This window comes from Dysidea avara, chromosome 8 (assembly GCF_963678975.1).
Source record: "Dysidea avara chromosome 8, odDysAvar1.4, whole genome shotgun sequence".
NCBI classification, from domain to species: Eukaryota; Metazoa; Porifera; class Demospongiae; order Dictyoceratida; family Dysideidae; genus Dysidea; species Dysidea avara.
The window spans coordinates 2728374-2872552 of record NC_089279.1 but is presented as its reverse complement, the minus strand read 5'-3'; the positions used below and the strand labels follow the sequence as shown (position 1 = coordinate 2872552).

The 144179-nt window shown below is 37.6% G+C and overlaps 4 protein-coding genes and 1 long non-coding RNA gene across 8 annotated transcripts; 2 read left to right on the top strand and 3 right to left on the bottom strand.

Moving 5' to 3' along the window:
• The first annotated feature begins 27220 nt into the window (after positions 1-27220).
• Positions 27221-28114, top strand: LOC136263792 (BTB/POZ domain-containing protein KCTD21-like). The gene has a single exon (XM_066058418.1). The coding sequence runs from the start codon at positions 27221-27223 to the stop codon at positions 28112-28114; it is 894 nt and encodes a 297-aa protein (XP_065914490.1).
• A 1644-nt stretch (positions 28115-29758) lies between these two features.
• Positions 29759-64827, bottom strand: LOC136264476 (uncharacterized). 3 transcript variants are annotated; one of them, XM_066059228.1, is made up of 7 exons: positions 64670-64827; positions 47090-47294; positions 42107-42729; positions 41395-41450; positions 38667-38774; positions 34786-35129; positions 29759-30259 (listed from the first exon to the last, which is right to left on the bottom strand). In XM_066059228.1, the coding sequence occupies exons 2-7, from the start codon at positions 47282-47284 to the stop codon at positions 29837-29839; spliced, it is 1749 nt and encodes a 582-aa protein (XP_065915300.1). In that variant the 5' UTR covers positions 47285-47294; positions 64670-64827; the 3' UTR covers positions 29759-29836. The 3 variants fall into 3 exon arrangements, with proteins under 3 accessions (XP_065915300.1, XP_065915302.1, XP_065915301.1); XM_066059230.1 differs by lacking the exon at positions 64670-64827 and adding an exon at positions 43946-44075 and having other exon boundaries at positions 47090-47202; XM_066059229.1 differs by lacking the exons at positions 47090-47294; positions 64670-64827 and adding an exon at positions 43946-44936.
• A 2416-nt stretch (positions 64828-67243) lies between these two features.
• Positions 67244-107677, bottom strand: LOC136263787 (uncharacterized). The gene is made up of 6 exons (XM_066058415.1): positions 107456-107677; positions 92686-93308; positions 88577-88632; positions 88015-88122; positions 86358-86701; positions 67244-67666 (listed from the first exon to the last, which is right to left on the bottom strand). The coding sequence occupies exons 1-6, from the start codon at positions 107675-107677 to the stop codon at positions 67646-67648; spliced, it is 1374 nt and encodes a 457-aa protein (XP_065914487.1). The 3' UTR covers positions 67244-67645.
• Positions 107678-110693: 3016 nt separating this feature from the next.
• LOC136263784 (uncharacterized) lies at positions 110694-136213 on the top strand. 2 transcript variants are annotated; one of them, XM_066058412.1, is made up of 2 exons: positions 110694-110817; positions 135124-136213. In XM_066058412.1, exon 2 carries the CDS (start codon positions 135146-135148, stop codon positions 136115-136117), a length of 972 nt encoding a protein of 323 aa, XP_065914484.1. In that variant the 5' UTR covers positions 110694-110817; positions 135124-135145; the 3' UTR covers positions 136118-136213. The 2 variants fall into 2 exon arrangements, with proteins under 2 accessions (XP_065914484.1, XP_065914483.1); XM_066058411.1 differs by having other exon boundaries at positions 110707-110823.
• On the bottom strand, positions 114230-116524 carry LOC136264393 (uncharacterized). The gene is made up of 7 exons (XR_010705096.1): positions 115694-116524; positions 115467-115571; positions 115148-115416; positions 115059-115087; positions 114876-115008; positions 114365-114429; positions 114230-114305 (listed from the first exon to the last, which is right to left on the bottom strand). It is a non-coding gene; the product is annotated as an uncharacterized lncRNA (long non-coding RNA).
• Positions 136214-144179: the final 7966 nt, after the last annotated feature.

Below are 144179 nucleotides of genomic sequence, written 5' to 3'. Positions count from 1 at the left end.
TACGTTGTAAAAAACCGATTAGTCTGGTTGCCTTGTTGCATACATGGTTAACTTGTGGTCCCCAAGAAAGATGGTGATCTATTATTATTCCAAGGTAAGAGTGCTGTTCAACAACTTTGAGGGGTTTGTTTGACATGTGGTAAAGAAATGTTGTTTTATGGTGGTGTTTGGATAACTGAAGAATGCAACACTTGTCAACATTAAATTTCATTTGCCATGTTTTAGCCCAAGTATTTAGTGTATTTAAGTCTTGTTGTAATAGCTGATGATCGTTAGGAGAATTTATTGGTCGATAGATAAGACAGTCATCAGCAAATAAACGAACAGTGCTCTGAATATTTGATATTAGATCATTAATATATAGTAGAAATAGTGTTGGTCCTAAAACTGTACCCTGAGGTACTCCAGATGTGACTTTACATGGGGATGAGTATGTGCCCTCAATGACTACTTGCTGTGATCTGTTGTGTAGAAAAGATGTAATCCACTGAAGTGTTTTCCCTCGTATTCCATAATAGTCTAATTTCTTCACAAGCCTGGCATGTGGAACTTTATCAAATGCCTTTGAGAAGTCCAGAATTCCAATGTCGACTTGTAACCTGTTATTTAATGCACGAGCAAAATCATCAATTGTTAGCAGCAGTTGTGATTCGCAAGAGCGTCTAGCTCTAAATCCGTACTGGTTGTTACACAATATACTATTTGTTTCCAGGTGTTTCATAATCTGACTGACTAAAATATGTTCCAACGTTTTGCAGACAATTGATGTTAAGGACACCGGACGATGGTTAGATGGATCATATCTTTTGCCTTTTTTAAATAATGGAGTTACAAATGCAGACTTCCACTCCTGTGGTATATCGCCAGTAGTCAAAGATTGTTGAAATAGGTGTGTAAGCATTGGTGTTAACTGATATGCAAGTTCCTTAAGTATTCGAGCTGGAATGTTGTCTGGCCCCCCTGCTTTGTGTGGATCTGTCTGAGATAAGAGAGCAAAGACACCAGGTTCTGTGATGGTTATCTCTTCTATGGGTGGATGAACTGATTCTGGTAATGTAGGTAAGGAAGTTTGATCTTCTACTGTAAACACTGATTGAAATGTACTATTGAGAATTTCAGCTTTACTGCTTGGTGTAGTAACTATTCCATCAGGGGTTTGTAGTACACTAATTCCAGTGTGGTCACGGTTCTGAGATTTAATGAAGTTCCAAAAGGGTTTGTTTCCTTTCAGTTTACTTGAAGAATTAAGAATATTGGTAAGGTAGTTGTTATGTTGTAGTCGGATGGATCGGCGTGCTTGTTTTTGAATCTTCTTAAATTGCTCCCAATCAGTAGCTGTCCTGGTTCGCTTTGCTTTATTGTAAAATCTCTGCTTTTTCCTTATTAGTCTTTTAAGGCAAGGTGTCATCCATGGAAGTTTTTTCTGGCTAGAAATATATTTCATTGGTATGTAGGTGTCAACAGCTTGTAAGAGGTTTCCACGTATATAATTCCAGTTTTCTTCAACAGATCTCGAGTTGGTTTCATTTAGTTGTAAATAATCTGCAGAAATGCTGCTTACTTTGTCACGGAGAGAGACCCAGTCTGCTCTTTTAAAACAGTACATTTTCTTTCTAGGTTTGCTATTGCAAGGAATACAATTTAACAGATCAACAATTACTGCATTATGATCACTTAAGCCGGAAACAGTTCTAGATTGGCAAACATAGCTAGGATGTGATATAAAACATAGGTCTAAAATATTTTCTTCTCTAGTAGGATCGGTAACTATTTGCTCTAATAAAAAGTCTTGGGATAGCAAAATTAATGATTCTCTAAATGCTGCTGGCAAATAAGATTCAGTTAAACAACTGTTGGATGTGAGAGTGTGAGATTGAAGGCCAACTCGTGAGAATCATGCCTAGGGTGTGAGAGTTGGAACCTCTGGACATGTTTTGTTTGACAGAACAATTTGCTACAGGGATTTGCAGAGTTCTTACAGCATTAAGGCACTTGGATCAAGAAAACAAAATCAATGGACTTTATCTGCAATGACATCATAATTGACAAAGTGGCCATGTTTAGTGTGGGCACTTTGTATGTATTCACTAAAATGAGCTTTGTTTGTGGATTTCATGACATGGAACTATTGGATAATAAAGGTAAGAGGCTAGTTAGTGTGATGTGGTGATGTGAAATAGTCCCACCAGATGAAACCAGACTTAAATTTTGGTATCGGCACAAAGCCACATGCGCATTTGTCTTTTAAGTAGGTATGTATGCCTCACCTTGCCCCTTGCTGCAGTATGTGAACGTTAACATAGCGAACTGCCAACTCTCCCGATACCCTCCATACAAAAATGTCCACATTAATGGCTGCCATTTTGTGCTTTGATGTCATTGTGGATAAGATCCATTATTCAAGTTTTACCTACTTTTTGAGCACTCCAAGTAATCAGACATTTGGATGGTGGTCATTCTTCATGATGTCAGAAAAAACAAAATTGGCAAGTTATAGACCAGTAGCCATTGTGGCGAATGTACACATGTGCTAAAATTAAAGGTTACAAGAACTCCGCAAATCCCTGTATCATGGTTTTCCACTAGCAGATTCTTGCAATGCAAAGCTTCATGCGTTATACAAGCATGTGCACGTGCAGTTGTTCAACAGCAGATTTTCAGTGATGGCTACTGACTCACAGGACTTTAGGCATGCCTACGCATACAACTCAACAGCCACAGAATGTTGCAGATGTGGTTACGTACATTTAAAGAACTGTGCAAACTGACACAATATTAGCACATGACTCTTTGCATTGAAAGAACTTGGAAAATAGCAGTAAGTTTGGGAATCTTGATCCCTGATGTCAGCAATCTGTTGGTTTGCACTGATTTCACAACAATGCCCGTGGGTGCCCCTGCACGTATATATTGATGTATTATACCAGAGGTGGTTCCATAGATAGTAGAGAGGGCTGTCAGCGCACAAATGGTCTGATCTGAGTAGACCATTATGCCATCATAAATGGTCCAGCTGGACCACCTTTGCTTACATAATTGAACTACCCATGCCACAGCATAAATGTTTTGGGCTGAGCTTGAGCATAAATGGTCTGCTTCCAGTCTGCCTCAATATACCACTCTGCTATATTGAATAGTTTATATGCTTATGCACCCACCAATTATGCTGGCATGATTTTGCAGTGTAAGTTATGCACCTATCAATGTATTGCCCCACCACCCCCCCCCCCCCCCCTCGGGCATAAGTGGGGCTTTACATGGGGAATTGACACGAAACTGCTGCCCCACTATGGGGCATTTGACGATCGTTCAGTAAGTGCCCAAATATTTTTTGTTGTAACTTCCTTCGCTATGTCAATTCCCGTGTTGCAACTGGGGCCAACGGTGGGGATTTGACACGATAGGTTTGCCCTACTATGGGGCATTTGACATTTGGCTGTGTCAAATCCCCACTATAGCCCCATATATGCCTGAGGGGGGTAGTGGGGCAATACATTGATAGGTGCATTATAGCTATACCTGAAACATTATAGTTGATGCATTTAGATTGTCTAAATCCTTCCTCATGATGTAGTTCCTGAAAATGCATGCATATCAAAACCAACTGACACTCTAGATTAGATAATTAAATGGGCAGTCAGAGATTAATTGAGAATAATGTTTTCATTAAGCATGTTATAATTTTTGTAAAGTAACTATTTGGTTGGTGCCTATTACTTACAAACACAGAGAAAAATTTGGAGTTTCCAACTAGAGTAGGGACCATAGCACATCAATAAAAAGTACTGGAATAAGCTGGAGTAGTGCATGATATTAAATCACAATAAAACAATAAGAAGTGTTATATCCCGACTGTGCATTTCTATCTTGAGCACAGTAGGGATATAACACTTCTTATTGTTTTACTGTGATGTAATATTGTGCACTACTCCAGCTTGTTTCAGTACTTTTCATTGATGTGCCATGGTCCCTACTCTAATTGAAAATTCCAAATGTTTCTGTGTACCTGTTTGTTAACTTATTATTATTATTATGACCGGTGAACCCACACATATCGCATCTGAAATGGTGTTGTGCACCCCAGCTATATCAATTATATATCATCTGAAAAGTGAAGTATCCATTACGCTTCGGTGTCAGCTATATTCAACCTGTTACACAGCATTTTGAATCAAGAACTGTTCAAAAAGTACCTCTGCCATCCATGCATACTGAAAGAAATGGTGCCACACGCCTCAGTTATATCAATTATCATCTGAAAAGTGAAGTATCCATTATGCTTTGTTGTCAGCTATGTTCAACCTGTTACACAGCAGTACGAATCGAGAACTGTTCGAAAAGCACCTCTACAATCAAAACAGCCACTAGGAAAAACACTGATGATTTCCGTCACAAAGGGAAGCCATCATGTACTATTGCCAAATCAACACTCTTTGCTGTCTGCGAAGATGAATGGGACGCAAAGAAGGACACTGGTACAGGTAAGTTCATGAAGAATGCATTGTACATACTGCAGTATGCCAAAAGGCACCTCTTAGGCTGAAGCGATGTTGAACAGTGAAAAAACCAAGCCCATAGCCTTAGCCATTATTGAGTTACGCTTGTCTGAAGGCATCAGACAGTAGTCAGTAAAAAATCCATTAAACAAATTATTTTTAAAATTCCGTAGCAACTTGTTGAAAGCACTTTAGGTTGATCTGAAAGCTTGTTTGGGCTTAGTTTTACCCAACTAATACTGCCTCATCATTGTCAGGGAAAATTGAGGCTGGTTTTTGGGTGATATTATTTTGTGGGCCACGCCTACTCCTTTGTGGTCCCTACTATACAGTACTATCATACTGTATAATGTCCCAAAGTATTTGTGCCCACCATTCTGTAGGACTTGGCCTGAAATGTAAAATTAGAATTCTTATAGCTATGTAATTGATAGTCCTGTATTTCTTTCGTTTTAGCTTTTCTGAACACCAATCTCTGCATATGAAAGTTTGTTGCCTTTTTTTGACAATTTGCTTCTGGTTTGTCCCTTCTTGATACTGCTTCATAGTTAGGTAAAGATAAACATCTTCTAGCAAGTCAGTCTTGGTTTCATTTGTGACATCTCTGCAGTGGTTATCCTCTTCATCTGAAGCCACGATCACTTTGCTATCTTAATGGATTTTATTGCATGCTGAGATATTTTTGATAGATTTGTGTGTGAAGACATCACTTCAAAGAGACACAGCTGAAACCATGTACAGTATAGCTAGCTTCTGAATGTTTGTCACTCAGTAGCTATTCACAACAAATCATGATGAGTGGCTTAGCTTTTGCATAATCCAGACCATTATTGCTCAAGTAGGACCATTTTTGCTGTCATAGTTGGTTCAGCTGGACCATTTATGTCACACATATTTGGTCCTGTCAGACCGCTTATGCTCAAAGACCAAATATTTTGTTACAGGGTGCTAACAAGCCTTCTACTATCTATAGAACTATTTCTCATGATTCTATGTAGTAATCCAAACTGAGAGTTAGGGTTTTGGGTTCAGCTTTAGCTACTAAATCCAGTTAGGGCATATCAAACATAATTATGTCAAATTAACCATGCATTGAAATTTTCCGTATGCATAAAATTAATGTACAGCAACCTATGGAGATAACTTAAATTATATATCATACCCTTGTTCTGGAGGCAGTATCAATTTTGTTCGGCCACCATTCGCTGCACATGCATAATCCAATGATATTGAAATCTAACTGATTGCAAATTTTACAACAAATGGTAGTAACATCTTGCACAATACATGGAAGTCAATTACTAAATTCGCATTCTAATTAAATAGTGGCATCATGCTGTTACCATGGTGATTACAAATTTTGTTTCGTGGAATTATATAGATCAATTCATAAGGAGTTGAGTGATACTAAAAGTTTATGGTATATTTGATCATGTCTTTTATTATTGAAAATACAGAGTGATGTACGTAAAATGTATGGGATTTGTTTTGAAGAAATTGAAGAAGTGGTCCATCCAGCCTGAGAACTTTCAAACAATCAGAATTTTATTGGTCCATTTCATGATCTAAGGATAGAAAACAAACAAGGGACACTGCATGGTAATGTACAATATTGATTACTGGCTATAAATTTGTTATTGACAATTTTGCAGTGTTGACTTTACGAATCCCAGTAGCAAGTTTTGATATGGTTAGGGTTTGGGTTCAGCCATATCCTTTAATGTAGGCTAGATCACTATTCTTGCATTTAAGTATGTCTAATATCAGTGTTCTGGCAGCTGGCAGTGATGGTACAGTGGTGAGGGCTCTGATATAATATGAAAAGTCTCAGGATCAAGCTCAGAAATCTCACATTATATGTTTTCTAGTTTTTTTTAACAAGTTTTAAAGTTGCAAAAGGTATCAAGCATTGTGAAATTAGTGCTACCTCAACTTGTTCCACGAAATGAAATGAAATGTTTTGAATCTGGTGTGCACATACACTCATGCGTCACGCCATTTTTGAAGGTTCGTGCAATCAGCAGTAGCATGTACTCTGTGTGTACTATGCCATTTTTGTGATATCATTTCTCAAGCGCCTACGTGGAAATTTTACACTATTGGGTGTTCTACTTAATCAACCAGAATGGGGAAAAACCTTTACAGTATAGGTAGGTAGATACACACACACACACACATTTTTATTTTAAAAAATCTGTACTGAAACCGGGTATTGAAAGACTGGTTGTGAGCACATGCGTGGTTTAAAAATTGCCCATATGAATGTTTCTGGATTTACAGTATGTCCCACACATATTCTCACACTCAATTCACATGCGTTACCAGGATTGTCAAGTCAGTTGTCCTGTTTTAAGTTACATGTGTGCATTGCAGGGAAAATCCCTAAACTCCACTATGCTGTAACTATTGGCAACTGCATGTAAATGACTTATCTCCTGGCGTTGTTAGCACATGTGTAATTGTAACAAAACAACAGACTTGAAAATCCTGATACACATGCATGCATATGTATACACAGTACACTCGTAGAATGTATAAGAACCATAACCTTTTATTTTACCCTATGGAGACTCATCCCCAATGTGGCTGGAATTGCGAATATTATGACCACGATCAATAAAATAATAATGACTGTCTCAGCAAAAACCCTACTCATTTGCATATCTTAATGAGTACGGCCCAGCCAATGATAGTCAACACTATAACAACATCGCGGCACAGCAACAGTTGCTTATTGCTTAGTACATGCCCACTTATAGTAATTACTCCAGCACAAGTGGAATATTGTGCTCCATTGGTAGTCATTGCACAAAACAAGTTACGTATCTGTGATAATGTCACTCTGTATTGTCAAGTATAGTTGCTTCTCACAATGAACAAAACTAAATCATTCTATCCATGGCATGAACTGGAACACTTTTCTACATGGTGAACTATGAAACTCTTTCCCATGTATTTTCTATGGAAAGAACTATATAACTGTCTTTTATTAGAACTTAACCATACACCTTTCTGCTGTGATCACAAGAAAAACTAACCAGAAGAGCACCACCACCTTTACCAGGTCAATGCTAAAACCCAATGAATCTAGTGCCCATGTCATCTACAGCCAATGCTCAACCCATTGTTCCACTTTTTATAGAGTTACCAATATAAAAATGACATCTTCAAAATAATTTGCTAACTGCTGTTACATGTTGAATTAGATGAGAATACAGCTGCAGTGGCAGTAAATTCTATTGTCTTCTTTTGGTGGAAATTGATCGAAGTATCTCCAATACATCAGATTATAAGCTGTAACTCCCAGAAACGATGATCTTTTATCATAGGTGGATCTAGGAGAAACTGCTAGGGGGGGGAGGGGTGGGCTGAGTGGGGGCAAGAACTTACAGGATAAAACAGTGTTTACTCCACCAAGAGGAGAATAATAGAACTCTAGTATATTCATTTGCATAACTTTGTTTAGTGTAGTTGGATGAACAATATATACTTTCTAAGACTCTAGTTGGATATCTTCCTAGAAAATTTTTAATTAGACCTCCTAGGTTTGAATTTGGGAGCATTTTGATAACTATTTAGCTAACAAAATGCATGCCTTGCAAAGCATATTAAAATGCTTTGTAAAGTAGTTAGGTAAATTGTTTGTACTAAACTAGATGAAATAAGGTAGTAATGTTATAATTTGCATAGTTAATGACATTAGACTTGTGACTATGTTCTGTTAGAGTGTTTCGATCTTAGCACAAATATTCAAACTTATTTGTCTCACTTTCTTCACAGTGTACAGTTTATATAACTGTATAGTACGTTTATGACTGTTATATTCTAATTGCCCATTGGCTTTGGTAGTGATGCACCAATACCAATACTGGTATTGGTATCAGCCCTATTTTGGTGATATCGGACTTCTATATACATTCTTAAAAGGGCTCAAACGAATAGTGGTTTATTGTATTCAAATATTCGCTCAGCTCTTATGAATAATTGGTGTAAGATTTCATTGCTATGAATGCAATTCAGTACTAGTGTAAAATAGTTTTCAAAAGTTAAACATGGGAATAGAGATCGCTGAAAAAAGTAAAGAAACAAGGGTCAAACAAGCCAGTATGTTAAACACACACAGATCTCTATTTGGGCTAGAGACTAAAGAAAATGAGTAGTTTTATATAAATAGGGGCAGATAAGTACTGAAAATAATCATATGCACTGAGAATGCTTCTGCATAAATGTTTATTGAGCCCAAATAGAGATCTCTGTGTGTTTAACATGCTGGCTTGTTTGACCCTTGTTTCTTTACTTTTTTCAGCGATCCCTATTCCCATGTTTTGATTTTTGAAAATTATTTTTACACCAGTTTGTTTACTTTTTATAGATCCATTTATGCAGGCCTGTACGCAGGAATTTCAAAAGGGGGGGTTCTAAATTGAAGTGGTAGGCGATCCCAGACGTGCGGGTCTGGCAGCCCCCAGATGCTGAGAAAGGTTTAATATTCAATGTCTTGAGAATAGCCTCAAAGTGCTCAAACGCAGAAATGCATACACTGATTAAATAAACTTCTCACACATCTTTGTGTTGACACAAATTCCTCTCAACATGGGCCCATCGCACACTAATGCAAACAAGAGATTACAATATGGTTGTAGTGCATGTACACTCCATCACTTCTAAGACTGCTCAGGGTCATTCATTTGAGCTATAAGCTAAACCTTACATTTTACCATTGTCCAAACATGGATGATAACCATAATAAGGTTAATATGACAATATTAAACTGACCCAGACTCACACACTGACACTTTAGAATTCATATCATTGAATGCAACAAGCCAGGCTTACTTGTGTTAGCTACATAGTTAACAGCCTATCAGTCACAGTATCCATACAGTCTAGTGTGCCACACGCAGTTTGGTTTGCAGCTGGAGAAGCCATGGAAGGCGTATAATGAATGCTAGAACACATATTACAGTTGAAAAGATCGTTTTACAAACTTCCAGTTTAAAATAGGGGATTCGGTTGGGTTCAAACAAACCCCCTTGAACCCCCCTGGGTATGGGCCTGTTATGGATAGCTAACATGATAATAAGAGGTACTGGTGGTGCTTGATATTACACAGTATATCAAGTTAGTCATCATGTACAGTAGCTATTAAGTAGTCAGTTAAAATATTATCAGGGTTAGCAAACATGTTTCCATACTATTGAATGTACTTTGTACTATACAGCTTTGACATATCCAACTATAGGAAGTGTATAGCATGTTGTGGTCAGCAATAGTATGGCTTCTGATTTGTGCAGCTATGTGATCACAATTAAGTCAAGTACACAGTGGTACACAACAACATTGTTGCTCTGGTATGAACTTAATATACTGTGGTTAAATATAGGTAATTTCCAAATGAAATTGTTAACATAAATAGATTGGATACTTATTAACACAATTAACACGTTGGTTACCATTGCAGAAACTAAGTCCGAAGATCAATGGCAAAGTGAAACTACAAGAAGTAAAATTGCTTGATAATGGGTGTTATCATTGTAATATGCATTTAAAAATAGGTCATGGACATGAAGGAAGACATAGGAAGGAAAGTTAGGTAGCCAAAAAGTACTCACATTTTGCTCTAGCCCTGTGAGAAAAAAAAATTGTTATACAACCAAGTACTAAGAATAACAAGAAATGCGATTAAAATTATGTCATAAATAAATAAACAAGTTAAAGGAAAAATTAAAAATTTTAAGTTCAATTAGGGATCATAAAAAAATAAAAGGGAAACAAGGGAGGTTGCCTACACCTCCAGATATACTAGCAAACATTTAATCCCTAATCCAGTCAAGACCAAGACTGAATTAGGGATTAAATGTTCATTAGTATATTTGCATGGAGGTGTAGGCAATCTCCCTTAATTGTTTGTCTGCCTATATACTTTTTTTCTATGATCCCTAATCGAATTTAAAATTTCAGATTTTTCCTTTAACTTGTTTGTTTACTTTTTTTATGACTGGTGAACCCATGCATACCACATCAAAAGAAAGGATGGTGCCAGAATTAAGGTTTTCATCTGAATGCACATCCCAGCTATCACAAACTGCTTCGAAAGTACAATGGCCATCATGCTTCAATTTCAGCTGTGTTCAGCCCATTAGACAGCGCTATAGACAAAAAACAGTAAAAGAAGTGCCTCTGCAACAATCCAGTCACCACAAAAATATGACAATTCGTGTGCCCCCAACTATCAATTACTGCCTCGTAAGTGCAGCGGCTATTACGCTTTGCTTTGAGCTATGTTCAGCCCGTTACACAGCATTACAAACAAAGAATAGTGTAAGAATCATCTCTGCAATGAGTCCTGTCACCACGGAAATACAGACGATTCCTGTTTACAAACGTACTGTGGGAAGCCATGCATCGTGCTTCTGTGACTAACACCTTTGGCCGTCAGCAAAAAGAAATGGGACACAAAAGAGGACAAAGGTAAGTCCATGATGTGTGCATTGTACGTACTGCGGTATGCCAAAAGGCACGTCTCGGGATGAAGCAACGTCAAACAGTGAAAAAATTAAGTCTGCAGCCTTAGCCATTATCGAGTTGCAGGCAGGCAGGCAGGCAGGCAGGCAGGCAGGCAGGCAGGCAGGCAGGCAGGCAGGCAGGCAGGCAGGCAGGCAGGCAGGCAGGCAGGCAGGCAGGCAGGCAGGCAGGCAGGCAGGCAGGCAGGCAGGCAGGCAGGCAGGCAGGCAGGCAGGCAGGCAGGCAGGCAGGCAGGCAGGCAGGCAGGCAGGCAGGCAGGCAGGCAGGCAGGCAGGCAGGCAGGCAGGCAGGCAGGCAGGCAGGCAGGCAGGCAGGCAGGCAGGCAGGCAGGCAGGCAGGCAGGCAGGCAGGCAGGCAGGCAGGCAGGCAGGCAGGCAGGCAGGCAGGCAGGCAGGCAGGCAGGCAGGCAGGCAGGCAGGCAGGCAGGCAGGCAGGCAGGCAGGCAGGCAGGCAGGCAGGCAGGCAGGCAGGCAGGCAGGCAGGCAGGCAGGCAGGCAGGCAGGCAGGCAGGCAGGCAGGCAGGCAGGCAGGCAGGCAGGCAGGCAGGCAGGCAGGCAGGCAGGCAGGCAGGCAGGCAGGCAGGCAGGCAGGCAGGCAGGCAGGCAGGCAGGCAGGCAGGCAGGCAGGCAGGCAGGCAGGCAGGCAGGCAGGCAGGCAGGCAGGCAGGCAGGCAGGCAGGCAGGCAGGCAGGCAGGCAGGCAGGCAGGCAGGCAGGCAGGCAGGCAGGCAGGCAGGCAGGCAGGCAGGCAGGCAGGCAGGCAGGCAGGCAGGCAGGCAGGCAGGCAGGCAGGCAGGCAGGCAGGCAGGCAGGCAGGCAGGCAGGCAGGCAGGCAGGCAGGCAGGCAGGCAGGCAGGCAGGCAGGCAGGCAGGCAGGCAGGCAGGCAGGCAGGCAGGCAGGCAGGCAGGCAGGCAGGCAGGCAGGCAGGCAGGCAGGCAGGCAGGCAGGCAGGCAGGCAGGCAGGCAGGCAGGCAGGCAGGCAGGCAGGCAGGCAGGCAGGCAGGCAGGCAGGCAGGCAGGCAGGCAGGCAGGCAGGCAGGCAGGCAGGCAGGCAGGCAGGCAGGCAGGCAGGCAGGCAGGCAGGCAGGCAGGCAGGCAGGCAGGCAGGCAGGCAGGCAGGCAGTAGAAAATTCCTTTTAATAATTTTTAAAATAGCCACCTTATATGTAAACAGCAAGATTACAATTATGTTTAAATGTTTCTAAGCTGTTTTCAGGTTGCACAATGAGTTCTAAGTGCCATGCCAGGTGCCAGTGGACACACTCTTTGTCATGAACAAGATTAAGAGTATGTTTTCAAGTTAACATGTTTGATTGTTGTGTATTTGTATTATTTGTACATTTCTGTTCATCCTTTACCTACCTTGCTAGCTGAATTATTTCTATCTCCAGTGTTCAGTCCAATAATACATTGCTGCATACAGTTCTATGGTAAAAACTGCATCTTCTATATGTTGTACAGTATTGTGTTACTCATCATTATGCCATTACCACACCAATAATGTACTGGCACTCAGCTGCCAGCAGTTTTGCATTGGGCCTGGCAGGCCATTGTGTGGAGAATCCTGGCACAGTTTTCAGCTGATAAGTTTGTGTGTGAAATTGCATAGCTCTCAACCTGAAGCCTTTCAGTGCCAGGAGTGAGATCACTTTGTCACAGAAGCACAATACCTCTAACAACCAGACACTTTCCTGTATGCACTGTTCTTTGTCATTTTCACTGTTACATTCTGCTGTACCGGCCATTCATGGGAGCAGAAAGCTACAGTCAACATGGCTCTCTGCTGTCTCCACTGAGCTGCATTGAGTGGAAAGCCATATTCTTGTTGATTACAACAATTGTGCTTTGTTTGTTTGTTTGTTTCATTTCATTTTAATTAGTTGTTTTGTCATCAGGGCCTAGTTATACAACCAAGTACTAAAAATAATACGAAATGCAGTTAAAATTACATCATTAATAATAAATGAATAAATAAATAAATAAATAATAAATAAATAATTTTTGAGAAAACTACAAGGCCTAAGGCTTTGTACTCACTAGGAATAGAATCCATGTTGTATGAAGAGACAATCGTATAATGGATGGGTGTTTTCGTATAGGCGATAGAAACGTTTTTCACAAGCATGATTCTCACAAGTTGAGGTGCAAGTCCATGCTCTATTATTATTATTATTATTATTATTATTAACACTTTACAGTGACCAGCACTGAAGGTCTACAGCAACATGTGCTGCAGCCTTAGGATTACCTAACCTAATTTCAAGGACTTAGACTTAATGACTTACAGCTGGAAAGGTGTAACAGAAAAGGGGCCAAAGTAAGGAAACAAATCCCTCCAGCCCCAGGATTCGAACTGCAGGTCACCCAATGTCTAGTCGGGGCCACACTCAGTCTTCCTCCAGGAGGGATGGATTTTCTTCCTTAAACCTAAAGTATTTATTATTAACACTTTACAGTGACCAGCACTGAAGGTCTACAGCAACATGTGCTGCAGCCTTAGGATTACCTAACCTAATTTTAAGGACTTAGACTTAATGACTCATATCTATGGTATTGAATCTCATGTCTGCAAGCAATAAAGCTTAAACATTCATTAAACAGTCCATAAAATTTAGTCCTCATGTTAAAATTATAATGTTTAATGAGGATGAATCAGGGTACTGGATTAAGACATGGCTGCTAAAGTTTCCAAGAGCAGACCCCAATGATAAAAGAAGCAGGGTATTTTGCTAGAAACTGTTATCTGAGTTATTTTTAATATGAGCTGGGCCATATATCCTAAAATGATAACATGATATACTACAAGGTGAAAAATTTTGGAAAACAAAAACTGCTTGCAGCTGATCACTGTGAAAGATGGCAGTACCTTCAATACGATAAAAATCCAATACCAGAAAATAATGGATATGCCACCAAGAAAAAGTACAATTCCACTGTGCGGTAGCATTGCAGACTGTAACTATGTATAGATGCAATAATATAGTTTACAGTATGTACAGTAGCAAGTGCAACCACACAGCAATTATCAACCTAAGGGCACATCTTGTGTATGTAGTGTTTGTTAAATCAGGCTGTATGGGATGTATTTATGGCAGTGTTTATAGAGCTTCTGTCTCAGAGTAAAATAATGGTCCAGAATTTCCCAAAATTTTCTCCTATTATTCTTCTTTTACTCTTTTATCTAGCCTATTGTTCCATAATAATGCTCACTTAATTTCTGTTGCTATACTCACTTAATTCTCAAAATGCTGATATAAGTAGTTTTGTCTGGCAGAATTAATTAATTAATTAATTAATAGCCATAAATGATAATGGTTATAGCTATTACAACAGACGTAAAATAGCTATCAGGAGTATAACAAAAGAATTTTCAATTAACAGTGTATTAAAGTTGTAGCTATAACTACATGCTAAGTTTAGTGGATAATGATATCAATATGTTTGTTGAAAGACTTAAAGAACATACACTGGTATAAGATGTACAAGTTTCAAAATTGCAGATAATCATGCAGTTAATCCCTGATGCTGTCTGCAGATTGTTAACATGAAACGATCTGACTGCTCTATTAGAGTATTTGAACGTTCTATTAGAGTATATCAATCTTTTAGAGGTTTTTCAGCTCCTTTCAGTCAGCACTTGTATAATAATGCCAGCTACCTGTTATTCTTAGTAATTTAGTACTTTCTTCTAGCTAATCAAGAATAGGCATGCCCCTTAATTTCACTGATTATTCCCGTGGACGTACGATAATTCTAAAATTATGCCTGTAACCATCCTATTATTCCGGAATTATTCTCATGAAATTGCTGACCTATTATTCTCACAATTATGCCAGCATATTAGGCGCAGGCCTATACATAAGATTTAAGTACACCAGTAGGACCAGAGTGTCAAATGCATGCCAGGGCATGGCAAGGATAAAATTAATGTGTGTGCTGATGAATAAATTATAGCTACAGCTAGCTAAGCAGAGACTAAGTTTACTCAGCTAGAAATGCTTGTAAAGGTAGACTTTTGTAGCTAGGTGATAAAAAGGCTACTCCATCTAGAAGAAACTGAGAAAAGGCATAATACGCATATGGTATGAATCGTACCATACACGTACGGTATGTACCATACACGTATGGTACAAAATATGAATATGGTATAGAACATCACCATATAAATGATCACGTACTAATAATCATTTGTTATTTTTATTATTTGGCTACAATGCAAATGAATATTAATCCAAATATTCGGCTAATCATTTGAGCCCTAATATACGTAAATCCACCAATTATGCAGCATTTTGCTCATTACCTCGACCAGCCTATTTTCCATATAGCAGAATATACTTAATCATTCATGTACAATAGAAATCATATCTTTATTGCAAGTGTTTGTTGCAACAATTAAGTGTAAATGAATCACTGACAGTAAACTCATGCCTGTAGGGTTATAGCAAAGAATGTCCTCCTCACAAAGTAATTTTGCTTCTGCCACTGAAATGTTCAAACAGGTGTTTGAGCAGGTGGAAAAGGACAAACAACAAGTAGAGGAAGAGAAAAAAATGTGGGAACAAGAAAAGGCCAAGATACGCACAACATTTAAATTTGATGACTCGGAACAAAGAATCATGTTGGATGTTGGTGGCACACGTTACTCAACCTCACGTTCCACACTGACCAAGTATCCTGAGTCAATGTTGGGAGTGATGTTTAGTGGTAGACATGATCTAGAAACCATGAAATGTAGTGATGGTAGTTTCTTCATTGACAGAGATGGGACTCACTTTAGACACATACTCAACTACTTGCGGGATGGAGAAGAAGTGATTATAACCTTTCCGCATTCTCCTGAAACTGTACGGGAACTCCTTCGTGAAGCAAAATATTACCAACTCGAAGGTCTTGTCACTGCACTAAACCTGTTATGGGATTGTGATGTCATCTCCCAAAATGATATTTCTGACATGTTTACCTCTTACAGTACTTCCTATGATACGGATTATAGTTTAGGATCATTTAGTGTCAGCTACAAATCAACACAAGCTATTACATACAAAACCAAAAACATGAAAGGACTATCCTTCAACAGTATGATGTTTTCTCATCCAGTGTCTTTCATTGATTGTGATCTGACCAATACTGCTTTTACATATTGTTATTTTGGATCAGATGTCATCTTTAAATATTGCATTCTTGATGGTACAAGATTCAGCTACACATATGGACTAGTGACTAACTCTCACAATGTTAGCTTTACTGGCTCTGTCACTAACAAGACTTCGTTTGATGTCAACTTACGCAAAGCACTTCAGTCTGCTGGAAAAATCAAGTAGTTATTGCTGCTGCCATTAGTGTTAACTGAGCTGAAACTAACTAAACAGTTTTAATGTGTAATTGTGCTGTATCCAACTGCTTTGAAAACCTAGCTGTCATACATTATGCCCACTTTGTTGTATTGTAATACATACAGAACAATAGTAACTGTATAGTAGGGACCACAAAGGAGTAGGCGTGGCCCATGAAATAACCACCCAAAAAGCAGCCTCAATTTTCCCAGATGACGACAAAGAGGCAGTATTGGTTAGGTAAAACTAAGCTCAAATAGTTTTCAGATTGATCCGAAATGTTTTCAACAAGTTGCTACGGAATTTAACTTTTTTATTCAACAGAATTTTCTACTCTGACTGACCGATTGATGCCTTCAGACAAGCGTAACTCGATAGCTAACAGCTAAGACTACGGGCTTAATTTTTTCACTGTTCAACATTGCTTCGGCCCGACAGGTGCCTTTTGGCATGCCACAGTATGTATGATGCATTCTTCATGGACTTGCGAGTGTCCTCCTTTTGTCCCATTCATCTTTGCTGACAGCAAAAGGTGTTGATTTGGCGGTTGCATGTGATGGCTTCCCTTCGTAATGGAAATCGTCCATATTTTTCATAATGGCTATTTTGATTGCAGAGGTGCTTTTCGAACATTTCTTGATTCGAAATACTGAGTGGAGACCCGCCTATTATGCTCAAAATGTTACATATTATGTTATGCTGCACTGCTCAAAAATTTTACCTATTATGCTCTAATAGAACTGTCAGCTGTGTTAAAGTTGTTGGCTGTTCTATTAGAGTATATCGATCTTTTTTCTGTGATATTTATTTTGACTATGTAGCCTCCCATGGTATGGCTCAAATATAGAGATATTCCATCTCCATAGTAACAAAAATAGGCACCGTGATTCCTCGATTATTGTACCATAGTCGGCCATATTTTCAGACGATAATTGATATAGCTGGGGCACGCGGTGCCATTTCAGATGCAGTATATGTGGGTTCACCAGTCATATAAAATTATTTGCAAAAAAAAGTTAACAAACAAGTACACAAAAAAATTGGAATTTTCAACTAGAGTAGGACCATAGCACATGGATAAAAAGTACTGAAACAAGTTGGAGTAGTGAATGATATTAAATCACAGTGAAACCGTATAAGAATTGTGTTATATCCCTACTGTGCATTTCCGTTATGGTATCTTGAGTACAGTATACTGTGATTTAATATCATGGACTACTCCAACTTGTTTCAGTACTGTACTATGGTCTCTACTAGGCTTGCGCCAATTATGCCGGCATAATTTCAAGCATAATAGGCTAGCAAAAGTATCAAGCATTATTCCAGCTTATTAGGACAATTTTGGTGATGCTTTGGCATATTATGGGGGAAACTTGCCTTTGGTAATAAAGGGAAAATTTTGCATGGATTTATTCTTTGTTTATAATGGAAGATTTTATGCCAATGTCTCCTTTGTGTACTTAATGGAAAGATTTTATGCAGAGTAAGTGACGTAAAACCCAATCCATGTAATTGCATAGTATGTACTTACTAAAGGGAAAATTTTATGCAAAATGTCATTTAACATAATAGATACTTGTGGTAAGCATGGTAACAGCATGAAATGGATCCTGATGTATCAACGGTAACAACAGACCATGGTATTGCAGTATCCATAGCAACACTACAAAACATTCCTTCAAACTTACAAACTTAATTGCAACAGATCATGCTATTGCAGTGTCTATTACAACAATTCCTTCAGACTTACAATTGTAATTATTATGTGATTATTTATAGTCTATCATGTACATCTTCAACAACAAACTTCTTAAGAAGCTCCTGTGCTAATATATATTATAGCAATCTGGGTTTACAATAGGTAGAAAGTATAGTAAAATTATGGGGAATAAGTAGCGTACTTGTTACCCACACTTGAAGAAAAAGGATGCACATATTTTATATGCTTCTAAGATGCATGTGTGAAAAGGAGGTTGGTAAAACGTGTGAAATTTCTCTGTGAGTGAAAACCTCATAATTAATAATTCAGCTTTGTAATTTTCCTCTTGAAATTTGAAGAATTGGGCAACTTGTCTAAAGTAATTAGCCCCGCTACAGATTAATCACGGCCTACCTCCATGCATATGCTAGACTGCAGTAGCACTGGCAGGGGCTGCATTGAAGAGAGTATAAAGAATGAAATAAATTTCTAGGAAGGATTCCAGCTGTGGAAGTATGGTATGACTCTTTGATGCACCTTTGGCTATAAATCATTTGCAATATATTAATTTTGGGGTTTGGAGTGTAGTGACTATACTGAATCCTATCAATGCTGACAGCACTGAGTTTTATGCCTGTCATAGGTGGATTCTCACAACCCATCTTCCTTCAGAAAATTTTTATAGCGTCATACTCATTGTACATATCTAGGCTCTAATTATTTCAAAGATTTTTTGTGCAGTTTATGACTGTGAATATGTCCAATCCTGTCCCTACCCATAACATAATATTTACAAGGGGAACATGGGAAAATAGATGGTTTTGAGTTCCGTCTGCATTAAAATCGAGATACTTTAATAGAGTAGTCAGTACTTTAAGAGTAGAATAATTATAAAACATTGTACTTGATCATTAAACTACAAAGAATATCTGAGTCTAGATCATAGTAGAGTTAGGAGAATTGGTATTTTGGTTTGTTTGAAGTTGAACTAATAAACAGAAGCACCTATACACTTCTCACCAGCGGTGCTCATTGCTTGTACTTTAGACCTCTGCAACCTTTGGTATGATCTAGTCCAATTACAATTGCATGCTCTTTCAATTCCAAAACTTGCATACGATTCTTAGTAGGTATATATGAATCATGGTACTAAAAACTGGTCTGCATAATTTTGATCATTCTATATTGGATCTTATGCAGTCTACTACAGCCCACTTCATAGCTGTATGACTAAAGACCATGGGATTACAGCAATTCCATGTTTTTATTGTGCCTTCCACCAATTAATAATATATACAATAGTAGTACTAGTGTAGTTAATTTACATAATATACGTATGGAGGGCTAATCCACACTATTAATACTGATGGCAGCAGAGGTGGATCTAGAATTTTTGCAGACGAAAGGGCACACTGGTAGAAATAACCACACAGTGCATGTGATTCACTCTACAAAATGCAAAGCATAAGATTTCAAGTGGGGTCTGGAATTATCTCTCCAAAGGAAAGTTTGAAGAAATAAGCTTTTGAGATTGAATGTGGTGGCACTTCAACTTAAAGTTGTTTTATTGAAAATTCATATTTATATACAGTACTGAGCTAGAAAACAGAATTAATAGTATGCATAATTTTACTCTTGATAGTAGCTATACGTTTTCTGAAGGGTAACAATAAGAAAGTCACAGATGGCATGTTTGCAAAATTGCCAAACTATACAGCAATAGAAAAGCAAGATATATCCTGAGACTCTTTTATGCCCTTCAAATTAAAGTGACTTTTGGCTTCTATTCAGGACTTGGCAGAATTAACAGACAAACAGAAGAAGTAATCGACATCTAAATGGCAAGGTGCTAAATGTTGGGTACATTAGCTATATTACAATTTCTAAAGCATTTATGTAACAGTCATCCTGATGCACCATTGCAGGCACTGGCAGCCACAGTATGGAGTTTGTTTATGTTTATCCAAAGACGAAGGAAGATGGAAAAATGAAAGTATTCAAAATTGGCATGATTATCCTCAATCGGCAAAAATCTTCACGTAGACCAGGCTGAATCATCTACAAATGCTTTACAACTATGACCTCAAGTGATTGGGACCAAGCTCCAAAAAGCACCATTGGACTTGAGCAGGCAAGAGTTAATTGCAAAGAAGGATGATCAAAGAACGTTATCGTATGTAGCGAAGCAGTAATACAGTCTCTTAATTAATAAGACAAGTTTTTTTTGCTTATAGTATATCACTGCAGCAGATAACTAAAAGCTTTCTATCACAGTTTTGTTGATCAGCAGCAGTACTCTAAATATGCTGCACTGAAAAGGAAAGAATCACGAGAAAAGTACCAAATGACAAAATGTTTGTTTAAGCCACTAAAATTTCTCCACAGAAAAAAAAAAGAAGAAGCATGGAAAAAATAAGGAGTACAGCAAGTCAGAATTCAGAAGTTGAGATCTGGTATATACAATGATGGTAACCGGTGCAGAGGATGATTGTCACTGTTTAATATTGCAACAGGGATGTAGTTGTATGATGATAGAAGTGAAATTTCATGCAAACATGTTAAGACTTGTGGAGAAATATATTTAAAAACTGAAAGTAATTTAAATGGCATTTAGAAAAATTGTCATGTATCTGTTGGGCTGTATGATTACTTTAGTATGGGAGTTCAAAGGAACTGCTCAAGCCAGACAATATCATAAGAACATGGCTTTAATACCCAACCAATTCAAAGATACAATTGCGATATGCTTTTTTACTTGTATATTGAGCAGCACACAACTACAGTATTAGTTTCTTAGTCATGCTGAAAACGGTTACAAATTATGACAAGTTGACTGTTTCTCTATGAAGAATGGTTACTAAATAATCATTTGGGCAATGCATTGATGAATGTTTCTATGCATCACATGTTGAGCATACCATGGAACATGATTACATTGTGTTATATAGTCCTAAGTACTTTACATATACAATAACAAAGTTAGTAGCCTTAATGTAGTGCAAACAAGCATAGCTGATTCTAAGTAGGAGCCAGAGGGGGACCATGGGCCCCCCCCCCCTGCTGAAAAATAACTTTTAAAACTTCTTGATGAAAAGTTGCAGTATAGATTGGCATTGTTATTTTCATGTTTTTAACATAACTTTTAGGCTGTTTTCAAGCCTTCAAATTGCAAATTGAAATCTTGCAGCTTCTGGGGGTTGCACCCCCAGACCCCCCTGAAATTCTACTTTATATGACAGCCATGCAATAATAGTCATGCCATGTTCTCTACTTGGTCCCCCTGTACGTCAGGTCTAGAATCGCCACTGCAAACAAGTAAAATGAAAACTTAAACCCACAATCGTAAGTTCTAAAATTGAAAGCAAACTGATGCATGAGTATATAATGTTCTGGGGGCCATTAGTCCACATTTTAAAACCATGATCAATTATGCAATAAAACAAACAGGGTGCAGTGGCGGATCTAGAAATTTTCAGAGGGGGTTTCAGATTCCACTCAACTTCAGCCTAGCTGTAAGTTGAAGACCAAAAAGGTCACAACCTGCTGTACAATGTTATAATTGTGATTTCAAAGGCTAAACTATGAAGTTTTTCACCAGTAGAGAATCCTTCTATAACACACGTGGCGATTTTGTCACTGACACAACGACTCATCAATAAATTTGGGGCGCAAGTTATTTTCAGAGGGGGTTCAGCTGAAACCATTGCAACCCCCCTGTATCCGCCACTGGGGTGAGTGCTCTGCAGTTCTGTACAGTACTAATTATTTTAAAGTACGGTAGTACTGTATAGTATAGGTGTCACAGATATTTATACTCTCCTGCCATAATAACTTTATTCATGACAATTTGGCTATGAGAACAGGGTCATAGAAATAAAAGCCATTGAAAAGAGAGACCATTTACAACTTCAGCTATGCATTTACTAAAGGACACTTAATTCCTACTCCAGTTGTGACTATACTATATTGACAGGCTGTATAATGATTGAAGTAGGAATTAAATGTGCAGGTGTAGGCAATCTGCCTTCTTTCAGGTTTTTTTTTATTTCTATGATCCATACTTAAATACACTTTCCATTTACTAAAGTCTTCTTGTTATAGTATATAGGTGAACTCCTGTGTACCCGAGTTGTTGTTTACATTGCATTTTGGCCAGTGCTCAAATTGTGAGGGTATATATACTATTAGGGGCAGATCCAGGGTTTTGCTGGAGGGTTGGTGGGGGCACACTAGCTGGTAGAAGTGACTTCACAGTGTGCAATAGCACAATCCGCAAAATGTGAAGCATATGAGCTTTCTAGGAGGGTCTGGGGGCATACTCCCCCAGGACATTGTTAAATGTCCTGAGATCGAATTTGGTCGCAATTTTTAAAACAGTTCAACACTTGAAGTATATAGCTACTGAGCTAAAAAACAAAATTAGTGTAAAGGTCTAGGCTGCGCCTCATGGAAATTTTGAAAACTAACATTCTGAGATAGATTTTGGTTGAAATTTGCTGAGTTCAACACTGGATGTAACAACTCTGGATAGGCTGTAGGACCAAGTGTCCTACAGATCCTTCAGCACTTGTGCTGTAAAGCCTTAATAAATAAAAGTATGAATGGTAACAGTAGCTATATTATACTGAGTTACAAAACAGAATTAGTATATAGCTTCCTCGATAAAATCAACCTTTTGAGATTGAATTTGGTAGCGAATTCAATACTGGAAGTATGAATACTATAAGGAAATTTTGAAGAATTGACCTTTTGAGAATGATTTTGGTGGTAATTTTGATTGCCATTCATGAGAAAGATGAACATTCTTTGCAGTGTCTACACCTAAAGAGATGGTAACTCTTTACGTGGTGCAATGCAATTTATGATTTACACAATTATGTAAATAAGGAACGTTTTTATCCAGCCATTTTTTCCGGTTTCCACAACTACGTAGGTAAATGTGTTAAAATGTCACTGCTATTTGGTACTTGCTCTGTATATACACCATGCAGACTCACTACAATTTTCTAGTTCTCAGTTCACTGCTTTTCATCATCAACTGATTCATTACCAATTACTTCCTTGATAGACACATGCAATAGAAGGGGCAGATGATATATAAATTGAGCTAATGTTGATGATATAAATCAGGCTAATGTAGATTGAATACTTGCATAATAAACCACCATGTATTTAATTCTAATTAATGCACATCCAAAAAAGGAAGCTTTCGAGGATTGTGCATGGATTAGGAGATCAACTAACTTGAGAATCACATTACAATGTATTACTATTATGCAATAAGTTAGTGTTTTGTGGATGTTCTTTACTGAGGGATGCTAGCTACACTGCTAATGCACCTATCAATGGAAAGCCCACACCCCCAGGGATCCCCTTACACCTACTGGGGATTTGACATCCACACTTTCCCCACCCCTGGGGATTTTGACGGCAGTTTACTGAACCAAAAATTATTTTAATGGGTAAATCAAATCCCCTATAGAAACCACTCTATCGAGGTGGGGACATAGTGGGGGTTTGACAAGCTTCTTAGTCCCAGTACTGTAATAGGCTTTGTCAAATCTCCTGTATCCCCCCCCCATCACACACACACATATTACCTGGGGTGGGGCATGACATTGATAGGTGCATAACATCAAGAGTTCATAATATAGGGAGGGAGGATTATGAACTCTTGGTAACATGGATACTAATTCAGTTACAAAAAAATTATCAAGGTATACTTTGTATACCCCCATATACCCTCAATCCGACCACTTGTTTTGACATGAGAACGATATCAATATTACTTGAAAGTGTGCACATTGCAAGGATGACATCCATTCTAAAGCCCAGTTAAATTAGCCACCAAGTAGCTCTACTTGTCAGAAGCTGTACAAGTGAATACTCTTAAATCTATAAAAACTAGTAGTTATATATTCATGTAAGAATCATTATCTGCATTTTCTTGAAGTGCTGGGGTCTTAGAATGGTTTGACATTCGTAATTGTAGTACTGATTTCTATTTGTTTGCGATCTCTAGCTGATTCAAGTTTTAATTTAATAGCTGAAACTATCATGTCGTTTCAGCATTTGACTACTCTTACTGAATAGAGTTAATGATTTGAGTATTCACAAATACTAGGTACTAAATTATTGCGATTGTGACTTGTTTAATATCAATATTTTTAAGTAACAGCAATGATACACGAAGTACTGATATTAGTGTTCCTGACAAGTGACCAGTATCAAATTGCAACACCAACACACCATATGGAATCATTAAAAAAAAATTAACTGTGAGGCTTTGAGCTGGGTCATGTGATCTCAATAAGTACTCAAGAATTTTCTCTATTGAAGTCAATTATATGCTTAATGACAATTTGTGTAAAATTTTCTCTTTCGTAAGCACATTGCTTATGATTGCATGGATTGGGTTTTACGTCACTTACTCTTCTAAAATCTTTCCATTGAGCACTCAAAGGAGACATTGGCATAAAATCTTCCCTTTATAAACAAAGAAAATATCCACATAAAATCTTCCCTTTATTAACAAAGGCAAGTTACCCACCAAAGTGTGCAGAACTGACGATTCTCAAGAATTTTAATTAAAATGTGCAATGCGCGCTCCAAAAATATTACACAACATGAGCATACTTCACATTATTACTGCATTTCATATCAAAAACCTTGCAGTGTTTTTTTTTTTACTATTTCTTGACCGATTATTCACACTTTATGGAAATAAGATCGAGATACTGTAATAGAGCAGTCACTTACTCTAATACAGCAGTCAGGAAATTCAGATATACTCTAATAAAACAGTCAGCTCTCAAGCATAATCTTGATGTTGAGAGCATAATTTTGAGCATAATAGGATGGATTTTTGAGCACTACTCAAAAGCATAATAGGCAATTTTCATACCATAATTGGCTCAAGCCTAGTCCCTACTCTAGTTGAAATTCTACATTTTTTTCATGTACTTGTTACATAACTGTCTTTGGATAATGTTTAGGGATGTATAATATTCAGCATATTATTATCACTGATCAGCAAAATAATCACCAGGTATATAGTGCTTCAATTAATTATGAGCACTGGAGCTCTGTATATTTTGTGGTACAGTGTATGATTGAATTAAAATAATTAATGATCAGCTTTTATTTTGTAAAGGATAACCCACTATTACTACAGAGAACCTGTATACAAGGTACAGTATGTATTCACCAATATTAATGTATGCAACTATCCGGGCTACATATATAAGGATCCAGTTCCCCAAATTGTAGGTTCTGGCCTATTATGTACAGTATCTGTTATGCTTTTGAGTAGTGATCAAACAAGGAGGTTGTCCATTTTTAGAGATAACATTGTAATGGTATACGGGGTCTGTCTACAGGGGCTTTAGAAACTGTACTGTGAAATTTCTAGGTCCTTTATAAGAGAGGCTCCACTGTATTATGTAATTATAACAAGTGTACATGTGATATGCTGTAGTGTTGTTCTACGTAGTACTGCAAAATCATTTTGATGGTTTTGGTATTTAATTTTAAAAGCAATTTAGTTCTAATAAAAACCAAGGTCAACAGACTACAAAGACTAAATTAGAAAATACAAAAATATCAACAGTATTAACTTATGCCATTGCCAATTACTTGTTAGCTATGCTAATAATTGTTATACGTACTGAAATGATATTATCCATTGGTGGAGTCAGCATGGGAGCCCCAAATTTTCCCCTCCTTTAGGAAGAGCTATATGATCTTGGAAGACTACCAGTAAGGGCAAAATCAGTTTACTACTCAAGTAATTGCAAGTAGTAACATATTGAATACTTAAAAGCAAATATTCCAAGAAATGGCTGCAGTGATGTTGTTGCTAATAAATTCTAACACACTGTTAAAACAGAGGTGTTTCTACAACACATTCAGGGATGTTGTATTGTATTGTATTAATGCTTTACAGTGTTCTAACTGCTATTATTGTAGTGCTCCCCATGCAGAGGGGTGTTTTAGTTACACTCCACAGGGGTGTAGTCAATCTCCCTTAGGGTGTTCAGCAACACTCTAAGGGTGTGTCGGATTTTTAAAAGAAATTCTTTGTGAGGGTCTTTGCGGTATTACCAATGCTGGCAATGGTGCAAACATTATCACATTTCTAAGGTACGGTATCACAATCATCAAAGTAAAAGACTGTAATGGCAATGTAACATACTGTAATTTGCTTTTTTTTCGTTGCATGAAAATTTTTATACAAGATCGAACTACTCTAATAGAGCAGTCATTCACGTAGAATCATGCAAAAATATTTATACATGAAAAATTTTATGACAAAAAACTTTGCACGAAAATAAAGCGAATTACGGTATCAGTACACTTACATTGTTCTTCTTTATCACTAAAGGTTACCAATTAGTGCTATTAATCTAACAGCCAAGTGTCTATTTTGATTGTGGTTTAGGCTAATTATTATAAACTACATCCTATTCGTGTACTACAACACCCCTAAAATGCACAACACACCTTATCGGTGTGTTGGAACACCCCTAAAGGTGTGGGTGTAGTAGAACACCTCTATTTGGGTGTAACAGAACACCCCAGTTTTAACAGTGTAATGCGCACAGCCATTATTAGCATAAACATCACTGCAGCCATTTTTTCACCCAGATTTTTGAAGGCCACAAAATTTTGTTTCAACTTAGCTATTTTTGCATGCATGGATATTACTTCTTAGGTACTTTATAAGGTCACAAAACCAGCCTATATAGACTTTGTGGTTTACAGATACAATGATTATTGAAGACAGAGTTATAAATGTATTATTTATTTCAATATTTGGTAATATTATTATAATACTCTAATAGAGCATACATTTTATAAGGATGCCTAGTAGTGTTCTGGAATAATCTAGAACTCCTCAATGAAATTATAAACATTTACTAATATAAGGTATAACTTTTCATTTATAAAATAGAAATTAAGTGAGCTAATTGTTTTACTAAATGGTGCACAGTGGTTAAGGATGTGGTTGTTATATAGGTATGGAAGTCCTGGAAGTCCTGGTTTGAAGAACCCTAGTAAATTTTTTGACTTCTTTTTGTGCACCATTTAACTAATACTATAAAGTTGTGATTTAATACCTGGCAAACAATTTTTGAATAATTTGCTGCAGCACAACACTGAAAAATGTCCTCATCAGAAAATACCACAGCAACTGATATGTTTGAACAAGTCTCTACAGCAACTGAAATGTTCAAGCAAGTGTTTGAACAGGTCTCAAAAGACAAACAACAAGTAGATCAAGAAAAAAAGAAATGGGAGGAAGAAAAAGCCAAAGTAAATAATACATTTCTTTTTCATGGACCAATAATAGATTTGAATGTTGGTGGCACACGTTACTCAACCTCACGTTCCACACTGACCAAGTATCCTGAGTCAATGTTGGGAGTAATGTTTAGTGGTAGACATGATTTAGAAGCCATGAAGTGTAGTGATGGTAGTTTCTTCATTGATAGAGATGGGACACACTTTAGACTCATACTCAACTACTTGAGGGATGGAGAAGAAGTGGTCCGGTGGTATCCCAAATCTTTTGAAGCTTTACAAGAGATTTTCTGTGAAGCAAAATACTATCAACTTGAAGGTCTAATCAATGCACTGAAACCTTTAGTACGTGAAGTTGATGTTGTGTCTCAAAATGACATTCTCCTTAATTTTACTTCTGGAGATGGTTCGTATAATACAGACTATAGTGGAGGTTCTTTTGATGTAAGCTACGACTCAATGCAAGCTATTTCATACAAGGTAAAAAGCATGAAGAAACTATATTTTAGCAACTTGAAATTTGTATATCCAGTATCTTTTATTAGCTGTGATCTGACCAATGCTTCATTTTCATATTGCTGTTTTGAATCAGATGTTGTTTTTGAAGACTGCATTCTTGATAATACAACATTTTCCATCATCAACGGTTTGGTTACTAATTCTCACAATGTCAGCTTTTCTGGCTCTAAAACTGACAAGACCAACTTTGATAGTAACTTACGAACAGCATTGAAATCAGCTGGCAAAATCTTCTGATATATCATTGCTATAATATTAACTGACTAAATAGTTTAATAGTTTTGGCAATGTCTGCCTGCTATGTAAAGTTGCATTTGTATAATCACCTAGCTAAGTATGTGGTATTATCATAATGCAGATAATGCTTATGAGGTTTATTTGATAGTTATACCATGCATGGCCAAAAGGGATTTGTCTGATATATATTCCCAAGCCTGAAATCCCTTGTGGTTATGGTACAAGTAATATATACCACTCAGGTCTGCTCACCTAATAGGTGAATGAAGACAAACCTGTACTCACCACAATACTTTTATACAGAGGCTTGTAAACATCGATTGTAGGTTTAAATTGTGCAAAAAATAAACGATTGTGGGTTTCACTGGTTGTAATGATAACATTTATAACCAAATAACCACTTGTGTGGGTGACTGGATTCCTAAAGTAACCTAAGGTGCTAAAATAGGTAAAAAGTACTTTGGAGTATAGGTTGAAAATGCCTGAGCCATCTTGTCCAGTTGTTGACATATGCTGTATAGAGAAATGATCCATGCATTGTAAAAATAATTATTTTGCAATGCCTAGTAACTGAACTATGCAATGCTGACTCACTCAATTATTTTCTTTCAAAAATGCTTAACCTATCTAAACCAATATATTAGAGTCTATGGTATACTCAAACCCACAATGCAAAACTTTAAGCAGCTCTTTAATAAAGAATCAAAGGGAACTGATGTATTGTAACTACCTCAGCATTGAAGGTAGTTGTGGTCAGGATAATACATGTTATTATAGCCTTGTGGTTTAATTTCCTTTGATGTGAGGTGTCAAAGTGGTATATAGTATAATGTAATGCATGCGTGGTTGCAAGATATAAAGTAAATTTATTGTTGTTGCTCCAGTAGTTCAATACAATTGCTATAGTACATGTACACTGTCATATAACTGCAGGAAAACAGTTTGAACCCAGATGTTCTAAATTTGGAAATATTTTAATTTACATAACCTTAATACTAATGGACTTTTCCGTCGCTAATAAAGAGTCAGTAGTATCTACTTTGTTATTTACATGCATAGTTAACTGTCTACACTTAGTCTGTTCCACCACACACCCCTCAGGGCTCCCAGTAATTTTTTTAGGTGTACTGTCAAACTGCCAGTACAACACAGATTTTGTCCTGCCAAAACATAAAAATGTACTGGTACCCAGTGTTAAGCTTTCAGTACTCAAGATGTAGTCATGCCAAAAGTAGTGTAACCATGTTATAAATTAATGTAACACACTGTATCTAGTAGTCTTTTATGAAACTTCATGCATCCCACAAGCCAAAGGTAACACTGGATAACATGGTTTTAAATACATTTTGCACATTCATAGCTGACAAGTACAAGTAGGTTGGTGTTCAAACCTCACTGTTTTGGCTTGAGGTAAAGCGTGTGGCCACAAACCATAAACAAACAGCTTAATTAAATATTGCTGCCTTTGTAAGGCTGCTCTCCAGCAGTAGTGTAGCATTCTGTCTGAATTATCCAGCCAGGATTATCCAGCCACACTGTCTGGGCAACAATAAAATTAACCAGCCATTGCACAATATTGACTGGAAATTGGCTGATTGTCGAACGTTATTTCAAGCCCTGTCCCTGTAACTTTGATGTAAATACTTAAGTATGTATGAAACTGATTGAAATATAACAAATTTAACATATTAAGTTTCTATAATGTAACACTTTTTACAAAAATTAATTATCTGCACAGTAATTCCAGGAGCCATTAATTCTTGATGACAAGAACACTCTACATGCCTTTATCCATTTTGCTGCTCTTTGGATGTGCCTAACTTGAATTACATACAATAAATTTATCCACGAGAGGAATCCCAGTAGTAGTATGGTGGAGTTGATAAGTCCAGGTGATGTATGCCTTTCAAAATCATTTCGTATATCCTCACACTTTGGATTGTAACCAAATAGGTTACATGCAGAATACCTGAATACATCATTTATGAGATCATCAGAGTTATCAGCAAGGACAGTTAAGGTTGCAAATGCCATGGATGAAAATATAACTGTATAGCTAAGTAGCAACAATATTTTTACTTGAGGAACACTGAAGTTGATTTTGAAAAAGCTTTTCTCTTTCTCTTTGTTGAATATACCTTTAGTCTGTAAAGAGAGCAAATATTACTGCATGAGAATTATCCATGCAGTGTAATGGACACTTACGTACTCATTACATCACTTCTTGGTATTGTGTTTGTAGGATATGAAGTTACATAAATGCTAAATTTGAGATTGAATAAATAGGGGTAGAATCAGGGGAGTTTAAAGATTTCCATGCAACATCCCTTTGGAAGAGCCTTAGAACTACTTGATAAACTGCTGACAAGGTTTTTGCTAAAACCAATAAGCCAAATTCAGCTTATCATTCAAAGGAATGCTCATTGCATATACACTTATAGTAGCGAAATATTTATTTTACCTCTCTTTGTTGCAGAAACTGCTGCTCCAGCATCTTCATACACAATATGTGACTGAATTTGACAAAACAAGGCTTCGACGCACAAAGCTTTGTTAGGAGATATGGCGATTTTAAGGAATCATTGTGTAATAACTTCCCAGTGCCTACAGCTGTGCAAACAAAATTTGCACCAATTGTTCATCTGTTCACTAGCTATCACTGAGTGGGTGTATACATTTCTGATACCCAAAATTTGCCCTGTTTTGAGCAGCTTTTTTCAAGCAGGTAATAATATCACAGGCGGTACTAATAGGGTGGGAGGGTGGGGGTGGACGGTGGTCTTAATATACGGGTATAAAATGAAGTAAGAAGACGATTGGAATCCAGAGGCCAAGTTTGGGCTCTCCATGGCCCTCCATGGCACTCAGATTACTCCAAATTGACTGAGAACACTATTGGTGAGCTCTCTGTGAAGTCCCAGCTCACTACACACCATTATCACAGAGCCATGGCCATTTAATGGTGCCAATCTCACACTCGTGGCTTTGACAGGGTTGGAAGAAAGCTGCTACAGAAACCAGACTTGTCAGTGCTGAAGGAAGTACAGTGTGAAATATGATAGTGTATTAGACCAGCAATCCATTCCTGGTAAAATCGTAAGTTTGATTTTGTGTGTGTGGAAGCCTTGTTATGTGAAATCCGGTCACATATGCACATCTCAAGATAATTCGTTGATTAGTTTGACAACCACTTTAAATGCTTCAGTTGCATTTCTAAAGGTCTAATGCTAAGAGTTAGCAATGAAACTTTACTGGAGAGTGATTATTTTGTATGAAATATTACTACATACTAGGTAGCTAGTTGGTACAACTACTAGCTATACCAGGCTCATGGCCGGAATGGAACCCCCATTTTAGAAGTCTGGACCTGCCCCTGGAAAAGGAAAGTAATGCTAAGGGCAGTTAAATAATATCAAAAGAGCCAAGCTGTGAAGAAAGGGTATGGCCTTTAAACCCAGGTTTATTAGTTATTAGGAACACTGCAATTAAAGGCTTCAAAGTAGCTTAACATCAATTCCAAAACATTTTAAACACTGACAATGCCAATCTATACTGTAATGTTCCCTCATCCCAATCTCAACTTATGTAAATTCATATATTTTGCTTCAAAATTGTAATTCCAAATTCTTTCACCCATCCTATTTTTGTGTAAGATTTTTATAAGTTGAATAGAACACCTTTTGGATTTCTTGTATAACACACACACACACACACACACACACACACACACACACACACACACACACACACACACACACACACACACACACACACACACACACACAGACAGACAGACAGACAGACACACACACACACACACACACACACACACACACACACACACACACACACACACAGATCTGTATAGAATTAACCATGCAAAACAACTTGGCTAAACAAAAAGGCACATCTACATGTATACGAAAATTACAGATTTTACTTTTTTGTATCTTATATACCCCAAAGCCAATGGCTTTGGAGCTTGTTTTTACACAATTCATTGTTCTGCTTATCTACAGATACAATGACGATGATATAATATAGTCTATCAATACAGAAAAATATCTACCAATCCAATACCAAAGCCAAAGGATCTAGCTATGCAATAACCAATTAGCTAATAGATACTGATAATTGTTCTATAATTTTGTACTTGCTTGTTCATGGCTATGGTTAGATAAAGTGGCATTATAGTACCTGTAGTGTTTATAACAAAGTAAATTCCTTCCACGATAGGTTTGCATGATTGCATTATTTGTCTATTAAGATATTTATTTTGCAGTGACTGTTCTATTAGAATATCTAGATTTTTCATCCATAGCTCTATAACCATTTTGCATCAAATTTGGTATGTGATTTTGCCGCAATACATTCTTAAAGTGCACCAAAGTTCAAGAAAATTGAGCTATGCATTTGTTTTTAAAATGGTTTTTGAAAAGTGTGCAAAAAGAATAATTTCAGCCCCCAAGCTCCCTAAACAAAGAAAAAATGAAGAATTAAGATTAACTTTGAGGGCTTGTATTTCAAGATTGGGTTAGGCAATCTTGCTCACATTTGGTATGTGGAATGTTGAAGGTGGAGGGAGTTTGCAGTACAAATTTTGTCACACAACACAAGTACACTACTGAAAAAATGAAAACGATATTATCATGGACACTAAATATCACGATATTATGGTATATCATCAAATTCACCATAAAATGTAAGAGATAAGAAAAGCACAAAAGGTTGTAAGGTGTCACCCCACAAGGAAAAGCTAGTAATGGTCAACAGGTTATAAATATAGTCACAATGTGCTACAAATAGGCTGGTACTACATCTTAACTACAGAATTTGTTTACTGTATGTGTTGTGGGTGACTACTAGGGACCCGCCGATTATGCTCATAATTTTACCTATTATGCTATGCTGCACTGCTCAAAAATTCACCTATTATGCTTAAATTAATGCTCAATATTTACCTATTATGCTCGATTATGCTCAATGTTCATGCCTTAGTTCATATGCTTTGCTACTAGTTTAACACTGTATAGAAAGAAAAAAATGAGCGGCTGGAACACAAATAATAAATTCTTGCTGCATGTAAGAGAAAAGATTGATATACTCTAATAGAACAGTCAGTTTGATGACTGTTCTATTAGAGTTACTGACTGCTCTATTAGAGTATATCGATCTTATTTTGCAATTATCATTTTTCCAGCAAGAATTTATACTATCGTACAAATATTTAACCTATTATGCTGGCATTATGCTCAATGCTTTTAGGTACCTATTATGTTCAAAATTATGCCACCATAATCGGCGGGTCCCTAGTGACTACAACATGGCAAACACAGAGTGTATTCAGGGCAGGGCATTCAGCAAAAACTAAATTGAAATGTTACTAATCTCTTAAGGATGTCTGCTTACAGTATCACTCAATGATATGATGGTGTGTTGATTGATATCTGGTATTATGTACCTTAATACCATAAAAGATAAATATACTGCCCAGCACTAGTCTCTATACAATTAGCCTAGCCATTACTTTCACTTATGTGGATGCACCAATTTTGTACTATTTTTACATGGGAATTTCACTGATTCTTAAGTGTCAGATTCTAACTCAGAAAATACAAAGTAGTTATGGTATTAAGTATTTTTGTAAGACCAAGACTATCATTCCTCTGCGCTTGTGTGATGGTCAAAAAAGTATGAATTTGAATGAACCTCATGTATGGGTGGAGGAGACACCTTTATTTTAGGGCTGGGCTGTAGCTATAGGCTTATCCAGGGGATGACATGTCTTGTTGTGCAAACAATCCAGGGAGTCTGGGACATGCTGTCAGAAATTTAGGCCCTCTAGCTTGAATTTGATAGTGATTTTAGCAGTTTATCAGAATATTACTAATATTAGTTTGACTGCAGGTGAGTGCTCTATTAGGATATCTCGATCTTGAGGCATTTATATAGTACCTATAGTGGGGGTCTGGGGGCACACTCCCCTCCCTCCATTGAGAATCAGGCTCTCAAAATTGAATCTGAGAGTGATTTCAACAGTCACCACTAATGTCAAATTTGTTGACTTGTATTAGGGTGACAGTGCTATTAAGGTGTATCGATCTTGATGCATATTATAGAATCAATGCAGGAATTGCAGGTAGCTAAACATTTGTATAGTTAGCTATTTGGTGCAATACAATCAGCACAATTACTAGTTATGATGTAACGACAAAGTGCTGTGGTTTTGTTATGTACAAGCAACTAAAAAGCACAAGAATTATTATGATTGAAGAGAAAAGAAAATAGGCATAGGGCCAACACTCATCTGAACCGCAGAAGGCACATGCCACTGGTGAGTTTGCTATTGTAGTGGTAAGTGGTCACATGATGCATTGTTTAGCCTCTAGTATTTTGATTATGGTCAGATAGGCAGGCAGGCAGAATAAAATCAGGTTTGGGTAGTTTTTGATAAACTTCTTAAGTCTGTATGTGTTTATTGTTTTTAACACGATATCTCACATTAGTAACAACAAGGCTCTTCCATCAAGGTTTTTTCAATACATAAGATGCTTCTATGATGGTTTATATGGCTGAAATATTTGGGGCGTGCATCATTTGGAGGATCTCTACTATACTGTACTACCATACTGTATAATAAAATATGTGACACTTTGAATCATGTGATTTACCTTATGTATTATCCAGAAGGATAAGAACATTAGGTTGACTCCAACAATTAACAGAATAGCAATTGGCAATAAAAATGTGTACAATATCAGATCCTTTGATGGAATCACAATTACTGGAGGAAATCTTGCTATTCTGAAATCTGACACTGACAAAACTATAGTTGGGAATATGCCACTGAATGTGAAAGCTCCAAAGATTTCCATTATACATATTTTTAGTTTTCGTGTCTCTTCACTGAAAAGTCGTGCTGACCAAAATGGAAATGCTAATCCCAGGAACAAATGAAAAACATAGAAGAACCAAGTAGTAGCCATGAACAGGAAACAAAACTGAATAACAAATCCTGTAACAAAACATAATAATATTTAGTAAAAATTGTCTACATAGAGCTATAGCTATATTATTGTCAAGGCACACTCACCTGATAGGTGAAAAAACTACACATGATTGATAGTGGTTTTGATAGAGTGCTGTTTGAATGCTATTCATATATCATTATGCTTTACACACAGCACCAGAAAACTTGTGATTGTAGAATCTGTTTTTTTTAGTTTTAGTATTTTGTACTACATTAAGCCTACTAATTTCACTATTGGGATAGTAAGTTATTAAGTTAAGTAGTTAGGCCAGGGGTGGCAGAGAAAGAGGGGTTGTAGCCCCTGTCAAAAAGATTATGGAGGGGCTTTGAGAGCCCAGCTAAAATTATCTATAGCTTTCATTAACTGATTCTATTACACCAAACTGTGAAATGCTTTGGCTACTTTATTTTTGTGCAAAATTTTTTTGTGATAAAAATTTTTGTGTAAAAATATTTTTGTATGATTTACATAAATGACTGCTCTATTAGAGTAGTTCGATCTTATATAAAAATTTTCGTGCAAGAAATTTTCATACAAATTTTGCATATGAAAATTATTTTACAATGAAAAAAAGCAAATTACGGTACCTACAATTCCATTGAATTAACTGGATTCTAAATGAATCAATTGTAAGATTGATGTACCATAAAGCAGTCTTCCTAATACAACAGTCAACAAATATAATGTTAATGATGACTGCCAAAATCACTCTTAGATTCACTTTTGAGAGTCTAAATCTCAAAAATTTCCTGGAGGGAGGGTAGTCTTGTGCCCAGACCCCACCCACTGCATTGAGTAGGGTCTGGTGACAAACGCAAGAGTTTTGGGTCCTACGTCATTTATCCTTTCTGACCAATCAGACACTTTAATTCAGCTGTAATGTGATTTGATAGGCTAGAACGACGAAGTTGGTCAACTGGAACCATGGATACAAATACATAAGTCCACTCCAAATAAATTCTCTGTTTCCTGTCCTGGACTCAGGTATATTTGCATGCAGGCGGGCAGTCCATTTCCATTATTTCATTATATGATTGGCAGCTTTTCAAGCCATTATTTACCTGGAGTAACCATAAAAAGCTGCATAAAAGCATGATAATGCTTTTACCTTCCTATTAAGTTGCAAAAATAACACAAATGTGACTTTTTTCTACTTGATAGCATTGCTGACGCGTGAGCACTGACACTGTTTTTACTGAGACTGTACAGAATGCAAGAATAACCAGAAAATAAAAGAAGAATATGGAATAATGGAATATTTAGAGCTGACAGTAACCAGATGCGGGTGGTGGACGGGAAACAGAGAATTTATTTGGAGTGGCCTAAACAATATGTCGGTGGGCCCAAAAACATAGCATAAGTCACCAGATCCTACTCAACGCAGTGGGTGTGGTCTGGGCATGAGATTAGAGGGAGGGTGGCATTCCCCCAGACCCCTTTATAGGTCAACTGGATGTGAATATAAATGCTTCAAAACTGAGATACCCTAATAAAGCAGTGATACTAAAACAAAAGTCAAACTAATATTAACAAGTTAAAGGAAAAATTAAGAATTTTAAGTTCAATTAGGGATCATAGAAAAAAAGTAGGGAAACAAGGGAGGTCGCCTACACCTGCAGATATACTAGTGAACATTTAGCTAATCCTTAGTTCAGTCTATTTTGTTGGTTTACTTGTTTTGTAACATTATTATGACTGGTGAACCCATGCATACTGCATCAAAAGAAAGGATGGTGCCAGAATTAATGTTTTCGTCTGAACGATGCGTGTCCCAGCTATCAAATTCTGCTTTGAAAGTGCAGTGACCGACCATTATGCTTCGCTTTCAGCTATGTTCAGCCCATTACACAGTGCTATGGATGAAAACAGTAGAAGAAGTGCCTCTGCAACAATCCAGTCACCACAAAAATATGACGATTTGCATGCCCTCAACTATCAGTTACTGCCTCGAAAGTGCAGCCACCATTATGCTGTACTTTCAGCTATTTTCAGCCCATTACACAGCATTGCAAATGAAGAACAGTGTAAGAATCATCTCTGCAATCAATCCGGTCACCATGGAAAAACTTTACAAACATACTGTAGGGAAGCCATGCATCATGCTACCGTGAATTGATGCCTTGGGCTGTCAGCAAAAAGAAATGGGACACAAAGGAGGATAAAGGTAAGTCCATGATGTGTGCATTGTATGTACTGCGGTATGCCAAAAGGCACACCGCGGGATGAAGCGAAGTCGAACAGTGAAAAAATCAAGCTCATAACCTTAGCTGTTATCAAGTTACGTTTGCCTGAAGGCATCAGGCGGCAGGCAGTTAGTCAGTAGAAAATTCCATTGAATAATTTTTTTATAAAGTTTGTAACAATTTATTGGAAGCCTTTAGGATCGTACTTGAAGGTACTCTTGGGCTTCGTTACACCTAACCAATACTGCCAAGATGCCAGGATGAAGTTGTAAAGCCGATTTTTGGGGAATTTTTGGCTAGGAAAACCCAAATCTCTATGATCCCTAATATACAGTACTACCGTACCGTATGATGTAACACTTTTACACCTCAGATCAAAAGGATACATTTGCCATGTATACCTCTTTACAGGGAGCCATCTAAATGTACACCGGTGTACATTGAAATGTATCCCGGGAAAGTGATTGTAATTCTAAAATAGCAACCCACTTTCATCAAAGCAAGTATGGCCTTGATGTGGATGAGGTAGTGGTACCACCCCTGTTTATTTTATATAAGCTCAGACCGAAATTGATTGTGGGAATAAATTAATGCTCACATGATGATTACCACAAATTGAAGTGTTGCCGCAAGAAGCACGGAATTTCAGTATCTTTGCTGTTCTACAAGTTGGGAAATGTTATTTAAAGGTGAGAAGTAGTCTTACAGAGCATTCACAAGTGTTATGGCACATTGTTTAATTCGGACATGCCCACATTATGGACGACATGGGTTAACCACTCTATAATGAAGCCTACCCCTTTAGGTCTTTAGTATACATTGTGATTAGTATTTACACAATGTGAAAGCATTAAAACACTTGTAAATTCCCCGAAATTTGTCCTACTCGATTTTCTGTGATATCCGCAGGACTTGTCTGTTTATTATAACAATCGTAGCTACAATGTTACTTGCTGCCAAACCATAATCAAATCTTTCAGGCATGCATATAAAATGAATCCAGTGGTTATACTCATATTGGCATCAAGGCTATCAGCCTGAACAGAAGTGTTATATATTAGCTGTAAGATGGGCACTCATGATTTGCCTGATATGCATGCCCGCAGCCCTTGGGCTTTGGGCATACATATCAGGAAAATCACTCATGCCCATATTACAACTATAAAGTGATCCATCGCATAACAGCCAAGCTGTATAAAAAGGGTGCAGCCTTCAAAAGCCTGGGTGAAAATAGTTGTGAAATCAAAGGTGGTGGCCATGAAATGGCTGCAATGATGTTAATGATAATACATCTTAATAATGCACAAATGCTATATTAGCTAATTATTAGTTAATTACCTATAATTTTGGCGAACAGTGATGGCTCCTGAAAAGATAAGTGTAAAGTTCTGTGGCTACAAAATAATCTCTCCTGTCCTCCAACATAACCAATCAAAACAAAAGCAGCTAGACAACAGTAACACATGGACAATATGAAATCACAATATACTTGTAGCATACAGGATAAGGTAAAGATGTGTGACCTTACAATAATAATTAAAAATAATATGCATGATATACTATTTCTTAATCTGCGATAGTCAGATACAACAAAACACGGGTTGTTTAATTATGTACAATCAATTTGCATAACCATTAATTAAGACACACGGTACATGTTGCGGCCCATGAAGCCGGTGTGCCACACCAAGGATATATTGACTGGAAGATTTTCACACACATGTAGCTTTGTGTTCCATAAACCAATTGCAACCAATTTTACTGTAGAGATGCCTACTAGGTAGGGAAGTCCACATATCAAATTTAAAAGAAATATCCTTAGCCATTTCCAAGATAAAGCAACAAAAATTTCAGGCTTTTTTCTTTGTTTTTTCTTTTACTTTTTCATAAACTTTGTAAAATCCATAAAACACAAATGCATACTACAATCAAGCTGAAATTTGACACACCTAAAGGGATTAATAGAGCAAATCTTAGTATATACCAATTTTGGTGTGAGTTATGACCAATTATTCACATAAAAAGATCAAGCTTCTGCCAAGCCTAAAGGATAAACCACTTCAAGGAATCAGTTGAAAATTGGTCTGTAGTTCTTGACCTAATAGGCATGGCAACTAAACATTTTTATTAACAAACTCAATCACATGATTGTTCCACACTATTGGTTTTTGCATTGTATTTTTGTGATCTTAATCTTGATTTCTTTCAAACCACCAAAAGAGACTCCTATACAATGCAAGTCACCCTGTAAAAACTTTGGCTACAAAACCAGGCACCCTGTAGAGAGTCTTCAAACAAGTCAACTTCCCTTGGAACATCAACTCACTTATGAAATAGACTGTTACTTGGATTTCATCCTGGCTAAATATCATTTATCCTGGAGGCCTTCTCTGATACTCTCTCAACCCCAATGGATTTACAGTGTTGTGTGATTTCACGCCAGTTCTATTCATTGATATTGTAATTCTATTCAACCTACATCTGCACATATTTTGAATGATCGTCCCATTGCACTTCAGCAAAGTAAATACACCTACCAGCGTGATGAACTCTTGCTATGTTATCAAGAAATATTGTGACGATGCTATGGTATTTAATGATTACAGAGCCAGTGATGCTCCTTTGGCAATCTTTACACCATCTATCTTGATTACCCTGATATTATAATTATGGTGAGCAAAGGTGTGAAATCTGATTACTGGAACTTACATGTTCATTTAACTGTGTAGAACATCCCCACACTGCTCATGAACACAAGTGTGGCAAGTAATCTAATTAAGTTTGATCACCTAGGCTTTGTTCTCAATACTTCACTATTGAAATTGGTACCTTGGGTCATTATCTTTCAGACTCTATTAGGGCCTTACAAACAGTAATTTAACAGTCTGTAGAACTATACTGGATAATGCTGCAGTCAGTTGTTCTCAATGAATCTTGTGGCATGTGGTTGTGCTAATTGGAACACTTTAAGTATTTAATTTGTCTTGTCCTTGTCTGTTTTTGTGTGTTACTGTATTGTAGCTTTATTTTATAGTGTTTAATCACATCCTGTAGAGAGTTCCACTACAAAACAAGTCAACCTAGACAGCACAGCTAACAACAAGTCACCGTGTAAAGAGGTAGGCCACAACATCGATCTTAGAGAGTTCAACTAGAAAAATTGACCCTGTAGAGTTCAGCTATATATGTTGCAAGTCACCACACAGAGAGATCAGCTATGATCAAGTCACAATGTAGTAGAGAGTTCAGTCACAAAAAAGTCACCCTGTGGAGAGTTCAGCCACAAACAAGTCACCCTGTAGAGAGTTCAGTCGCAAAAACATCACTCTAGAACTTTCAGCTACGAACAAGTCTAACCCGTAGAGCTCAGCTATGTTAGCCTGTAGAAGATCAGCTACAATTACTGTACTTCAGGGTATATGTACGTAAGTCACCATGTAGAGAGTACAAGTCACCTTACAGTGTTCAGCAACACATAACACCTTATACAGGGTTCAGTTGTGTCAGAAGTCACCCTAATAGCTACATGATAATCATTTTGTTCAGTTTCAGATTTATAATAGACACATACCCCTGTAGATTCACAAAAATAGTACTCTTTATTTTGTTCACTGATTCCTGTGGTACTGTATAGGAAAAAGTCTAAATGAAGCCTCAAAGCCAGCCATAGACCAGCTTTAAGGTTTGCAATTACAAAATGAAGTAATATCTAATCCAAAACAACCAAGCTGTAAAAAAGTGTAAAAGCCAGTGTGAAAAAGATGTTAAATCAAAAGTGGTAGCCAAGAAATGGCTGTGATGGTAGTAGGTTAATGGAAAAAAATTAATAACAACAATTTAGGTAAAATTTTGTGCTGAATCCTACTAAAACTTGGAGAAGACAACACAAATTTACCTCAATTGTCATTTATTCCATTAACTTACTATCACAGCCATTTCTTGGCTTCCACTAGCACTTTTGATTTCACATTTTTTATACTGGATTTTTGGGGGCTGCACCGTTTTTGTTTACAGCTTGGTTGTTTTGCACTACAGGTAAACATGATTATAAATATTTATTGCTTACCTAGGATCATCGCACTGATAACATGACATACTTCAAGCACTTGTGGATAAACCAACCTGTAATAAGCATAAGTAATCTGTGTGTATTTGTGTTTACATTTGTATTATATGTAGGTGTATGTATGCAGAGTTGGGGTAGTTACTTCAGAAAAGTAACTAGTAACTTGTTATTATTCCATGTAACTGAGTTACAGTTACAGTCACTTTTTAAAAGGTAACTAATTATTTAGTTACTAGCTACTCTCATAAACAAGTTATGCTTGTTTGTTACATGATTATTTTGTCTAGAGCAAGAGAAGCAGAGAACTATACATAATAATTATATGTACACTTTCTGAAAATAACAATTCTGTACCCATTTCAGCTCAGTTTCAACGGTTACATATGTTGTTCAAGCTGAATCATGAAGAACAGTACACAGAAAGCGTCTACTTAATGTGACTATATAGTACAAAAATTGAAGTGTTCTTGCTTTTAAAGCATAATTACCTATAGTTACAATCTAACTATTACAACTAGTTATAATTGTAACTCAGTTACTTTTCAGGCATTTGTACAAGTTACTGGTTACAAAGCAAGTAACTAGCTACATTACTAGTTACTTGTTAAGTTACTTGTAAAGTTACTTGTAAAGTAACTAGTTACATAACTTAGTTACAAAAGTAACTAAGTTACCCCAACTCTGTATGCATATTCAGAGTGACTGCACTTACATTTCTTTTCTTCTGAGTATGGAAGCAATCAAAAAGATGCTTCCACCGATAAGTTCAATAATAGCAGAAAATATTATAAGGCTTCTTGTAGCAAGTTTAGTCTGGACACGATATTGTGAAAATTCTCCACACAATGGCAGACACACACCACAATACTCATCAAATTGATAGTGACAATTCAGAGGCTCAGAAACGTTTCTCATTGTTTCAATTGAACTAGAGGTATTGTCCTCCCTAAATTCCTCACAAACAGGCAACAGCGATCTCAGTTCTGTATTCATAATAAGTATCCATTCATTAGTACACACATCATCACGAATATTAGCACATTGTTCTTGAGTTACTAATAGTGGATTACCATCATCATCACATGGAGGGTAGACATATTGACACATGAATGGCATTGCAGCTGTAGAACATTCCTCACTGGCTAAACCACTATTTAGTAAATTAAGAAACTCTAAGATTTGCTGTTCTTGTATGTCATTGTTAGACATAGTGATGAGACTGCTGTTAGTATTTGTTAAGGGATTCAAATGAGCACTGCATATACCATCATATTCAGAACAGCTCCCATCATAACTTGATAATGTATTTGAAACGTTTGAGTTAGATGTAACTGTCTATAATGGAATGACACACTGTAATGTATATCCATACAACAAAAAAACCTAAAGGTATGGCCTTAAATAGCCTGAGTGAAAAGTCGAAAGGTGGTGGCAAAGAAATAGCTGCAAAAATGTAAATGTTAATAAATATTATGTAATGCACAAGCTATTATTAAGATTTATTAGCATTACCATCATAGTACTGTAGCCATTTCCTTGCCACCACCCTTGATTCACCCTGGCTGTTAAAGGCTGTACCTCTTTGACAGCTAGCTACAGGCTTTTTTGGTGTGGATTTCATATCATTTTGAACTTTATATGGCAGCTTTGGGGTTTGTTTTTACTCACATTTCTTCCTATTTACACACACAACAATGATTATTGAAGACAGAAGTTATAACTGCATTGTTTTGTTTTAACTTTTTGGTAATAAATGTTATTGTAATACTCTAATAGAGCACACATTTTTTATGAGAAATTCTAGTAGAACGCACATAGAATGTTTTAGAACAATCTAGAATTTTCATTAGTAGATTTATGAAATTACACAAACTTTACTATTATGTACTAGAATTTTTGCTTATAAAGTAGAAATTAAGTGAGGTGAACAGCCATAAGTAGCTCAGTGGTTAAGGATTTGTTCAGTGTGGAGGTTCAAATTCTGGCAAGTTTTTTCATGCACTTTTTTACTGTTTTATTAGAGTACCTCAGCTCTACCATTTACAGTTGTTTATTTTCTGCCTTGTAACTCTGTAGCTGTTACTTCTTTGTTTTATAACCATCAAAAGCACTACTACATTGATTAGCCTAGGTTCACACTAAATTTCATTCCCATCAGTGGTTTACCCTGTAGCCGTGACAGAAGTTCAATCCTTAATTTTGATGCAAATAATTTTTCATTGCACCAGACTCCTTAGTTTGTAAATCCCATAAGTGGAGGAAAGGGAGGGGGGAGGCTAGGGGCTTAGCCCCCCAGAATGATATCATGCTGAAATTATCCTTCTTGAATTGGGGCTGAAAACTGTGATAAAGATCGAGTTATTCTAATAGAGCAGTCACTCTAATAAAGCAGTCACAGTATTAGAGTAGTGTTTAGTGAGCTATGTAAGATTTTTATGTACTTTATCAGCTTAAATGTGTAGCTGGTGAGGCGGGTAGCTGGTGAGGTGGGTAACTGCTGCAGCGGATAGCTGTTGCCAACTAGCTGTGACCTTCTTTTTTTTGGTCTCACCTTACGAAACTAGAGAAAATGTAGTGCCTCAGTTCATTTTGATCTCCTCTTTACATAAGTCTGGTTTCAGTCCCCCTTATATCAACTACTTCCTCTGCCACTGGTGAATTCACCTTAATGCATTCTTTATCTGCACCAAATTTCAAGGTAATTGAATTATGCATTATTTGTTACCGGATTTGCGAAAAGGTACCTTTTCCACACATTTCACATGCCAGCAAACAAAATGATGCAACACTTGACCCCTTATACTGATTAACTTGCTCTTAATTTCAAAATGTAGCCATATACTTTAGCTGCACTCATGGAAAATTTTAGGCTATTATAAGCAAAGATACAAAAGTTATGAAACTTTAAAGTTCAACAAATGGGTCAAATTTTGTGTGTGAAAAGATAATTTTTCGCAAATACGGTCACATTTTGTGTTTATAACAAATTTTGCTAAGTGTATGAAAGAATAATCTTAGCCTCCAGAGATCCTATAAGAAGAAAAAAAATGAAGAAAATATCAAAGCTTTGGCTGCTCATATCTTACAAATGGCTGGAATGAATTTAGGGCCACCTCTCAGATTTTGATGAAACTTGGTGTGTTTGTAGTACCTGTGGTGCCTATCATTCATGCAATTTTTTAGCTCCACACATCCCATAGTTTCTGATTTATGATCACAAATAGTTTGAATATTTCATGAAAAATTGGTCCATTGCTAGTTATAAAATTGACTGTAACTTTGCACTGTGTAATTCATACAGTACGGTAGTATTGTATATTAGGAATCATGAAGAGTTAGGTTTTTCTGGCCAAAGATCACCGTAAAACCAGCTTCACAATACCATCCTGGCATCTTGGCAGTATTGGTTGGATATAACCAAGCCCAAAAGTGCCTTCAATATGATCCTAGAGTCTTCCAATAAATTGTTATGAAATTTAAAATAAATTATGAAATTTAAAATAAATTATTCAATAGATTTTCTACTGACTAAATGCCTATCAGGCAGGCAAGCGTAACTTGATAATGGCTATGGCAATGGCTTGATTTTTTACTGTTCAACATTGCTTCATCCAGAGACAAGCCCTTTTGGCATACCACAGTACATACAATGTACACATCATGGACTTACCTTTGTCCTTCTTTGTTTCCCATTTCTTTTTTGCTAACAGCCCAGGGTGTCGATTCGCACTAGCACGATCATGACATGATATATTATTACTAGCTCATAAAAATGTGTTGAACAGTGAGAGACCATCACACTACAGCTATTGACTAGTCAACTGAACCAGTAAAACTAGAAGCACTGGACTTAATTTATAGACGTACTTAAAGACTCTGATGATGGTTGCTTGTGGTTAGCAGAAATGAACATTCTTACTGCATTAAATTTTGTTAGCATAAATGGATGAGTCTAGTAATATCAAATTATGCTTATTAAGTACCACAAAAAAAATTTGCCATAAAAAGACAGACTTCACTCATTCAAGTCCAGAACAAGGCACAACAATGTTTCTATTAATCAAAGACTACTCATGAGTTTCTAAATGTTTCGTGTACCTTGTGAATACCTCAAGTTGACCATTCTTTGTAACAGTTAAAGAAATTAATTTGTATCTGTATTATAAGTTAGTTCAGATTAAGATTAATTTTCATAAATGCAGATAAGGTTCATTACTTGAACATAACTATCACACTCTTTTATTGGTCTAGCTGTACATATATGACAGCATGGTGAAAATGTGACCTTGCCTTTTGAAATATCACACATGCTCACTCAAGATACTCTAATACAGCACTCACCTTAATACAACAGCCATGTTTGTATGGTATTCTATTATTACATTTTGGAAGGCTCTGTAGGATAGTTAAGTAATATCACAGCTTAGGGGCATTTTCATACCTCCAATATGGACCAAAGAAATCACATACTGTGACCACACCCTTAAAATGGTCAGAGCACAGTGACCACATTATCTAACTGCATTTATATACCTGACTGAATTTGACAAAACCAGGCTTCAACGCACAAAGCTTCATTAGGAGATATGGCGATTTTAAGTAATCATTGTGTAATAACTTCCCAGTGCCTACAGCTGTGCAAACAAATTTTGCACCAATTATTCATCTATTTACCAGCTATCACTGAGTGGGTGTATAAATTTCTGATACCCAAAATTTGCCCTGTTTTGGGAAGCTTTCTTCGAGCGGGTTATAATATCACAGGTGGTAGTAATAGGGTGGTAGTAATAGGGTGGTAGTAATAGGGTGGGAGGGTAGGGGGTAGTGGGTGGGCATAATATAGGGGTATAAAATGAAGTAGGAAGACGAATGGAATCCAGAGGCCAAGTTTGGGCTCTCCTTGGCCCTCCATGGCCCTCAAATCACTCCAAATTGACTGAGAACACTACTGGCGAGCTCTCTGTGAAGTCCCAGCTCACCACACACCATTATTACAAAGCCATGGCCATTTAATGGCACCAATCTCCCACTCGTGGCTTTGACAGGGTCGGAAGAAAGCTGCTGCAGAAACCAGACTTGCCAGTCCTAAAGGAAGCACAGTGTGGAATATGATAGTGTATTAGACCAGCAATCCATTTCTGGTAAAAACGTAAGTTTGATTTTGTGTGTGTGGAAGCCTTGTTATGTGAAATCTGGTCACATATTTTAATGCAGTTTGCTGAACAAGACATTTAGCAACCATGCCCTCAATCTATTGCATACTTGAGATTATCAGTAAGATCAATACACTCTAACAAAGCATTCACCTTAGTAACAACCATGTGTTGTAATATAACAGCCACACACGGTTATTATATGGTATATCAGAAGGTAAATCAACTAGTGCAAGTAAGGATGTGAATAAAAAAATTATTAAATTTAAATTAGTAAGGGGATCGAGCAATAAAAATTAGAGTTGAATGGTGGTATTACTACATACAGGAAAATTCCTTGTGTATAGTATAAGGGGCACGAAACATGGATAGATTAGGTGACATTGGTTTCCAATCCAGTATGTGACATCTATTATCTATATAATTATGATCTGTCCAAATGTGTCCATATTGACTGAATATGTAGCTATGTACTCTGGTGGTTTACAATAATAATAAGGCACAAACCTTTACATATAGTCACTTTTATATTCTCAACTAACCTGCTGAGAACAGTTGTCTATGTCTATCTCAAGTTCTGTAAATGGAGCAACATCACTGCTAGTAGCGTAAATAATGATCGGGATGCAAAAACAACTGAAGATAACTGCACAAACACAGCTCACAGTAATTATTTCAATTATTTTACTGTATTCGCTTGCCACAACTTCATCCGTTTGATCCTCAATAGCATCCATCTTTAATACTCTGTATATTTTAAAGAAAAGATAATTGGCTTCATTAGGTGCATAGTACACTGTGTGCTGTGGAAATTTTAAGGGTCTTGCCAGTATGATAACTAAATTACTTATAAGGATTTTTACTACCTTATGACACCACAGAAGCCAACACCACACATAGCTGCTAAATCTACAGTGAAAATTGATAAATTGCAGAGCTATGATCAATATGCTGTTAGTGGCAAGACTCGATGTGCAAATTTACATCCAAACAAAATTTTAGCTAAGCTTATGTATATTGCTTAATAATAAAATTTCATGTGCTGGCAGCCTGGTACAAAAACTGAATTCCAATAGAACCAATGGAGTTTATCTATGCACCTGCACAAAAAAAATTATTATTTATTTGACTGAGATACTCTAATACTATGGAACTGGGCCAAAACTTCTTGACCTCACTTAAAGGTGGCCACTAAGACTGGTTCCACTGTAAAAATTAAGTACAGTTTGGTTTACCATACACAGCAGGCTATATAGAACATCCTTCATAAAAATACTTGTAATAATAGATGGACTGGATACATGTATACATATATTATTAATAAAACACCTTCTTCAAACTCGAAAAAGAAAATATTTCTATCATCAAAAGCAAATGTAACAAGTCACATACACATTAGTCAGGCAGCTTAATGCCAAATTTTAGCTAAATGTGGACATTCTGGACAAAAGCACAAATTTTTTTCTAGATATTGCCTATGACCTTACCTTCCAAATTTTGGGGGGAGCTGCCTCATATCACCTTGGCTCCCCCCTCAAAACCCTCTCTGAAATGGTCAAGTTTTTGTTAACGGAATCTGCTCAATTTATGTATGTGTAATAGGAAATCATATCATGTTACGTTCAATTGCACACATCAATACAGCTGGTACTTTTGACACATAACTGAATAGTTAGAATTTACAATGTGGGTTTGAGTTTATTGAGCACATGTCAAGGTGAGTATTTGATTTACCTGTTTTTACAACTAATTTAGTATGTCAATTTTATGTGCATATGGCAGTTATTAAAGATTAAAGTGAACTTGTGAAAATGGACTGGAGTATTTGCTTGATCTGTCAACGAAACACCACAGAGCCTTGACAAGTCACTGTATAGCTCTTTCTTGGATAGTGTTGATTCTTTCAGAGCACTAGGTATGTTGCCAGTAGCACTTAATTTTGAAGAAGGTATAACTGTAGATGAATTGGTTGAGAATCAAGCTGTGTGGCATAAATCTTGCCATTTGAAGTTTAATAAAGAAAGACTGAAAAGAGCCAGTAAAAAGAGAAGTAAGGGTGATATCACAAAATGTGATAATGATGGGATGAAAAGATATAAGCGCTGCTCAATTGACAAAATGTCCTGTCTGTTTTGTCAGAGAAAAGATGGACATCTTCATGAATTTAGAACACTTGACGCAGATGAGACTGTGAGACATATGGCTACTGAGCTACAAGAAGCAGAATTGATATCAAGAATGGAGGGTGGTGATTTAATAGCAATTGATGCTAAGTACCATCTTCAGTGTCTAACAGAAATAAGAAATCGTTATCGATCACTGGTACGTCAACGTGAACAGGAAGCTGAAAGTTTATCTGAAGAAAAGAAAATGAAAGCAAGAATATTTGTGGAATTATGTACATACATAGAGAACTGTGTTGAAGAAGGGGTGCATTATTTCAAATTTTCGGATTTACACCAGTTGTATGAAAAGCGACTAAACTGTTTTAGTTTCACGAAGGAGGTCAATAGTGAAGGGTCTGCTATTGGATTAACTGAAAATCCTGTGGCTTTCAGAAAATGGATGGTATCAGGGTCTGAGCAAGCAAGGTTATTGAAGGAGTTTGAAGGAGTTTGAAGATAACTATTCTGAGCCAAAAGAGCTGGAATGTGGCTATCACCATGAAGAAGGTTTTTCCACACAAAGTAGCTTCAAAGAACAAGTTGCGAGCCTAATTGACGTGATCAATGAAATAGGAAACCCCTTCCTTGAGGACACTGACGAATTACTTGCTCTGGACACTCGAAATATTTTGGATGAGTCTGTGGTGAAAAGTGTGCGAGAAGTTTGCAATCTAGAAAAACTTCAGTATTCCAGATACTACAAAGAAGTGATAACTGACCGTGAAAAGTCTATTCATAATCCTATTAAGAAAAACTGTCTTCCTTTATTTAGTTGTCCAAGGCCCAAGGTAAAGGCAAAAGAAGCAGGAAAGATCTCCTCATTGAAGAATGACGTAGCCTTGTTCTCTTGCTTGTATATTGTGATGCAGCACAAAGCCAGTGATATGAGTGCATTCTTCAGTCACGAAAATCACCCTTTTCCCCCTTCACTTGCAAATCAAGGAAAATTGCACTGTGAAAAAGGTGGGATATAAGATGGTATTTCCAGTGGCTTATTGAATACAAATAAGCCTTACTATAAACCCTGTATTATACTCATGTTATACTTTAGTATAATGCATACTATACTATTACATAATTATATGGTTTCAGTTTATTTACTACATTACCTGAAATAGCTTATATCAAATATAATACCCACACTATACCACCACATATATGGTTTCAGTATGTTTAACACATTAACTAAAGCCTTACAAGAGACTGTTAGTATAATACAGGTTATACCAAGCTTTATTGTATTCAATAAGCCACTGGAAATACTATCTTATATCCCTCTTTTTTCACAGTGTTGCATGTAGGAAAGAAGTCCGATTTGCTGACTACTTTGGTGCAGGACACACATATTGATCCACCCGAGTTCATTGATGTGAAACTTGTAGATGGAGCTGCTGTTGTGCATTTACTCCTGGTCACAAATGTTACAACCTTTGATGAGTATGCCAATCAGATCTTTGTTTCTTACATTGTCAAGCAGTTAGAAATTGTAAACGAGTAGATATTGTTTGGGACAATTATATTTCCAGCAGTATTAAAGAGTCAACTAGAGAATAGCATGGTAAGGGCATTCGGAGAAAGGTTCTGGTAAGACTAAGCTTCCAGTAAGTGGGCTGATTTCTTGCATGACTCAAACAATAAACAAGAATTATTTACATTTCTATCCAACAAGATTGCTGCTATGACTTTTCCTGAAGGCAAAGAAGTCGTTGTAACAACTGGGGATACAACTGTTGTCCAAGGAACAAGGCATCATGGGAAGCATGGAAGTGTTATGATGATGTAACACACACCTTTAGTTACATGGCACTACATCCGTTTGCTGATATAAATATTCACACATCTCATTTTCAAGTACTTGAGCAGTTTACAGTTTTTCTATATGATAAGACTAGTGATGTAGAACATGTGAATGAAGCAAGGAAGGTCCTGTTTTGCCAGAAGGAAAGAACGATGGAAAAACTACCTCCAACCCAGGATGCCCTGTTGCAACCCACCAAGCGAGTGGCTTATCAAGCTGGAATATGGTGCAGCAGTAATCAGAGTATGCTTAATACACCTCCTCCTGAAGGATGGGGATGGACAATAACTGAAGAAAAGACTTGTATCCCTGTATGGAATACTTTACCTGTGGCTTCTAAGGCCTGTAGTGAATTAGTTAAATGTGCCTGCAAAAGTGCAAGTGGGTGTGGTACCAGGTGTACTTGCAAAAAAGCAGGATGGAATTGCACTGAACTTTGCAAATGTCACTGCCTAGTATCACATTTAAATGAATAGATGACAAGCTATATGCATATTGTGGTACATGTGCATGTATATAGCCATTGTAGAATAATGATACATTACAGTAAATGATTACATGTTATATATATAGTTATTAAATATATGGAGCTTTAACTATTTTTTGCATTTGGTATAGCTTTCTAAGTTGCAACAAGCACTCTACAGACTCTAGCTGAGTTTAAATATTGATAATAGTTGAAACGTTAACAGGCAACAAGCCTCATGTACAGTGGTTTATATACTCCGAGTTGGTTGCTAGGATACACTTGTATGGGGTGGCTCCCCTCAAAAATTGGAAGTTAAGGCCATAAGTACTGTGTGAAAAAATTTGGCGCTTTTGTCCAGAATGTCCACATAAACTTGTTAAGCCGCCTGACTACATTACGTGCTCAAAATTTTACAATCTAGTTATAACTTTGTTAGGATACACTTTGCAAGGCTTCTTAGATTAATTACTCTCCAAGGATCTCCCATCTACAACCAGCCAACCTAGGATTACTAACCGAGTTAGGTTCTCATACAGTAAAAGAAAACACTGTTTTAGATATGGATGACACAGTGGTCTTCCCAAACACATGGAAGAGATATCAATAACATAAAAAACACCAAGCTTACCTGATGAACAGAAACCAACTAATATCACCTAATTTTAAATAAAACGACTGTTCTAATTCATCCAACTCTCAACCAGCTTCATTTCATTAACATGTTTGTATTGCAAACTACTAAAATTTATCATGTATTATTATAGATATTATATACTACGTACCCAGTATATAATATCTATAGTTATACTTTTATTCTAAACACAATAATAGTCTGATCGTGCATTTGTGGAGGGAGATTGCTGTATGTAAAAGCCAAGTCAGGGGCATCAGTGTAAAAGTGAAAGTGGTAAGGATCATCCCAATGTTGCCAAAAGCAGCTAGTCTAAGAGGGTCTGGGAACATGTTCTCCTAGGAAAATTGAACTTTTACACTTTGAGATGCCATTTGTAGGCAATTATGGACTGTATAATACTGTGTGCAAGGTGCTAGCTAGCCAATTAACAAGTATTCAGTGTTAGGGATATAAACTGGAAGCTGATAAGCAAAAAGCACCTCCGTAACACTGTTCAACTCTTAAACCATTTGAGTTTGTTAATTAAGAGATACACTGAATGTAGCTACAAAGACCAATGCTTAATAAAGCAGTAATAATTAGTTATATTTGCAACTGTGTGTCTTGACATATGTGGGAAAAACTGGTCAGATTTGATTTTTCACCAATAATACAAAACTACATAAACAATCTATCAAATTTCACAATCAAAATTAGCTTGAGGTCTGCTTTTTCTGCCTGCTTTGCCCAAGCACAGTGGCAACTCATACAAGCGGTCTATAGGGCCGTAATGGAGCTCTGGCCAGCCAGGGGGTAGCTGTATGTGGCTTTAAAGCTCCATGGTATTGAATAAAGCCCTGTGCCATAAATTTCCTTTTATTTTTAGCCAGTTTTGATATTTAAATGGTTCGTAATTTGACCTACTTTATCCCTACGCATTTCTCTTTCATTTTGTAAACAGCCACTTTCCCTCCCATTCCCTGCTCACACCACCCTTTTTGGAGCTTGCTTGATAGAATCAAGATTGAATTTATAAAATTGCAGGAAACATAGCTGTTGACTCCTTGTCTCCGTAAAAGTAGGCGATAAGATCAGTTTTCCACCACATATATAAACTACAGCTCCAATGGTGCAGAGGCAGATTTAAAGGGGGGCACACCCCTCTTCAGAAAGTATTGCTCATCATGGGATCATAGAGTTTAAGGTTTTATTGACCAAAACGTATCACCCAAAAACCAGCTTCACAATGCCATCCTGACACCTTGGCAGTATTGGTGAGGTATAACCAATCCCAAAAGTGCCTTCAGTATGACCCTAAATGCTTGCTATAGTTTGTTAAGAATTTTTTTTAATGTTTTCTGTCTCAGACAAGCATAACTCAATAAGGCCAACATAATAAGATTCCTTGTTTCCTGTCACCTTGAGACAGGGGCATGTATGGAAGGAGGGGGGGGGGGGGGGGGGGGGGGCTCAAAATGAACTGAGGCACTACACTGATAGCTAGGGATGAGCCTATTATGCTCAAAAACTTGCCTATTATTCCTTCCCGAACTTCTTAAAAATTTTCCCAAAAATTCTTTTTTAATTCCCATATGGTCACCAATTATTCTTTTATTATTCATTTTTGTAATAATTGAACTGTGTTACAATATTTGAATGAATAATGTATTATTATATACTGTATTGTCATTACAGGAAACTGAGCTGGCTAGTGACTATGCAACTTGTAAAAAAGTTTACAAGATATTATAATAGTAAATGCAGCTATGTACAATGAATGCGCATGCTGTAGTATAGTGTTTCTAGCATACAAATTATTTACTGTTATACTGAATAATAAGTGAAGCTTCAAGATAATCTTCCAAAGAATTCAGTTGTTGTTCTCCAAAAGAGTTTTTTAAAAGAGAAAAAACTCGTTCAGCTGCTGCAGAAGATGGTTGTAGAAGCAATAACTTGGCAGCGACCTCTTTCCAGTTTGGAATGTTATTGGCATGTTGCTTCCAAAAGAGCACAACATCTAAATCAGAAGAAATATCCTCAACAGCTGCTACATATTGAGGAAATTCTTGCTTGAGATTTGACAGCACAGGCTCTGTAATAAATGAAATCGTTGACAAAGATGTTAGTGGGATGGATTCTGGTTTTGTCTTGCTGATAAAGTGTGGATCAAACAGCCTAGCAGCTTTGAAAGCCTTCAATGGGACACTCATTATACTAGCTTGCAAATGCTCTTGATAGTAATTCAAAGCTGGTTGAATGCACAATCTGGCATGTCTCGTCCATCTCAACTGCACATCTGTTTTACCTTTTGCAATTCTTTTAGTTATAGCATTAACATTTGGGTAGCTTTTCATCACCACTGATGTGCTTAAAGCACTTATGATTTCATAACATTGAAAAACAAGTGGACCATCTCCTTCTAATTTATATGTTGCTTGCACAAAAGGCTTTCCAGCATCAACTATGGCAGCCAATTCAACCTTCAAAGTATTTAATTTTTGATGGTCAGAAAAATATCCTGCTAGCTTTTCCCTAGTGCTGCTTGAAAATTCTTCTTCATGATTTAAGAAAGATTGGACATCTCCAAAAAGTTCAAACAATTGATTAAGAACTTCCCACTTACTCCACCAACGAGTAGCAGAGTAACCTTGAACAGTTCGGCCTGTTTTTTGGCTCCATAACAATCTGGCTTTTGGGCTATGAGCAAACAGACTGATCCAGTATGTCACAAACTCATTAAGTGTAGGTGTATTGAACCTCTCTCCTACTCGATCTAGCGTATGTGAAAAACACCCGATTCCTTGAGCAAAAGGGTACATAACTTTCAGTGTGCGCATGGCCACTACATTAGTAGAAGCACAATCATGCATTACAGCTAAAACATGCTCAGACCCTACACCAAACTCAAGTGACAACGAGTTTATGACCTCCCGTGCAATTTCTTCCCCACTTAGACTTTTGGCTAACATGTGAACTTTTATTAGCCTTTGGCAAACAAGCCAATCAGAGTTCACATAACGAATGACTAGTACAAAAACCTCACCCAGTCTTGAAGTGCCATCAAATATCACAGACAAACATTTCCCAGAAATTTCATTCTTTATTCTTTCTTTTTCTTGCTGCAAAATCAGAGGAACCACATCAAACATTCTTCGTCGATCTGTTAATCGAAAACCATTTTCCTCAAGCAACTCTCTAAAGTGCGATACCTTGCTTAGTGGGACCCCAGCTGATAAAAAAGTACGAGCCACTTTAACTCTGAAAATTCTCTGGCTATCAGGAAGGGTCTCACCCTTAGGATGAAGAGTATCATGTGACTTCAGTGCCTCTGCAATTTCCATATCCTTCTTCTTTTGATTTTCTAGGCGAGTTTTCCCTGACGAGTGCTTTGCTGATTTTATGTGTCCATTTACCACGCTGCTCTTCACTGACAATTCTTCTCTGCAAGCCAAGCAAAACAGCTTGTTATTTGACACCGAAAAACATTCTTTAGGGTGCTGCTTAACTCGATGTTGTGGTGTTATGGACTTGGGATCGCTCGAACATAAGCCTCTCGATCTTTTTTTCCCTTTTGGTGGTTGGTTGCAATCAATCTTACGTTTACGAGATAACTCTGAAGCAGTAGGCCTGTGCAAGCATTCCATCAGTGATCTAGCTTTAGTTGAGACATCCGAGGATTTCGAGCTAGAGTTTGATTTTTCTGGGGCAGCCCGCGAATCTGTATCTTCGCTTCGATGCGTGTCATCTCCAAGGGTCACGTCAGAGTAAGACTCACTGTTTATACTATCTTCATCATTAATAATGTTATCATCGTAATCAGACTCATCAAGAACCTTTGAAACAACCGATGCACCTGGATCCGCCATTTATAATAATAATAACACCGATTATTCTTGTATTATTCTCGGGAATGGCCTATAATTCTGGAATTATTCTCGCCAAAATCGTAAGCCTATTATTCTTAAAATTATGCCGGCATATTAGGCGCATGCCTACTGATAGCTCACTACACACTGCTTGACTGCTTTATTAGAGTGACTGCTTTATTAGAGTATCTTGATCTTTGTACACAAAAGATTTTGGAGGGGGGTCAAGAGCCCCCTTCCTTATCCGTCCCTGCCTTGAGATCAATCAGGTGATGAGGGCAGGTGGTTATTACCTATATTAATGACTAAAACTTCACTATTTTGGTGAGCCTTCAAAAGAACAGTACACTGTCCACCAGCTAATTAGTTTCAAGCAACAGGATTAATGTTTCAAAGGACTACAAGCTTTTCATAATTATAAGTGCAACAAAGCACTTTCCAAGAAATTTAGTATATAACAAAGTAACACTTATTAGAGGAGTATGAATTTATAAAAATGCTACCCAATAAATAAATGATGGTTATGATTACTGTAGTAGGGTTGCTGAGTGTTATATTAAAGTTGCTGACTGCTCTATTAGAGTATTCCAATCTTAAACACAGAAACAATTTGTATTTCTAAGTAATTTTAGTTCTTAATCACAATAATAATTACTAATGTGGTATAGGCAAAGTGGCATGCAGGTGGGTGATGGGAAACAAGGAATTAATAAATGTTAGTCTAATTAAGGCAACAGGCTTGATTTTTCGCTTTTCAATATTACTTCATTCCAAGATGTATCTTTTGGCATACTGCAGTACTTTAATTAATTTATAAAGACATTACAGCACACGTGCTGGACTTCTAGTCCTACAGCCTGTTTATGTACAAATACAATGCACGCGTCGTGGCTTATATACCTTTGTCCTCTTTTGTGTCCCATTTCTTTGCTGATAGCCCAGGATGTTGATTAAGTTGCAGTAGCACAATGCATGGCTTCCATACGCTTGTACATGGGAATCGTCCATATCCTCCATGGTGACAGGGTCGATTGCAAAGGCACTTTTTATACTGTTCTAGCTCTTCGTATGCAATGCTGTGTAATGGCAGGAGTTCATAATAAAAATAGAGAAGGAGAGTGCCAATGCAGCCTGTACAAAATCACTGTGTAACTTAAAGGGTATCCATAATACATATTTGGCAGAACAAAGGCTTTACTATATTTAGCATCTATCAACAGCACTCAACACCTATCAACAACACTCAACACCTTTCAACAACACTCAACACCTATCAACAGTTCTCTATCATCAGTTAAAAGTATTAAGTAAAGCCTTTTTTCTACCAGGTATGGGTACCCTCTAAGTTATACAGTAATTTTGCCTGAAAGTGTCCTAGTTAGACACTCTTCCTCGATATTTTTTTTATTATGAACTCTTGTCTTGATAACCACTTCACTTTCGAGTCAGTAATTGATAGTTGGGCACGTGAGCTGTCCATATTTTACATGGTGACTAGATTGATTGCAGAGGCGTGCTTCTACTGTTCTTTGTTTGTAGCACTGTGCAACAGGCTGACATAGCTGAAAGCAAAATGTAATGGCCACTTCACCTTTGAGTCAGTGTTCAAACAAACATTAACTCTAACATCATCCATTTTTTTGATGTGGTATGCGTGGGTTCACCAGTGATTAATGTTAAAAGTAAACAAACAAGTAGAAGAAAAAATTAGAAATTTTAAGTTCGATAAGGGATCATAGAAAAAAAGCAGGGAAACAAGGGAGGTCACCTACACCTGCAGATATACTAGTGAACATTTATGTAGTCCATATTTCAGTCTATAGGGACTAAATGTTCACTAGTATATCTGCAGGTGTAGGTGACCTCCCTTGTTTCCACGCTTTTTTATATATATGATCCCTAATCGAACTTAAAATTCTTAATTTTTCATTATACTTGTTGAACATACAGGAGCTACACTGTTAAAGCAAAAGTGTTATGGTAGCACCAAGAGTATATAATGGAAGAGGTATATACTCTTGGTAACACCATATATAGGTGTAGCTAATATATTGACATGCTTTACACCTGTGGTAGCAGTCACTATTTGACACCTATATACTGAAGTGTAATACAAAACGTTATCGTAATACCCTAGGTTAGGTGTCATATAGTGACTACAATAGGTGTAATACAGTTGCTATTTGACACTTAAGACATTACCGTAACACTTTCATTTTAACAGTGGGTACCTTAGACATAATTCAAACATTTTTGATGCAATTTATGACTGCATGTGTGTAATATCAAAATCTGTCTTTAGCAAATTAATTGCTACCCACATAATATTATATTAATGGTAGGAAAATTGTAGTAGTTCTTGTAAAGTGAATACAACTGAAACTGGTCATCTATACAGTCACCATGCAAATTGATGAGCCAACAAGACTGGCATTTACTTCTACAGAACAGGAGTACTGCTGTGATACAATAATTGAAGGATGAAAAACACCGAAGCCTCCCAACTGCTTGGGTAAGGAAAGCAATTTTCTCTCAGCATCACCAGGGACTATGCATATTTGACCCAATAGATCAGAAAGGAAAACAGATCTAGTAAAATGGTCAAATGAAAGTAAAAGATCAGCAGAACAAGAACAAACACGAAACAAATCCCACCAGAAAGAGACCATGACAATATAAGCAGCATAGGATGCATGAGGTTGTATTTGAGCAAAAAGACTCAAAGTATTGAGATCACCAATCCACTCATCTATTTTACATTTCAAAATGACTGCTCAAAAGCTGGGGCACCAATTATCAATTACACCTCCCAAATAATGATGTCCTTTATAGCAGTGATCTTAATGTCACAGTCTCCAAACATTGTTCTAGCAGAAGTCACAACAGTTTGCTTAGCTATCAAGATAGTTTTAGAAGCATTCAGAAAGTAGTCATAACAGAACCCCACACAGTTGATAACAAGTCCCACCATTGCTTAAGTTTAGAAAGTTTGCCACCACCAGCAGAGTCATCAACATATCAGCACTGCTTTACTGGCCTGGTAAGATGAGAAATCAGGGACAAGGTTCCGCGAGTTTACATGGTCACAGCCAGAGAATCATTCAGGGTAGTCCTTCACTAGAAAAGATGTTATGACCTCCAGTAAACAAATAAGCACCAGAACAATATGTGTAAAAATGGGAGCAAGAGAAGCACAAAGAACCTCTAAGCGTTACTTGACAATTTAACTCATTGAAGGCATTCTTAGCATCAATGTGGAGAACATGATCAACCTCAGGCAAACCAAAAACTTGTTTCATTTTTTTTTTTTTTAAGATATTAAGACAATGATAATATAAATAAACACTTAAACAGTGGGCAGAGAGGCAAACTCTGCCCAGTCTTGGGATAATGGTATTGTTGCCATTACAGAAGCAGCATTGCCACGTTGAACATCAATGGCAACCTTCTGAATCATAAATTGGGTGGCCCTATTATCACCAGACTGTTCCATCACCCGGGAACCTATCCACCTCACTAATGAGCATGCACATGATCCCCAAGCACCCAAGGTCTCAACACATAAAGGGGAGAAGTGAAATGATGGAATCAGAGAAGAATACTTTCTGCACTTAGCTGACTCTGCAGAGTTTGCCAGCTGGCTGGCACCACTTGCAGAAGTAGATAAATTAGATGGGGCCAGGGTGTCTGAACAGGTAAAGTCTCAGAGCAAGGGTAAGCCCTGTGACCAAGGAATCAATGACATGCCATCTGGCCTCTTACCATCATTACAACACACACCGACTGGCTCCAAAACAGCAGGAACACCTCCAGACACCAGAGCATGACGAATAGTTTCATTCACTGCAGCGTGCCGAGGAATACGGCCTCCACTACGTCTGCAAGACAAACCGTGAGTTCCAAAAACATCAACTTTACTGCCACAAACACATGTATGCTTGACAACGATGGGAACACCGAGACATAGACCAAGAGCAATCTTCAAAGATTCATTGTCCAGCTTAGTGCCCAAGGAAGGTACAGGTAGAGCACCAAGCCACGCACCAGACTCTGAGGAGGAAACTGACAGTAGACGAGCCTTTGTTTTAGCATCAGAGGCAGAGTCCAAAAGAGATGAAAAATGGTGTTCGTAAAGCAACATCCCATCGTTGATAATATCAACGATGGGATGTTGACATTATAGTTGACATTATAGTCAACATAATGTTGACATTATGTTGACATTATAGTCAACATCCCATAGTTGGGATGTTGACATTATCAACATCCCAACTATGTTGATAATGTCTGCGGTCTTCAGGGGGCATAGGATATTCAGCAGACCATTGGTCAAGTGCCTCGTGGAGGAGAGAAGATTCAAAAGTTAAACCAGAAGGAGTCAAGATGGAAGAAACTAGTTCGGAGGTACTATGAAGGGAAGAAAGATAACTGGACAGACTTAAATCAATAGCACTACGGATTCCCAAACCTCCTTTGGCAGCAGGGAGAATAGACTGAGCCCACGCAGAAGAACTGATGTTTATGTTGGTAATAGTCTGGAGGGAAGTGCGGATTAACTCATCAAACTTCTCTAAAAGTCCAGGAACCCTCCAGGCGTGACCGATTTCTTCACGTTGTGAGGGAGAAGTTTAGTTGTTTATTTTCCTTTGTCTGGCTTGCTTATCATACCTCAGCTCACCTGTTTTTTGGTGATTCCATCATTCCATCTGCTACTGGTGTGCAGCAAGGTGACCCCTTGGGTCCAGTCCTTTTCAGTCTAGCCATCCATTCCTTGGCTAGTGAGCTTGTATCAACTTTTAATGTTTGGTATCTTGATGATGGCACTCTCAGCGGCTCACCACAGTCTGTTCTAGCAGATTTTACAACTACTCTGGAACAATCTTCTTCCCTGAGACTCTCCTTGAACCTTTCCAAATGTGAAGCATACATTGCAGGTGCATCTTCCACCCCCTTTATTGATGAACTACAATCTGTTGCACCTGGGGTTCGTCTCCTCGATTCTTCAGAGGTGACTTTGTTGGGTTCCCCTATTACTCTTGATGCACTACCTTCAAGTTTCGAATCCAAGCTTGGATGTATTCAGACTCTTAGTTCACATTTATTTGCTCATGATGCCTTTTATCTGCTGCATCCCCAAACTCCAAACTTGCCATCCCCAAACTCCTTTATCTCCTGCGCACTTCTCCATCCTGACGCTATTGAAAGCATTGCAGTAGTCCACCTTGAGTAGAACTAGTGGATGACTGTGAGCACTTGATGACAAAACTTACAGGCAGCATGAACTGCTGCCTCACACCCACCTGAGGTTCCAAAACCTAACTGCACTGGGCAAAAGAAAAGTCCCAACTCACTCCCTAAACAAAGGCAAGCAGTTTTTGCAGCAAGACAACGAAAAACACTACCAACAGCAATTGGGTGGAGACCATCCCCAGGCTTTTGTAAGGCCACAAGGTTTGCCCCAAAAAAGAATGGTTGAAAAACAGGATGGAACTTCCCTTGTTTCATTGCATGTCACAACCAGGTTCCCATTTGACCAGCACATACTGTAATTGAGAGAATCCTGTTGCCTGCTGTAAATCACAGATGGCAGGCACAATAAGTAGATAAGTATTTCAGATTAACACAAGAGGTGGAAAAAGTAGAAATAGCTGCACACAAGCAAAAATGTCTCCAAGCATCAACATCCAGCCTGAGAGCCACTTATCTCTAGGACCACTGATCTAACTAAAGCAGCATCTAAGCCATCAAACAAGACTGGATGAACAATTGAGAGGAATAAACAGGATAAAGGATAGCGTCAGGATCTCCAGGACAACCACAGGGATACTTTTCTCTCAAAACATCAGACACATTATTGGAAGAACCATCAGACAGGGAGATCCAAACTAAGGGGCCCACAATCACAAGAAGGAGTGAAATGCAGAATTAACGTGGCCCTGAAACATGAGGTTGGCAAATCTGGAAGAATGAGGTTGGTCATCAAGAGATGAATGATAGCAAGGTGAAGCAGATAGATGTCTTGATAGCCAATTCAAAAACAGAGCTAAAAAGTCTCCCATAAGCCAAAGATCAAGTCATCTCTTAAGGCAGGAGCAAACTACCAAAAGGCTAAGTTTGGTTTCTATATAGAAACAAACTGGAAATCAACATGGCAGCTCACAAACAACTCTAGAGTTGACTGTTCACTAAAGGAATGCAACAATGATGCAAGTTCAGATGTAGGGCTTACCCAAGTTACCTGATGGAATGGTAAACAAATTTGGTCTTCAATTATATGGACAACAGTTCATAGAGTAATTCAAGGCTAGATAAGCCACACCATTCAAATTACTAATTAGTAGCTACACTGTATATAAAATTGGAAGTATGAATGTCATACAAAATTGCCACAGGAGTCATACAAAATGGCCAGTTTGTATGACTCATACAATTTTGCATGTTTTTCATACTTCTACAGCTGGTGTAGCTATATAGCTATGACAAGTTAAACTGAAGAGGAAGGTTTCGCACAGCTATGCACATAAGGGGCAAATAAATGTTCCATTAGTTATCCTCATTGATTATTACACCTTCAGCAGTAGTGATCTCAACCGTGATCTCCATACATTGGCCATGCACAGTAAAAACAAACTAGTGAACGTCACTACTAAATGTATTTTACAGTGTGTACATGCGGTGTGACTGTGGCCGTAGCTACAGAGCTAGCATACTACTCACGGCCGCCCACCAGCTGGCACTGAGAGCACCAAACATGCAAAAATGATACAACGTGACATACCAGGGCATTCTCATGTGCCGGGTGCGGAGTAGCTCAGTATGACAGAAATTATGTCGCAGAGGTTAGATTAGATTAGATTAGATTATCAATTTTTGTCAAAGACATGGGTACACAAAAGGCACAGCCTGCAAACGTGCTCCCCATGCAGAACATACAAGTACAAAAAACAAACACATAACAGTAACACAAAAACAAAACACAAAACAATAACATTAGAATACACGGATTGAAAAACAAAACAGTTACAAGATTATGCAAAAAGAAAACGACGAAGTGCAGTCCGGAACGCAACTGGATTAGTCAATTTTAGAATACGATGGGGAATGGTGTTCCATAGGAAGGGAGAGTTGATGAAAAAGGAAAAACACCGGGAGTTAATAGTGGAGGATGGAATAAATAACGACATTGGATGAAATCTAGTGACGGTGGTAGAAAATTGAAAATACTTAGAAAATGGGATAGCAATTCTATTATGTAAAATATCATGAGTCAGACTGGTCGAAAAGTAAGATCTTCTGGTATGAAGAGTTGGCCAATGAAGTTCCTGTAGGCAAGAGTCTGAAGACCTAGACCAGTTATGGTTAATAGTATCCCATCTACTACCGCACACCCAACGGGCAGCACGACGTTGGATCGCTTCTAAATTAGTCACATCCTTCTTAGTGTGTAAGCACCAAACTGGGGAAGCATACTCCAGAATAGGTCTCACTACAGCCCGGTATGCAGTTGCTTTGACTGATGCAGAACATGAAAACAGAGTATGGCGCAAGTAATTCAGAGACCGTGATGCTGTGGCTACTAGATGTTTCATGTGATCACCCCATTTGAGTTGAGAGTTAATGAATATACCCAGGTATCTCACTACTGACTTCAGTGAAATCTGCTGACCATCCAGAAAATAAGCACACAAGGGAGGAACACGTTTGTAAGAAATACAAATACTATCACATTTCAAGGGATTCAGCTTCAATAGCCATTTCTTGCACCATTCAAAAATTGCAGTTAAGTCATCTTGGAGAAGTTTGCAATCATTAGAAGACACAATTTCCTTGTAAAGTGCAATATCATCAGCAAAGAGCTTGATGATACTGTGTTGGGAAACCTTACGCAGCTCATCAACATACAGTAGGAACAAAAGTGGGCCTAAAACAGATCCTTGGGGCACCCCAGATCTGACAGGCAGCCATTCAGAAAAGCTACCGTTCACCACAACCCTCTGATATCGTTTAGTCAAGAATGAATTTAGCCATGACAACAGATTTCCATGAATTCCCAGACTCTCAAGTCGAAGCAACAGTCGCTGATGTGGAACAGAGTCAAAGGCCTTAGCAAGGTCAAGGAGGAGGCAGTGAACAGAGTTATGTCGTTCAAGGAAAGCTGACCAGTCATCAAAAGTGGAGACAAGGAGGGTAACGGTGGAATGTTTGTTGCAAAAACCGTGTTGGGATTCACTAATAAGTTTGTGAGACTCCAGAGCATAGGTTAGTTGACGATGAATGATTCTTTCCATCACTTTCACAACAATAGAAGTGAGACTTATAGGACGATAGTTAGAAGAAAGGTGTTTGTCGCCTTTTTTATAAACAGGGACTATGTTAGCAGTAATCCAGTCCCTAGGTAATGATCCTGAGTCTAGAGACAGTTGGAAAATTCTAGACAAAGGTGAACAAATAAAGTCAGCACCAACTTTAAGCAGGTAGGCTGGGATACTATCTGGACCACAAGCCTTATCCCGTTGCAAATTGACAAGTTCCTCATGAACATTCTCAGTAGTAAACTTAATATTATCTATCAGTTTGGGGTGAAAATGAATAGATTCACGTAGAGATGTTAAACTAGAACAATCTTCAGTTGTAAAAACTGAATTGAAATATTCATTAAAAATAGTAGCTTTTTCCAGATCATCAGAGATGAGTTTACCAGAACAGTTAAGAGGAGGAGGAGGCTGACGACACCCTTTCACTGAATTAACAAAGTTCCAAAATTTCTTGGCACTAACAGAGTAGGAATTTGATAAAGAGGAGATGTAATCTGTAGTGTCCTGTCTAGTCTTAGAACGAACAAGGTTGTTAACAGCCTTGTATTTAGACTTCACAACATCAGAGTTAGAATGTTTCATTTTGCGATAGGTAAAAAACAAATGGCCGGTAACAAGTTAAACCCAATCTATGGCCAGATTGAGTCAGGAAACGAATACAGGACCAAGCCGGGCTCACTTAAGCGGCTTGATGAGCTTCAGTCCTGGCCATACACATACTGTACGCCGGTTAGTATAGCTCTCAAAAAAGCAGCGATGCATCATAAAGTGTGTGGTAAATACCACGTGATAGATTGAGTCCCTACCCTATTATATAATCTATGTAAACACTAAGAGAGATACGTAACTCAATGAATATGTCTATAATATGAAGTATAGTCTATTAATTAACCTACCTTTAACTTTTCCTCTTCACCGATGAGTAGCCGTACAACTCGAGGCCAGCGGTCTGTCAGCCACCTGCGTTTTTCGGAGACGCTCAAACTTTCCTCTATAGCTATTATACGTCTGCCCAACTATCGTGAGGATATAGCTATAAATATAAGAAATCATAATCAACCGTTACAGGGGGGAGGGGGATAACCTCAAACCATAAACTGACGGCCCCCGTACCGTCCTTAATAGTCTACAGGTAGTTGCTATGTATGACTAAAGTTCAATAGTCACATCCTGTTTATTCCATATGTGTCAGAGTGGAACAAATCCCCAATATTATTTCGTTAACACAAATCTGACAGTTTAAATTTTTAACTATGATTTTGTCATTATAATATGACATCACCATGCCAAAACTTACCAAAATAATTCATTATTTTCAGAATATTATGACATTTAATAAAAATAGGATTTGAAATATGGAAATAATATTACCACTCACATATGCATTTTTGGTAGTTCATTTCAGTCAGTTCATTCCGAGCTCGATTCTGAGTCTCATCTCTAGCTATACAGTGACAGATTATCAACCCCATATACGCATAGTGTTACTATTTTAATTTTGCTCCTCATAATAAAACAACAAATAAACTGTTCACTGTAGCTACTTTTACATGCAACTAGATATGTGAATGCCTAATGGTTTAGATATAATAGTTTCTGGCATACATGTACCTTATTGATACCAAGTTATACTTTATGTGTGGTATTGTATATAGGTATGAAAGAATGACTGATATTAGGGGGCAATTTTGGTAAATTAAAACTCAGTTATCATTATAATTATCAACCTATTCATGCATAATGTAATTATGGTTGCAAAGTGTCTATAAGTTCTAATGATTCCTGTTGTGATCTTGGATTCCTGTAATCTCAGCCTAATTAAAATCAGGCCTTCAAGTTTTGTCTGGTGAAAGTCACTGTGGCATAAGCTATAGGAGGATGGTGACAGTGGGTTGTTAGGGGTGGCAGTTTTGGCTTCAGGTGAGCTTGTATATGACCATTGCTTGTGTCTATCTAATCTTTAAAAGTGTCAACATCACTTTTAACCACTCCTAGGCTACTTAGATATACCTCACAGTCACAGAATAAACTAGAAGATAGTAAAGAAGAGCTGATACTTAATAGTAGTGTATACATGTATATGCTTGATAGCTAGCTATAATACAGATGAAAAAGTCGTGATGCTTACATTAGAATGATTCTTTAAAGCAAAATGACATTTATGGTGACACCTCTGACGTAAACACTTTTGGAACACTTTAAAGCTAGGTGGAAACAGTACTTAACTTCCTTACATGAATTTCACAAGCACTCAGGGAACAACATACAGAAAATCAGTGTTGGTGATCAGTGCTATACGTATTAATTCACAATGAAGGAATAAGGATACAGTGGAAGCTTGCAGTAATGGAGAAGCTGATCATATCATTGAACGCATGCTGATAATAGAAGTTGGCAGAATATTGATTTTTTAAACAGGCCATTCAATCTATATAGTTTGGCACACTTCGATCAATTAATTAGAAACTTTGGCTGCAGTGGAGCTGAGGTACAGCATCCCCTTGATGGCATGTAGCTATAAGGAGTTGCCAAATTTTAATTGGATTTGCCAAATTTTAATTGGGTTTGCCAAATTTTAATTGGATTTGCCAAAATTGCATGGCCTGTCCTAAAAATTGGTATTCTGTCAACTTTCTTTATCAGCTTTCCCAGTTAAGTACTATAAAATGTTTACATGAGTGATCAAATGTTAAGGAAATTAGAACTGTATATGAAGAAAGAAAATGTCTAGAGTAAATAATTATATGGGTCAAATAACTACATTGAAAGAAGAGCCACACTCAGTAATTAAATTTGGACAGTCCATGCATTTAGTACAATATTTACAGGAACTGAAGAGTTGCATAAGGGATCAAGTGTAAGGTATTCAATGGCAATGTATGTAATACGTATTTTATATCTATATATAGGGCCAGTCAAAATCATAGTTTTAAGAGTACAGCTTTTGCTGGTGCATGCATGGTGTATAACCATTCTGTGGGGGTGCTTTGCATGCCACCCCTGTGACCATGCAAGTTTTGGGTACAGATAATTGTTGTACAAAATCACTGCAGCCAATGTTGTACTCCATTCTGCCATGTTAATCCATTCAGTGGATTAGAAAGCTATTACTACTATTGGTTACCAGTAAACCTTGAATGTGATATTGATTATACAGTATTCAAGTTGAGTTGTACTGTAACATAGGTGGTGCATGGCCCACACTAGTATAAAACGCTTAAAGCAACAATTGATATACAGCAAGATACTCTAACAAAGTGCATGCTGTGCAGTTACTTCACATGCAACAATTCAGTGAAAATAGACTGTAGTACATACAACACCATTGCAGAATTCTGGTCCCTAGCATTGATCTGTCAAGCCTCACTTTTTAAACATACATGCACTGACTCCCCTAAACTTACGTCTGCTTCACTGCACGCCCTTGTAACTGTGATGTAAATATTTAAGTATGTATGAAAAGTAACTGATTGAAATATATCAAAGGTAACATAATAATATAGTATTGTTTCCAAAAATTAATTATCTGCACAGTAACTTCAGGAGCTGTTAATTCTTGATGACAAGAGCACTCTACATGCCTTTATCCATTTTGCTGCTCTTTGGATGTGTTCAACTTGAATTACATACAATAAATGCATCCATGAGAGGAATCCCAGTAGTGGTATGGTGGAGTTGATAAGTCCAGGTAATTTATGCTTTTCAAAATCATTCCGTATATCCTCACACTTTGGATCGTAACCAAATAGGTTACATGCAGAATACCTGAATACATCATTTATGAGATATTCAGATTTATCAGCAAGGACAGTTAAGGTTGTTAATGCCATGACTGCAAATATAACTGTATAGCTAAGTAGCAAATAGTATTTTCACTTGAGTATACCTTTAGTCTGTAAAGAAGCAAAGATTACTGCATGAGAATTATCCAGACACTTACATTGTAATTACATCACTTCTACTTCTTGATATGTGATCGGATTTGCGAAAAGGGGTCTTCCACACACATCCAGTTTATGAACATTGACATTCCATAACTTGAGATAGGATAAAGTTATTGACTTGAAATTTGGTTAGTACTGAGCACCAACATAGGTTAATGGATGGAGAAAATTTTGGCTTTGTATCTGTCTTTAACAGCAAGTTGTGGTCTTCCAAGTTCATAGAATAGGATATGTGTGGAAGACCCCTTTTTGCAAATCCGGTCACATATTGTGTTTGTAGGATACAAGTTACACAAATGCTAAATTTATAGTCAATAGTTGCAACAGCTGTGTGTATATATGCCAGCAATGTACATAATTGCTTTTATTATGATTCATTACATCAGAGGTTGTCAAAAGCTGGGCCAGTGGGTTACTATTAATGCAGCTTTTATGTAGACTTGCATAATTGTACAGATTTTACAGGTAGACTATAGTAGCTGAATTTAAAATTGAGATCAACATTATAATTATGAAATCTGGCATGTTCATTGTGACTCGCTCCTGGTTTTTATCCTCTACATACAGGCACAATGGCAATTGTTAAAGAAAGATGTATGTAGCTACTTTTAGTATATACATTGGTTTTAGGCCGCAGGAAATTATGCTAAAACATTTTGTTGTTTTATTCCAAATTTCTCAAAATAGCACTCACTATACATGCTCTTATCCTAATGCTTTCATTTACTGTACATTAATTCTTCATTTTTTAGCAAGATTTTGGGGCAGTAATACATACAGTATAGGTAGGAAGCTATAGCATTTTGATAACAAGATGCTTAGTTACTGAGTAAAAATTATTCCGATTGTTCTATATAGCTGTCCAGTGGTTTAGTCATGATATATGGGAAGGGGCACAGCATGAATACTGTTGTATGGCAGTAGAATTTGAGAGAATCTGGGGGTGCAACTCCCAGAAGCTACAGGATGTTTGCAATTGAAGGCTATAAAATGACTTATATCAATAGCATTTTGCAATCTATATAGCAACAATTTTCTTCCAAGATTATTTTTCACAATGTCCCATTGGATTTGCCTACAGCTCTATACTAGGGTAGGTGACTGCTTTATTAGAGCATCTCAATATCAACTGACATAAATTCGTACATTATGCTCTTTAAAATTCCGAAATATGTAATTCCTAATTCTTTCACTGCATACATCATTATTATTGAAGCATAATTCTTGGACTTCCTGCTACACAAATTCCTTTAGTTATTACTAGTAGAAATTCCATAATTACCATGTGAAACAGCTAGGCTGTACACCTATGAAAGTTAGGTGAATAAAAGATCTGATACCTGGTGTGAACAGAATAAAATGTTTATACACATTACCATAGCCAGACTTTTATTTAGGTAGGTTCTTTTTGAAGAAAAGTGGATCTTTTATAAGCATGATTCAAATTATATTATGGTGTGCGCATGCTGAAACTAGGGGTCTGCCATTACCCCAGGATTTTTTTTGAAAATAGATACTAAAAGGTTGAATTTAGTGGTATTTCAGCCAATAAAAATAACATTTTTTAGGTAAGCTCAAGACCAGCCGTATATGACATCTGGAAAAATATCTCTATTGCTACTGTACTTATACCATCTGCACATGCATGTGTCTTTTTTATTGGAATGTCACAGTGAATAAGAATGGGAAAGATTGAGCGCTCTGTCATGATCAACAGGGGCAGTGGAGCAGAACAAAGAGAGTCTTAAACAATGAAATTTACACATTACATGGAGTTGAAGCATGCATGGATGCTATTTGTGCGTGGAGGGGCTTGTCCACCAAAATTTTATTATTTTAATGAAAGCTCAAGTTTAAACAATCTCAATATGTTTTAAGTAGTTACATGCAGCTATTAAAAGAAAATGCAATTGTGACTGTTGTATTAGATTGATTGCTCTATTAGAGTGGTTGACGGCTCTATTAGAGTATCTCGATCTTGTATTGCATTTAATACAAGCACTGAATGAGCTACTCGGAACACTTAATTGCTTCTTATTGGTGGTATTTAGTAAACTGTAGCTAATGGACTTTTGTTACTGAAAATTTGGACTTTTATACTAAAATTGTGGACCTTTTTGGTAAAATTGTGGCCTTTTTACTGAAATTGTGGACCTTATTTTTCCAAGAGGGCGGCTCTTCAGAACCCCCTGGCTACAAGCCTGATACAACTAAATAATTATTTACAAAGAGGCTTACTGCTTTTTATCACCAATTTGTGCAGTCTTGTTGCATTCATAATCACTTCTTTTAACTTCAATTGGAAATTAATTTGCCAGTTTCTCTGTACTGACTTATAATTAGGGATGCGTCAATTTCGCCAGCAAAATTATTGGAATAATAGGAATACAAGAGCAACAAGCAAAATGCTGGCAAAATAGGAGCAAAATCGAGCAAAATAGGAGCAAAATCGAGCAAAATAGGCAAAATTTGTTAATCTCAGATCTGTTTCAGACAGTGTGAATGTAACTGCATAACTAACACAAGTAACAACTTACCATAGCTACGTTTAACACTCGTACGTTAAATGAGTATGGCTCTAGCTGAACTTTGACCCGAAGGCGAACCCACAATACATGTTAGCGAATAATCACGTGTGAAATAGTGTCTACAATGGATGTGATAGAACGCATTGACTACAGTTCAAGTGCTGAAAGCGATGTTAGTGAAGTAGATGACAGTCTTAGCATTGTTAGTAATGATGATGACCGTGAATCGTCTCGCTAGTCAGATGTTACAACAACTTCGACTAGTACAACTTCGAGGACTCGTTCTACCGGAAGTGCCAGCAACTCAACTACGCCAACGTCTAGTGGAGTGTCCTTGCTTAGTGTGCTAAAGGCACCAAGTGCATCTGACTTCTCTCGTAAGAGAAAAATTGCCAAAAATCCACCAGCTGGCAGGAAGAGAGCATTACATTCGAATTCGCAGAGCAACCCAAAAACGATCAAGCCCCAGCAAAGAGTAACCGAATATTCCAAGGAACCCTTTACTGTAGCTACTGGAAAGCTTTTTTGCCAAGGATGCCGGGAAGAGTTACCCCTCAAAAAGAGCAGTATTGAGTATCACTTAAAGTCTACTAAACATGCTAATGGAAAGAAAAAGCTGCAACAAAGGAATGTTAAAGACTCAGACATTGCACAATCTCTGCAAAGGTATAATGCAGAAGCTCATGGGCGAGGTGAGACTCTTCCGGAACAACAGCAGGTTTTCCGAGTCAAAGTGGTCAAAACATTTCTTCAAGCGGGTGTACCACTAAGTAAGGTTGACCAGTTTCGTAGTCTTTTTGAGGAGACAGGCTATCGCCTTACAGATCGCAGATTTATGTTTGACCTTATTCCTTTTATTTTAGAAGAAGAAAAGGCACGTATTAAGCAATCACTCCAGGGTCAGTTCTTGAGTGTCATTTTTGATGGTACCTCTCATAGTGGAGAGGCATTAGCAGTCTTAGTGTGCTTTGTAAATGATTCTTTTGAAATTCAACAGCAGCTTCTAGCCATCCAACTGCTTTCAAAATCTCTCACTGGGGAAGAAATTGCACACGAATTGGTACAAGTGCTTTCAGTGTTCTACAGCATTTCTTCCAGCCATCTTATTGCTGCTATGCGAGATAGAGCATCTGTTAACAGTGTAGCAATGAGGACATTGAAGATTGTTTACCCTAATGTAATAGATATTGGATGCTTCAGCCATGCTTTTGATCGTGTTGGAGAGCACTTCAAAGTACCAACCCTGACTGAGTTTATTGGTAATTGGCTAGCACTTTTTTCACATAGCATTAAAGCCAAATTTCTATGGAAACAACAAACAGGAAAGGCAATGGCATCGTATAGTGCTACCAGGTGGTGGAGCAAATGGGAAATTTTTAAACAAATAATGCTCCAGTTTGGTGATATCGAACCATTCCTAAGTGAAAATACAGACTTAGGCCCTGCATCTCGTCCAAAGTTACTAGCTATTTTAACTGACCGTGAAAAGCTTGAACACTTAAAGCTTGAGCTTGCTGCTGTTATTGATTGGGGGGAGGTGTTTGTTAAGGCTACATATAACCTTGAAGGAGATGGGCCACTGAGTTTCACAGCTTATGAAATAGTACAGACTGTTGTTGCAGCAGTCAGGGCAGCTCATACTCCAAACACTGAAGCTGTTATTCGCAGTATCACTACTCAATCAACTGCACAGCAGAGGCATCGCAGCTATGCTCGAAGCTGTATGCAACCAGCTCTAGATTACTTTCAAGAACTGCTAGATTCTTCCTTAAAGGAGCAAATTTTAGTTTTTAAGGCTGTGAGAGTTTTCAATCCGCACAAGATAGTAATGCTTAAGCCAGATGTTTCTCATGTAAATGCATTGCAGGTTGTTCCCTTCTTTAAGGATGACGAGCTTGAAAATTTGAAGGCTGAACTTCCTTCTTATGTAGCTAAGGCGGATGGTATTAGTGATGAACTTGCTGCTCTGGAATGGTGGAAGCTCAATGCAACTGATTTGCCTTTATGGTCAAATGCTGTAAAGAAGGTCTTGACCATACAGCCCTCCTCGGCTGCTGCAGAAAGGGTGTTCTCACTATTGAATTCAGGATTTGGTGACCTACAAGGAAATTCTTTAAAGGATTATATGGAGGCATCAATCATGCTAAGATACAATCACTAATATCTAAACACCATAGTGTATGTAAACAGTGCTTATTGATTATTACATGTAATTATTATTATTACATTGTACACCAACTATGGAGCAAAATAGATTGTTGACAAGCAAAATATTGAGCAAAATAGGTAGGTAAAAAAAGAATTGCTGGAAAGAAAAATAGGTGAGAAAAAAAGCAAAATAGACTCATCCCTACTTATAATTGCAATTGAGTTCGTTCTTCCCAGGTATTAGCTCTTTTAGTAGCCAAGCAGATAATTACTTTACTTTTGTGAATGCACAAATTTTTTACCGTCAAACTACTTTTGCATGGGGATTTTACTTGTTATTGAGAGTCAGTTAATAGCTAAGTACTGATCTATAAAGTTCTAAGCTAATTAAAAAGAGAGAGAGCCATCATTACATGAGAAAATATGTACAGGAATGAAAAAGAAAGAAGCATGTGCAACCTTGGACTGCATGTGACCACAGAGTAGGCTGCCTAGAGCACTACTGTGGGCATGGCAAGGTACAAAACGAGAAAAAAAACACACACAATTGTACACATACAATTACAATAATAATTACAATATTAGCTAACTACGTATCTAGTTCGGACACCACTCTTTACATTGTCTCGCCATGAAAATCCTCTGAGAGGCAGAGATACTGGCAGAGGCTGCTCCATCTAACCAACTCCTGATTCCACGTTTTGATGTGTTTAACTCAGGAAGGATAAATCTAAACAAATTGACCAAGCATATCAAAACTTGTGTAAGATATCAGTACTTGACTTAAATCAACCTTTTTCCACCATTAAATCACAGTTACTCAAGATCTTTTGGCAGCATTTTACAAACAATTTTAACTCTGACAATCATCACAGTATGCACTTTGTTTGCCCTTGTAGTACCTGCTCCAAGTCTCCTCGTCCACCAAACTTCAGCAGTAATTAATTTTTTTTCTTCTCGCTCTCTCTTAAAATAAGTACTTAGCTATATAAGTAAGTTTATTATTAAATACACATGTAAGTTTTAAAATTATAGGATAGTTCAACTATATACCAAATGTAAATGTATGTAATAACCTTAGCCAGCTAACTTAATGTCATTGTAATTTTATACATTCAATTGTAAATGTAAGTTGTACGTATACTTTTTCTGGCTGTGGGCACCAGTTGCCCACAGACCATTAATGCAGGCCTTGCCTGCATTAAAAAGCAAAAAAAAAAAAAAAAAAAAAAAAAAAAAAATTCCGGATTTCCGAATGGGTTACGCCCGTTTCGTATAAAATAACACCGTCCTCTAAACAAGGCGCCATAACTTCCGCGTACTTTGGTTGACGGACACGAAGTTTGGTTTATCAGATTCCTTGATGAAAGGCGATTCGATTCATATGTAAGTTCTTTGTGTAGTAACGAAGGGGAAGCTAGAAAGGAGCCTTGTACCTCAAAATTTACGTGTTCAGAATGTCCGTAAAAACACGTGTTTTTAACATATTTCTATCTAATCCAAAACAGCCAAGCTGTAAAAAAAGTGTGCGGCCCTCAGAAAGGCTATGGTGAAAAAAGATGTGAAATCCAAGGTGGCGGCCAAGAAATGGCTGTGATGGTAGGTTAATGGTAAACATTTTAATAATGACAAGGGGGTGTCACTCAGGCTCTTGCTGTAGGTAGATCTGCGACCGCGGTCAAACTCTAAGTCAACGGTCAAGGCCACAAAATAGCTTTTACAGTGGGTCAAGGGTCAAGACGATACAGAAGGTTCGAAACCCACAATCGAAAACTATACGTAGCTATTATCAAGTTTACGGAATTATACGTAACTTACAAGAAGTAAGGATCTCCAAGAAGATGTTTTAAAGCTCCAACAGGCATTTCGCCATAATTATAATGATTTTTCTCTCACAGCTGCTGGTAGCACGCACTAAGAAAATATTATACTAGGTTACAAGCACAGGTGCGTATAGGAAAATAGAGAAATAAGTGGAGGTCAAAAGTTCGACAAGAAACACTCAAGTCACAGGTCAAAGACGATAAACGCTGCAAGTCAAGGGTCAAGGTGAAATTTTCCCCAGTCAAGACTTTGACTACGGTCGCAGATCTACCTACAGCGTAAGCCGACGTGACACCCCCTTGTAATGACAATTCAGGTAAATTTTGTGAAGCAGCACAAAAATTCACCTGAATTGTCGTTATTAAATTTTTTACCATTAACCTACCATCACAGCCATTTCTTGGCCGCCACCTTGGATTTCACATCTTTTTTCACCATAGCCTTTCTGAGGGCCGCACACTTTTTTTACAGCTTGGCTGTTTTGGATTAGATTTCATTTCTTTTTGTATTTGTATACCCCAAAGCCGGCCTATGGCCAGCTTTGGGACTTTTTTAACTTACGTTTTTTTTCTTTACTACAGGAAGAAGAAAAGATGAAGTAGATATACTTTAAATATTTTATCAGTAAATGTACAAATTATATATATAATACATATGTGACCGGATTTGCAAAAAGGGGCCTTCCACACACATCCAATTTGCCAACTTTGACAATTGATAACTTCAGATTGGAAAGAGCTATTGCCTTGAAATTTGGGCAGTGGTGATTTCTTTGCAGCTGAACTCTCCACATGATGGTTTCTTTGTAGCTGAACTATCTACAAGGTAACTTCTTCTAGCTGATCTCTCTACAGGGTGGTTTCTTTGTAGCTGAACTCTCTAAAAGGTAAATTCTTCTAACTGATCTTTCTACAGGGCAATTTGTTTGTGGCTGTATTTTCTACAGGGTGATTTCTTTGCAGCTGAACTCTCTACATGGTGGTTTCTTTGTAGCTGAACTCTCTACAAAGAAGTTTCTTCTAGCTGATCTCTCTACAGGGTGATTTGTTTGTAGCTGAATTCTGTACAGGTGATTTGTTTGCAGCTGAGCTCTTTACAGAATGGTTTCTTTGTAGCTGAACTCTCTACAAGGTAATTTCTTCTAGCTGATCTCTCTACAGGGTGATTTGTTTGTAGATGAATTCTGTACAGGTGATTTGTTTGCTGCTGAGCTCTTTACAGAATGGTTTCTTTGTAGCTGAACTCTCTACAAGGTAACTTTTCTAACTGATGTCTCTACAAGGTGGCTAGTTTGTAGCTGAACTTTCTACAAGGTGACTTCTTCTAGCTGATCTTTCAATAGGGTGATTTGTTTGTAGCTTCACTCTCTACAAGGTAACTTCTTCTAGCTGATCTCTCTACAGGGAGATTTGTTTGTAGCTGAACTCTCTACAGGTGATTTGTTTGCAGCTGAGCTCTTTACAGAATGATTTCTTTGTAGCTGAACTCTCTAAAAGGTAACTTCTTCTAACTGATCTTTCTACAGGGTAATTTGTTTCTGGCAGAATTTTCTACAGAGTGATTTCTTTGCAGCTGAACTCTCTACATGGTGGTTTCTTTGTAGTTGAACTCTCTACAAAGTAATTTCTTCTAGCTGATCTCTCTACAGGGTGATTTGTTTGTAGCTGAATTCTGTACAGGTGATTTGTTTGCAGCTGAGCTCTTTACAGAATGGTTTCTTTGTAGCTGAACTCTCTACAAGGTAACTTCTTCTAACTGATCTTTCTACAGGGCAATTTGTTCGTGGCAGAATTTTATACAGGGTGATTTCTTTGTAGCTGAACTCTCTACATGGTAGTTTCTTTGTAGCTGAACTCTCTACAAGGTAACTTCTTCTAGCTGATCTCTCTACAGGGTGATTTGTTTGTAGATTAACAATCTACAAGGTAACTTCTTCTAGCTGATCTCTCTACAGGGAGATTTGTTTGTAGCTGAACTCTCTACAGGTGATTTGTTTGAAGCTGAACTCTCTAAATGATGGTTTCTTTGTAGCTGAACTCTCTACAAGTTAACTTCTTCTAGCTGATCTCTCTACATGGTGATTTGTTTGTAGCTGAATTCTGTATAGGTGATTTGTTTGCAGCTGAGCTCTTTAAATAATGGTTTCTTAGTAGCTGAACTCTCTCAAGGTAACTTCTTCTAGCTGATGTCTTTACAGGGTCACTAGTTTGTAGCTGAATTCTCTACATGGCGGTTTCTTTGTAACTGAACTCTCTACAAGGTAACTTTTTCTAGCTCATCTTTCTACATGGTAATTTGTTTGTAGCTGAATTCTGTACAGGTGATTTGTTTGAAGCTGAACTCTCTAAATGATGGTTTCTTTGTAGCTGAACTCTCTACAAGTTAACTTCTTCTAGCTGATCTCTCTACATGGTGATTTGTTTGTAGCTGAATTCTGTATAGGTGATTTGTTTGCAGCTGAGCTCTTTAAATAATGGTTTCTTTGTAGCTGAACTCTCTCAAGGTAACTTCTTCTAGCTGATGTCTTTACAGGGTCACTAGTTTGTAGCTGAATTCTCTACATGGCGGTTTCTTTGTAACTGAACTCTCTACAAGGTAACTTTTTCTAGCTCATCTTTCTACAGGGTAATTTGTTTGTAGCTGAATTCTGTACAGGTGATTTGTTTGAAGCTGAACTCTCTAAATGATGGTTTCTTTGTAGCTGAACTCTCTACAAGTTAACTTCTTCTAGCTGATCTCTCTACATGGTGATTTGTTTGTAGCTGAATTCTGTATAGGTGATTTGTTTGCAGCTGAGCTCTTTAAATAATGGTTTCTTAGTAGCTGAACTCTCTCAAGGTAACTTCTTCTAGCTGATGTCTTTACAGGGTCACTAGTTTGTAGCTGAATTCTCTACATGGCGGTTTCTTTGTAACTGAACTCTCTACAAGGTAACTTTTTCTAGCTCATCTTTCTACATGGTAATTTGTTTGTAGCTGAATTCTGTACAGGTGATTTGTTTGAAGCTGAACTCTCTAAATGATGGTTTCTTTGTAGCTGAACTCTCTACAAGTTAACTTCTTCTAGCTGATCTCTCTACATGGTGATTTGTTTGTAGCTGAATTCTGTATAGGTGATTTGTTTGCAGCTGAGCTCTTTAAATAATGGTTTCTTTGTAGCTGAACTCTCTCAAGGTAACTTCTTCTAGCTGATGTCTTTACAGGGTCACTAGTTTGTAGCTGAATTCTCTACATGGCGGTTTCTTTGTAACTGAACTCTCTACAAGGTAACTTTTTCTAGCTCATCTTTCTACAGGGTAATTTGTTTGTAGCTGAATTCTGTACAGGTGATTTGTTTGAAGCTGAACTCTCTAAATGATGGTTTCTTTGTAGCTGAACTCTCTACAAGTTAACTTCTTCTAGCTGATCTCTCTACATGGTGATTTGTTTGTAGCTGAATTCTGTATAGGTGATTTGTTTGCAGCTGAGCTCTTTAAAGAATGGTTTCTTTGTAGCTGAACTCTCTACAAGGTAACTTCTTCTAGCTGATGTCTCTACAAGGTCACTAGTTTGTAGCTGAGCTCTCTACATGGTGGTTTCTTTGTAACTGAACTCTCTACAAGAAGACCTCTTCTAGCTGATTTTTCTACAGGGTGATTTTTTGAAGCTGAACTCTCTATATACAAGGTAACTTCTTCTAGCTGATCTCTCTACAGGGAGATTTTTTTGTAGCTGAACTCTCTACATGATGGTTTCTTTGTAGCTGAACTCTCTACAAGGTAACTTCTTCTATTGATCTCTCCACAGGGCGATTTGTTTGTAGCTGAACTCTCTACATGGTGGTTTCTTTGTAGCTGAACTCTACAAGGTGATTTCTTCTAGCTGAACTATCTCTTTCCATAGTTGCATGAACTCCCTACAAGGTAACTTCTTCTAGCTGATCTCTCTACAGGGTGACTTGTGTGTAGCTGATCTCTATACAGGTTTCTTGTTTCTAGCTGATCTCTTGAATTCTCTTCAGGGTGACTGCTCTATTAGGATGACTGCTCTATTAGAGTATCTCGATCTCGCACTTGCTGCACCTAGTTGGATTTCATGTTATAACTCCGTGGCTTTAAATCTGATTCTTCTACACCATTGATGAGCCTTTCTAAGATGATTACTCCATCTGTACAACGATTTTCAAAGCATTACCCCAAGCTGTTTATCTGGTAGGCGTGGCAAGCAGTCGTTTTTTTTATTAGCTAATCTCGATTGCGTAATTGTTACACACTGTTGGTTTTCTCGTTGTATCTTCCTGGTTTTTAGCTCGATTTCTTTCAAACCACAAAAGGTTTGAGGTTCAATAGTTAACCTATTCACCCACCGATTTTCAGCTTCTTCCCATACGCGGTTTACCCTGTAGGCGTGACAACATATTGGTGTTATTTTTCGTGAATAATCGCGCATAACTCTTTGCCTGTTTATCGTATTCCAGCCAATGTTGGTACCGAAATGCGCCTTTATATCCCCCTTCTGTGTGCCAAATTTCAAGGCAATCGGATGTGGCGTTCGCGTTTTATAGCAATTTTTATAAGTGTGCGACAAGAAAAAGAAAAATAAGAAAAATAAGAAAAAAAACGAAGAAACTGAGCCAATTTTTGAAGTCGCATATCTCGGGAACGCGTGAAGCGATTTCGCTCAAATTTGGAATGTGGAGTGCTGCAGTTGGGGGGCATGTCCACAGCAAAAATCGTCTTGTTTCATAAAGGAAGCACAGAGCTACGGAGGTGCGAAAATTGCGTTTTCTTTCTTCCTGTCAATATACTCACGGGTGTTACGCGCCGGCTTCTTGGGCCGCACGACACACTACCGTGTGTCTTGATAACCTAACCTGTTTAACAATTTGACATTGGTTAAGTTATAAGTACGTATAGGTAGTAATAAGTATATAGTTAGGTAATAAGTAGTAGTATGTTGTAGTTTTCAGTATGTACGTGTGTTATGATCATCATAGTTTTCGTTTCAAATATATATATATTTTTTAATTTGTACGGTCGGAGTCTCATTAAGCATCCTTCGCTGCGTAGAATGATACCAAATTTAGCGAATTTGGTTGAGGATAACAACTTGTAAATTGGGATTTTCCCGGCGAGATAATTTAATTTTCCAATAGGTTAATGTATGGAGCGCGTATTATGTCATCATCAGTAGTAAATAACTGTCGCTATGGCGACATTTTCCCATTTGTACGGTCGGAATTGGATAGAGAAATTCAAGGGCTTTCTTTTATTATATGGTGTGCTGTAGAAATTTTGTGAGTTAAAGGTTGTAAATTAGTGTTTTTGCGTGTAGTGTAAAATACATGTATTTGTATTGGACAAAAAATGACAAGGAATGATGAGATTTTATGATCAACCTGTTTTACCAAGTTGAGGTTTCAAAAAGGATATTAAACAGATATTAGATTCATTTAATGCATAATTCTTAATTTTTAAAGGTTTAACCCAGTGTTTGAAAACTTTTAATGTTGACCACCTTAAAATGCTTGATTTGACAAATCCCATACATATGTTTTGATATGGTTTTATTAGTTATTATTAGTAGTACTTTCTGGACAGAAGAGACTTGGTAATGCCCCAACACTGGTATCTCAATTGTTGCATATTACATTAAACATTTTTGTTACCAAAACTTTCATTTCAGTCCTCTGCACTTGTACTGTTCTTCGTTTGCATCGCTGTAGCTATAACAGGCTGAACATAGCTGAAAGCGAAGCATAATAGACACTCCACTTGTGAGTCAGTAATTGATAACCGGGGGCACGCATTCAGACGAGACCTAAAGTCCCTGGCGCTATCCTTTCTTTTGATGTGGTATGCATGGGTTCACCAGTCATAATAATGTTACAAAACAAACAAGTACAGGAAAAATTAAGAATTTTAATTTCCGCTGAATTAGGGATCATAGAAAAAAGTTGGGAAACAAGCTAGGAAGTTGCCTACACCTGCAGATGTACTGTAAACATTTAATCCCCTAATTCAGTCTATATAGGTGGGGTCTATTCTACGGAATGGAACTGAACAGAACAGAGCAGAAAGATGGACTAAACCACGGAACGCTCACATACCACCTAATATGCTAATAATCCTACGTGTAACATTTCACATGCTTCACTTCATACAAAGCAGGTTAAATCTGTTTGTCTATTTTCAAGTGATTCCCGATCCCAGTCCAGCTGGTCACGGAATTACAGTGGGATCACATGTGCTTATTACAAAGCTTGCTGCTCTGTGTTGGATCAAGGTAGACTATCAATGTACCAACACTGTTGTAGCATATTGAAGTGGAGAACAAATGAATACAGTAATGCTAGATTATTATACAAAATATTCATAATGAAATTGATATCCCATTTTGATAATGATTTGTACCTCCACTTTGCAACATATTCAAGAACAAGAAATTACCACCCTTTTAATCTTCAACCACTGTCATCAATCAATTCAAGACCTCACCAGTCTTTTTTTTTTCCATCTATTTAGTTTTGGAACAATTTATCTAAAGGCTCTAGCTAATTCATATTAAGTATTTAAATCTATAATTCATGCATATTGTATTTGTACTGATTTGTCTGTATGCTTTCTTCATTTTCCCTTGAAGTTGAAAGTATAGGTATATAGATAAAAATAAAGTTTTCTCTCCTATCTTATTCTAGGATTTCTATTGATTGTTTAATTGTTTGTATACAGGCTCAAAATTGAAAAAAATATAAAGAAAGTGATTAATGTATAGTCAGTTTGTTATTGGATATTTAACATCTCCAACCACAACCAAAATTTGATGAATCCATGCATTTCATCACTGGTCGTCTGAACATTCCAAAGTGATACCTTCTCTGTTTATTAGACTGAATAAAGTCGCCTTTTCTTGTCACCATAACTTTGTAGTTAATTTCTCTGTGGACATTATGCTCTGAAACTGAGGAAATTGAGTGGTCTTCTATCTTGTCAAGATCAGCAGAAACAATTGATATCCAGTCAGCTTCTGTATTGTGGTAACAAAACTAGCCTTGGCCATGCAATAAATGAATTGAAGAGACCTGCTTGATTTATCAAGTATATAGGAGAATAATCACTGCATGAGACAGCTATCAATATTTTATTACTATCCTGTTCCATTTCCTGGAGGTTCCGCTGATACAATGCAATTCTAGCAATGATAGACAAGCTGCAAAATTTGATTTAGAGAACATTCCCATCCCGGATTCAACCCACTACTGAGATACCTGGCATTAGTCCACCGCACTGTTAATAAATCATTGATGTTAACACAATATATATATATAGAGAGAGATGTCTTGTTTTGTTAAGACAAAATACAACTTAATTACAGGGGTCTAGACTCAGAGGTACCAAGCACTGGATGGACAGTACAGGAGCCCTGGCAAGACTTACACTATTGAATTACAAAACTAATAATTATAGCATGCAGAAGAGTTCAGTTTAGGCAAACCAATAGATCCCAGTCCAGGGAAGCTCCAGAATTAAAAATTCTGTATGAGCAGGAGACAGCAATGTGAGCAGCCTGCTCAAACAGGGATCTTATGGTCTTCTTTGCCACTTCACAAGCATTAGCTACTTGGGCATTTGTGTCTGGCATAAAATGGCCTAAACAACCAATCTCAATGAAAATGAGATTGACAGATAAGCCAGAAAGCTGAAGGTCATATTGTAAACAGCTATACCGGTCTTCCTTCCTAGCTCTAGCAGCCAAAATATGTTGCTTGGTATTGGTGGGAATAGTTAGTTCAAACAAACAGATGGAATTATTGGAAACTAAAACCAAGTCAGGTCTGCTAAGGGTGGAGGAAAGATTGGTTGGAATAGTGCTGGAAGGGCAGACACTAGCAAGATATCCTGAAGGTCAGCATAGAGTTTAAAACTGTCAGCTAAGTGCTGTTGGAGTCCATGAACGAGAACCTGTAGGACTGAATCATGTCTCCAGGTATACCTGCCTTGATCAAGAGCAACAGGACATCCATTCAAGATATGGTTAATTTATTTTGAACAGTTGATGTCTCAAACTTTGACTCCCAATGATCAACATGAGTACAATGTAAATCATGACGTGCATGGTTCTTGAATGTAGCAGAGTGAACGTTAGCAACTCAAGCCTAGCAGATAGAGAGTTAAGGACAGTTGGAGAGACATCTGGACTATTGGCTAGAACAGAATATCGCAGCTCTACAATCAGTGGGTCAACTGACTGCTCAACAGCCAGAACGTATGACAGCTTAGCTGACTGCTTCAGATGAGGTAAAAAGGGGAGATTCAACACATCTGGGTGAAAAACAGCACCAGGAGTGCACCAACTCTTCACAAATTTCAATATTGATGACTGTGTTGAAGTAATAGATGACACAGTAAGCCTCTCAGCAGCCAAATGAAAATGTAGAACAGAAGACACAAAGTTCTTCAAAATCCGTATCTTATATTCACCCCGGATAGAACAATTATCAATGCGTTGTGGTATCTGAATATCTGAATTTCACACACTGCACAAAATACCTTTAGATTCTGCTTAGACAGTGCAGTGTAGCTAGTGATTTATGCCAATTAGAAAGGCCTGGGCACCAGACTGTGCATTCTAAAGTAAAAGTAAGCAAAAACAACCCATGTACTAGTAAAAACAAGTCATGCATTAAGTTCCCTACTTGATACATCTGAAGATGAGCATGCTGAGTCAGCATAGTACTTCGTTACTAATGACAACCAACAAGAACCCACAATCGATCCTTAAATTGTTCCTCATAGTTATCGTAATTGTATATATTTTTATTGTAATTGTACATATGTATATAATTAAGTAACTTGTCTTAATTGTACATACTTATATAGTTAAGTAACTAATTGAAATTGTACACATGTAATTTCACATCAGCATTATACCCCTGGAGGGTCCTGCTGATTAACAATAAATAAAAATAATAAATTCTTTCTTGGGGTACGTTTGGTTACCTGCTGGAGATGTCATCGATAACTTGTACAGCAATGGTAAGCTGCAAGCTTCAATTTGAGAAAGCATTCCGTTCCGTCGTTTAGTCCATCATTCGATTAGAGATTATAAGGGAAAAAGCACAAAATACAGCTACAATACAAACTACTCTACAACTAAACTACAAACACAATTAATTACAACAGCAGTTTGGGGAAAGGAAAATCAGAGTCCTCACACTGCAAAGCCCAGTACCGTAAAATCATACGGGCATTGTCCATCATTCCGTTCCATTCCGTAGAATAGACCCCACCATCTATACTGTACCCAAGACTGAATTATGGATCAAATGTTCAGTAGTATTAGGCATTCCAGTATCCAAGATTTTTTAATAAAAAAATTCTCCGTATATTCCCCAATAGAACTCTGGCACAAAATAACAACTCATGTTTAACTTGGGATTGCTCCGTCATCCGAGCTCCAATGAGGATTAAAATCACTGTGAGGTTTGTCCACACGCTGATCATCATGTAAATCTTAAGTTTTATCGTGCACATTACATGTAAGTAAGTTTTGTGTTGTTTTGTAATCTTTTCAAACATTGTAATGTATGTACAATACTTTAAAACTTTAAAAAACCTAGTGTCAGGTAGAAGGTAGTCACTGGTGCTTACTTTAAAGTGCATGGTTACTTCGCTCGGGTTAGCGATTTTCAGCTCCAGAGCAATTTTCTGATGGCTGTGTCATCAGCTCAAAAGTATAAAATACTTCAAAGTTGGCATAACAATGCCATAATTGAAACCACAACTCCACCTTAGGTATTGTTGCATCATTGTGGCACCTCTACTTTAGTTGTTTACCTTTATAAGTTGTTAACTTGGTGTTTTTACTTACTTGAGATGGCCACTTGCCTATGGGTATACACCATTGTGTTGAGAAGTGTGCAATAGGTGAAACATATTTGCTCACCACAAGCATACAAAGAATTCTGAGATCCGATACGATCTGAAGTTACTCTCATTACATGTACAAACTTGCAGCTAGAAGCAACTGCATTTTCAAGATAGTCCAGATTGCTAGATGGCTTCCTGATACAATTGTACCATTTTTCTCTTTACAATGTATGGGGAGCTCTGGAGAAAAATGTACCTTTTTTTCAGTTTTTAAGCACTGTGCATGCCAAAGTAGCTAATTCCAACCCCACAAACTATATGTTTCTGAGATTGGCAATCAATACTCTATCTATTGAGCATATAAAAAGCCCATTTTTCCAAAAATTAAAAATTGGGCTGGAATGCCTACTAGTATATCTGCAGGTGTAAGCGACCTCCCTTGTTTCCCAACTTATATGTAGTTAGGTAAGTATAGATACTCACCTGTGGTTTGAGGCATCTAACACTAATAAGGCCACTCCAAATAAATTCTCTGTTTCCCGTCCTGGACACAGACATATTTGCATGCGGGCGGGCGGTCCATTTCCATTATTTCATTATAGCTTTTCAAGCCATTATTTGCATGGCACAGCCAAAAAGGCTGCATAAAAGCATGCTTAAGCTTGTTCCTTCCTTTGTAAGTTGCAAAAATAACACAAACGTGAAGTTTGTGGTGACTTGATAGCACTGCTGACACGTGAGCTGACACTGTTTCAAGATAGCTTTTACTGAGCCTATCAGTATGCAAGAATAACTGGAAAATAATGGAAGAATACGGAATAATGGAATATTTAGAGCTAGCAGTAACCAGATGCGGGTGGTGGACGGGAAACAGAGAATTTATTTGGAGTGGCCTAATGTGTGTCATGCCTATTTGCAGGCTAATGTGGCGGACACCATTACAATTGATCGCATGAGCCAATTCAGGTTAATGGCATGCTAGCGCCACACCAGGTGACAGCATAGCCAGTAAAGTCCACCCACTGGATAGTCTGGCGCGCCGACCGTATTTAGGCGCTTGTATAAGCGCCTAAATAGGGTCGGCGGCGCCAGACTACCCACTGAATTCATTTTATAGACTCACGATGGATGGCAGTAGGTAACACTGCTCCTATGTTTGTTGATATGAATGGACAAGTTCTAGCGATACACGGAATATGTTTACTGTGTCTCATAATTGATCGTCCATTGTCGTAAGTTAGTTTGTGTGCGTATGATTATGACAGCGTTGAAACCGGGTCAGGTCATCCGGGTCACAGTCCGACCCGATTCTGGTCTGACCCGATTCTGGTCTGACCCGAATTGGATCACGTGAGAAACAAAATTGTTCGTTTGACGACGTGGAAACTTATAGTAAACGCTAGCTGCGTAGCTCTTTCGTGAGCCACGCTCACTTATCGCATTACAAACATGCGTTCAGCCACGCCCATTCATTAGTAAGTGCAGTCTGTAATACATAACTGTGTCCGTTTCTGTCTGCAAGCTTACGTGGAGTCACGCCAACTAAATCAATTACTGTACGAGTTGTATATAGTCTAGTCTTGCAGTACTTCTGTGAGCCACACCCACTTTAATATATCGGGAATTGTAATACTAGGTATGCACGAAGCCACACCCAATTGCTGTCTGTAAACTCACAGTAGCTACATGGAACCAGACTCACTGACTGATTTTTAAATTATAAACTTACTGGCTTAGTTATCACATAACTACTCATTTACTCAACACGAATTGAATGCTCAAAACGTAATCTCACTCACTCGAGGCTACCGGAATGCTATCCGGGGCAGTGGGTCATCCGGATCAGCAGTAGTGACCCGGTTTCAACGATGAATTATGAGACATTCTTTTATATCATATGAACCATGGCTACTTCGGTATTGCACAGATATACACTCCCCTACTCCTCAGTCATCGGAAATTTACTGTTGTTAAACTTCATTTTAGGGTTTATCAACAGTAAATTTCCTATTGACTTCAGAATTGGGGTGTATGTAAGTGCAATATACCTTGTATATACAGAGGAGAGTATCCCACTCTCATAAGTAACAAAGTGCTTTGGCTTGTTACGTACAAGCAGCCATTAAAACACAAAAATTGTCATGATTTAAGAGAAAAGAAAAGGCAAAGGTGAATAGGGCAGATGCATGTAGCATGGTTTTTATGGATGGAATTTTGGGGGGCATGTGTCATTTTGGGGGATCCCTAGTATACATATGACAAAACATGTAACACTTTGTATCATGCGTTTTACCTTATGTATTATCCAGAAGGATAAGAATGTTAGGTTGACTCCGACAATTAACAGAATAGCAATTGGCAACAATAATGTGTACAATATCAGATCCTTTGATGGAATCACAATTACTGGAGGAAATCTTGCTAGTCTGAAATCTGACATGGACAAAACTATAGTTGGGAATGTGCCACTGAATATGAAAGCTCCAAAAATTTCCAGTACACATATTTTTAGTTTTCGTGTCTCTTCACTGAAAAGTCGTGCTGACCAAAATGGAAATGCTAATCCCAGGAACAAATGAAAAACATAGAAGAACCAAGTAATAGCCATGAACAGGAAACAAAACTGAATAACAAATCCTGTAACAAAACATAAAAATATTTAGTAATGTTGTAATAATTTAAAAGAAACATAAATTTCACAAATTTCATATAATTATTTACTTGACCATAAGTTTTTATCCAGTAATTGATTAATTTAACTGCATGCATTATACATGCAATAATATTGGAAAACAGATAAGCAAAGCTATGTTCCTTTAAACAGTAGTAGATGGTTTGCATGTAGAGACCCGCCGATTGTGCTGGCATAATAATGAGCATAATAAGTGCCTGAAAGCATTGAGCATAATGCTAGCATAATAGGCAGAAAACTTGTGCAATACTATAAATTCTTGCTTATCAAAATACATATCACAGAAAAGATTGATATACTCTAATAGAACAGTCAGTAACTCTAAAATAATCAGATAGCTGACTGTTCTATTAGAGTATATTGATCTTTTCTGTGACATGCATTTTGATAAGCAAGTATTTACCGTCTGTACTTACTGTTTTCCCATAAAGTGCAAAGTTATTAGAAAAACATGGGAGGTATAAATTTTGACTTGAAACATAGCTAAAACTATCGATTGGATGACTTGCACCTTAGCTGAACTCTCTACAGGGTGACTTGTAACATAACTAAACTTTATCCAGGGTGACTTTTAACTTAGCTGAACTCTCCATTTGTAACATAGCTGATTCTACAGAATGACTTGTAACTGCAGCAATTATTACATAGCTGCAGCAATTATTGTGACAAAGTTCCAAAATCACTCTCAGATTTTATCTCAGAGGGTCTATTTTTCAAAATTTCCTACCCTAAAACCCCTGGTATGCTTTACATGCTGGTGTGCAAAAAGGAAGTTTAGAAATAGGGCATGCTCACATTTTGACCCCCTCTTTCCAAAGGTCTAGCCTGGTGTAGAATGACCTCATTTGATTACTCACTTGTTCTTGTCTGTATCATAGCACCTTTTAATAAATGGTTGCACACTGAAAGGGCTGTACAGTAATTGGAGAGCTAGTCCTTGCATGTAATAACAGTGAACAAGGAATCTGTGAGTTATAAGCAAGGGCAATCATTACTGACATACAAGATCCTTTTATGCTGGTATATACGCATGTCAGATGCTGATCTCCCTGACTTGTTCAACCCTTTTATTGCAGTGATCCCTATCATAGAACTCCTTACAGTTGTGCTACACAGTCATCACACACTTAACAAATTGAACATGATTTGCATAGTTGGTTCAGTCTCTATCTCCTTACATACCATTGGTGTATTGTTTTATTATGGGTAAATTTACAGTTTTAAATATGCTATATAGTCAATTACTATTTAGAATTACCCATAATTTGTGTGAACACTGATGGCTCCAGAAAAGACAAGTACAAAGTTCTGTGGCTACAAAATAACCTTTCCTGTCCTCCAACATAAGCAATCAAAACAAAAGCAGCTAGATAACAGGAACACAGTATGAAATACAATACTTGTGAGCATATAGAATAAGGCAAAATGCAAAAAGTGTGGCTTTAATTAATAATTAAAGATTTAAAGTAGTAATCAAGACATTGTATATTACCATTGCAACAGGTCATCCATAACATTTCAAGCAGCAAGTAACAATAGATGCTAGAGCCTATGTATTTAGCTAGAGCAATTGATAACTGGAGCAAGCTCCCTTTAGATGTGGTCACAGTTCCCACATTAAGTGCTTTCAAGATAGCTTTTTTATACATGTAAGGAAAATTAGAAAGTTTAGGAATCATAGAAATAAAAGCAATAAAATATTGGAGCCTAAGGGAGGTCTGCAGCAAAACTAAAGACTTCATCTCATCTAATTATTATTATTATTGGGCTGTTTAATTAGCTACATTTTATGTACGTTGAATTTATAATTTTATACTTACCTAGGACCATCGCACTGACAACATGACACACTTCAAGCACTTGTGGATACACCAACCTGTAATAAACACTATATATGTATATAATGAAAAGAGAATAGATATTATAATATTACTCCCATATACACCTGTAGAAGGGCGTATCGTGAAGTTATGATACACCGCGTCTGAGTTTGCCCACTTCCCTTTGCATAATTAATTGTCATTAGTTGAACATAATATCAATTGAGCACATCCATAACAACATCGCTGGAAACCAAACTAACTCATGCCCTCAGCATTTGTCACTAAACTAACTACAAGTGTACCTTCATAGGTTTACACATTTGAATACGGCTGTCCTGAGCATTACATGTGTAGCACATTGTTAACAATTCTTGCACTTTGTGACTGCTTGTAAACCAAGACACCATCATAACTGCACAGTGCACCCTTCTATAGGGGTACGGAGTACAGAGACTCTCTTCAGTGCATTATGAACTTTGCTGATATTGTACTTTGCATGGAAGGAGCAGTGTGCCAACAAGTACTGTGTTTTCCAAACAGTGCCAATTAGCTACTGTATATTGTATGAGTCATACAGTACGGTGATGTGGACAATTGAGCAAATACAGTAGTTCGGTACATTTATGCATGTGGATAATTATAATTGGGCCAATACAGTACACTTGGGCAAGTACAGTACAGTTATACAGCACAATTTCACGAAAACAATCCCACTTATACATAATAAAAAATCATGTGCATGACATGGTACACTGCTAAATCTAGCCAAACTAGTCCTACCAGATTGTTCTATGACTAGACATATGGAAATATACTTCAGTATATGAACAGTTACTGATAGTCTAATCACCAAAAATTGAAGTGGTTTGGGTACTCAAGATGAACACTCCAAGTAAAATTCCCAGGAAGTACAATATAACATGTAAAGCACCGCCTCTGTTGTATGCTTGTGTGTATGAAAAATACAGCACTTGGAGGTGTCTTGAGACTCAACATTTGGCTTCACATTGTGCTGTTTTGGCCTTTTGACACACACCACAATGCTGTATTTTCTGTACATAGGTGTGACAGTACCCCACTGTAGTTTTATTTAGCCATTGAATAACCTGAAATATTTTGAAAATATACTTTCTCCTGCCCACATGAACTCTGTGGATGAGAAACAAGTAATTAACTGTATGTACTGACTTTTATTTTGGTGCATAGTTGAAATAATTTGTGTAGAGGGTCAAATCAATTAGCTACATAAAAACCTAATATGTAATATTAGAGGATTGAGTCAATTTGCATGCTTACTGTTGTGGCCACATTTGGTATTATTCTAGTTCTAAAGTACTAGAACAGAACTATAGCCAGTTCACATTCACCTGACCTTTGTTTTTGTTAATAGCTCTTGTTACATAGGCCAGCTGGCTGAACATTGGGTAGTGCTGTGAAGCCCTTTAAATCTAGGAACTGTTTATCAAAAATCACTTTGATATCATTATGGCCAAGAACAAGTGAGTTATGAGGTTTTAAAATCATCCCGTACATTTTTATTTATTTATTTATTTTATTTATTAATGCTTTACAACACAAGTGCTGAATTTAGTACCACATATAACCCAAGTATTTCAAAGAAGAAAATTTTTGCTGATTTCAAGGTTTTGGGGCAATAAAAATTTTATTTTAGATCATATAGTCTGGATTGTTTGCAAATCCATGAAAAACTTACATTGCTCAGGGAGTGGGACCTCCATACTGAACACCCAAATCCTTTTCTCAACCATGGCCTTTGAAATATTTTGGCCTACGGTATAATATAAGGGTGATTTAGGCACACAAACGTGTTAACAACATGAAAATATGAACAAAACCATTGGGAGTGAACACATCTTCACCTAGCTCTTTGGTATACTGTTTTTGGTGGGAGCTCAGGTGAACATGAACTGATTATAAATGTACTTTTACACTGTTAAAAATAGGGTGTAATCCAATCACCTTTGGGGGAGTTCTAACTGCTGTGTAAATTAAACTCCTTTGAAGTGAGTTGTAGTACTCCCCAGGGGTGCTCTAGGAGCAACTAAAAGGTGTTACAAGGGCATTGCAACACTCCCTAAGGGTGTTCTAGGAATAGCTATAAAGGTGTCACGGTACACTTTAAAGATGTTCTAGTGCTCTCCATGGTGGAATTTTGTTGAAAAGAAATGTAGGCTTGCTATAGCATTCCAGTAACCTTCATGTTGATTTCAATTTATACTCAATGACTACCAACAACAAAGCACATTAGCAGTACGCAATAATATATTTGCAACACCTTATACTTACCACATAGTTGTTTCCAAGTCACTCTTATAGAAGTTAGCAAACTGTACTTATAACCTAATTTTCAATAGAAGCATCCAATTGTGGGTTTCAATATACCTAGGTGTAGGCAAACACCCTTACAGTGGCTTAGCTATTATTGGGGAGTAAAATGATATTTGTGGTGTTCAACAACACCCCTAGTGCTACAATACTCCCCTAGGGTGTTGTAAATACCATGGGTGTACATGAACACCTTTACGATGGGTGTACCTGTAACACCTCATTTTAACAGTGTAGTATGGCAGTTTAATTTCAGTAAACTGTATCCAAATTATAATCAATTTCGGTTCAAAAACTAACTGCCTACATTCCATGTGATGAATTATATCTCTAGAATGCAGCCTTGTATGCTTTAGCGCAAGTATTTAAAACCAAGAACAACCTTCCAGATTTTTAGGAAGAAGAACTAATGCAGATGGATTGTCAACAGTGTATGATTCAATAAACTAATAAACTGTGGTTCTTTATTTATTCATTATTTGTCACACAAGAGCAAAAGTTGGACACAAATATATTTGAACTCATGAAAATTTCTTGAAGCTCATATTTAAAAGTTGAGCTCTTGCTAACGTGATACAGCAGAAATCATTTAAAACCAACCTCTATAGGTATGTCTTAATCCAGTATCTCAGATAAGCATCTTTAAGTTGTCACATACCTGCATGCTGCATGGTTGTGCTGTTGACTTACATTTCAAACGTATCTAGCTACTTTGCTGTTACTGTATGTAGTTCTTTATTTGCTGAGTAAGTTACAATGTAAATACACTAGTTACTCAGCATTAAAGATGACTACATTGCTGTACTTTGAATAATACAATCACTATAAACCACTGTTTTCCTGAGTCAAAGCATTATTTCTTCTGTTTCATAACTTAAATCATTTAACACTTGACTATAAGCACTCAAAGTTGTCATGACAATGTCACAGTTTCCAACTCCATGTATTGTAGTCCATAATTTACAGGTCAAAGCAATGCCCAAGGAGAGATAATTTTGTGTAATGAGCAGTTGAGCACTGGCTCAACTGTAAACAGATTGTGATCATTTTAACATAGCAGTTAACTCACAGGAAATTATGGCAGGACAATCCACTGGAAAATGTCTATAATATTTCTGTGGCTAGGGACCATCTAATTATAATGGCATTGTCAGCAGTGGTCAGAGCTGTGCTCCAGTGCTTTTGATGTCATAGCACATGCAAAACAATACGACCTGCATGTGTTGCTAAAATATGACCAACTTATAGGATTGCTAACTGTGCTTGTGGTCAATGTTTCACAGATACAAATGTTGGGGTCAAGATTCTGCAACCTCTCTCCATGAGACCTGGGCAGTCCTTCTGCAGATTACTAGTCCTGCCTCAGGAGGATTTGCCTGCACAAGACTCAAGTGCCTGAATGGTGCACAGGCATCCCTGTACTGTTTCGCTGAGCAGTGTTTTGCATGGCTACCATAGGCTTTGCTTTGGGCTCACTGTGTGCGTGTGCAAGCATGCATGTGTGTGAGTGTGTGGTGTATGGGTGTGTGAGTGAGTGTGTGTATGTGTGAGTGAGTGTGTGTGTGTGTGTGCGTTTGTGTGTGTGCGTTTGTGTGTGTGCGTGTGTGTGTTCGCGTGTGTGTGCATGCATGTGTGTGTGTGTGTCTATTTCCATGTGTAATATGTGTGTTGATGTGCAGTAGATGTGTGTACATATTTGTTTGTGTATGGTGTGTCCATGTAATATGTGTATGTATTGTGTTCAGACTCATAACACTTACATTTCTTTTCTTCTGATTATGGAAGCAATCAAAAAGATGTTTCCACCAATGAATTCCAATACAGCAGAAAATATTATAAGGATTCTTGTAGCAAGTTTAGTCTGGACACGATACTGTGAAAATTTTCCACACAATGGCAGACACACACCACAATACTCATCAAACTGATAGTGACATTTCAGAGGCTCAGAAACATTTCTAATTGTTCCAACTGAACTAGAGTTATTGTCCTCCCTAAATTCCTCACAAACAGGCAGCAATGATCTCAGTTCTGTATTCATAACAAGCATCCATTCATTAGCACACACATCATCACGAATATTAACACATTGTTCTTGAGTTATGAATAGTGGATTACCATCACCATTACATGGAGGGTAGACATATTGACACATGAATGGCACTGCAGCTGTAGAACATTCCTCACTGGCTAAACCACTATTTAGTAAAGTAAGAAACTCCGAGATTTGCTGTTCTTGTATGTCATTGTTAGACATAGTAATGAGACTGCTGTTAGTATTTGTTAAGAAATTCAAATGAGCACTGCATATACCATCATAATGAGAACAGTTCCCATAATAACTTGAAAATGTACTTAAACCATTTGAACCAGATGCAGCCATCTATAATGGAATGACATATGCTGTAATATAATATATATATATATATATCAAGACACACGGTAGTGTGTCGTGCGGCCCAAGAAGCTGGCGCGCCACACCCGTGAGTATATTGACAGGAAGATCTAAAACGTCATTTTCACACATTTGTATCTCGGTGATCACTTATCTGATTGGAACCAAATTTGCTACACAGTTGCCCGCCAGCCAAGGGAGTCTACATTCCAAATTTGAAGGAAATCGCTCCAGCCATTTCCGAGATACGAGCTGCCAAAGTTTCGTTTTTTTTTCTTCGTTTTTTTTTTCTTCTTCTTCTTCGTCTTTTCGCACACTTGCAAAAATTGCTATAACAAGCAAACGCGTACTCCGATCGCCTTGAAATTTGGCACACAGAAAGGGAGTCAAACGGCGAATCCTAGCATCAAATTTGGTACAAATCCAATGAATGGTTCAGGAGTTATGACCGATTATTCGCGTAAAACAAGATCGATTTGTTGTCACGCCTACAGGGTAAACCGCTTCATGGAATGAGATGAAAATTGCTATGTAGATGGAGTAACCATCGTAGGAGTGCCTTTTGGTGGTTTGAAAGGAATCGACATAAAGACCACGGAGATATGACACAAAACCCAACCTGTGTCACAATTACGCGATCGATTTTTATGAATAAAAAAGTATTAGTTTTCACGCCTACTAGGCAAACCGCTTAGAGCAATGAGCTGAAAATCGGTGTATAGCTGGAATAATCTTCATAGAAAGTCCTTGCAGTAGTACAGAAGAATCGGATTACAAACCACTGAGTTATGATTCGAAAGCCAACTCCGTGTAGCAAATGCGAGATCGAGATACTCTAATAGAACAGTCACCCTAATAGAGCATTCGGCTAATTTATTTATTCCATTATAGAATTTTATTACATCACAAGTTATTCTGTAGGGAGTTCAGCTGCAAACAGTTAAACTTATAGACAGTTCAGCAAGAAGACAGTCACCATGTGGAGAGTTATGCAAATATATCACTATAGAGATTCAGAACATTACAAGTCACACTGAAGAAAGTTCACCTATAAACAAGTCATGCACTGTGTAGAGAAACTGAATTCAGCTACAATTAAGTCACTCTCTAGAGAATTCAGTTACACAGAATTCAGCTACACACAAGTCACTGTGGAGAGAGTTCAGCTACAAACAAATTACCCTTTAGAGTGATCAGCTACAAACAAAACACTTTGCAGGGTGTTCAGCTGCAACAAATCAACCTTTATAGCGATCAGCAATGAACAAATCTACCTGTAGAGAGATAAGCTAGAAACAAATCACCCTGTAGAGAGTTCAGCTACAAAAAATCACCCTGTAGAGACATCAGCTAGAAACTAGACACAATGTAAGGAGTTCAGCTACAAGCAATTACCCTGTAGAGAGTTCAGCTACAAAAAATCACCCTGTAGAGACATCAGCTACAAACTACACACAATGTAAGGAGTTCAGCTACAAATAAATCACCCTGTAGAGAGTTCAGCTAAAACAAATCAACCTGCAGAGAGATCAGCTACAAACAAATCACCTTTTAGATAGTTCAGCTACAAACAAATTACCTTGTAGAGAGATCGGCTACAAACAAATCAACCTGCAGAGAGATCAGCTACACACACAATTCAACTTGTATAGAGATCAGCTACAAACAAATCACCCTGTAGAGAGATCAGCTACAAACTAGACACAATGTAAGGAGTTCAGCTACAAGCAAATCACCCTGTAGAGAGTTCAGCTACAAACAAACCAACCTGTAGAGCGATCAGCTAGAAACAAATCACCCTGAAGAGAGGTCAGCTACAAAAAATCACCCTGTAGAGATATCAGCTAGAAACAAATCACCCTGAAGAGAGGTCAGTTACAAAAAATCACCTTGTAGAGAGATCAACTACAAACAAAACACTTTGCAGAGAGCTCAGCTACAAACAAATCAACCTGTAGAGCGATCATCTAGAAACAAATCAACCTGCAGAGTGATCAGCTACAAACAAATCAGCTTGTAGAGAGATCAGTTACACACAAATCAACCTGTAGAGAGATAAGCTAGAAACAAATCACCCTGTAGAGAGTTCAGCTAAAACAAATCAATCTACAGAGAGATCAGCTACATACAAATCACCATATAGATAGCTCAGCTACAAACAAATTACCTTGTAGAGAGATCGACTACAAACAAATCACCCTGCAGAGAGATCAGCTACACACAAATCAACTTGTATAGAGATCAGCTACAAACAAATCACCCTGTAGAGAGATCAGCTACAAACTAGACACAAAGTAAGGAGTTCAGCTACAAGCAAATTACCCTGTAGAGAGTTCATCTACAAACAAATCAACCTGTAGAGCAATCAGCTAGAAAAAAATCACCCTGAAGAGAGGTCAGCTACAAAAATCACCCTGTAGAGAGATCAGCTAGAAACAAATCACCCTGTAGAGAGTTCAGCTACAAGCAAAACACCCTGTAGAGAGTTCAGCAACAAAGAAACCACTATGTAGAGAGTTCAGCTGCAAACGAATCACCTTATAGAGAGTTCAGCTACAAACAAATTACCTTGTAGAGAGATCAGTTACAAATTAATCAACCTGCAGAGAGATCAGCTACACTCAAATCAACTTGTAGAGAGATTAGCTACAAACAAATCACCCTGTATAGAGATCAGCTAGAAACTAGACACAATGTAAGGAGTTCAGCTACAAGCAAATCACCCTTTAGTGAGTTCAGCTACAAAACAATCAACCTGCAGTGAGATCACCTACAAAAAAGCACCTTGTACAGAGTTCAGCTACAAACAAACTACCTTGTAGAGAGATCAGCTACAAACAAATCAACCTGTAGAAAGATCAGCCACACACAAATCACCCTGTAGAGAGATCAGCTAGAAACTAGACACAATGTAAGGGGTTCAGCTACAAGTAAATCACCCTGTTAAGAGTTCAGCTAAAACAAATCAACCTGCAGAGAGATCAGCTACAAATAAATCACCTTATAGACAGTTCAGTTACAAACAAATTACCTTGTAGAGAGATCGGCTACAAATTAATCAACCTGCAGAGAGATCAGCTACACACAAATCAACTTGTAGAGAGATCAGCTACAAACAAATCACCCTGTAGAGAGATCAGCTAGAAACTAGACACAATGCAAGGAGTTCAGCTACAAGCAAAATCACCCTTTAGTGAGTTCAGCTGCAAACAAATCAACCTGCAGTGAGATCACCCACAAAAACGCATTTGTACAGAGTTCAGTTACAAACAAATTACCCTGTAGAGAGATCAGGTAGAAGAATTCACCTTGTAGAGAGTTCAGCAACAAAGAAACCACCATGTAGAGATTTCAGCTGCAAACAAATCACCCAGTAGAAAGATCAGCTAGAAGAAGTTACCTTGTAGAGAGTTCAGTTACAAAGAAACCATCATATAGAGAGTTCAGCTACAAAGAAATTACCCCATAGAGAGTTCAGCTAGAAGAAGTCACCTTGTAAAGAGTTCAGCTACAAAGAAACCACCATGTAGAGTGTTTAGCTGCAAAAAATCACCTGTAGAGAGTTCAGCTAGAAACAAATCACCCTGTAGAGAGATCAGCTAGAAGAGGTCACCTTGTAGAGAGTTCAGCTACAAAGAAACCACCACATAAAGAGTTCAGCTGCAAATAAATCACTTGTAGAGAGTTCAGCTACAAGTAAATCCCCCTGTAGAGGGATCAGCTAGAAGAAGTCACCTTGTAGAGAGTTCAGCTACAAAGAAACCATCATGCAGAGAGTTCAGTTACAAACAAATCACCCTGTAGAGAGATCAGCTAGAAGAAGTTACCTTGTAGATAGTTCAGCTACAACAATTCACCCTGTAGAAAGATCAGCTATAAGAAGTCACCTTGTAGAGTGTTCAGTTACAAAGAAACCATTATGTAGAGAGTTCAGCTGCAAACAAATCACTCTGTAGAGAGTTCAGCTACAAAGAAACCACCATGTAGAGAGTTCAGCCTCAAACAAACCACCTTGTAGAGAATTCAACTACAACAAATCACCCTGTAGAGAAGAAGTTACCTTGTAGAGAGTTCAGCTACAAAGAAACCATCATGTAGGGAGTTCAGCTACAAAGAAACCACCATGTAGAGAGTTTAGCTGCAAACAAATCACCTGCAGAGAGTTCAGCTAGAAACAAATCACCCCGTAGAGAGATCAGCTGGACAAAGTCACCTTGTAGAGAGTTCAGCTACAAAGGAACCATCATGTAGAGAGTTCAGCTGCAAACAAATCACCTGCAGAGAGTTCAGCTAGAAACAAATCACCCCGTAGAGAGATCAGCTGGACAAAGTCACCTTGTAGAGAGTTCAGCTACAAAGGAACCATCATGTAGAAAGTTCAGCTGCAAACAAATCACCCTGTAGAGAGTTCAGCTACAAAAAATCACCCTGTAGAGAGTTCAGCTAGACGAAGTCACCTTATGGAGAGTTCAGCTACAAAGAAACCATCATGTAGAGAGTTCTGCTACAAACAAACCACCATGTAGAGAGTTTAGCTGCAAACAAATCACCTGTAGAGAGTTCAGCTAGAAACAAATCACCCTGTAGAGAGACCAGCTAGAAGAGGTCACCTTGTAGAGAGTTCAGCTACAAAGAAACCATCCTGTATATAGTTCAGCTACATTTCAAGTCACCCAGTAGAGAGAGAGATCAGCTGCTAAAAATATCCTGTGGGGAATAATGGGCATGTAATAAACATATGTATATAATTTGTATAATTACTAGTAAAATCAAAAACAATTGAAGCATTAAAAATCTTCTTTAAGTTCTTTTCTTCTTCCTGTGGTAAAGAAAAAAACACATGGGTTAAAAAAGCCCCAAAGCCAGCCATAGGCCAGCTTTGCAGTATACAAATACAAAAAGAAGTGATATCTAATCAAAAACAGCCAAGCTGTAAAAAAGGTGCGGCCCCAAAAAGGCCATGGTGAAAAAAGATGTGAAATCCAAGGTGGCGGCCAAGAAATGGCTGTGATGGTAGGTTAATGGTTACATTTTAATAACGACAATTCAGGTGAATTTTGTGCCGCTTGGTCTTGGCACCAAATTCACCTGAATTGTCGTTATTAAAATGTAACCATTAACCTACCATCACAGCCATTTCTTGGCCGCCACCTTGGATTTCACATCTTTTTTCACCATGGCCTTTTTGGGGCCGCACCTTTTTTTACAGCTTGGCTGTTTTTGATTAGATATATATATATACATACAAGTGATATACTAATTCTATTGGCTATAGGTTGCTGTATTACATATATCAAAATATATGACAAGCTGCTGTTGGGGTTTTTGTACAGGACGTGATATTGATGTTGCATATATTACAGCTGCTATTGGAGTTTTTGTACAAAATCAATATTGTGTCCCGTACATAAACTCCTATAGCAGCTCGTCGTATATTTTTATATATTCTACAGCGTGGAATCAGTATATAATCACTTGTACATTTGATATATGCATCTGATTGGTGGATACGGTTTAGTTTGAGTACTGCTACCATAGTAACCACTACATGTTACTTAGCAACAATAGTGTTGCCCAGCAACCTTTGCTATAGGCAACCACTATTAATTCTAAAAAATTGACACCGTAGCAATGGTTGCTAAGCAACCATTAAAAGCATGTAACTAGATAAGATTTAAATTTTGTTGCCTAGCAACAGTTGCTATGGATTGTTGGAACAATTTTCTAGAAGATCGCAGGCTGCAACACATGTGCATACTCCTTAAACATGCTATTCACAAGGAATTATTTACCAGCACTATTAATGGTGTAAAAACATTATATACAACTCACTCTTTCTGCTTCCAGGTGAGAGACGAGATGTTGTATTAACATCTTATGCTACAGATATCATGGTATTCAAAATACAATTTGAACACCAGTTAATAGTATGCTTCAATCATGGAAATGGAAATCCTTAGAAGTCAGGTGGCTACAGCTATCTTTATTACAGATGGCAGTATCTGCTAGACAGGGGCCTGGCAAGGCATCGAGTGTGCTGTGACATGTCTGATCCATTCTGACAATTTTTTGCTGCAATTCTATATAGTGCGAGGTTGCAGAGACGATTTCAACCATATGCGCTTAACAAACAGGTGTCTAGCACAAGTCTATCATATGCACTTAACAAGCAATATGTGCTTAATAACCATATCTGCCTAATAACTGGAGTCAACGGTATGTACCAAAAGATATACATATTTAGGAAAGGGTGCTCTATGAAGCCTCTCACTATATCTTTTCGAAGTTTGTATATCTTTTGTTTCAAATACCATGATACCTGTACATGTAGTATAACATAATACATATCTAATCCAAAACAGCCAGCTGTAAAAAAAGTGTGCAGCCCTCAAAAAGGCTATGGTGAAAAAAGATGTGAAATCCAAGGTGGCGGCCAAGAAATGGCTGTGATGGTAGGTTAATGGTAAAAAATTTTAATAACAACAATTCAGGTGAATTTTTGTGCCATTTGGCCTTGGCAAAAAATTCATCTAAATTGCCGTTATTAAAATTTTTACCATTAACCTACCATCACAGCCATTTCTTGGCCGCCACCTTGGATTTCACATCTTTTTTCACCATAGCCTTTTTGAGGGCCGCACACTTTTTTTACAGCTGGCTGTTTTGGATTAGATTTCACTTCTTTTTGTATTTGTATACCCCATAGCCAGCCATAGGCTGGCTTTGGGACTTTTTTAACCTGTCTTTTTTTCTTTTCCGCAGGAAGAAGAAAAGATGAAGCAGATGTACTTTAAATATTTCTGATTTTATCAGTAAATGTACAAATTATATATATAATACATATATTTATTACAGAACTCTCCATGGTGGTTTCTTTGTAACTGAACACTCTACAAAGTGATTTCTTCTTGCTGCTCTCTCTATAGGGTGAATTGTTTGCAGCTGAACAATATACAAGTAACTTCTTCTAGCTGATCTCTCTACAGGGTGGTTTGTTTGTAGCTGAATTCTGTGCAGGTGATTTGTTTGCAGCTGAGCTCTTACAGAATGGTTTCTTTGTAGCTGAACTCTCTACAAGGTAACTTCTTCTAACTGATCTTTCTACAGGGCAATTTGTTTGTGGCTGAATTTTCTACAGGGTGATTTCTTTGCAGCTGAACTCTCTACATGGTGGTTTCTTTGTAACTGAACTCTCTACAAGGTAATTTCTTCTAGCTGATCTCTCTACAGGGAGATTTGTTTGTAGCTGAACTCTCTACAGGTGATTTGTTTGCAGCTGAACTCTCTACATGATGGTTTCTTTGTAGCTGAACTCTCCACAAGGTAACTTCTTCTAGCTGATCTTTCTACAGGGTGATTTGTTTGTAGCTGAACTCTCTACAAGGAAACTTCTTCTAGCTGATCTCTCTACAGGGAGACTTGTTTGTAGCTGAACTCTATACAGGTGATTTGTTTGCAGCTGAACTCTCTACATGATGGTTCTTTGTAGCTGAACTCTCTACAAGGTGACTTCTTCTAGCTGACCTTTCTACAGGGAGATTTGTTTGTAGCTGAACTCTCTATACGTGATTTGTTTGCAGCTGAACTCTCTACATGATGGTTTCTTTGTAGCTGAACTCTCTACAAGGTAACTGATGTCTCTACAAGGTCACTAGTTTGTAGCTGAACTCTCTACATGGTGGTTTCTTTGTAACTGAACTCTCTACAGGGTGACTTCTTTTAGCTGATCTTTCTAGAGGGTGATTTGTTTGTAGCTGAACTCTCTACAGGTGATTTGTTTGCAGCTGAACTCTCTACATGATGGTTCTTTGTAGCTGAACTCTCTACAAGGTAACTTCTTCTAGCTGATCTCTATACAGGGAGATTTGTTTGTAGCTGACCTCTCTACAGGGTGATTTTTTTTTGTAGCTGAACTTTCTACATACAAAGTGACTTGTTCTAGCTGGTCTCTCTACAGGATGACTTGTTTCTAGCTGATCTCTCTGCAGGGTGACTTGTTTCTAGCTGAACTCTACCGGGTGATCTGTTCATAGTTGAACTCTCTACAGGATGATTTGTTTGCAGCTGAACTATTTACATGGTGGTTTCTTTGCAGCTGAATTCTCTACAAGGTGACTTCTTCTAGCTGAACTCTCTATAGGGTGATCTTCTCGTAGCTGAACTCTCTGCAGGGTGATTCGTTTGTAGCTGAACTTTCTACGTGATGGTTTGTTCATAACTGAACACTCTACAAGGTAACCTCTTCTAGCTTATCTCTTTACAGGATAACTTGTTTCTAGCTGAACTCTCTACTGGGTGATCCTTTCATAGCTGAACTCTCTACAGGGTGATTTGTTTGCAGCTGAAGTCTCTACATGATGGTTTGTTTGCAGCTGAACTCTCTACAAGGTAACTTCTTCTAGTTGATTTCTCTACAGGGTGACTTGTTTCTAGCTGATCTCTCTGCAAGGTGATTTGTTTGTAGCTGAACTCTGTACAGTTTGATTTGTTTGCAGTTAAACTTTCTACATGGTTGTTTCTTTGTAGCTGAACTCTCTACAAGGTAACTTCTTCTAGTTGATCTCTCTACAGGATGACTTGTCACTTGTTTCTAGCTGAACTCTTGACAGGATGATCTGTTCATAGCTGAATTCTCTACATGGTAGTTTCTTTGTAGCTAAACTCTTTACAAGGTGACTTCTTCTAGCTGATCTCTCTATAGGGTGATTTGTTTGTAGCTGAACTATCTGTAGAGTGATTTGAACTCTCTACAAGGTGATGTTTTCTAGTTGATCTCTCTACTCAGTCTGGATGACTTGTTTCTAGCTGAACTCTCTACAGTGTGATCTGTTAAGTTTCTACCTGATCTCTCTATAGAGTTATATCTTGTTTGTATAGCTGAACTCTTTTACATGGTGGTTGTTTGATTGGTTGCTGAACTCTCTCTCCACGGTGACTTGTTTGTACTACAGAGTGACTTGTTTGTAGCTGAACTCTCTACAGAGTGACTTACTTGTAGCTGAACATTGCATAAAATAACTTGTTTGTAGCTGATCTAGATGAACTCTCTACTAGGTAGCTTTTTTGTAGCTGAACCCTTTACGCAGTGATTTGTTTGTAGCTGAATTCTCTACAGAGTGACTTGTTGTAGCTGAACTCTCTACAAGGTGACTTGTTTATAGTTGAATTCTCTTCAGTGTGACTTATAATGTTCTGAATCTCTACAGCAACGTATTTGTAGCTGAACTCTCTACAGGATGACTTGCTTGTAGCTGAATTGTCTATAAGATTAACTGTTTGTAGCTGAACTCCCTACAGAATAACTTGCAATGCCATATAATTCTATAATGGAGTAAGTTATAAACGTAGCTGAATACTTTATTAGGATGACTGTTCTATTAGAGTATCTCGATCTCGCATATGCTACACGTAGTTGGCTTTGGAATCATAACTCAGTGGTTTGTAATCCGATTCTTCTGTACTACTGCAAGGACTTTCTATGATAATTATTCCAGCTACACACCGATTTTCAGCTCACTGTTCTAAGCGGTTTGGCTGGTAGGCGTGAAAACTAATAGTTTTTTATTCATAAAAGTCGATCGCGTAATTGTGACATAGGTTGGGTTTTGTGTCATATCTCGATGGCCTTTAACTGGATTCCTTTCAAACCACAAAAAGGCACTCCTACGATAGTTACTCCATCTACATAGCAATTTTCGGCTCATTCCTTCAAGCGATGTACTCAGTGGGCGTGACAGACCTTAGACCTTATTTTACGCAGATAATCGGTCATAACTCCGTGAATGTTCATCGGATTCCTACCAAACTTGGTACTGAGATTCGCCTTAATGAGCCCTTTAAGTGTGCCAAATTTCAGCCCGATCCAAGCACGCATTCGTGTTTTATTGCGGATTTTGCAAAGTGTGCGAAAAGAAGAAGTATAAGAAAAAAACGAAGAAAAAAACCCCTAACTTTGGCCGCTCGTATCTCGGAAATGGCTGGAGCGATTTTCTTCAAATTTGGTATGTGGACTCCCCTACCTCGCCGGCATTTCTGTAGCAACTTTGGTTTTAATAGGACAAGGAATCACGGAGCTACAAAGGTGTGAAAATCGCGTTTACTTTCTTCCTGTAAACATACTCATGGTGTGGCGCGCCGGCTACTTGGGCCGCACGACACACTACCGTGTGTCTTGATATACGTATAAAGAACCTTGCGCAGGAGGGTTAAAGTTTAAAAACTGTTCGATAATACCATTTAGAATGCAACAGTTCTATATTGGGCAGTTATAGACCACTTTGGTAGACCATAGTTCTAGTATTAAAATTGCACATGACACCGCTAAGTGTGTGCCAGGATCTATTTGCAGGCTAATGGCCTGCTTCGAGTGGACAATCACCATTCTGGCCAGTGCGACCAATGAATCAATCCAGTCTATTCAGTTAATAGCTCGTACTGTGCTGGCTGACCAGTCAACCCAACCAGTAGAAGTCTACAGGCATGTCTATACATTAAATCCAATAATAATATTATTGAATTTAATGTATAGACATACCTGAAGACTTCTATGATGGTTGTTTGTGGTTAACAGTAGTAAACATTCTTACTGCATCATAAATGGATGAGTCCTAGGAATATTATGGAAATGTGCTTATGAAGTACCACAATCGAAAACTTTTAGCTGTTAAGAAGATGAACTAGACTCATCCAAGCCCAGAACAAGAATAGTACAGGTGCAGTACAGGTACAGTGCCTATTCTATCAAAGGTAATTGATTTCAAGACTATTCTAATTGCTCTATAAATACCTCAAGTTGGATGGTTCTTTAAGCAATGCCTATAGGCTCACTGTATATGGCAAGTAATAGTGCTCAAACTGTTGTCTCAAGACGAAATATAGCACTTGGCTTTGTCTTATGTCTCTCATCCACTCTTTGCTGTTATATTTTTGCTGTATAGCTATCACTCATGGCAGTACCTTAACTCTTACATAAATGTGTATATATTTATGGTGTCGTGTAACCAATCAGGTCAATTTTTGTACTAATTCTGTGAATGCTATCCCACTATGGACCTGCAAGAAGGCTTAAAGCCTGTGAATACAGAGAGTCAAACATATGTAACTAAAACATGAGGAATGCAGAAAATATCCCAGACTCAGGGGGTGACTTAATCCCCAGCAACTAGGCTTGCACCAATTATGCCGGCATAATTTCTAGCATAATAGGCTAGCAAAAGTATCAAGCATTATGCCAGCATAATAGGACAATATTAATTAAATCGTACAATACACGCGCCAATAATACTGCACAACATGAATACACTGCACATGTTACCTTGCAGTGTTATTATTTTTTACTATTGACTGATTATTCAAACTTTATGGAAATAAGATCGAGATATTCTAATAGAGCAGTCACTTACTCTAATACAGCAGTCAGGAAATGCAGATATACTCTAATAAAACAGTCAGCTCTCAAGCATAATCTTGATTTTGAGAGCATAATTTTGAGCATAATAGGCTGGATTTTTTAGTGCTGCTCAAAAGCATAATAGGCAAATTTCAAAGCACAATTGGCTCAAGCCTATGAGCAGCATGCAGTCTAGGGGATCTGAGATCTTCCCTGCATTCAACCTGTACACTTAAACAGTGACTTCTCACCAGCAAATGGTTTATTCTGTAAATTATAGTGAAGTGACATACTCAAAAATATGTAGGCAGAATTGTGCATGCAGTTTGTGGTTAAATATGAAACTTCCCTTCGGTTTTTTATTCAGTTTTGATAATTGTTTAGCTACAATTTAGCATTGTAGGGAACATGTTCAATGGAGAGGGTTAGAGAGAAAGTGTGAAAAGAGATCCAATGGTGGGATGTGATTTAGTTAAATAGAGCTTATAACTACTGCATGCACCTTGTCTTCAGTTTGAAAACCCAAAACCTGGGGCTGTTTATGGAGGATAATAATAGCATACATATTATAATATTTGATTTCACAACTTGGAAAGCCAGCATGCTACCTTTTTTTGCTCTGAAAAAACTTCAGGTTACAAGGCTTACATAGTAAAACATTGAGCTAAGGTATATATACAACTTTACGCACTGCCTAGGAAGGCCATGACCCTATATACATGTATAGTATCTGTCCATATCTAGTATTACATAGATAGTATAACTCGTGGCATGAATCTGAGAAGTGGAGTCCACAGGCGGTGAAAAAGGGGGACGAAGAGTCTTCCTCATAATTATTCTTTTTAAATGGGGTGGAAAACTACAATAAGAGATTCATTAACTCTAATAGTTATTTATATACTCTAATGAAGCTGTCAAGTACTTCACAATGTTTCCAAAAAGCTTAAAAAAATGGCCTTTTCAGGAATTAAACCCATGCATTTCTTCCCACTGTACCAAACATTGTACATGTACATCCCCATGTTGTTACTTATATATAACTGCCAAAAATTAAAAGTGTGTTATACAGAAGCATTCTCAGTACAGAGTAGAACCCCTCTAAAGGACACCTCTGAATCATGGACAACCTCATGAATAGATATTTTTGCCCAAACAAAATGTACTAGTAGTTTGTACACTCAAGGAGCCTCGGACAAAAATAAATTCCCCAATACTGTCCATCTTAGAGGGATTCCACTGTATTTCTCTGCTCCTGATTTATGGAATCTATATTTTTCCTTTAGGTTCTACCATATCCATTGAGTCCAAATGAAGACCTGTGTATGCAAGTTATAGTGTTAAAGGTTTGATATGCTCCATTGTAGCTCTAGAACAGTGTAATATGCTGACTTGTTTGAATATTTTATGTTAGTTTGTGAACTCTTGAAAAATCCATTTATTGATAAAATGATTATAATTACTCAATTATAAGAGTACCGGTGTTGGTGGTGCTTGATATTACACAGTACTAATAAGTCGGCCATCAAGTTGCATGTACAGAATCAGTATTCAATAACTAATCATATAGCAGTTAATTATCATAAGAGTCATTGTATTGTTTCCTTGCACATTGCAATTGAATGCATGTACTTTGTACTTTACAATGTTGATCTATTTATCTAACTATATAGGCACTATTAGACAGTGTGTAGCATGCTGTGGTGCAGCCAATCATCAGCATTAATCCATCAAACCACAGTTACTCAACATTGATGTGTGCAATTGAACTACTTTGCCATATTTTGCAGCTTTGACCCATCTAACTACTACACATATTAAAAATTGAAATATTTAAAGATAAAAGAAAAAAAAACATTAAACAAAAGGGGATTGCTGGATTAAATCAACAAGTATAGTGGTTACATCGAATAAACCCATGAATCCCTATTTTTTACTCTGACACTATTATAGCAAATGAGTCAAATTAAGGATTTGTAAATGCATTCATTGTAACATAATACTTGTTGATTCAATTCAGTGATCCCTTTCTTGTTTCATGATTTTTTCAGCTATCCATACACAAGTGATGTACACGTGGACTCTTGATATTACATAGTACATACACATTATAATATTGGGCAATCAGAAACAGTGGAAAAGGAAACCGGAATCTCTATTCCTTATTTTAAAAATTTCAATATTTAATGTCTAGCGTATGTTCTAAATTTGTTTATAAACTTGATTTATCAGAGTGACAGATTAACTACGCAGAGTAGCTGCAGACTGCTATATGCTTTCACAGTAATGATTAGTGTTAGTGAAGCCAAATGTATACAACTTAGTGGTATTACAAAATATATAACTACCTTGTGCAATAAATAAAATTAGCAGGGGTTATCTGTGGCTGGGGTTCCAGAAACCCCCTCTGAAATTTTAGCTTCTGGGCTTGCACAAAGAACACTAGACTATCAAAATTTGGCAGCATAAATTAATAGAATAAAGGGAATAGAGCAGAGCAGTATAGTTATACAGTGTAATAGGAAACATACAACAATGATATGCTTTAAGAGATATTCTAATAGAGCAGTCAAAACTACTCTAATAGAACATTCATAGCGGATATAATTTTACAATGGACATTGATAAATGCTATAAATACAAAATAATAGCAGTTGCTCAGCTCAATGTATACATACTATAGCTATATAGTTCAACCAAGGTGGTTTATAACAAGTTGATACAAACTTTTACATAGTCACACACTAACCTGTTGAGAACAGTTATCAATGTCAAACTCATCAATTCTAAGTTCTGTTGATGGAGTAACATCACTGCTAGTAGCATAAATGATGATCGGCGTGCAAAAACAACTGAAGATAATTCCACAAACACAGCTCACGATAATTATTTCAGCTATTTTCTTGTATTCATAATTACTTGCCATAAATGCATTCATTTCATCCTCCACTTGATCCTCAATAGCACCCATGTTTGATATTCTGCGTATTTTAAAGAAAAGATTACAGTATATTGTGGAAAATTCAAATTCTTGCCATTATGATAGCTGTAATATGTTACGTCGTATTTTCTGTAATAATTATTTACCACCATATGACACCACAGAAGCCACCACACATAGCTGCTAAATTTGCCAATGTGTGAAGATAAGTAAAATAGTGAAAATTGAAGACTACCCGTTGCACAGCTATGATCAATATGTTTTTAGTGGCAGACTTGATCAGAACTGAATTATAGAACTGAATTCAAATAGGGCCAATGTGCCCGCACAAAAAGTTCATTGTTTATAAAGCTGAGATACTCTAATGCTATGGAACCTGTATAAGCCAGGCCAAAACTTCTTAACCTTGCTAGGTTTACTTGGAAATATAAAGTTGATTACTTCAGAGGTAGCCATTCTCTTAACTTTGTGTTAGGTGGCCACTAAGACCAAGAGTTCATAATATTTATATGAACTCTTGCTAAGACTTGTTCCACTGTAGCAATTAAGTGTTTGGTTTACTATACATAACAGGTTATAAAAGAGCATCCTTTATACTTTATAAAAGACTTGCAATAACAGATGGATCATATACATGTAAAGTTTCACACAGCCTTTTACAATAATAAAGTTACACCATGCAGGGGTGGTGGAGCAGGCCAAATAATGAACAGACCAACCAATGGAGTTTGAAGCACACTTATTACCACCCCAGTAATTCTTTCTTGTTTTGACCATGATACTTTATCCTATTGTCCCTTTTAAATTTCCATTCATCTTTCATTTACCTAGTTACTATATGTGCTTAGGCCACAACATTTGAATTACATTGGCTACTTACATCCTGTTGATCCCTTGTTTTCATCAAAATAGATCCCTGTCTCTGGGGTGATACAAAACAGGCAATTACATACCCATAACTTTGGCATTTAACTGGATAAAAATTGCCATACAGTGGTTAAGGATGTGGATGTTAGGTATGGAGGTCCCTGCTTCAAACCTAGTAAATTTTGCAACATTTCTTGTGCACTATTTTTATGCTGTGGTGACTGCTCTATTAGAGTATCCGAATCCTGCAATTTTACACTTGTTTAGCCTGTAGCTGTATCTCCATTGTTTTCAAATCACCAAAAGGCACTCCTACAATTATCAGTTTATGTACTTACCAATGTTCAAGCTGCTATCACACTCAGTTTACCCTGTAGTCATGAGCAAAGTTCCATTTTTTACACGAATAGATGTTCATAACTCTGCAGATGTAGATTTTGTCACTGAGATTCATAACAAAGTTAGAATGATACCTTTATACACTCTTTATTTGTTCCATATTTGCAGCAATTGAGTTACATGTTATTGTTTTATAACTGACAATAGTGAAAAGTGTGCGAAAAGAAATTGAAGCCCCCCCAAAGACTTACTACGGCTTTAAGAAGAAAAAAAACAAGAAAAAATCAATGTCTATATCTCACAAATAGTTGGTGTGAATTTAATCAAATTTTCTGTGTGTCCTATATACCCTATAGCTATAATGCAAAAGTGGTATGCTTTGGAGAAGGGGTCATGGAGTTATGCAAACATGAAAATGCCATTTTCTTTCTTCTGTCAATATACTCATGGTGTGACATGCTGGCTTTCTTGGCAATATGACTACCGTGTGTCTTTATCTCTACCAAGAATTATTTCCCAATGGAACAGTCTAACTTATCCAAAACTAACACAGATATCAAAACATTTAAGCAGCTAACAACTCCCACTCTGTGTAACTTAACAATGCTAAAACCCAGTTAGGTGATTGGTAATTAATAGATAAAATCAATGACAATAGTTAGCTATGTGAGAGATCTCAAACAAATGGTAAAAGTTTGAGTTTGTTGTCAATAATAGGGTCTGCAACACAAAATTAATCCATTCAACCAGCTACTTACGTACTATTCTTCATGTAGTGCTTGAAAAACCCAACTGTCAGTTTCAACATTAAAAATTACATAATCTTTTTCTCTGGAACTATATACTTGATTTGCTAAAGCCCAGAAATTAAACACACTTTATTCATCTAGACATTTATATTTTGACAGAATTCCTCACCTATAATTACTCCCTGCCATCAAAAAACAGCTGAAACATTTTCATGTTATTCGTGTTCTAGATCTTAATAATTTGTGCAGTCTCAAGATGCCAATCCTGATAAACTCTTATTTACCAGCATATTTCTGTACTACATGCAGTGTTTGGCATCCGAATATTTTCATTGTACTCTACCATTAATTTTAGCTACTTTATCTGGGACCTGCAAAACTTATGGGCCATATTTTTAGTCCATTTGCTTCTATATTTATGCCATTATGCCATTGGTATAGGTATTCCAGTATCCAGGATTTCTTGATTGAAATATCTACCAGAATCAATATATGTCTACAGTATCTGGCTACATTGTGATACTAAGAGCAAGTTAATCAGTATAAAGAAACAAGTGTTACATCATTTTGTTTGCTGGTATGTCAAATGTGTGGAAAAGGTACCTTTTCGCAAATCTGGTCACATATACTCTCTTAGTATTTTTTGTTTTCTGAATATACTCTAGCTTTTGAGTATGTCCAGGAAAAACTTTCAAAAATTGGACTGGAATGCCTTAAATTGAATGGCATAGTGTTGCAAATACAAGTTTTTCAGGATTAGCAGTTTTCAAAGGGGGTTCCACTGGAAAGTAGATCCAGGATGTAGGGTCTGGGGTGCAAGCTCCCCAGAAGATTTAATGTTGCAGATTTTCAAATTCCAGTAGTCTGAGTGCTAAACACAGCAAAAAAAAGTAGAATAGTGTTACATGTGGTGACTGCTCTATTAGAGTTTGCCAACAAATTAAATCAGCAGCAACACACTGGCCTGAGCATTTCTTGCTACTGACACGTTCAGTAGGGGCTTCCTGAACCCACCTTCTCGGCACATCCCTGTTTTTAATACTCAGTTAGTATCCAGCGCTCCAGAGCGGAATTTTCCGTAAATTGTCGCGACCGGCATCAATCATATTATGTAGTCCCATAAACACATTCTTCTGAAGCGAGTTCCATGGAGTTCTGAAGACCTGTATTGATTTGTTTTAATCTCCACTCGAATTTGCTCTCCTCTGATTCAGTGTGAGTGTAAGTGTATTTGTCATTTTCTGTGTTCACCTAGTCTCGCGTATCAGTGTAGCCAGTCCACTTTTTCTTGTTTGAACGCAGTTGACGGATGTTCAGTGGGGATTCTACTAGAAAGGCTCGTTGATTGCCAGATTGGCGAGAACCGCACATGATGAAAAGCCACCGTGTGCGCCTCGTCTCACAAATAGCACCAGTCTGGGGGTGCCAGGGGGCCATCCTGAACCTGAACGAAACTGCTATGCTGCGTCTTTTTCTTTCCGACCCAATGTAAATTCAGTAACAAAGGAAGAAAAAGTGGCCTGGCTATGCGAGACTGGAGCCTTTGGAATCATATAGCAGAACTTTTTTACAAATAGAATAGTCAATCTATGGAACTCCTTACCTGACTTTATCATTTCAGCACCAACAGTTGCAACCTTCAAGCTGTGCTTGGATAATTTTTGGAAGCAATCTAGATATGGGAACCTTCAAAGGCCTGCGGCCTAGCCTGGCAAGTTAGCTTGCCTGGGTATCTACAAGCCCATTAAATAATAATAATATATATATAGCCTTGTCATAAATCCCGAGAAATCCGTAAATTTTTTATCCCACTGTTAGTCTACACCCACTGTAAAACTAGACCATTGGTAGTAAAGCTAGTATCAGTATTCCCAAAGTTGCAAGCTACTCTTTGCTAAAGGGGGGGTCAATTTTCATTGCCAATGGAACCTACACAGGATATGCACAACAAAAAGTGCATGACAGTGTAAAGGGAATTAATATCTTAACTCACCGTTAGTAGCTAGCTGTAGTATAAGCTTGAAACCAACCTTTTCCACTTGTTCACTCTATATCCACCATCAGCTGCCTATGTTTGAGACGATCAAAACTTTCCTTTAGCTATGTTACACATATACGTAGCTACTGAGGGAATAGTCTTGATTATATCTCAATTCATAGCTAACCTTACATTTTAATGTGGGTAGCTATCTATGACTAAAATTCAGTAAGCTACATCCTGTTCATTCCATACATTTTCCATGTCTCATCTCTATAAAAGGGCAAGAGATTTCTGTTGTCTGTCTGAACTACACATTTCAGAAGTAGTTAGATATAGGTGTAATCATTTACACATTTAGACTTGTAATATTCATGTTCATTATGCATGATATTGCTATTCAGCCTACACATGCCATACATGCATGAGCCCTCAGTGATCAGGTTCATGCGTATGACTTCATTTGATGATTGTCAAAAGTACATGTAATAGCTGTAACACATGCAGGCATGAGGGCTTTGCTTGATATGTATGCCCAACTGCCCAAGGGCAGAGGGCATACATATCAGGCAAAGCCCAAAATTAATGCCCTGTGTTACAGCTAATATGTAACCATTATCAGGCTGATAGCCTGCACAGGGCGATCAATCACCCAAGTCAATACGAGTGCAGCACTAGATGTTTTATATATGCATACTTAAAATTTTCGATTATGGGTCAGCAGCTAGTGCGTTCTGGTTACGTTCGGCTACGATGAATGGACGTATCCTAGAGATATCACAAAGAATTCAGTTATGCGAGTTTATTGTTTTAATCAGTGCTATTGAATAGTTTATGGAAAAGTACAGAGTTCACTAAAGACCTAGATAGGTAAGCTTACTTGTAGGGTGGTTACTCCGTGCACAGTGGTAGCTTCATGATGAGGGGTGTCCGTATTCGAAAATGTGCAGAAACGATAGGTATACTACTAGTTCTCACCTTAGGCCAACGTTTTCAACTCATAGGATAACAAAACGCTCTCTGTCTGAGTGTTTTTCATGGCTAAATCCAAGTCGTGCATCTAATCACATCAGTATTAATCGATCCCCACATTCGATTTCGGTCTCAACGTCTATATAATCAAAAAATCTTAACTTGTCTTTTTCTTTACCACAGATCTAGAGAGAAGATTAGTATGAAGATGAAGATTTAATGATTTGTTTATATATTTAGGCATTAATATACAATGTGTCGATTGATCATAAAAATAAGTCACACAGGCTAAACTGTTTGCAGCTGAATACTCTTTGGGGAAATGTGTATGTAGTTCTACAGGGAGCCTCATAACTTAGCTATACTCTTTGACTACATGGTGAATGGTTTGTAGTTGAACTCACCACATGGTGGCTTATTTATAGCTGAAACACTCTACAAAATGTAGCTGAATTCTCTCCTGTTTCCAGCTGATCACTCTACGGGGTGACATGTTTCTAGCTGATCTCTCTACAGGGTGAATTTGTTTTCTAGCTGATCTTTCTACAAGGTGACTTGTTTCCAGCTGAACTCTCTACAGGGTGACTTGTTTCTAGCTGATCTCTCTACAGGGTGACTTGTTTCTAGCTGATCTCTCTACAGGGTGACTTGAAATGTAGTTGAACACCCTACTGGGTGACTTGATCCAGCTGATTTCTCTACAAGGTGATTTGTTTCTGGCTGATCTCTGTACAAGGCTGCTTGTTTCTACTGAGCTTTCTACAAGGTGACTTGAAAAATAGTTGAACTCTTTCAGTGGTGGATCTAGGATTTTTGAAAGGGGGTTTCTGGTATAGCAGTACTTTAATGCTTGTGTAGGAAATCACTTTTTGCATGCCAAACTGGGGGCTGGGGGATTCCCCCCCCAGAATTGTTTTTGAAAAATAGGTCTTAAAACTTGATATTTGCAGTATTTTCAAGTAGTTTAATATAATATTTATCACAAAACTTTCAAAGTACAATATATGTGATAAATGTTCATTGATACAAAAATATATCAAGACTCACAGTAGTGAGTCGCGCGGCCAAGAAACTACAAAGCGCACGCCCAATTAAAAGACGCGCGGCCACTACTGTGAGTTATTTACGTGTAGGGCTGGTTTTGCAATATTAGTCCTAGATTATGCAACATCTCTCAATAGGTTTGTATTGCATTACGTGATAAAAAAATCTTTACGAGTCGTCATCATCATCATCATCATCATAGTTTTCTTGCGACCTCGCTAAAATAAAAAAGTAACCATCGCAAAATAAAAAATAGGCGTATTTCACTTTATTTCTCTACCTTATGTTACAACTACTGTCACGTTATACCAGTCAACATAGTCGTGTTTGTATAGTCCATCTAGCACTGACATTATCCAATCCTGGTTTGCCTATACGCGTATTTTCTTCAATCAAACCTCTAATCCCTACAATAACTTTTAAAGGCACGACGTGGACACAAACTCTAATGCCTGATAAACAAGTTGTGACAACGTGCTGAACCGTAAGTTCCCTAGGGATGGCGTTTTAAGCAGAAATCTTTTAAATTCCATTTAGTGCCACACCCCAATGCGAGCATTTATAAATCGCCAGTTGTCTTATGGTGTGAAGAACAAAATCACTAGCGAAGGTGCTTTAAGCATACTCTTCAAATCACATCAAGACTTGACTAAAAATAGTTCCAACAATAGTGATGATTTCTTGTATGTCAGCATGACGATACTAAGACCTGTAAAAGAATAAGCAGGCACTGAAGTTAACCTTAAATTAAACACTCATGCAACTGACCTGGAACATTGGTCGCAACACCAAAAACACTTGTTTCGATATCTGATGACACAATCCAGCAGGCACTGAATTAAAAGAGAATGTACAAAAAATCAATATGCCGGGCTGTACCAATAATAGCATGGATAATCAAAATGAACAAAAATTATATCCCAGGCTAAGTGAATGAATAACGTAACTGTTGGGTAAGCATGTCAAACCTGAACATTAGGACATTAGTCAAACAAAAGTACGCTATCACAACTTGGTCATAATACAATGTTTGTACCACTGGACTTCACACTGGTTGCCCAAAAATTGTGTCATTCCAGGACAACAGCATAATTATGAAACAAATAGTTACTACAACACAGAAGGCTTACAGTTGTACTGTCTACACTGATATACCATAATTGAAAAACATAACAGGTAGGCATTAAATACAATACACTAACAGGTAGGCATTAAATACAATACGCTTAACATCTGGGTACTAGGAAAAAATCACTAACATCACAACATGTAAACTGACCTAGAAATTAACACCCTTGATGCCACTACAGTCTACACTGGGTATTTGTTTGAACCCATCAACACTATACCCGATACATCTGAGTAGACTGACCTGCAAATTCACATCACTAGTATACAGTGATAATTGATAACTACAAAAACAACAATTGCAATAATACAATTCTTCTGTACGTCAACTGACCTGAAATTCATGACACTCGATACCGAGACCTGTAAAAGAATAAGCAGGCACTGAAGTCAACCTTAAATTAAACACACATGCTAACTGACCTGGAACATCGGTCACAACACCAAGACACCTGTTTCGATATCTGACGAAACAATCCAGCAGACACTGAATTAAAAAGAGAATGTGCAAAAAATCAATATGCCAGGCTGTACCAATAAAGGATGGATAATCAAAATGAACTAAAAATATATATATCCCATATGCAGGTTAAGTGAGTAACATAACTGTTGGGTAAGCATGTAAACCAGAACATTAGGTCATTGGTCAAACAAAAGTACGCTATCACAAACTGGTCACTGATACTTGATAACTACAAAAACAACAATTGCAATAATACAATTCCTCTGAACGTTAACTGACCTGAAATTCATGACACCTGTATCTTTGTTCTTGCATGGTCTCAACTTACATATGTACCATGATCACATTCAACTGCTAGTGGATAAACCAGTATGACCAGATGGCCTGCAAAAACCAACAAGCAGATGTTAAATACAATACACCTAAAGCCTGGAATATGAAAAATATTATATAAGCATTATTCCACACTGATATAGTAATAGATTATAGGACGTTGTGGAACTTGCCTAAACGTGTAAACTTGAACACGAGGATAACTGCATAATCTGGACACTTGGAATTGTCCAATACCTGATGAACAAGTTAGTACTAATGACATTCACTTCAACATTTTATCCCAGCTGGGTGAATCTCTTGTAACTGAGTAAAAAGGTGTTTATTTTCCACCTGCAACCAAAGTTCTACATTTCGATCTGTGGTTGAGTGTACATAAACTGACCAGGAAATTCAGTATGCCATAGCCGGGGTATGGAAATGGTTCCTTTCCTTCTGTTATGACATTACTTACAGCTGACTGGTAAATGATCATCGATGTCCCCGTGGACCCCAACAATGAGTATATCAATAACTTCACAAGTTGGAATGAATTTCCTTTCAACATGTGGTGGAATGAATTTCCTTTCAGCATCTGGTGGACAGGTCCATAAACCCTATCGCACAAACACGGTGAATCAGTGTGTGGCGATGTGACACGTTACACAAACTTCACTCCTCGTTTCGTTAGCATTCAAGACCGGCATATATCATAGAGTACCTCGATCAGTATTCTTGACTCTTACTTCTTCAAGCGTTGCTCAAGCGATGTAGTTTCTCACGAGGGGCTCGAGTTTCTCATTAAAGTTGAGTCGATTAAAGTACGCCTCACCATCTAGTTACATTCTTAAACCATTCAACATTCAATTTAAAACCACGTATCACGAGTGTCCGCTTAAGGTAATTAGGGACTTTCCATGAGATTTCCCCTAAATAGATCACGTGTTAGTTGTCAATCCGGTGGATTCTGGTGGTATACATGGTTCAACAATGCGGTAAGTGTACATATGCTGTCAATAATTGTTTGTGCACTGCTAAACTAATGTGTGATAAGCATGCTTGAGGAAGGGTCTGGGGGACGACACTAATATTTTGACAGCAGTTGATGATGGCCAGGCAAAGAACTGCGAGAAGAACTATTGTGATAGTGTGATAGTAGGGAAAAATTCCCACCCCTATAGCTCTGCCTAGGGGCATTATCTACAGCTACTGTATTATGTTGCCGATATGTACATCCGGGCCAAGAATAAAGGTGAAAGTGGTAGTAAGGCTCAATCCTATTATTCTGCTGAACAGGCAAGGGAGTCTGGGACTCTGGGGGCAAGCTCCCTCAGGAAAGTATAAGTACTACAACTTTTTTGTTTTAATTGCTTCATCAAGTATAAAAATTTCAGTCAAAAGGTGATGATCGAGGCTCTGGTCTTATGCACTGGTTGGAGTGGTTGTATCGATACTGCACTGTGGCAACCTTGAGGGGTTTGTGCTGGCATTATCCTTGGCAATACTATTCCATCTCCCCGAGTCTTGATGATTGAGTCCTCCATTCCTTTCTCTGCTGCTCCAATCCTGAAGTTGTGACCACAGTCAAAAGGTGACGATCGAGGCTCTGGTCTTGCATCTATACTGTACTGCAACACCCTTGAGGGGTTAGTACCGGCATTGTCCATCGCAATACTGTTCCATCTCCCATATACAAGTCTTGATGGTTGAGTCCTCTATTCCTTTCTCTGCTGCTCTAATCCTGAAGTTGTGACCAAAATAATAAAAAATGGTTATAACATGATAAATGATTATGATGATAACAATTACAAATGTATTTATAGCTGTGTAGCAACTGTAAACTAATTAGTCACTTGCAAGTTTAATTAGGTGTCTGAAGCATTTAACATGCACAGATATGAGATATATTCGTCACATGCAGGCAGTAAAGATAGATTTACTCTAATAGAACAGTCATACTACACCGTAAATTCATAATTCCGAATTTACGGTGTTATGAAACAATCATTATTATGTATGGATTTTACTGACTCTCCAAGATAATATTCTGCATTAATGTTAATTGCTCATTTCCAAAAAAATTACCTTTTAAACCAAATGTAGAGTCTATCACTGACAAAAATGAGTGATATCCACCCCAAAAACACCTTCGCTGTAAAAAAGGCGCGCCCAAGAAACTACAAGTACCTGGAACCCAATGTAAAAAAAACAAAAAGAAAACAGCTCAGCTGAAGTGAAAAGTAACTGGTAACTTAAAGAGCTGATATCTGAAGCGGCCAAGAATACAATTACTAAAGTTTAATCCATGCAAGAACACCTTGGCTATAAAACAGGTGTGTACATGAAAGTAACTGACAACTGAAATGGCTGATATCTGAAGCGGCCAAGAATGAATGGTCATATACAACTAATTCAAAAATTTAACACTGAACCTTTATAATTCAGCTGTGTTCTATATTCACTCTTGCTGCATCGTAAAGTAATTTCTTTTAACTCTAATTGGCTGGTAATTTGGCCGCCTTTTTTAATAATTAGTTGTATATGACCATTCATTCTTGGCCGCTTCAGATATCAGCCATTTCAGATGTCAGTTACTTTCATGTACACACCTGTTTTATAGCCAAGGTGTTCTTGCATGGATTAAACTTTAGTAATTGTATTCTTGGCCGCTTCAGATATCAGCTCTTTAAGTTACCAGTTACTTTTCACTTCAGCTGAGCTGTTTTCTTTTTGTTTTTTTACATTGGGTTCCAGGTACTTGTAGTTTCTTGGGCGCGCCTTTTTTACAGCGAAGGTGTTTTTGGGTGGTTATAGCTACTGTAGCTAAATATGACAGCTTAATCTTACAATAGTATCAACTATATAGAAAGATCAAGTATAGCTAGTTTATCAAATCACATGCATCCTATTCTTCTGCCAACATAAAAGGTAGTTTCAATCTTCCGGGATGTGTCTGGCTAAATCTGAACTAGTGAGGCCATTTTACTAGAAGAGCAAAGCTTTTCACAATAAATTTGATTAATTTTCATGAGAGAAAGCCCACTTAGGCATTCTTCAGTCATTTTTGACTGACTAGAACATTTTATCAACTTTAACTGACTGAAGCTTCTTTCACAAGAAGTGATCGGTAAAGTAAGACAAATCTGCAATAATTATATAGAACATGAAGATTAGGATAAGCAGTGTCATCACGACCCCTCCACACATCTAGTAGCTTTTTGGGAACTTCATTACTCTCCTCTCTCCATTTCCTAACCCATGTATGGTATTCTGTTGAGAACATAACAGGGTATGGAAAGTCATTTTCATAAAACTGTACAGCAACAAGGCTCTGTGGAATGGCTATATCCTCATGATTTCCACTGACTTCAGCTGCACTGATGCACTCACTTGGTAAAAGATGCAAAAGACCAAGGCCACATAAAGGGCTATCTAGAAATTGTTGCTACAGTTCACTAACAACATGAGAAAGAAATTCATTTAAAAGGGTAACTCTGTAATAATCATCTGTGGTCTGTGAATCTGGGTTAGCGCAATGTGATTGTCGTTTGCTAAGCCTTGGTGTGCTGAGTTCAAATCCTTCACCATTTAAATTTTTACCTAATTTAGTAGCACGCTTGTAGATTCTTCTAAATTCTTGTTCAGAATTTCTCCTTATCTTCTTAAACGTGGTGGTAACTTGTTTCACCTGTTTGTGTGCATATAAAACATCTATGACTTCCATCTGCAGTTTACAAATCAACCTCTCAAATTAGACAACACTTCCAACAGGATAATGAATGTAATTAAGAAGGATGATGATTTTAACTGGTACAAAAAGCCACTGGCCTTGGTCACAGTTTCACTTTCCCAACTCCAATCACCTAGATCAGAGAAGTCTACAGGAGATGTCATGGCTTGCAACATTTTGTGTACAGCAGGAATTAACTCTAAAAATACAATGTATGAGTCAATCCATTCTATCCATCGAGTCCGACAAGCATCCTTTAGCTTTTTGGCCTTGGGTGCTGGATTTGTTGTGTCCATGGCCTTATCCAGTAGTGCTTGTCGTTTGGCAGAAAAATTTTAAAATCTTGCCATTTTACCTATGTAAGATTCTGCATTTTTAAAAGCTTGTATACTACAAACTGCAACACGCTACAACACAGCAAAATTAAGTTGATGAGCTGCACAATGGGTGTAAAGTGCCATTGGGGCCTGTTGTAAGGTTATTGCTTTGCAACCAGATCGTGCTCCAGCCATATTGGAGCTTCCATCATAACACTGCCCTCTAAGGTTTGCTAGTGGAAACTTCCACAATGACAGATGATCCAAAATAGCTTCAGCTATGGTATACTACCTGTGATCCTAGCAACAGGAGAAAATTTCTTTAACACTACCATTTTGAGCACAGCGAAGTTGCTCTTTTATTTATATTTATTTGAGATGTCACAAACTTCATCGGCAATTATAAAATAATACTGTGCTGATCTTACCTCCTCTAAGATCTCATTGCGGATTTGTTCACCAATGATAGATATCAATTGCTCTTGAATGGTTTTTGATGTGTAGATGGCATTCTTAGGTGCATTCTTTAAGTGAGTCTTTAGTACACTATCAGTTTCAGCTCTGAATCGGATCAACTCAGTGAAATTACCTTGATTATCATGTGGTTCGTCATTGTTCCAGTCAATGCCATCATCTCTATGACCACGTAATGGAATTCCTTGCTTGCCACAAAGTAAAACAACCTTGAATAGTGACTCTAGTATACGTTGGTTGTCTTTCAACTGCTTCTGAGTTTTACTACTACACTGGCTGTCAATGGCTTTAGATGGATCGTTATACCTCTTTACATATTCTTCCATTTTTACCAAACACGTCATACGGGAATCAGTTTTAGAGTGATTGTCCAATCTGTGGGATATGTTTATCCAATTATTAATCTCCTTTGTCACAAACCATCCTGGGACTTGTCCACCTACTTTTTCAGGTGCAAACACAGCACAGGCTTGACAGTATATGCCATTAACATGTACACTGTAATGAATCCAAGGATGCTTCTTAATCCATTTTGGCTGAAACTGCCAAAGAGAATCTGATGCACAAAGATGTGAACGTGGATAGGAAGATGAATTAGGATTTGGGTTACATGTCAGAAGTCTGTATTTTTGTTCTCTAGTAAGATTTTGTATGTTTATGCCATTATGTAAGAGTTTGCCTATGTCACATTCAAAAGGAACTAGTGTTTCTGCAATGCTATATTCAGGTAATGCCTGGACAGGTTCAATGATACTTACAGCATTATTTCTACAAGCTGCTTCAGTTATTACATTATTGTCACTTGTTGCTAGTGTCACACTATTGTTAGTGGTGTTGCTAGTAACCATTGTCAGACTACTGTTAGTGGCATCACTGGTACCTAGCATCATACTATTATTAGTGGCATCGCCAGTAGCTAGTATCACACTATTGTTAGTGGCATTGCCAGTACATAGCATCACGCTATTGTTAATGGCATCACTAGGAGCTAGTATCACACTGTTATTAGTGGCATTACTAGTAGCTAGTATCACACTATTGTTAGTGGCATTGCCAGTACATAGCATCATGCTATTGTTAATGGCATCACTAGGAGCTAGTATCACACTGTTATTAGTGGCATTACTAGTAGCTAGCATCACACTATTGTTAGTGGCATTGCTAGCAGCCATTGCCCCAATAGTGGTATCACCAGTAGCTATACCAATGTACTATCAATGGTAGCATTGCCAGCATTTACCATCGCACTATTGTTTATTTTAGCACTGAACTGATTGTCATCCTGTGGAGCAATGGAGCCATTATTACTACTTGCTGTACATGAATCACTGTCCTTCTCATTCATGGGTGCTGTGCTGCAGTCAGACTCACTCACAAAGCTGTTATCATCAATATCAACTATGCTGCTATAACTCACCAAGTCAGGTGTAGCATCCAATCCAGAGCTGTTGCCACAACTATTTGTGTCAGTTGGATTTCACAGGCTTGTGCTACTATCAATGTCCACTACATTGTTACCATCTATTATAATTATGTATAATGTATGTTTAATACAGTTACAGCTGGCTATAAATTAATGTAGCTAGACGTATATATATAATTAGCTAGCTAGCTAGCTATGAGCTATAGATTCTACCACATGGTGAGCAACCATGTGTGGTGAGCAGCCATCCAGATACCTTACCTGTTCTTGCTCTTTTGGCAAAGAGAGATGTTATTGTGGCTGTCTTCGATTGTTCAGCATTTCTCTTCCGTTTACTGGGTGGTTTACAGAAACTCATCTTGAACCTGCTATAAGGCACTATCTTAGAAACAAGCACAACAGGGTAAACCGTTTGAAGGAATGACTTGAAAATCAATCTGTACATGGAGTGACCATCGTAGTGCAAACCTTTTGTGGTTTGAAAGAAATTGCACTAACAGTCATGGAGTTATAACAAAAATGCCAACCATATATAAAATGCACATGATCGAGTTTTGTTAATAAAAAAGTAATACTTGCCACACCTACCAGGCAAACTAGTTAACAGAATCGGCTGAAATCAGGTAGAGAGGTAGATAATCATTTTAGAGTGATCTTTCAATGGTTTACAAGGAATCAGATTAAAATCCACTGAGCTACACTATGAAAGTGAACTAGGTGTAACAAGTGCATGATTGAGATACTCTAATAGTGCAGTCACCCTAATAGAACATTCAGCTGCACAATAAGTCACTCTATTAGAATGTTCAGCTACAATCAAGTCACCATTTAGAGTTCAGTTAACAACAAGTTACCCAATAGGGAATTCAACTACAATCAAGTCACCATTCAATTAGTATCAAAAACAAATAACCCTCTAGAGTGTTTAACTACAATCAAGTCACCCTGAAGACAGTTCAGCAGCAAAAAAAATCACTCTGTAGAGAGTTCAGCTATGTTTCAAGTCACCCCGTAAAGAGATCAGTTAGCAACAATTCACCCTGGAAGCAATTCACCCTGTAGAGATCAGCTAGAGACATATCACCCTGTAGAGAGATCAGCTAGAAACAAGTCACCCTGTAGAGAGTTCAACTGGAAACAAGCCACCCATAGAGAGATGAGCTAGAAACAAGTCATCCTATACAGAATTCAGCTACATTTCGTAGAGTGTTTCAGCTAGAAATAAGCAACCCTGTGGAGAATTCAGCTACAAACAAATTCTTTCAGTAAATAGAATAGCTATAGAAGCAAGTTATCCTGCAAAGAGTTCAAATCCATTTTAAGTCACCCTGTAGAGAGATCAAGTAACCTTGTAAAGAGATAAGCTACATTTCAAATCACCCTGTTGAGAAATCACTCGAAACAACTGAGTAACCTTGTAAAGAGACAAGCTACATTACAAATCATCCTGTAGAGAGATCAGCTAGAAACAAATCACCCTTTAGAGATCAGCTAGAAACAAATCACCCTGTACAGAGATTAGCCAGAAACAAGTCACCCTGTGGAGAGTTTAGCTGGAAACTGTAGAGAAATCGGCTAGAAACGATTCACCCTGTAGAGATCAACTAGAAACAAACTACCCTGTAGGGAGATCAGCACAACACAAATCACCCTGTAGAGAGATCTGGTAGAAACAAGTCACCATGTAGAGAAATCAGCTAGAAACAATTCACCCTATAGAGATCAGCTAGAAATAAAGCATATCATTCTGTAGAGAGACCAGCTAGAAATAAGTTACCCTGTAGCCAGTTCAGCTGGAAGCAAGTTATCCTACAAAGGGTTCAACTACATTTGAAGTCACCCTGTATAGAGAACAGCTAGAAACAAGTATAGCCTTGTAAAGAGATAAGCTACATTTCAAATCACCCTGTAGAGAGATCAGCTCAAAGCAAATCACCCTGTAGAGAGATCTGGTAGAAAAAAAAGTCATCCTGTAGAAAGTTCCAAGGGCGGATTTAGGGGGGGTGCTTGGGGCGCTGAAGCACCCCCCCCCCCCCAACATTTTACGATGAGCAAGCTAGGTAGCTTTTAGAAGCTGTAGTACAGGTGCAACTGCATTTTATACACATGTATGGGCAATGAAAAGATGGAAAGAGCAAAGGGAATAGCTAATCTTATCCAAGAATTACTAAAAGGGGTTCAAAATTATACTTTTGGAGTAAGTCTTACCTTAGAAGTTGCCAAATCCGAAATATGCTAATAGAACAGTCAACTACTTTAATAGAACATCCAACATTAAAACTATAATTTTCAAGAAGTTACCAGAGCTTAAGCTGAAATTAAACCTATTCTTCTAGACCTGTGCACTGCTACCCTCACCACTGTACCAAACATCCTGCCATATATGATATACCAATCACTTCAGGTAAAAGATTTATACCTTTAATGTACTATAAATTGTATAAAGCATCATTAATTGAAAATCTATTCTGAAAATAATGTTTTCTGTCAAATAGTTTAAATTTTTTAGGCTCTGCTACAAACTCGATTCTTGGGTTGAAATGCTTCTCTTGCAAGTAAAACAGTAGTCTTATATAATAGTGCATTTCTTAGCTTTTATAAAGTTCACAAGGCTGCAACATCTGAGAACTGTTCGTTAATGTTTCCCTTGCTTGATCAAATCCCATGCTACACTTGTTTAAATCTAGAGTTTGCACTATCAAATCCCTTGAAGCTCAACTTTAAGCTTAAATGATACTACTTTAAGCTTAAATGATATACTGCAGCATTTAAGTTGTCGTGATCATTGTGTGCTAAAAAGGGGTTAGTTGTGGCCAAAAACTAGTTGTATTTGTAGACTATGGTTGTAAAACAATTATAATGATGGATGGATCCATCATTTTAAAAGTTAGATTGAAATAGCAACCTGCACTTCAGAACAGTGGCTACATGTGAAGTAGATCCAATCCTGTGTTTTAAATATTCTCCTTGACCTTACATTTAATTAACTATACTGTCTATACATTCTTTATTCTCTTTGACAAGCCACTATTATACATTTTCAAATCCAATAACAATAAACAATGTATAGCTCTATTTTTTAATTAAAATTACTTCCAACTAAACTCATTCAAATTAAAATTACTTCCACCTGAACTCATTTATCTTGTACCCACATTTGGTTAAAAATAGCTTCTAGATTCAACCTTGTGATAACCATTTTCCACAAATTTCCAGGGGGCCCAGGAGTATATATGCCACCAGATCTAGAGCCCCTCTAACTGGAGAATTATATACAGCTGAGTGCACATGCACTCCATACACTGGTGAGTCAGTCTACTTGCCCTCTCCACTCCCACTTACCCTCTCTACTGTTTGGACAGCTAGCGTAGTTTGAGCCATGAGACTGCAAATTATGCTATACTTCAAAACACTAAATTTGATCATGTGCAGCTGCCGATACCCATATGTTTCCACTACTAGTTCTTTGAGATGTTAGTCTAAGATTGAATTTTAGCTACGTGGCTGCACTCTTTAGTTATATTGACAAGCTATAGGGGAATAATGGCATCACATAAACAAAGTGACATCATTTTTCACTCAAAATTACTATCAAATTCAATCTCAATAGGCCACATCTGCAAACATTTCCTGTGGGAATGCCCCCAGACCCCACTAGATAGAGCATGCTGAGTGTGCTTCTCACACTAGTTGTATCAACTATCTTGCTACATATATAAATGTCCATGTTAGCACCCCCCCTTCTGAAATCCTAGATCCGCCCCTGAGTTCAGCCAGTAAGAAGTCACCCTGTAGAGAAATCAGCTAGAAAAAAATCACCTGTAGAAAGACCAACTAGAAATAAGTCACCCTGTAGCGAGATTAGCTACATTTAAATCACCCTGTAGAAAGATCAGCTTGAAACAAATCACCCTATAGAAGGATCAGTTAGAAACAAGTCACCCTGTAGAGAGATCAAATCACCCTGTAGAAAGATAAGCTTGAAACAGATCACTCTGTTAAAAGATTAGTCAGCAACAATTAAGTCACCCTCTAGAGAGATCAGATAGAATGAAGTCCACACCGTGTAGCACTACCAGAGAATAGTGCCATGAAATAGCTATGGATTATTCATGAACAGTAAAATAGTCCTAATTATGTGCCATGAAAGTCATTTTATATTTCATTGTAATATCCAAGCCTGTAAAAATTTTTAGTGAATGGAAGAAGCAGAAGTGTAGTGACTGTACAGACTGTATAAACGGCACATGGAAATGAAATAAACTGTTTTTGTGAGTTATACTGATGTTTAGTATAACTTTTAGATGATGAGCTGCTTCTACAATGGGTTGTGTGACTCAGAATAGAATTTTTAAATATTTAAATTCTGAAAGGGGGTTTCTGTCAAAACCCCAGAAACCCCTCTAGATCCGCCACTGTCTGCAGGTAACAGGATAACTTACTTAACTGATCTCTCTACAGGGGATTTGTTTCTATAGCTGAATACTGTGCAAGGTGATTTATTTCCAGCTGATCTTTCTACTAAGAGATTTGTTCATAGCTGGGGTGACTTGAAAAGTAGTTGGGCTCTTACAGGGTGACTTGATCACGCTGATCTCTCTACAGGGTGCCTTGTTTCCAGCTGATCTCTCTAGAGAGTGATTTTTTCTAGCTGATCTCTCTACAGTGTGATTTGTTTCTAGCTGATCTGACTTATTTCCAGCTGAACTCCCAGAGAAGAGCTTATGAAAATGTAATGGTAAACCATGAAATTTCAAGTAGTTTTCAAGGACACTGTCTATAAAAGTTCATGGACACTGCCTATGAAAATTTGACAATTCATGGCCACTGCAACCATGAAATTTTCTTATGCCATAAAATAATTTGTCAGTGCTATAAAATTACCATGAAATCATGATTATTTCATGGCCATGACAAAATAATCACTATCAAATTTTTCGAAAATCGTGCATAACTGCTTTGTTCTTTATCCAAGGTGTACAAAATTTGGACTGTAAACATGCTATATTACGTTTACAGTCCCTCCAAATTTGAAGAAAATAGACTAAAACATGCGTGAGTTATAGCAATTTTTCTGAGTGTTACAAAAAAGAAGATGAAGAAGTTATATATAGTGAATTTTTTGATTTCACTGCAGCTGCTTTGTCTGAAGTTTGTCTTGATGTGGCAATTGAGCCAGTGTTGCAACCCCTATCTGGTGAATCTTTTCACTATGCCACAGTTAATGTGGAGGGTGAGGCACACCTGGATGTCAGTGTGCAAGGATTGTGGGGAAACCACCACAAACAGCGTAAGTATGAGCAGTGTGTAAGAGATGTTGAAATGGGTTCTTTCACCCCTTTGATATTCTCTACTTTTGGTGGAATAGGAGTTGCGGCCACTACTGCTTACAAGAAGTTGGCATCTCTGCTTGCTGCTAAGAGAGACCACAGTTATAGTACTGTTGTGTCCTGGATTAGATGCTCCACCAGTTTTTCTTTACTGAGGTCAGCTGTAACCTGCTTGCGTGGAGCCAGGTCTCATTGTGGCAGCCCAGTGACTATTGGAGCACTTGACCTTGCAATATCCGAGGGTCAGGTGCTTCTGTCACATGCATGTACTTTGAATTGTTGTCTCTTGTTTTTTCATTTCATTTACTTGTTATGTATTATATATATATAAATAATAAAATAAATAATAATAATAAAAAGATGAAGAAAAATACAAAGAAACTAAGATGAACTTTGAAGGCGCATATCTCAGTGATGGCCTGGCAGACTCAGCTCAAATTTGAAATGGGAGAAGCCCCACCCCCGAGGAAGTTTCCACAGCAAAAATGATTAATTTCCATCCAGCCATTATCAATTAGCTACAGATGCGTGAAAATGGCATTTTCTTGGTTCCTGTAAAATACACACTTGTCTGTAACGCACCCACACTGGCTGTACTTGACCGCACGACACGGATACTTATTAACACAAATTAACACATTGGTTACCCTTGCAGAAACTAAGTCAGAAGATCAATGGCTAAGTGAACCTAAAAGAAGCAAATTTGCTCGAGAATGAGTGTTATCATTGTAATCTGCATTTAAAAATAGGTCATGGATGTGAAGAAAGACATAGGAAGGAAGTTATGTAGTTTTTATTCCCAAAAAGTACTCACAGTTTGCTCTAGCCCTGTAGAAAAAATAACTAGTGTATAAATTTTTTTTTTAAATTAAAACAAGGGAATAGAGATCGCTGAAGAAAGTAAAGAAACAAGGGTCAAACAAGCCAGCATGTTAAACACACAGAGATCTCTATTTGGACTCAATGAATATGGTAGAAACTAATGAAAAAAATAGTAGTTTCTCCATAAATTAGGGCAGATAAGTACTGAAAATGCTTCTGTATAAATGTTTATTTGAATCCAAATAGAGATCTCTGTGTGTTTAACATGCTGGCTTGTTTGACTTTTGTTTCTTGACTTTTTTCAATAATTTCTATTCCCATGTTTTAATTTTTTTTTTTAAATTATTTTTACACTAGTTTGTTTACTTTTTATAAATATGGATACCTAACATGATAATTAGAGGTGCTGGTGGTGCTTCATGACTCAGTATCAAGAGTCAGTCATCTTGTACAATGTGGTCACAATAAGTCATTTAGTACCCAGTGGTACACAACAACGTTGCTGCTCTTAATATACTGTGGTTAATAAAATGTAGGTAATGATAAGGTTTCCAAATGAACGTGTTAATGTGGATAGATTGGATACTTATTAACACATATTAACACGTTGGTTACCCTTGCAGAGACTAAGTCAGAGGCAAAGTGAATCTACAAGAAGCAAATTTGCTTAAAAGTAATTATACAACCAAGTACTAAGAATAATACGAAACGCGGTTAAAATTACATCATTAATAATGAATGAATAAATAATTAATAAATAATGTTTGAGAAAACTACAAGGCCTAAGGCTTTGCACTCACCGGGAATAGAATCCATGTTGTATGAAGAGATAATCGTATAATGGGTGAATGTTTCCGTGGAGGTGATAGAAACGTACGACAATTCTATTTAATGCCGATCAAAACAGCACGTGATATACCCACTACCAATCAAGCAGGTTCAAATGGCTATCTAGATGAGTGAATTGCTGTTCAATTGTGTTTGAAAGTGTTGCCAGCTGGCACACTAAGTCTCAAGTCGCCATGCCAGCTGCCAGTGGATGCGCTCCATGTATCTATGGCTGCAGGACACCTGAATAGGTTTGACATGCCAGCTGCACAAGGACAGGTATGTTTGTTTGTATTGTAATGTACATATGTCTTGTATTTTATATTTTTCTGGCTTGCTAGGCTCTGGTTGGTTTGGTTGTCTGTTTGTACTAATGTATTGTAAAGATCATGAGTGTGGTAGCTATGTTTTAATGTTTTCTTGTATTTTTCCTTTACCTAGCTTACTAGGCTCTTGCTGGCTTGGCTTTCTTCCTTTATCTGGTTCACCTGGCTTGTATACTCCTACAGTATTGTGCATCTCCTGTAGGTTGTGTATGCACTGTTGTACATGCCCCATTTGTAGATTGCCCCATTGGTGGTTGTACTTGGTTGTATGTGCCCCTGGCCTAGTTATACAACCAAGTAGTAAGAATAATACGAAATGCGGTTAAAATTACGTCATTAATAATGAATGAATAAATAAATAAATAATAAATAATGTTTGAGAAAACTACGAGGCCTAGAGACATGAACTAAGCGGGGATAGATTCGCCTGTGAATGAAGGCACAACCATATGATAAGTACGCCTGTTCGTGCTGATGACTTTACCGTACGTGTAATTCTATATAACGCCTGGCACCACACCCTTGTTTAATTACAGATTGCTCAAACGAGAAGATTAGTAAACGTCCATGGAGAGGCCAGGCACCACTTTACTGGTAAGCAACAACATTACAAGTATGTTTAAATATTTGTAACTGTGTATTTTGTGTGCAGGATATGCGCTCCAGGCGTCATGCAGTGAACGACCAGCTGATGACCAGTTGGGATACCAGCTGATGCGCTCATAAACAACCAGCTGGAACAGCAAAGTAATGAGTAATGTAATACTTGTACCGGTAGTTGTATTATGGGTCTACATCTTCATCTTTCATCTGGCTTGCTAGCGGCTGGAATTATTTTCATTATACCGGCACCTTCATCTGGCTTGCTGGCGGCTGGAATTAATTTCCACTCAGCTTAACTACTAGTCTACTGTGAGTCTGTAATAGCTAAACAAGAAGCCGATGCAATGCTGCATATACAACAATGTGTAACTAACTATCTCCTGTATGTTGTGCATGACTGTATGCATAATATTATAGACTGTGATCACTGTGCCAATGCCACACCGCTGATATACAAATACATCACCAGTGGCCTCTAGTTACAACAGAGTCTGTTGTGCCATATTGGCTTGATTGGGATCAATTGCTAATTGTGCCTTCACCATATCCCTTATTCTGCATAGCCTCACTTCACTGCTGAGTCATCTTCAGAGACACGTCACACCTACAATATATAGTTACTTTCAATATAGCTAACTTAATTTGGTTTTTTGTGTAGGTTGTGTTTTAGTATTGTGGTTTTCTGATGCCAGTTAAACTCCCTTGCCTGTGTATGTATGCATATGTATCATTTCCACAGGTACACGCACACTGCTCTGAGTGTTTCCTATGGCACTGTTTATACTTGCCCAATGGGTAGGTTGCAACGTTGGTGTATGTACTTGGTTGTATGTGACGCGGTCCTAGTAATAATAATAATATTAATACAGGATTATATGAAAGGCAAAAGCATGTAAGTCCTGATCTTAAAGCTCATCAATATTTCTAACCATATATACAGTTCAGTATAAAAATAAGGTATCTTTGTTGCGCTTGTCAAGGGTTGCTTTAAATTCATTGGTTGATGTTGCCCCCACTACACTGAAAGGAAGTGCATTCCAGTCATTTATAATTCGTTGAGAATAAAAATGTTGTCTAACTGTATTGGTGGAAAAAGGTTTGAATAATTTGTAAGGATGTCTTCTTATGTTTGTCCAATTTCTTGTAAAGAATAAGGATTGATCAAGATGTAGATTACCATGTATGATATTGTATGTTGTAATCATATCACCACGATATCATCTATACTTTAAGGATGGTAGGTTGAGATGCCTGAGCCTTTCCTCCTGTGAAAGATGACTAACAGATGTATCCAGCCTGGTTGCTTTTCGTTGAACTTGTTCAACTATATTTTCAACACATTTATAAAATGGTCCCCAAATAACATTTCCGTACTCAAGAGTTGGTCTTACAATAGCCTTATACAAGTAGGGGAGTGTTTGAACATTCGAGTTAATGAATGACTTTCCTATGAACCCTAGGAGTCTCCTAGCTTTGCTTGTTATGGCAGACACATGGCTATGAAACTTGAGGTGATGGTCAATTACAACACCTGAATCCTTTTCTTCACTGGTTTGTTCAATACATTTGCCACCCATAGAATAAATATGATTTGGATTAGAATATCCCAAGTGCAGTGACTTACATTTTGAGATGTTAAATGGCTTCTGCCATACCTCCGACCACTTCACTAAATTATCAATGTCTTGTTGTAGTCTTCTAATATCATCATCATTCTTAATGTGACTGTATACTTTGGTGTCATCAGCAAAAGGGTTTGATAGAACACGGGTAAATCATTTATATACATGATAAAGAAAATTGGACCCAGGGGCGTAGCCAGCCAATATTTGATGGTTGGGCATAACATCAACCTAACTACACACACAAGAAACACGCTCACTTTCATGTATGAAAAGTGTATGCACACAAGGCCTACAGCTATCTATGCTAGCTATCTAATTATGCTGCTTAAAGAAAGTCTTGATATGGAAAATTAACGCCTCGACATGGTTTCATTGGATGAAGAAGAAGACAAGCAGCCTGACTGAAGATAAAACTAGAAAAGACAAGGCGCACAGAGCGTACACTCTTCGGAACCCCAAAAGGCACATCCCACCGGTAAGTTTGTTGTTGTGGCGTAAAATGGTGACTGTGCGCTGCTTCGTTTGGGCTCTAGGCTTGCGACTGTGGTCAGTGAGTGGAGTGAGTGAGTGAGTGAGTGAGTGAGTGAGATGAAATTTCGAGTTTTACAATTTAAAAAAAATTCTATATCTGGCTGCCAGTAAGCATTTTCTTGTTTTTAACGCTACATTTGATGCTAGATGGACTAATATTATTCTGTAAAGGTGATTTTAGTCACACAAGAAGTTTCTAAGGTAGTTTTTAAAAGGCTATATTTTTGATGGTGCGTGTCATTTCCGGGGATTCCTAATCAAAACAAGGAGTAGCTAGTGTTGTTATGACTTGTAAAAATTGTAAATTGATGACATTAGAATTGCGACTGTTCTATTAGAGTAGTAATTGCTCTATTAGAGTATCTCGATCTTTGCACAAAAATTTATTTGCCTCGCTTTCTCAGTTGACAGTGTACAGTTTAACTATAACTGTAAAGTACATTTATATCTGTTGTCTTCTATTTGCCCATTGGCTTTCTATCCTTCTGAATACAGTGTGAACACATGATTCTAGTTTCTGGTATCAATATAGTACTGTAGGTCCAAGGAGGGCAAGAGAAGGGCCAGGGGGGTACAGCACCCCTTTGCTCCCCCAGATCCGCCTATGACTGTGGTTCATGATAAGAAGATCCACACAAAAACAGCCAAGCTGTGAAAAAATGGTGCGGCCTTAAAAACCCTGGGTGAAAAAAGTTGTGAAATCAAAAGTGGCGACCAAGAAATGGCTGCAATGATATGTTGTGAAATCAAAGGTCCTTTGATTTCACCATTACAGCCATTTCTTGGCCACCACCTTTGATTTCACAACTTTTCACCCAGGGTTTTTAAGGCCGCACCATTTTTCACAGCTTGGCTATTTTTGTGTGGATTTCACTTTTTTTTTGTACTTTATAATGCCCCAAAACCAGCCTATGGCTGATTATGAGGGTTGTTTTTACTCACATTTCTTCTTTTCTATGTAGATACAATGACGATTAGACTTATAAATGTATTTTATTGCATGATTTAATTCAATATTTGATAATATTATTGTAATACTCTAGTAGAGTGCACGTTTTTTTGAGGACTTCTAATAGAACATACATGAAATGTTCTAGAACAATCTAGTGCTTCTATTGGTAGATCTATGAAATTACAAACGTTTGATAATAAGCAGATTTCAACTAGAAATTTCATTTATAAAGTAGAAGATAATCAGTCAAGGTAGCAGTGGTTCAGTGGTTAAGGATGCAGGTGTTAGGTATGGGGGTCCCTGGTTCGAACTCTGGTAAGATTTTTTTTCCACATTTTTTGCACACCTGTTTTACCCTGCAGTGACTGCTCTATTAGAGTATCTTGATCCCACGATTTTATACTTGCTTGGGTTTTGCTTTATAATTTTGTTGCTGTAACTCTGCTGCTATTCAAACTATCAAAAGGCACTGCTACGATGATCAGCCTATCTACACACCAATTTTCAAGTTATTTCTATACTCAGTTTACCCTGTAGCCGTGACAGAAGCTTGATATTTTTTACGTGAATAAATGCTCATAACTCTTTGAATATTCCTCAGATTCATAACAAACTTGGTACACGAATCCACCATTACACGCTCTTCATTTGTGCCAAACATTGAGGCAATTGAGTTACACGTTTGCATTTTATAGCAATTTTTGCAAAATTTGTGAAAAGAAATCGAAGTCCCTGAAACCTCATATGGCATAAAAAGAAAAAACGAAGAAATTAAAATAAAACTTTGAACACCCATATCTCAGAAATAGCTGTTACGGATTTATTCAAATTTGCTGTGTGGTGTACCCTACCTGGGGGACAGCTATAATGCAAAAATGGTGTACTTTGGAGAAGGGGCCATGGAGCTATGCATGCATGGAAAAGCTGTTTTCTTTCTTCCTGTCAATATACTCATGGTGTGGTTGCCAGCTTTCTTGGCTGCACAACACACGTGTGTTGAACAAAATGGCATATTACAGAAATTTCAAAAGTAGTTTTATTCATTCCTTTTGACTTCATATTTTCCAGTAGACCTAAACTTCTTCCAAATTAACTTCTAAGGTTTCTTTTGTAGTTGGGAGAGCTTCCTAAAGTGGTGTTTAGGTGTGTGTTCTATTGGGATTTTGGCTAAAAACATAGGCAATCTCTATTATGAACCACTACCGTGGTTCATGATGAATCACAGTTAGTTCACTAATAAGCGTATCCAATTTGCTCAATGCTTGATCAAGCAATAATTTCCCTTAATAGGTGGTCTTTGCTTCACATTGCAGCAGAATACATCACTAGGCTCCCAAACTGCAAATGCCATTCGGATTGTCCACTGTGAGAAAAGGAAACACTGGATAATGGTTTCTAATAAGTGGTGTAAAGGTACTCAAGTAGCGGTATACGGTTCCATCTTTACAATATTAGATACAGAAACACGTCACAGTGCACAGTTATGCAACTAAATCCAAAGGCTGCAGTACATGTTGCTGTCAGATCTTCAGTGCTGGCCACTGTAACCTGTAACGCTTTAATAATAATAAAAAAATAAAATAAAGAGAGTAATAATGATGCCAACACAGAAATAAGAAGGGTCATCTGGTTGTGGTGTTTTTGCCATATCTGTCATGATTTCACTGGCATACGACGAAGATCCATGTAAAATTAATTACAAGCAATCTGACCTATGAGAGCATCTTAAGGCTGTTTCACAAAAAAGAAGCTCACTAGTTTCCCAAAGAGATAAATAGCTACTCTTCATTAATTGTATGCAAGATGTTTAGCAATATTTTGTGACTGATAATTTGTTGATTTTGTTGGTTAGGAGGTTATTATTTTTGTATAATCACTTGTTTAAAATGAAAAGATAATTAATAAACATATTTAATTGCAAATTGTCTACTATAACACTACAAAATGTTCTGCAATCCAAGCATATCTGTAATTCCAGCTGCTCTAAAATCTAAAACCATTGCGGACTACATCCCTTCTTCGTATTTCCAGCTCTTCCAAGTATAGTTTTTCCAACGTACTTTCCTTAAGTGTTTCATTTTTAAAATCTTTTGCAAAATGACGGATTGCCTTGATGATGCCATGCTGTGCTGCGCATTTTCCGATAGTAGCCCTCTGTTCATCATCTAGCTTCAAATAAGCTGAACGCTTGCCACTAGAACTCTCTATGGCTGCTGTCACTTCATCATTTGCTGCTTTGATGATGCTGCTATTCAATTCTTTGCTCAATGGTCCTGAAGGATCAAGAAGGGGCATGTCACAAGCATCTTTCTACATGGTTTAAAATACTTCCACAATACCATTCTTTTCGAAGTCTTATTTTCAGAAAGAAATTTTATAAAATTATGGGTAAATTCATGGTCTCGTCCAGCCGCTCAGCTCATGCAAAGGTCAAGCATGTGGGCGAGACTACTATATTCCTGGTAAAAGTTTTGTGGTTTTCTAACAATCCATGAAGTCCACAAAACTTTTCCACTAAGTTACTTGTTGCTAAACATGTACAGTAGGTATGCAGAAATAAGAGATGTTGATCTATATTTGAATGCATGTATACATGCATACTTACATTACAAATTATGCAATATACTGTAAGTATCAATGCATGTTTCTGTTACACTACTCAGCTGTAGGTATACCATCTGAGTGATGTCATCATTGAGGAGTGATATTGATACTGCAACTGGGATATTCAAACAAGTAGTTGAACAAGTGGAAAAGGATAGGCAGCAAATAGAAGAAGATAGAAAGAGATGCGAAGAAGAAAAGCAGAAATGGGAAGAAGAAAAGGCGAAGATTGATAATACGTATACTTTCCATGGACAAAGAATATTGTTAGATGTTGGGGGCACACATTACTCAACCTCACGTTCCACACTGACCAAGTATCCTGAGTCAATGTTGGGAGCCATGTTTAGTGGCAGACATGATTTGGAAACTATGAAGTGTAGTGATGGTAGTTTCTTCATTGATAGAGATGGAGCTCGCTTCCGATACATCCTAGATTATTTAAGAGATGGAAAAGATATAGTTCAGTCATTTCCCAAATCAACTGATGTTTTGCTGGGGTTGTTGTATGATGCAAAATATTATCAACTTGATGGTCTTGTCACTGCACTTAGTGCTGTACTACGTGAAGTTGATTTTATATCTCAGGATGATATTTCTATCAATTTTAAATCTGGGTCTGGCAATTACAAAGTAGATGGTGTTACTAATCCACCTCAAGGAAGACAACGTGCACATAGCAGTTTTAATATGGCAAGCGGTAATTGTGTGCAGATAAGCGGTACATTTAACCAGCAAATTGATAGTATTACTGTTCATTCACATTCCTTGCAAGCTGTTTCATATGAACGCAAAAGTATGAAGAAATTATCCTTTAGATCAATCAGATTTGATCATCCAGTGTCCTTCTTCAGTTGTAATCTCACCAGTACTTCTTTCACTGAGTGTTCTTTCGGATCATGCATTGTCTTTAAAGATTGTATTCTTGATTGCACAAGTTTTTCCAATGTTAATGGACTAGTGGCTAATGTCAGCTTTATTGGGTCTAAAATTGACAGGACTTACTTTTCTGACACCTTGCGGGCAGCACTCCAGGCTGCAGGAAAGATTTGATAGACTTGCTACAGACATACTTACACTACTTATTGTCTTTGAACTACCAAGTTATATCAAAAATTGTTAATCATACAGTACAATAGTGCTGTATAGTAGGGACATTGAAGGTGTGGGGGCGATCTGTGATATAATATAACCCAAAAACCTGCCACAATTTTCCTCACATCGACATGACAGTATTGGTTGGATAAAATCAAACCCAAAAGTGTCTTCAGATCGACCCATAATGTTTCCTTCAGCATTTAAAATATATATATATTCAATGGAATTTTCTACTGCCTGCATGCCTGCCTCATTCCTTCAGTCAAGCATAGTGGAAAACTGGTTACAGCCCTAATTCTTTTGCAGAAATGTTTCTAGTTAGCTTAAGAAAAAACCTCTGGTATATTGATAAACATACAATGCTTTCACTATTGTCTTACCTTTTATCCTTCTTTACAATGGCCATCAGTCAAGGTTCTACCGCTGAGTGTTAATACACTACAATATGGCTTCCATCTACCAGTGTATATTGCATCGGACTATTTGAATACACATGGTCGCTGGTTGCACCAAACTATTTGAACACATGCGTACATGACTCGCTGTTGATATCGGTCAGTGAGAGTAACTCATGGCGAACTATATAGCAATGTGTAAGTCAATTAATATAGTTTATTTAATAACAATGTTAGGTCATTCAGGTCCCACTTTACAAATTATTCGGGTCTGATCCCACGTGCTAAATTAAATGTAGACGTGGCATAGTCCTGCTTCTTTTGTGAGCCATGCCCACTTATGCAAATTACTGTCTGCGGACATATGGTAGCCATGCCCATTCATCAGTCTGTAGGTATGCACGAATCCATGTCCATTATTGTCTACAGGCTTATGTAGAGCCACGTCCACTGATCAGTTGTTATTGTATTAGTCATAATCTAGTATAATAGTGCTGTGATTATCTCTTTTAAAATATTGTGACTAATTTTGTGAAAAGCAGGCTATTTAGTGGTCATGCATGAGCTTGCAAAAAAACTTCACAAACAAGTATAAGAAAAAAATTAGGAATTTTAAAATAGAGTAGGGACAGTGTATAGTGCTGCAATAAAAAGTACTGATTCAAGCTGGGTTGGAGTAGTACGTAACATCCAAATACTGTAAAACAATAAGAAGTGAATATCCCTACTGTGCATTGAGAGTAGCACAGTAGGGATATTCACTTCTTATTGTTTCACAGTATTTGGACATTACGTACTATTCTGATTCAGCTTGTTTCAGTACTTTTATTGCAGCACTATACACTGTCCCTACTCTAACTTAAAATTCCTAATTTTTTTATACTTGTTTATATAGTACTAGCGCTAGCATTGTTTTAAGGTTGCATGTTTCCAAGTATATTACTGTTATAATTACACTATAGTTACAATAAATACCTAATACTTCACTACTAGCTATAATTCTTATGGAGGAAAGGATTAGTGCAATTATGTATGAAGTTTAATGAGTAATTATAATTGTATAGAGCTCAGAATGACACAGTGATGGAGTCATTACTTCAGTCTCCTGAAACTGTACAAGGGCTCCTCTGTGAAGTAAAATACCGTCAACTCAATGGTCTTGTTGCTGCACTAAACCCTATAGTGTAAGAAACTGATGTTGTACTGTACTTGCTCTTAAGGTACCTATTGATTAGTTGAGATGGTAGTCATGTTTTTTTTCTCCACTCGGATTGGCCTTATAGTGTACTGTGTGTCTGTGTGTATACCACATTGCATGTCCAACTTATTGTCTTTCTATTAGTATAGTTAGGAGTTTAACGAGAGAACTTTAATTTTATTGTTGACAAATGATTTATTAATTTATTAATAATATTTACCTTCTCTTTCTTGTTTTGTAATGATAAAAAACTGTGTACATACATGACTACATACAGCATATGAATAACATTTCATGCATGCTATAGCCCACACCTTAAAGCCACAATCAATATGTAGAAAACATGCATGGGTGAATGTAGGTTTATCTTTTCACCTATTAGGTGCATGAGCGCACCAGAGTGGTGTATATTATATAGTTATACAACGGCCACGAGTGCTCTGCCTGATATAAACGCACGAGCCTGAGGGCCGTCAGGCCCGAAGGCAAGTGCGTTTGATACAGGCAGAGCACGAGTGCACGTTGTATAACTGTTATGTACCATTCACCTAATAGGTGGGGAGAGTCTCACAAGACAGCTGTAACTCTTATAAAGGCCAGGTTTTTAACATCGATTGTGGGTAACCAAGCCTGACGTTGCGATGACGTTCCCCCTGCAGTACTGCAGCCACCTGAGATATTGAAAGCTAGTACGCTATGGGTTATATCACTAACCTGTATTCGCTGTTCCACTCTCATCATGTAGTGTTCAGCGTGCCATATAAACTAAGCACCAGACTAATCAACATAGTGATTCTCTCAAGCGAAAAAAAGCAGCTAAATAGATGGTTTAAGTAAACAAAACCTAACTACTAAACGATACTAGTCTAATTCTTACTATTCACACTGGCTAAACTCGAATCTGGTGGCATGACAAAACTGGTTACTACAATCGAACGTAAAGGTTAGTATTATTTAGAATATATTTGTTTTATTGAGTCATTGTCGAAGTGGACTACAGTTTAATCTGGGCTAAGATGGCACCAGACTAGTAAGGTGTATAAGTACGTTTATATATATATATATATGTAGACTAGAGTTGTGGCCACCCGCGTTGGCTTTTTCGATCGCCATTGGCTGCTTGTAAACATTATACGTATTGGTGACGTTATGGCCCACAATCGACCTTTACATGTCAGGCTATAAAAGAATTCGAGTGATCTGTGAAGTGTCTTTCCACCTATTCGGTGAGGTGTCGTAGTGGTCTTCGCCACCGGCACTTGTGCTATGCTGCACAAAACCGCAGCCAGTGCAATATCTGTATATTGCACTGCGGTCGGTGCATTATTATACATTATAACTTATAATGCACGCGTTGTGGTCTACAAAACTGCAACCAGTGCGTTATAAGTTATAATGCACTCGCTGCGGTCTGCAGCAGTGCAATATACAAATTATGGCACTGGCGGTGCCTTTGAACTGCCCACGCAGAGTGGTACATATATGCTTAAACCATAATGTAGCCACTCTGATCATGAAATGATTACTGCAGTCCTTGGGCTTGGGTATATATCCTCATGACCAGTGGTGCAAGTTATAGTGGTATTGCTGAAGAGTTTATTATTTTGCAGAGGGTAGAAGTTGCTGTAAAGTCTATATATATATACCACTTTCACACCTCACTTCAAAGGGAAGAGAAGGTGTATAAGTGGTATAATAGCACTGCTCAGGAATGCAGTAACGAGAATAGGAGGTAGTATATACAAGTTATATCCCTCCTAGGAGTGATATAAATTGTATATACTACCTCCTATTCTCATTAATGCATTCCAAGCATTCTCAGAAATCATTTGATTTCTTTGATGAAACTGTGTGATCTCCTCTCCTTTAATATAGCGACACTTCACAGGATCGATAGTGGGTTTTAGTTTTTGTAAAGTGAGCCAAGGCATAGATCATGGACTTGGGGAAGAAGATAGTTCATTGTTTTACTGAACGAAGAAGGTCACAGGTTAGTTTATATTAAACATGTTACATTCAATAGTCACGTGGGGATGTCCCACAGACACTGGGTGTAGCGCTTAATTGATATGGCCATTAGTGTTAATAGTATTCACTACTTTAGTTTATTTATGGCTAGTAAAGTAAGTACTTTAGTGTAGTTGAATCGTCTTTGCATTGCCGTTTTGACACCTGGCGCAATGTCACACACGCGTAGTGACTGGGCGTGCATGGCGCTTAATTGGCTAGGCCATTATAGCGCTGTAAACATATTCACTGCTTTAGTTTATTCATGGCTAGTATAGAAAGTACTTTATAGTGCACTTAAGCTTCATTATGAGCTGTTCAGCTCGTATTTGGGCTTCCTGTGTTTAATTGCGTACCCACAATCGAAGCGATCTGCATGCTCGTGACGATACACTTACGTTCGGCCTCTCAGCAGTGCCTTGTCGTTGCTCTTACGACGTTATCCACAATCGAAAGTCACATGGTCCCATATAAATACACTCGCAAAGCGTTCCAGCAGTTTCCATGTACACTTGCAGGTGATTCACCCAAGTGGAATATATTAGTTGTAACATGAGCACTTGTATGGTGGCCGAGAAGGACACTCCGCTGCGCCTTGTGAAAACCGCTGCGGTCCTTTGATATCCGCTGCGGTCCTTTGAAGCCGCTGCGGACTAGTGAGAGCCGCTGCGGATTTGTTGACTCACGTGATAATCTTAATCTATCCACGTACGATCTGTTTGTCACCTGAAAACTGTCTCGTGAAGAACTATGATATTAATCAGTCTATGAATATAGAATTTATTGTTAAAGGAAGGATCTAGTCTAAGAAGAACTACAACTCGTTTGATGGTGGGCGTGTTCAAGAATTGACACAACTTGACACACGGTGAGAGCGTTTGTCAACTGTTAAGAGAGGTGGAGTTTTGAAACGCGAATTTCAAGGCCGAGAATTCGAAAGCAGGCACGACTATAATGTATTTTAATCATTTCGAGACTGGCTGGTGTTGACATGCAGTGGTATTTAATAGTCTACTCATTTTCTGAGCATATCAGCATTATTTACAACTGTCTGTCAGGTTATACGGGGTTGTATGGACTATACGCATGTTGTGATCATGAAGTTTTAAATGTCTGGTCATTGCAATGTCATCTGTATTCTATTATCAAGACAGATTACTAAAGCAGTCTGAGATTCTAAAACTTGTTCATGAAAAATCTAGCCTAAAAAGTATTTACAACTAAGTTGACTCGTTTGATGGTGGAGAAATGAGACAACAACTCAAACAATCGAGAGCATTTGTCAGCTGAATGTGATTTTAAGGCGACAGGAAGCAGGATTATATAATGTATTCTAATTATTTGAGACTGGCTGGTGTTGACACGTATCAGTGAGCCACTTGTATTATGTCATTTAATAATTGTTGACGTAGATAATACCATGAGGATATCAGGACTATGCTGTAATTCCCTGCTCACAAAATAATTGAATTTCTTGGTCAAGCATTGTGATGTCCAGTCCAGTTGAAGCTCCAGTAGGCAGTAGCCATTGTAAAAGAGAGAGAACGTATGATGTCTAGTCGTTTCTGTAACATAACCTGATGGTATGCCAGAATTTGTGATATTTACTTTAATCATTTTTTCATAACCATAATATGGTGGCCAAGAAGGACACTCCGCTACGGCCTTGTGAAAACTGCTGCGGACTAGTGAGAGCTGCTGCGGATTTGTTGACTCACGTGATAATCTTAATTTGGCCACGTGCGATCTGTTTGTCACCTGACAAACTGACTCATGAAGAACTATGATAATATAGAATTGTTGTTAAAAAGAAGAATCTAGTCTAAGAAGTTTTTACAACTCGTGAAGTACTATGATAATATAGAATTGTTGTTAAAAAGAAGGATCTAGTCTAAGAAGTTTTTACAACTAAGTTGACTCTTGATGGAGGGCGTGTTCAAGAACTGACACAGCAACTTGACAAACAATTGAGAGCGTTTGTCAACTGTTAAACAGAGGTGGAGTTTTGAAACGTGAATTTCAAGGAATATAATGTGTTCTAATTATTTCGAGAGTGGCTGGTGTTGACATGCAGTAGTGTCTACTCATCTGTCATTGTATCAGGATTATTTCCAACTGTCAGTCAGATCTACAGGGTTGCATGGACAATACTCATGGTGTGAAGTTTTAAATGTCTGCTCATTTCTGCAACATTCATGGGTTGATAGTATGTCAAAATTTCTGAACGCCATCCATTATTTACTTCAGTCAGTTTTACACTTGGAACATCAACACACTAATTTTTTGACTGAAGAATAACACTAACATGTTTTTGTAAATGGTATGTGATCGTGCGGTTTTATTTCTTGCAGTTATGTTGTGATGTCATTTGTATTCTATTGTCAAGAAAAAGTATTGACAGGTTATTACTTTAGAAGCCTATTATACAGCTTGGAGTCATGACAATATTGATAGTGGTCATTACAGTGCAATTTGTCAAATCGAATGCCTTCAATCGACAACCAATACAGTAGAATCTCTCTATTACAAACATTTGGGACCCAGAATTTTTGAGCACTTTTTGCTGAGGTTTTCCTCTTTCAGAGGTAAAAAAATGTATTAACCAGACTTGTTGGGACCAAAATTTTGTCATTTTTATGGAGGTTTTTTCTATTGTGTTCTTAATTCAGGATGTTTGTCAAGAGAGGTTCCACTGTATTCATGAATCTAGAGCTAGCCTGATTGCACCTTCAAATTCCCTACGCATTAAATATAAGGGGTCTTATGTGTGTTTTACTGGATCACTGAAGTAAAAGTAATAAATACCACAAGTAAACAAAAATTTTGAAGCTTCATTTGGTTTCATAACATTTGGATGCCACCAAAGTTTCATTTCTGTGGATACTAACAAGTTGCACTAGTATTGTCACTCCTTGTGGAAACTGCCATTTATATTTTTTTGGTTATAGTTCAAAACTGGTTGTACTAGAGCTAGCGCTATAACAAAGTGTAGGAGTTTGTACTACAGTGTACACCCTAATTACCATTAACCGTTGACATGACATTTGTAACGAAGCTTCGGTAAAATTTTCAAAAGAAGCTTTGGAGGATGTATTTGTACATTCGTTCCAACCCAAATTTGTTGACATGCCAAAACAAGGGAGCTTTGACTTTAAAAGTAAATTGATAAGTTTCGGAAGTATCTTATGTATATAGTACTTTGTTAGTTGTGCGAGACCCTAGATTTCACTCCAGTTTGTATAAAATATTTAATTGTATTATTATGGTGACTGGTGAGTAACAGGTATGTGTGTGAACAGACAGGGCCGCCCAGAGAAATTAAGGGGCCCAGGACAAAGAGTTAAACTGGGGCCCTTGACCCAAGTTGTAAGGTGAAGACCAAAAAAAAAAAAAAAAAAAAAGGTCACAACCTGCTGGCAATGACAATAACTACCCATCACCCTGAAGAATACTGTGACTGCTCTATTAGAGTATTTAGATCTGACTGCTCTATTAGAGTATATCGATCTTTTAAACAGGTATTCAGGGCGCCCTTCATGGGGCCTCCTGGGGCCCCTTTCAGGCTGGGGCCCGGGGCAAAATGCCCCAGTTGCCCCCCCCTGTGGGCGGCCCTGTGAACAAAACTTGGTCTTCATAAAGGATCTGGCTGCATCACAATCAGGACCACTTTTGTTTAACACCATTAATTCTTATATTGCTGAATTCCAAAAGAATAACAGAGTCTTAAAATGGTGGGTGCCATGAACCTACACCATATTATCAGTTGTCAAAAGCAGTTTATCATACAGTAGTACTGTGAGGGATAATGGAGGTTTGCATTTTCTCACAACAAACCAGCCTCACAATACCTTCATGGCACCTTTCTTAGTAGATATAATCAATCCAAGAGGTGCCTTTAACGTCAGGGGCAGAAAAATGGGGGGGGGGGGGGGGTACCCCCTCAATGCCCAGTTGCCAAAGAGTAGTCGTTAGCTTACTTTTCCTCAATTTACTGGGATTTGTGCTAAAGGTTATGAAGAATGGAGTACTGCATGAATCAGTGCTGGGAGTGTACAACATCGATATACTCTAATAGAGCAGTCACCCAACTACTCTAATAGAACATTCAGCGGAATCATAAGTTGCAATTGATTCTGCTACACAATCAATTCAATATGTCTTCATTAACACATATATCTATATGTAATCAAGAGCATGAGTCGATCTGAAATGACTTCAATTACTGGTTTATCTAATTTTACAGTATCTGAATGATAGTCATTGCCATAATACCATAGGATTATCCTATTCAAGTACATGTTTACCACTGACAATGCTCTTAGATTCAATCTTGAAGCATTCAAATCTCAAATTTTCCAGTGGGAGCATGCCCCCAGGCCCCCCCTGGTATTGAAGATACAGTTGATGATTTTAAAAC

Excerpts from the sequence above, each read along its gene's own strand:
- LOC136263792 (XM_066058418.1), top strand. The coding sequence starts at position 27,221 with ATGTCCTCATCAGAAAATACCACAGCAACTGATATGTTTGAACAAGTC.
- LOC136263787 (XM_066058415.1), bottom strand. The coding sequence starts at position 107,677 with ATGGGTGCTATTGAGGATCAAGTGGAGGATGAAATGAATGCATTTATG. Across the intron at positions 88,633-92,685 it reads ATAATCAGAAGAAAAGAAAT|GTTGGTGTATCCACAAGTGC; the intron begins GTAAGTGTTATG and ends TGTTTATTACAG. Across the intron at positions 67,667-86,357 it reads CCTTCTGGATAATACATAAG|ACTAAAGGTATACTCAAGTG; the intron begins GTAAAACGCATG and ends GCTTCTTTACAG.
- LOC136264476 (XM_066059228.1), bottom strand. The coding sequence starts at position 47,284 with ATGGATGCTATTGAGGATCAAACGGATGAAGTTGTGGCAAGCGAATAC. Across the intron at positions 38,775-41,394 it reads TATCAGTGCGATGATCCTAG|CTGCTTTTGTTTTGATTGGT; the intron begins GTAAGCAATAAA and ends ACTGTTGTCTAG. Across the intron at positions 35,130-38,666 it reads ACTGTTCGCCAAAATTATAG|GATTTGTTATTCAGTTTTGT; the intron begins GTAATTAACTAA and ends GTTTTGTTACAG.
- LOC136263784 (XM_066058412.1), top strand. The coding sequence starts at position 135,146 with ATGTCATCATTGAGGAGTGATATTGATACTGCAACTGGGATATTCAAA.